At 43.5% G+C, this 121109-nt stretch overlaps 2 protein-coding genes and 1 long non-coding RNA gene across 18 annotated transcripts; 2 read left to right on the forward strand and 1 right to left on the reverse strand.

Moving 5' to 3' along the window:
* Window positions 1-13142: 13142 nt before the first annotated feature.
* On the reverse strand, window positions 13143-38064 carry GVQW3 (GVQW motif containing 3). Of its 16 annotated transcripts, XR_012122559.1 has the most exons (4): window positions 36414-38060; window positions 34582-34633; window positions 33798-33882; window positions 33210-33438 (listed from the first exon to the last, which is right to left on the reverse strand). XR_012122559.1 is itself a non-coding variant. In XM_073215996.1 (2 exons), the coding sequence occupies exons 1-2, from the start codon at window positions 37483-37485 to the stop codon at window positions 13269-13271; spliced, it is 639 nt and encodes a 212-aa protein (XP_073072097.1). In that variant the 5' UTR covers window positions 37486-38064; the 3' UTR covers window positions 13143-13268. The 16 variants fall into 16 exon arrangements, 2 of the variants coding, with proteins under 2 accessions (XP_073072097.1, XP_073072098.1); XR_012122556.1 differs by lacking the exons at window positions 33210-33438; window positions 33798-33882 and adding an exon at window positions 23909-24436; XR_012122558.1 differs by lacking the exons at window positions 33210-33438; window positions 33798-33882 and adding an exon at window positions 23909-24436 and having other exon boundaries at window positions 34582-34921.
* Window positions 38065-38208: 144 nt separating this feature from the next.
* Window positions 38209-86533, forward strand: THAP12 (THAP domain containing 12). The gene is made up of 5 exons (XM_037010705.2): window positions 38209-38583; window positions 46836-46956; window positions 58242-58349; window positions 61305-61341; window positions 62761-86533. The coding sequence occupies exons 1-5, from the start codon at window positions 38495-38497 to the stop codon at window positions 64692-64694; spliced, it is 2289 nt and encodes a 762-aa protein (XP_036866600.2). The 5' UTR covers window positions 38209-38494; the 3' UTR covers window positions 64695-86533.
* A 3925-nt stretch (window positions 86534-90458) lies between these two features.
* LOC140844368 (uncharacterized) lies at window positions 90459-114397 on the forward strand. The gene is made up of 2 exons (XR_012122564.1): window positions 90459-95558; window positions 114167-114397. It is a non-coding gene; the product is annotated as an uncharacterized lncRNA (long non-coding RNA).
* Window positions 114398-121109: the final 6712 nt, after the last annotated feature.

Consider the following 121109-nt stretch of genomic DNA (forward strand, 5'->3'; position numbering starts at 1 on the left):
CTTTGTTTCACTCACTTCCAACTCAGCCTGTCCAGAGGAGCATTCCCATAAGGGTAACCTAATATATCTTTTTTTGCAATCTGATTAGAGTGTGAAATACTTTCTTTGGAGAAAATGCACAAGAGTGAGGTTTTCTGCTTTTGTAAGGGACATAAGGTGAGAGAGAGAGGGAAAAATTGAAGCCAGAGGAAAATCTGTTCTATCCCAGGAGGTGAAGAACACATGTAGCCAGCACAACAGACACTGTCCTGGGTCAAAACCTCAGAGCCTGAGCCGTAAAGGACTCCATACTCTTGTACTCTTGTATTGATCCTAAGAAAAGAAACAAAAGCAAAAACAAGACCAAAGAAATCTCTTTCCCAGAAGCTGATTTTTGCAGTGGTAGCTGTACCAATGAAGAAGTAGAAGCAACCTAAAAATTCAACGCAACAAATATTTACTGAAGTAGTGAATGCAGGGGCACTAGAGTTATGGAAATATTGGTGAAGCTAGACTTCTAACCTTAGTCTGTTCTCCTATCCACTCAATTATCTTCATCCTTGGGAAAAGCACACTATTTCAGTCAGCATTCAACTAAGGAAGCAGAACTACTGAGTTATGGGATCAGGGATTTATTATAGGAATTAGAATTTATACACTTATGGGAGGAACTGGGCAGTGCAGCTCTGAAAGTGGAAGTTGGCACAGATCAGTGGAGTCACCAACCAGTCAATGCCATAGGGGCCATGAAGAGGGAGCTAATGGAGAAGTCTATTGGAGAAGGCTGTGGGTTCACAGCCAAATGTCTGGTGGTAGGCTTGGAGCTACTACTGGCCAACAGAGTCAGCAGTTGGGAAGAACTGGATGTGGAGAGGAGGAAAATGAAGACGAGCTGGAACCTGCTGGCACTTTCATGTCTGTGGTTACTATAACCCCCTACAACTTCAGAGAGCAATGGCTGCTGATTTACTTCTGCTTCCCAAGTCCCAAGCAACTGTCTTTTTTAACCAACTTTAACCTAGAACCATATAGTTGTAGCTTAACCACTCTGACACACATAAATTCCTCCATCACCATAAGGTCATTGCTGTCTTCTCCCAATTCCCTACAGTGGAAAATGAGTGGGCTATTAAGAGACCTGGTTCTAATCCTGGTTCTGCTGCTCCCTAGCTGTCTGTAGATACTCAGTAAGAGGTTTACTGAGAATGAATCCTTGAAATGGACAAGGAAAACTCATGAAACTGTCCAGCTAATAGTGGAGCCCAGTACTAAGACATTAAGGCAGTGAGATATGTCTCTGTCTCTATCATACTCTCAGCACCCTATAAAAACAGGCTCCAAATACCCTTACCTTATCCATAGCTTCTATATTAAACTATTCCACTTCCCAACCAGGGAATATTTTAGTCATCTTGATTCCAAACCCTGACTCTCGGGTTCGTCTTCTCTTTATCACCTTTTGTCACCGCTGGCTCTCTAGCTTGTTTGAATTTTATTTTCCCCTTTGATTAAACTATTTTTATTTTCTTGGCATATATCTTACCCTCCTACCCTAGGTTCTCAGGTGGCAACTAGAAAGTCCCTACCCTGAGGGAGTTCTCAGGCTGGTGAACAAAAGCCACGAAAAGCAGCAGTTCCAGGGCGGTGTGGTAAAAGGGCTGGTTGAAGTATGTCCAGGGCAGTGTAGGAGCGTAGAAAGAACGAAGAGCACCTCATCTTGCAGAGAGAAGGGTAGCCATCAGATGGGAGTATAGTTTATCTAAGTCTTGAGAAATTGCTTAAGAGATTACCAGAGAAAGAGAGGACATGCATCACACACACAGAGAAGACGGGAGAACGGGGTCTCGGGAGACTGGGGCCATGGGAAGAGCGTGGAAGCACAGTTGGGAAATGGAGGGAAATGAGCCAACATTTTAATACTGGAAGATTTCATATAAGATCCTGGGCTCCAGTTTCAACCGCAAAATTAGAAGATCTGGCCACACTAGGTCTTACTGTCATATGAGCTAAATGTTGTTTGTCCTTGTTAGATGTCAAACATGTTTGGAAACTTGCTAGTCTCCACTACATCCTTTGTCATCATATTTGCATTCTTGTTTTTCTTTAAAGAGAAATATTTATTAGTACCTGTATCTCTTTAAAAAGTGGGGAAATGGAGGCTAGACCACAAGAGTCAGATATACCCCCCAAATTGGAAATAGCGTATTTGAAGACATGAAGAAACAAGTACATCTGTTGGAGGACTGCAACTTTCCCTCAAACCCAGACCCCATCACTCATTTATTTTACCTGCTAGGTTTGTTACATAAAGAGTAATAACTTCATGAGGCCACCTTACTCTTCATAAAACCTTGCAATGTTCACAGACCATCAAGAAGGAATGTGCCAGGAATGCTGGTCTCAAAGTGTAGGAGACATGTATAGGTCTGGCCGCAGCTTGCTGAAGAGAAGCCAACACTGACTCTGAGAACCTCAAATGGGTGATGAATCAAATAGAAAGAAATTGAGAGGACTTAGAAAAGGGCTTATCCATGGCCCAAAGGCAGCTGGGGGCAGGAGTTCTCTGTGTCCAGTGACAGCATGGAGGAAATGCAGTGCAACCCCCATTTCCAAATCCAGAGCCAGAAGACCAACATGTTCCCACTAATACAGAATTGGCCCAGCTTCTCACTAAGGGGGTTACTGGATTCTTCAGAGACCGCCTTGGTTGTCGCATCCTGGGACTGCACTGCACCTCCAAGAATCTAAGGGCTTCAAGCTTCCCACAGCCTGGAATTCCTGGTGTGAGCTCCTCACAACTGGCTGAGAAGAGACTTCCTTTGGCTCCTTTGGGGCCTCCTGTCTTCAGTGGTGATTCTCTGCAGCCCAGTTCTGGCTGTCTTAACTCCTCTCCTGTGTTACTGATCCTGGTCCTCTGGCTCTGTCAACACCTCTGCTGTGTGCACCATGACATGTGTGAGCCTCATGCCAGGAGGGAACCCTCAGAATAAGGTGTGTTTCTTTCCAGGCAATTGAAGCAGCCTTTCCATAGTATGCCAGACACATGCTGTGGGAATTATATGGAATTTATATATAAAGTATGAAAATCATCTGTATAAGCACTTTTGCCTTGATGGTTTGTTTATGGTTCATGATTGTAGTCAAGACAGAAACAGTAGCCAAGACAGAAAGAGTTTCTGTGTTCGTTCACCATGAGGATTTGTTCGTTATCCTTCAGATTGTGAAACTGTTGAGAGTTGAACTTAATTAATGATTGTGCATAGAAACCCCAATATTGTTGTTAACAACCATTTTATCAATAAATATGAGAGATGCCTTCTCGGCACCACTCTTGCGCTGTCACGCCTTGAGTCCCCTGGCTAGTCCTTAAGATCTTCGATGAACAATCGTGTCTCTTCCCTCATCTGCAGGTCAGAGACAGGGAAGGGACCCGACACATGCTCTGCTTCAGAAAGCAGTGCTTTCACTAGGTGATCAAGGAGAAGGGATCCCCTAAGTCTTCAAACTGATCTACCCACGCCCCATCTTTTCCCACATCAACTCTGCTTCTACCATACAAATAGTGCTAAGTCTGTTATGTTTCTGATCAAAAGCCTTCATTGGCTTCTCATTTCCTACCAACTCATCTGCCCTGGCATGTTGGACCTTTCCCAAGTTGACCCCAAATGATTTTTCTAAGCTTATTTCTCACTATAAACACCACACACTCCAGCCAGAATGACACTTGTTTTTCTCAGCAGACATGGAGTTTTCTTGCTTCACCATGTCTTCCTCCCTATCCATTTCCACCTGCCCAAAGCTGAGCCATTCTACAAATCTCATCTCAAGGCCACATTCATGTCCTTAATGGCTCTAGTCATATGTCATCTTTTCTTACATGAGGTTCCTTGTTAAACCCTGGTCATAGTTACCTTCTTTTAATTACATGGTCTCACATAGAGCCTTCTTGGTAGACTGAGCTTAGATGACAGGGACCATGTATGTTCTTCTGTATAACCGTGTCCTGGACAGGGCTTGGTGAATGCAAAATGCTCAGAAATATGTATCTGAATTGATTGTGTTCCTTCCCACCATATTTTTTGTAGATTTGAAAAAGAGCCTTCCTGGTACCTCTCAGGTAATTGTAGACACTTCAATAAAGGAATGGATCTTGGCTGTCATTTTGTCCATCCCTGCATTTGATGATAGGAGTCTCTCCCTAACAAACCTACCAGGGGAGGATGCAGGTCATACTTAATGTTCTAAAGCTGTGAAGGCATGTATTAATTTGCCAGATCCTAATCCTTCAGGACAGTTGCCCATACCCAGTAGTTCTCCCCTGGTGTCTGGAGACCCGGCAAGAATAATGCTAGGTGGCCCACTGCCCAGGTGCTCTTGCCTCTAGAGGGCACTAAAGGTAATCCCACCTTCCCAACCAAGGGGTTTGGTGGGCTAAGACGAGCAACGCATCCACACCAAGAGTAGATTTCACGTTTTGGCCTTTGAGTGCTAAACATAGGATGGGAGCTTGATAGGTAGGAATCATCTACTTCCCTTATATTTCCACAGCACACGGGACTATAGCTTTGTCAGAAACAGGTCCCACCCAGCTCTACCACTTACTTGCAGAGTGATATTTGGCAGAGCTCCTTACCTCTCTGAATGTCATTTTCCTCACCTGTACAATGGGGATGGTAATATAATACCCATTTTATAGAGGTAAATATTAATTAGATGACTGTACAAAATGCTCGTCAAATTGAGTGAAGTTCGATAAACTCAGATGGTGGCTGTATTCTTAAGTACTCAATAATAGTTTGCTGATTGATAATAGAGGGTGAGTCCATATGCACTGGAGGCAGTAATAGGTCCAATGCTCACACTTTTACAAATCAAGTGTTCCCAGTACAGGCAGAAATTAGCCTTATCCTCATTTTTATGGATGATGATACTGAGGCTCAGAGGATAAGAACTTGGTTAGAATCACACAGCAAGTTAGTGATAAAGCAGGGACTTGAACCCAGATATCTGATGCCAAAGGCCCAAATCCTTCCACTGACCCTTCTTTCTCTCTTAATCTGCTCATTTTACCTCCTCTCTGAAGGCAGAGACCCTCTCACTGGCCACACTCCCACATCCCTCCCCACAGCAGTCTCTCTAATCTCAGTTCCTAGAGCACTTGCTTGAACCTCTCATTAGTTCACACTTATGAGTACATCCAGTTAGCCAGGCCAAAAACCTGAGCTCACCTTTCCCTCCCCCTTACTCCTTGTGTCTAATGGTTAATAAGTGCGCCAATTCTACCTTTTATTTAACCCTGAAATTGTTACATGCTTCCCTCTTCCCACTACCACCACTCTATTTCAGGTCTCCAACATCTCTTGGAGTAATGGTCTCTTTGCCCATGTCATCCTCCAGAAAGACATTTCTGACAGAGAAAGCTGACCATGTCATTCACACACTTTAAACTATTTCAGAACAGGTGGCCCTGCTTGCCTCTGCAGCCTCACTTTTCATGACTTCCCCTCCAAATTCATGTCTCTGGTCACTTGGAATGACCTGCCGCTCCTCAACAGACCACACTCTCTCTCCCTTCCAAGCCTTTGCACATGCTACGTCCTCTGCCAGGGTCAATGCCAACCCCACTGCTTTCTGGGATTGGGAAACCCCTCCCCATCCTTCAGGATGGAGTTCAGAAAAGCATCTCTTCTTTCTCCACCTCCTACCCACAGCTCAAGTGATCCTGAAGCACCTTGCACTTATTTTATCATTGCATTGATCTCCCTGGATTGTAACTGTCATTTACTTCTTTGTCCTTATCTCTAGATTATAAGACCATGAGTTGTGAGCAAGGCTCTCTTTATTCATTGCTCTACCCTCAGATGAGTGGAGTGTTGAATGATTATCACTGCACTGAATTCTTATGAATGAAGGGAGCTCTGCAGTTTGTAAGGAAGTTGTCCTGGGTGTTGGGTGCATCTCCAAATAGCACCACAGAATCACTCACCCTCCCTCCCTCTTCATCCCCAGAATTCCAACCACAGCAAGATAGCATGATGACTGACTTCCTTGGGAAACTTCCAGCAAGTGGAGCATTTCAATAAACAAACAATGAAAGTGCAGAACAAATGGGGAGAGGGAAATGTAGGCCCCCAAGAGGAGGACTGAAATTAGACTTGGCAAAACGCTGTGAATGATTCTAAGGCTGACAGATTTATGATTGGGAATTTTGTGTTTCCAAAGAGACCCTGCCTGACTAGTATACTAATGGACAGGGCTGTACATAAAGTCAGAGTGATTTGGAGGAGATAGGCAACTTAGATTCATTGGACTTGGAAAGAGCTCTGAATTTTTACATTCTGTCTTCAACCACAGGGGTCCTGAATGGTCTTAGTATGGGTGCCTTTACGTACATGTGTGCTCTCCCTTTCTGTTCCTCTTTACACACACATACCTGATTCAAGGATTGAGTTTATAAATAAACTTGATCATATTCTCATGCTTCCTCAAGAAATAAGATAAATGGAAAAGAGACCCATAAGCTTCTTTTTTAATTTTTCTGGATCTCAAGGATTTAGGCATTCCAGATTCTTCTATTTGAGTCAAACTAGATGTCTCCATTCCAAGTTTCAGCATCCCATTCCTTGCCATTCATGCCTTAGCTTTCATCTAAGAAATCTAGGTAACCTGTGAGTTCTACTAACATTATAAATTCTGATTTTCAATATATTAGTCCTGAATATATATGCCAGCCCCACTGCCATCCATGTTAGGGAAACCCTCCTCATCCTTCAGGATGGGGTTCAGAAAAGCATCTTCTCTTTCTCCACCCACAACTCAAGTGAAGCTATAATAGGTTTAAAAAAATTATTTTAGAGCTCTCAAGTTCTCTGAATGTGCCTAGAACTGAAAGTTTAGAACTCTGAGCTTGTAATTTTCTTTCCATAAGTCCTCCAGTGCAGTCAGAAGAAGCCAATGTATCTTAGAACTGTTGGAGTCACATAATTCCCACCATAACAGTCCATTTCAGCAGTAATTTGGTCTACCAAAGACTTGCTTTCAATAAGCATATCATCCCAGGTATTCACAGGTGATAGCTTAAGTAATTCTTTTGCTATTACATGCCATGGATCACTTGTTACTGGGAAAGGAGTTCCACCAGGGGCCCAAGTATCCAAGCAGGTCATAAAGTTATCCCAGAGTCTCATCTCTGTGGGTCAGTTACCCAGAACCACTTTCTGTATCAGTTACTCTATCAGCCAATGTCCCATCAGAAAAACATGCCATTCTAGCTCTGTGCTGTCTAATAGAGTAACCATTAACCATATGTGGCTATTTACATTTAAATTATTAAAATTAAACATAAAAATCAGTTCCTCAGTCACACTAGCCACATTTCAGGAGCTCAACAACCATATATGGCTAGAAGCTGTATTGGTCAGCAGAGTTGGACATTTCTATTATCAGAACATTCTATGGGACCACACTACTCTAGATCATTTCAAGCAGGAAGGGATTTAAAGCAAGCAATTGTTGACGGAGATGTTGGGCACATGGGAGTAGCCCAAGGAAGAAAGGACTTAGAAGGGTTAAAAGAGAAAAAGGGAGATTGGGAAGGTTCTGCCACTGTGAGTGGAGCCAGCTCACAGTAGGTACTGATCTATTAAGGGTGCTGCTGCTGAGGAGGACCCTAAGAGCCTGTGCTTGATGCTGCTGCTGCAGGGGGTATCACCAAGAAGTGGGACGGAACAAATAGCTTCTTCCCTCCACACACCTTTCAGGCCCATGCCTACCCCCTAGCTGGCAAGGGAGTCTATAGAAATGTAATTTGCAAGTCTTCACACTTCCTGTAATACTACCAAGACTAAAGAGAGTGGGAATGTATCTTACATCAGAGATAACTGCAGCACCCTGTAGCTTACATCCATTGCTTTGACTCTAGCACTGCCCCCTGCCCTTTATGTTCTAGCCACATGCAATTGCTTTCAATCCTGCTATGAAACCATGACTGCTTCTCTCCAGATCTTGCATATACCATTCCCTCTGCCTGAAACATACTTTCCTTTACTCTTCACACAGCTAGCTATTCTCATCCCTCAGATAGCAAGTCAGATGTTACCTTCTCAGAGATCTCTAATGACCTTGCCAATCTGCCTAAAATAGCAACATCCCTCACATCTCCAGCCCTAGCTATTTTCCATTAAGCCACCTATTTATCTTATAGTCCTTGTTTCAATTGAAAATTATCTTTTGTGTTTATTATCTGTATCCCCTCGCTAGTATATAAGCTCTAGGAATGCAGGGGCTTGTCTGTGTTTTTCAGTGCTGTATTCTCAGCATTTAGAGCAGTGCCTGGCATGTAAGAAGCACTCTGTAAATGTAGGTTGTCTGAATGAATAATTTCCATCCATCCTTCGGGTCTGAAATCTTTCCTGTCACTCTAGCTGGATGAGGTGTTTCCATAGAACCCATACTTCTCCTGTTATGACACTTAAAACAGTTGTAATTACTTATATCTGGTCCCTGGCTAGACTGTAAACTTAGTGAAAGCAGGTACCATGTCTGTCTGGTTCACAGTTGAGTCTCCTAGCACAGGGCCTGGGATATAGCTGGAAGGGAGAAATTACTTCATGGATTTGGTCATCATACTGTTCTGTCAAAGAGTCTGGGAGTGGTGGGTATATTGAAACTAAGCAAAGGAAAACAACAAGGCAATTATTAATTCTAGGAAAAAACTAAAATCTTAGCAAAAATGGAAATGTAATCACAAAGCCCTACACAGCCTGGCTATGAATAAAATTTACATGTTCATAATCAGGGCCAACAGGACTGTATTGATTATACTAGACTTTATAAGTTGTTGAAGTGTTGGCATTTTTCTATACTGGTTAGTAAATAGTAGCTACTCCAAGCTCCCTGAGTACCGCAAGGCCACTGTTCCAGTTGCCCTTGACCCCCATCTTAGAACTCCTTGAACCTTCCCAGGATGCAGCAACTAAAGAGACAATGCCTGGCAGAGGCAGGGGCTCCAGAACCCTACTGGAAAGGCCAGCATCTCTTTGGATCCTTTAGTGCCTGTGCCAATCAGCCATCTTCAGGCCCTCCTAGGCACTGCTTTAGCTCCCCTACAAAGCTCACCTCAGCTTGCTTGCTACACCTACCTGGACTCAGGGAGCCCTACATGAGAACCATCTGGAGATACCGAGCCACCAACCAATGGCAGCCTGCCCCATCTCCCACACATCAGCCCCTGTCCCTAAGTGTTCCACCTTTCCACCTTCTGCCAGCAGCCTCAGACCTCTCCAGGTGACACAGCAGTCCTAGAGGGGACGCTGGCAATCCAGAGGGCAGTATTTTTACTGGTACTCCTGGTCATAATATGTAAATACAACATAAATTATTTAACCAAAAATCCTGATATAATTATATTGAAGGATGGGGCTGGGAAGTGGTGTTAGTGAAATCTTCCATTGTTCAAAGTCAGCAGATAAAGTCTGAACTTAAAAATCAACAAAGAAAGGTATAAGTATATTATCTGGAATAGAGAAGTAAATACCAAAAGAAACAGCTGAGAGAGTGAAAGTGGCTTGTTGTTTCTGAAAAGTGGGGCTTGGCACGGGGAGAGATAGAGAGGAATCTACAGTGCTTTCTTATAAGCCTTACAGAACATTTGCCTTTTGGACCATGTACATATTACTCTTTTTTTTCTCAGCAGACTGTTACAGGAATCCTGGTCAATGGTGATGGCAATGAGAGAGAGATAGGTGGATGCAAAATTATGATTTGGATATGAATTGGCCTAACTTGGTAATTGCCTGATGATAGAGGGCGGGAGGGGGACAGGGACAAGAATCACACAGATTTGTGTGTATAACGGGTTAGAGAATGACTGTTTCTTGGTAAGCACTTGGATGCCAAGGGCCCCTCCAGACTCCACATACAGCAAGAATGACTACCTCTGCTTAGGACAACTGGAATGAGTTCACAGAGAAAGCTGGTCTTGAAGATAGTATAGAACTTCTCAGTTTTACAAAACATGAGCTCTGTCGTGAGAGAGTACATTAAGGAATGATATTCTCAGGGAGGGGTGATGGAGAATAAGAGGAAATACGAAGGCACAAAAGCATGGGAGCAACATTTTGTGGGGGAAGTAGTGAGTTGTTCCATGTGGCTGAATGTGGGAGACATACTGAGAAGAAAGTGGTGGGAAATAGAGCAGGAATAAGAGTTCATGGCCAGATCCCAAGAGCCTATAATGTAGTCCAAGTGGTCCTTTCCCTTGACTTGGTGGCATGATAACAGCTACAAACCTGAAAAACAATTGGAAATACACATCAGAAGCCACTGAAATGTTTCTGACCTGTGTCCCAGTGATCCCCTATTCCTGGGGATTGTTCCTAAAGAAATACTTTTTTTAAAGGATGCAGAGAGCAATATCCATTAAGATATTTATTGCACCATTATTAGAAATAGTGAAAAATAGGAAAACACCCAACATTTATGTCAGAGAATACTTAAGGAAAAGATGGTGCATTCATCCACTTGATAACACATATGCAGACTGGTATGCCTGTCAGAATTTAAGTGGGCTCACCCCGGAGGCCTGCTGGGCCCAGGGGAGTGGAGAAGGCCCAATGTGGACAACACAGAGCTGAAGAAGAGGACCCTAGGTCAGCCCCAACAGGGGCACAGGAAGGGGAGCTTCCATTTATTAGGCATTTGGTATCTTATTTAATCCTCACAGCAATCCTATGAGGGTGGTCCTAATACCATCTCTGTTTGATGGACAAAGACATGAAGGTCAAAGGGGTGAAGTGATTTGCCCAGAACCATCTTGCTGTAAAGTAGAGGAGCTGAGATTCCACCCGACATCTATGTGATAGCAGAGCAGTCAGTGCTTTTCTGTGCGCTATGATGCCAATTGTCAATGAGGACCATCTTATCTATGGAGCATCCCTTTTACATGGCCCTGGCATCCTTCAGTCGTAGAGGAACAGGGCCAAACCTGTATGAACGAACACCAGGAGCTGGCAGTAACTAGCAAGTTGGAAAAAGCAGTATGCTACAATGATGAGCAATAAAAATAGAATATGTAATTGTGTCAGTGATGAAAGCAGCCAAAAAAATTATGCTCGTGGACAGCAGGAAGAGTCAAGGAGAAATGGAAACAGATACCATGTGAATGGGGGCTCTCTTTCCTCTTTCTCTTATTTTTGGAGTTTCCATTCTTATCACTGTATTGTTTGCACAATAACAAACAATTAACAAATGAAAAATGGGAAGGCAGAGAACATGAGCCCCTGGGGTGGGCCCATGGCCGTGCCTTGAGTCCATCTGCAGCTCTGGGCCTTCCAAAGGCCATTGTGATGGCAGCACTCATAAAGAAGAAGCTGGACAAAGGAGGGAAGGAGAGAAACACAGCAGTGACCCATGCTACCGGGCTTCGGGCCTTTGCCGCAGAGTTGCAGATCTTGGTGTCATTGCTGCATCTGACTTGAAGCTCCCTCTCATCTGGGCTGGGGAGGTGTTGCTGTGACTAGTGCTTCCCAGCCTGGCTGCTTTGCATCTGCTGATTGTTGCTCTTCTCTGTACATTCACTATTGGCTCTTCTGCCTGGGGGTTTTGTTTGGTCTTGCTGGAGGAGGGAGCAGTATGGGATTCCCTTTCAGGCAGAGGCCAAGATGACCCACGCCAGCAAAGGGAACAGTCAAATAGGAACATCCATGACTGGGGTTCAGAGCTGGGGCCCAGCAATGTTTGTTTTGTTCATGCTCACTCCCCATAATCTCAATCGATTTTATTTTGACCTGCAGATAACCATTCCTTTCAGGATTCCATGCATTTACTTGCCCATGCTGTTCCCTCAGTCTGGAGTGCCCCTTTTTATGCTTCCTAAACTGTAGCACTAAACCCTGCCCATCCATTAATACCTTTTCCTTGATGAAACTTTTCCCAGTCTCCTTTTAGAGAATTAATCATTCCTTTCTCTGGCTCCCACAGCACTTGATTTGTATCTTCCTTATGGCAATTGTATTTTTCTGTAGCATATAAGTTATTTATGTTCATGTCTGTTTATACCACTAAATGGTGAGCTTCTTAAGGTGGCCCAGGAACACGTTACCAACCTCTGATTCCCTACATAGCATGGCCAACGTCTGGCATATGATAGGTGCTCAATCAGTGTGTTGAATGACATTCAGCTGTAATGGCTGAGTTCTTCCTCTTTCTGTGTAATGGACACTCTGGGAAAGCTGTTGAGATTATAGAAAGAAGACCAATCCATTTCCTTTCTATGCATTTTTAAAGGGGCAGGAAGAAGAAAGGAGTTTAAGCTATCTGTGGATTCACATTCCAGAGATTTCAGCCAAGGGTCCTTAGAGAGGATAATAATATGAATAATAACTAACATGTGCAGAGACTTTTAGTTACACTTTCACACCCATTAACTCTTCTGGGTCTCACAAGGACTCTAGAAGTAGACTGGGTGGGCAGCATTTGACTTGTCCTGATGTTATAGCCGAGAAAACCAAAGCTCAGAAAAATGAAGTGCTTTGCTCAAGATTACATCAGCTCAATGTAGAGTTGGGACTCAAACCCAGATCTGTTCACTACAAATCCCATGCTCTTGGAATTGCAGAGATGACTTGGGCACAGGGTGTCTTCCTCCTTGACAAACATTTGCAGAATGACGAAAAGAAACTCATGGTTTTACCCTGAATAAGAGGACCTGCTTCAGGCCCCAGTTGTTACCCTCATGCATGTTTATCTGCTCATCTAACGTTTAGCTCCTCAAGGATAAGGACCATGCCATTTCCTTTATTTCTTCCTCCAAAGCTTAGGTTGCGGCAAGCCCCGCAGTTCTAATAGGTGTGGATATCCATGTCCGTAAAATAAGGAGGCTGAGCTAGAAGTTTAAATTGAATCACATTCCCACCAGTGCCCAGCACAGAACCTGGCTTACAGTTTCCATCACTGTCCCCGTGGAGAACGCCCAGCTTCAACACTAGAGGCCTCCAGGACTCCAGCTGACACAATGGAGTGTGGACCCTGCACGTTGCAGCCTCTGCCTGGGCTGGCTGAGGAAACCAAGCCTCCTCCAGACAGCAGCGCTGCTGCGCTCCCACGGATCAAGTTGGGAGCCTCATTAGTCATGTCAGATGACATAGTTAACACTTGGGGCCAGCGCAGCCAGTTCATCAAGAGCTCCTATGTGCCTGGCTGCATTACTGCAGCTAAGGAACTACTGTGTGAAGAGCAGGCAGCACATCAGAGGAGCAGCGCTAGAGTTCTTCCAAGTTGGTTTTGATTAATTACACAGACACGTCTTTAATTGGTACCAGGGTATCAGCCAGGGAATTCATGGGAAAGCAGGATGTTATGCTTTCATTCCCTGAAGTTCCATAAAGCAATGAAAGATGAGGAACAGAATCACTGCTCGTTGAAAATTTATTGACCGTGCAGACCCAGAAAACACAAATAACTATCTGAATCGAAACCTAACCTCATTTTCCCAACTCATTGGAAGCCATACATGTTCCCCTCTGTGTCCCTGCCTGCCTGCTGAGATGTACAACTGAGCAAAAGGTGTGATTTCTAAGAAATGAGTGCTTTAGCATGGAGACGGCACACACAACTTTCCCAGATGGGCGCAGAGGTATCTGGGAAGGCCCCTCCCTCAGAAATATCTCTCTCTCCAGCCCATCACCATCCTATGAACTGGTATCAGAGGCTGATTCACTTTGGGTGAAGTACTTTCATTCATTCTTTCTTTTCCATCTCTTGGAGATTTAAGGCACAATTCCTGAGTGTGCACTAAATACAAAACACTGTACTGGTGTCATAGGGAATGCAAAATGGAGTCAAGTACAGACCCTTGCTTCAGGGAAATGGTTATCTAGAAGAAAAGAGAGGACAGATCCACAGATGAACTAACGAATAACAGGTGCATCACAAAGAGGATGAAGCACTGGGATTGGGCATTAGGAGGACATGGGTTCAGATCTCAGCTCTGATTCTTAGTACTGAGCCATATCAGAAATCACTTTGATTCTCTGAGTTTTAACTACAGATTAGGATGATAATATGCACATGGTGGTTGTGAGTCTTATAGGAGTTAGTGGAGTTGAAAGTACCCAGCATTGGGCCTGGCACTGATCAATAAATGGTTGCTAATTTTGAATGAGCATCACCAGGAGGTTATGATAGAATGCTATGTGAGAGTCTATATTTTCAAGGCACAACTGTTTGCCAATAGCAGACCCTAGAGCCAGGCTCCATGCTGGACACTAGGAATTTAGATAGGAAGCTCTGTTCTTGATGAAAGTGAGGTCCACTAAGGAGTAGCAAAACTGTAGTGTGGTAAGGGGTGGTATTTGTTGCTGACAGAAGTCTATTCTGAGACAATGGGGAAGAAAGGGACAGTGGTCACTTCTACCTAGGGAAATTAGATTAGATTTGCCTGAAGAGGCAATGCTTAGGCCAAATCCTAAAAGATGAGATTTTCATTTGCAAATAAAGCAAGAAAGTGTTTTCCATGCACAATGCCAGTTTCCTTCTTTTTGTTCCTAATGCAGGCAAAGGTTACCCCTTGGGATCTTGGAATCAGCTGCTCTCTTTGTATGGGAAGTTCTTCCCCTAGACTGTCCCAAAGCTGACTCCTTTTTGACACTTATAATGCGATGTTTTCTTATTTGTTCATTTGTTTATTATATGTCTCTCCCACTAGAATGACAGGCCCATAAGAACATGATATCTTGGCTGTCCTTTTCTCCACTCTTATTACAACATCTAGAACACCACCTGGCATAGTGTGGGTGTTCAATATGTTTGTTGCATGACTAAACAAACAACAGGAGGGACAGGAGGGCAAACTGAAATCAAGGAACTGTGCACAGGTGGCATTGAATTTTTTGGACACTAGGGATTTAGATAGGAAGCTCTGTCCTTGATGAAACTGAGGTCCACTAGGGAGTAGCAAAACTGTAGTGTGGTAAGGGTAGTATTTGAAATTGAAGAACTGAAGAATTTTCTAAGAAAAGAGGAGTGCCTGAAACAGGCCAAATGAATTGATGTAGGAGGTAATAGAAGTAGGAGGTACTACAAGAGGGAGGTGGCCTCTGAGCTGCACCCTGAAGGTAGAGAAGGATGACAATGTGATGGGGATGCTGGGAAAGGGATCAGGATCATTAAATCAGATAACTTTTAAATCCCTTCCAACCTTGAGATTCTAAGAATTTCTCCCAAACAGATCACCTCTTGCCACTATTCCTGCTCTCGTCATTCACCCCTCTCCTTTCCACTTCACCCTGTCTGGAGGCTGTGAGGGCATGTGACACACCATTTCCTGCCAGTGTAAATCATGGACTGATGTGTGATGCTTGTTCTCAGTTTTTACCATCCCCCAGGTGCAGATGGCCCCATAACTCAGGGTCAGGGCCCCAAGCAAAGCTAGCCTTTCCACAGGGTGGCAAATAAGGAAGAGTTGTTTACCCACCAGCGCCTTCCTGGCCCTGCTCCCAGATAATTTTATGTCCTCTGTTTCTGGATCTGCTCCTTAGTTGGATGTACCTCAGTTCATTTGCTGGAGCACTGATGTGTGACTATTTAACTGCTGCAGCTTCCTGTCCCAGGGATCCTGGGCTTTAGGGAGCATGGGAAAGAAACAAGAAAGAGGGCTTTACATGAGGCAAGCTTTGACCATAATAATAAAGACCAAGCCCTAACTTACACTTTCTTAGTACTTAACAGTTTACAAAGCCCTAGAGAACTCCTATACATCCTTCAAGACCCCACAAAATTATGATCTCTTCACCAACCTTCAGTTCTTCCAGGCAGAGCCAGTCTTTCCCTCCACACTTTATAAAACCTCCCTTACAGCCCCTGAAATAAATTTATGTGTATGTATCTTATTTCTGTCATTAAACCTTCAGCTCTTTAGGGAGAGATCTCTCCCAGTAAAACACATTTCTTTCTTTCTTAAAAAGTAATTTTCATTATACACATTTTTCTAATTACAAAAGTAATATTTATAGGAACAATGATCAAAAATTGTACATATAAGTGTAACGAAAAAATCTGAATCAACTATAATTTAATCAGCCACTGGCAACATTTTTAGTATATCCTGAGCCATTTTTTAGCATATAGAAAGTAAAAATGGGACTATATAAAGCATATGGTTTTATAGTCTGATTTTATCACCTATTCTATTGTGAACATCTTTAAACATCACTGGTGATTCTTCAAAAACATCATTTTAAATGGCTGCATTATTTCATTGAATGAGTATACCACAATTTGCCTGACAATCTCCTGATTGTGGGACATTTGGGTTACTTACTTGTTTTTACTGTTTTGCAAATAAAACAATTAGTTGTATACATAAATCTTTGTCTGCATCTTTGACTATTTCGCCAAGAAAGATTCCTAGAAATGGAATATCTAGGTCAAGTGGCTTAAACTCTAAAGGTTTTGATGCTCACTGCCAAATTGCGCTGAGAAAGTGATAGCAGTTTACAAGCCCACCAGGGCATGAGTGGGTCCATCCCACAGTGTCCTGACCTGCATTCAGTATTATCCCATTGGTATCTCTACCAAGTCCAGTGTTCTTGTCATATGCCCCTCAAGGTGAGTAATTTTTCTTAAACCCAGCAGAAATTATACAACCAAACTTACAGTTGTCTTCTTCCAATGTATCTGCCTGGGAGGGTGTATTTATTTCTACAGTGCTTCTACTGCTTTAAACATTTCTAGTTTTGAGTTGAAAATTGCCTGCAGAACACATAACCTGTTCTTCTGCATCTAAATTGCAATACAATCCTGTCTTTGAGGGATGATTTTTTTTATTTTTGACAATAGTCAAAAGCCATTTGGAATGCATGGTAAATGAGATGAGTTGCTGCAGCTGGGTATGGGGTCAGAAATGAGGTGCCATTTTACAGAAATGAGATGAGGTCCTTAATGACTCATAAACGGGAGTCCCACAGGAGTTCTGGGCAGCAGTGGCATCATGAGAACAAGAGCTGGGCCTCCTGTACGGCCATTCCCAAGTGGTTACACTCAGGTGGAGGGAAGTGTCTAGCATGTTTGATTACAGAACCACTTCATGACATCACTGACTTCATCTTTACTCCTGCCCCAGGGACAGGTGATGACTTATTTCAGAGTTGATCCCTTTCTGCCTCTCTTTTCATAAAACCCACTTAAGCCTGATGTGACTTAGACCTTAGAGGGTCATCTTAAGGGGATGAGGGGAGACAGCATGGTGTAACAGTGGAAAGCACCCTTGGACTGCAATCAGAAAGAAGTGGGTCTGTGGCCTGGCTCTGCCTTTTACCAGCTGTGTGTTAGGCTTCATTTGTAAAAGATCCCCCTTCACAGGATTGTTAGAAGAAAGGGACAACACATATAACCACACATGCAGACACAGAAGACAGACACACAGGCACACAAAACAGCTAACATATTGAGCACTTACTCTGTGCCAAGTATTGCGCTTTACATGCATGTGGCAGGCCTTGTTGGTTGGCCATCCAGGAGCCCTTTCTCCCTTGCTGTCTCTTGCCATAGCTCCCTTGTAGTTAGGGGTGATTGTGTGGCCCAATTCTGTCTACTGAGATTTAGGTAGAACTCTGCTGGGAGTTATTGGGAGAGCTTTTGCTTTCCTGATGAACAGGAATGCTGAGTCTGAACTGTCCTCCCATCCTGTCCCTTCCTGCCTTGAACTTGGAAGTGAAGATTGGGCATTTCATCCATCTTGTAATCAAGATGGAAAGGCAAAAGGAGCACATGTGGAATTCTTGGTATGTCAGAAGACAGCTAGCTGTTTGTTTTGAGTCCCTCTTCATTATCATTACTTGCAGCTAAAAACATTCTAATATACATGCACAAAGAGTGTCCATACATAACAGATGATCAGTAAAAGGTTTCTACTTACACTTAATATTCACATAAAATTCCTCCCTCTAAATTAGAGAACTAATGGTATTGATGATGTTTATCTCATATTTATGCAGCACTGGGCAGTTTTCAAAAGATTTTCACATCCTTCTGTCATTTGCAAAAGGATATATGAAAAGTATTTTAGAATTCTTAGATGTTACTTATAGGCTTATCTTCTCCCCTCCCTTCCTTCCATCCCAGTCCTGGGCCTGTTTTTCCTCAGACCCAGCCCCCAGTCAGCCCTTTCCTGCTCTGCTCTGCTCTCACACAGGGAAGCTGATCCACTCAGCCTGCAAATCCAGGCTCTAAGACATCTGAGTTCCAGATGAGTTTGGCCAAAGAGAGGTACTAGCAGAAGATTGGGGACAGGTAGATGGGGGAGGAAGAGGGTGTTTTTTCTCTTCCCCATTGGCCTCCAGTGGCACCTCTGACTATACTTTCTCTATGGCTCTTGTTCCCACTGACAGGCTTGGCCTGCTAGGGTTCAAGTTTCTCATCACCTGACTTTGGGCTACTGGGCCCTGGTGATACAGCCTCCATCTCTGACCCTATGCCTATGGTGTCTGCTCTTGCTAAGCTCTGGGATGCCTCTCTGTCCCCTATCTCATAACCTGTGTAACCAGTCTCCTCATTAAGGTCCCTCTCCTATAAATAATTGAAGTGCCTTCTGTTTCCTTAGTTAGACCTGAACTGATCCCCATCGATCCACCACACCTTTGCAGGGCATCCACTCAGGGCCAGGCTTCATGCAAGATGCACAGGACAAGGTGCTCCGAGGCAAAGGAGTGAAATGAAAAGCCTCAGAATCTACCAGTCTTTGCTAAGACATTTACCAAACCCAGCAGAACTTACAGGTAAGTCCTGTCATGGCCTGGCCTCCTTCCTTCTTCCAGGGGCAAGCTAAAAACAGGGTGTAAGACCCTTGGTCCCCTTCACTGCCTACAGCACAGTTGAAGTTGGGGATGCTTCTGGATGGTGGTGGAAATGCCTTGGCTTTCACATGCTCCTACTAGCAGTTCTCAGGTTCATGAGAACCCGACTTCCACAGCTTGCTTTCTGCTACTTCCCCTTCTTTCCCAAACAGCCTTACCAAGGAAGCAAGTGGAATCTTTTCCAGAGTATTTGCTTTAGCAAAATGCCAGGGGTGAATTGTCCATAAAGGTTAAAAATGGAGAGAAGCCAGAGGTATTGAGCTACCTTTAAGATGCCTATATGTCTTACATGGGCTTTTGTAGACAAACAGGCTGAACGCAAAACCTATTTCCCCACTTAAGGTTTTATGGCTTTGGCAATTTAGACAACCATTCTGAGCTGCAGTTTTCTTATCTATAAAATGGAGACAATAAACGTCTTCCTCATAGAATTACTGTTTCTAATCAGTCAATTTCCAGAAATATGACCAACTATGCTAATATAGATGGGTTTCCCATTCCACCCCCTGCTGCAGACACAGAGATGCTGAATGAACTATAACAGAAATGTTTTATTTTTATTGCCAAATTTGAAAAATATAAAGAGAAATATCCAGACATCAGAAATGAAAAACTCAAAGCCAGAACAGGGCACAGGTGGTGTGCCTTATCAGTACACAGGGATTTCATGCTTAGCTGTAGATCCTGAGAGCTGCAGGCTAGGGTTCTGCTGTTCACTAAGGAGTAGGGGATAGGGTTCCAGGCCCAGCTAGGTGAGGAAGCTGGAACTGTACCCCCTGCATGGAGCCCAGACATTAGAAGCTCTGCCTCCTTCCATGAAAAGGAGATGAAAAATGTACCCCAGAGTCAGAGAAGTTGCAAGGAAGCTTGGTGTCTGAAGAGGTCCTAGTAGAGAATAATGGCACTCATGAGAAACAGAACCCCCAATCTCTGTCAAATGCAGACAGGGGTTTAAATTAACTCTACTGTATGCATATGCACAAACTGAGATAAATAAGCATAAAATTGGTCCAGACCATTAAAATTCTTAGGTTAAGGCTGAGTGTAAGACCTGTTAAAATTCTTAGGTTTAGGCTGCAGCAAATTGAAAAGCTCTGTAGGAATGCTAACAATTCAGGGCTTGTGGAATCCACTGGAAAAAGCAATCCCTGATGAAAATGCTCACAAAAAGTAACAAGCCACATGAGGAAATAAATGACCAAAATGGAGAGTCAAAAAACACAATAAACTATGTAGAAGATTAAAAATAGAACCATCTGAGAGACTATGAATTAGGATGATTAAAATAGAGATAAGGGAAGGAATAGAAGCCATAATGAAAGAACAGGATAGTATGAGGGAAAAAGAACCATATAGAACTTCCAGAAATGTAAATTTTTGCTACTGAAATTAAAAACTTAAAGGATGAGTTAAATTATGTATTAGATCTAGCTGAAAAGGGGATTAGAAGAGGCAATTGAGGATATCACCTAAAATGGAGTAAAGACAGAGAAAGAGATGGAAAACGGAACAAGAGTTTAAGAGATGTGAAGGATAAAAGGAGCCAAGCATATATCTATTAGAAGTTTCAGAAAGATTTAATAGAGGGAATAGTGGGAAATCATTATTGAAAATATTATAGCTTTATTACTCAGTTCTCCAGAGAAACAGAACCAACATATGTGTGTATCTATATACAAATGTGTATATATATACATATGTATATATGTGTATACATATATATGTGGGTGGGTGTGCATATATATATATATACACACACACACATATAAAGAGATTTATTATAAGGAATTGGCTCACACAATTATGGAAGCTGACAAGTCCCAAGACTTGCATAGGCAAGCTGGAAACCTGGAGATCCAATGGTATAGTTCCAGTCCAGTTTGAAGGCCTAAGAACCAGGAGAGCCGACTGTAAGATCCAGTCTGAAAGCCAGCAGACCTGAGACCCAAGAGGAGTTGATGTTTCAGTTTGAGTCTGATGGCAAGAAAAGACAGATGTCTCAACTCAGGCAGAAAGAGTTCCTTCTTGTTGGAGGGTTAGCCTTTTGGTTCTATTCAGGTCTGATTAGATAAGGGCCATCCACATTAGGGAGGGCAATCTGCTATACTCAGTCTACCAATTCCGGTATTATTTTCATCCAGAAACACTCGCAGATACACCCAGGATAATGTTTGACCAAATATCTGGGTGTCCCATGGCTCAGTCATACCCTGATAAAACTTCAAATCTGTAAGGCAACGGGAAAAATATGAAAGTTCTCAGTGAAAAAGGACAGATTAACAAAAGTGATGTTAACTACAATGATGGCAGCTTTCTCAACAATAACAATGGAAATCAATGACAGGAAGAGTGTGAAAAGAAATCTCAAAACAAAATTTTATGCATAGTTAAATTCATAAGTGAGAGCCAGACTTTCAGACATTTTCAGACAAGCAAAGACACTAAGTTTACCTCAAACTCTTGCAGAAAGAACACTACTGGATACACTTCAGTAAGAGGAAAATTCAGCCTAGAAAGATGCCAGAAGTAGGATGCACATGAGGTATGAGAGCCAGCCCACATCAGCCCAGAGAGTTGGTTGTTAAAATGTCAGGAATTTGAGAACTGGTTGTGAAACACAGTCATTATTAAAAACTAATTCACACAAATTTACAATTAAAAGAATTATTTTTAAAATAAAGGTAAAACATCCTCACAATGCATCACTTCTTAATTATTTTACTAAAATTTTGCTATTATCTATAGTTTTGAGGTTATTCATATCTCCTGTATTTATGTTGTAGAACTATGATAGAATAGTGTGTTACTGTGCATCTCTTCCCATGACTGTATTTCAGGGATGTTACACCAGCAGCTTGAGTATTTACACCCCAGAGATCAACAAATGCCACAAATCAGGGTACCTTACCCCCACCACAGGATAGCTGATTGTTAAATGTCTAGCAGCACACCACTGGATACAAAAAATAATGGTTTCTACTCCTAGATCTATATTTAAGAACTGAAAACATATGTCTACAAAAATATTTATACATGAATGTTCATAGCAGCATTATGCATAATAACCAAAAGTTAGAAGCAACGTAAATGTCCACCATCTAATGAAAAGGTAAGTAAAATCAGATTTATCCATACCAGGGGAATATTATTCAGGCATAAAAAGGAGTAAAGTACTGATACATGCCCTAAAATGGATGAACCTTGAAAACATTATGCTAAGTGAAAGAAACCAAACACAAAAGGCTATATATTACGTGATTGTTTTCATATGAAGTTTCCATAATAGGCAAATCCATAGAGACAGAAAGTAGATTAGTGGTTGCCAGAGGTTGGAGGTAGGGGGAATAGGGGGAATAGGGAATGATTGGTGATAAGCATGGGATTTCTTTCCAGGATGAAGAACATTTTCTAAAATTATTGGTAATGGTTGCACAATTTTGTGAATATATTAAAAGCTATTAAATTGTATACTTTATTGTATGTGAATTATATTTCAATTAAAAAGGGACTAAAGAAAGGTAGGCAAAGAAATTGGTATGCAGGTTTGTAAATCTAAATAAATACTGGCTTTTGAAACATCAATGGTGGGAGGCAGGGTGAGGGTCAGTGTAAAAAGTAAGTTGGAACTAAAATACTAAAAACCATATTACTTGGAAGATAGAAGGGGTGGAAATCATAATTAAAGAATTCTAAGAATCCTGAAATCTTCACAATGAGCTAGAGATAGTTAACAATGTTAAGTCAAGTATGCACATTTATAATGTAAGAACACCCAATGAAAGAATAGAATTAGAAAATACAACTTCCAAACCACTCGTGAGACTATAAAGGGAGTAAAGAAAATAACCAAATCAAGAGACAGCTGGTTAAGAAAATAAAGCAAGGAAAACACATGGCAAACAAAACAAAACAATGGGGAAAATATCCCCAACATATCATAATATTAAGAAATATAAATATGCCTAAGAAAAGACAAAGAATCTCAGATTGGATTTTTAAGATTTCAGCTACAGGTTGATTATAGGAATACATTTCTAAATTAATGACACAGATTGTTAAAAGGATGGGGGAAAATATACTAGGCAAACATTGAGTGAAATAATGCAATAATAGTAGATTTTAAGGCAACAAGCATTATTAGGGATAGAATCATATACTTTAATGACAAAAGGGACAACTCATTAGGAACATATAAGGACCTAGAACATCCCTTGTACCAAGTGGAAACATTGCCTCCAAATATGTAAGACAATTACAAGGAGAAATGGTCAAATCCACATAGTGGGAAATTTGAACACATCTCCCTCAGTAGTTGGCAGAAAGCTAACAAAAATATTTGCAAGGCTATAGAAGATTTGACCAGCACAATGATCAAGCTTTTTTCTTTCCACCTTTCCATTATATCCCTAGGCCTGGGAAGTTCTGCTTCCTTTTGCTGAACACTGAGTCAGTTGCCAAACCTTGTGAATTCTCACAGTACAGTAGGTTGGTTCCATGCCAAAACTCTTTCATCCAATAGCTAGTTCCTTGGCTTAGGATTTAATTGCCTCTTGCCTGAACCATTGTAGTTGTCTCCTAATGATCCCCCTATATTTGTGGAGAGTTGCCCAAATGACATGTGGTTCAGTAGTTTTTCATACTATAAATTTTATCTTTGGATTAAGCCAAACCAAAGGTACTGCAATTTTTCAGTCACAGTGGAATCACTTTTACTGAACTGAGCTCCAGTATGAAAATGAAAAGATGCTCACCCTCATTAATTATTAAGGAAATGTAAATCAAAACCACAATGAAATTCACTTCCCATCACTAGGATGGATTTTTTTATTGAAGTATCATTGATACACAATCTTACATTGGTTTCAAATGTACAGCACAGTGATTCAACAGTTTACCCATATTATTAAATCTTCACCCCTTCTAGAGTGGTTACTATCTACCAATGTAGAAAGATGTTACAGAATCACTGACTATATTCTCCGTGCTGTACTACTGTCCCCATGACCAACTTCTACTGTGATTGTGAATTATTGTGCCCCTTTATCCCCCTCTCCCTCCCCCCAACCCCTTCCCCTTGTTAACCACTAGTCACTTCTCAGTGTCTATGAATCTACTGCTGTTTTGTTCCTTCTGTTTTGCTTTGTTTTTATAATAGGATGGATATTTTAAAAAGGGGAAATAATAGATATTGGCAAGAACATGGAGAAATTGGAACCCTCACTTTATACATTGCTTGTGAGGATGTAAAATGATGCAGTCACTGTGGAAAACAGTCTAGTGGGTCTTCAATACGTTAAACATAGAATTACCACATGACCAAGCAATTTCATTCCTAGGTATATCCAAGAGAATTAAAAACAGGTGTTCAAACAAAACTTGTACTTACATGTTCATATCAGCACTATTTATAATTGTCAAAAGGTGGAAACAACACAAATGAACATCAATTTACCAATGAATAGATAAACAAATGTGGCATAACAATACAATGGAATATTATTCAGCTATAAAAAGGAATGACTGGGGCTCTCTCATCCCCTCCTAGCCTGAGCCAGGAGCTCTGTCCTCTTGCTTTCTCTCTAAGAAAAAGCCTCTGCCTTGCTCTCCTAAAAAAAAAAAAAAAGATGAATCTTGAATAACATTATGCTAAGTGAAAGAAACCAGACTCAAACACCACATACTGCACAACTCCATTTATATGATATTTTCAGAATAGGCAAATTCCTAGACAGAAAGTTGATTAGTGGCTACCAGGGGCTGCAGGTAGGGAGAAAATGGTGTCTGCTTAATGGATACAAGGCTTCCTTTTGGAGTGATAAAAATACTCTGGTACTAGATAGTGGTGATGGTTGCATAGTAACACTGTTAATATACTAAATGCCACTGAAACTTACACTTTAAAATGGTTAATTGGTTAATTTTGTTATGTGAATTTTGCCACACACAAAAAATAGCAATTATCATGAGTCTGTGCAACATTTACTGAACAATTCCAGGCAAGTTTTATTCTGGATGCAGGAATACAGAAAATAATCAGATGTGGTCTTGGCTGCTGAGTTCATTGACTGGTAGGGGAGGAAAAACATTCTGCAAACAATCAAGTTGTTAAGTGTTATAGTTTCCTTGACATAAGAATGTGCATTGTACACTGGGGGTGGTTGCTTTCCCAAGGCAGGGATTGGGGTGCAGAGAACAGCAATGGTAAGGCTGAAGCTTGAGTGCTGAGTAGAAGTTTGCCAGGTGGACGGCAGAGGGGGATTATTCCAGGCAGAGGGTGTGACTTGAGAAAGCTCAAAAAGCTGGTGTCAAAAAGCCTCCAGTTTTCAGCAAACTCTAAACCAAATAGCTCATGTATAGCAATGTAGAGGATGGACTTAAGGACAGTGAGGTGACAGGTGGGTGACCATCTCTGGTTGCAGTAGGTGACACTAAGAAATGTTAGGGGAATGACATGGGCCTCACTGGATGCAAGAGTCAAAGAAAGTGTGACTCCAAGCTTGGGCCACTTGGTGGATGGTGGATACTGCAGGTCCCTATGGTGGGCCTATAGGACATTCTGTTCTCAGGGTTGATCAGACTAGAATTTAACCCCACCTGTACCCACCCCCTGTCCCAACTCTTCTTATTTTTATTTATTTATTTATTTTTTGCATTTGAAACCTATTTCTTTTTCATTGGGCTTCCTTTGTTTCCCTTTTTGAAATGTGTTACTATGGAAATGTCATGGGACAGACTATAGTGGCATTTACAAGTGAAGTTTAAAGAATTTTCAGACCATCTAGAAACACAAGTCTCCGGGTTAGGAATATAAACTTTAATGATGTGACAGCATTCATGCCTTCAGACACTGTGTCATAAATACAAACACACTCGGAAATTTGAGACAGCAGGGAAGAGGCAGTTGAGAACTTCACTAGGATTTATGTGCTCAGACTTTAAAAAGGTATTTGAGAAATATTAAAAACACAAAACACAACACACTATTTGGGAAGAACATCTGGAAAAAATGAATGACATTTACTTCTGATCACACACCTCTCTGGAAGGACTGGGGGGCCTGAACACCCCAGGCAAACTTGGAAAAACCTTTGCACTACCTTCTATGCCATCGATATGTTCCCCAAAATTGCATGTAAATCAACTGTTGGCAAATCATACTTATCAACTGTAAGGGTGATAACAATTTTAAAGGTAATCTTATGAAGGTACACTTTAGTAAAAGAAATTATTACCAGTGGAGTAATGGAAAAAACTCAGTGAACTGAGTGTAATTCAAGGTCCTTCTTATTATTCTGGCTCTGCCACCAACTAGATGTATGATTCAAGAAAAGTCACTCAATCTCCCCAGGCCAATTTCCTCATCTAATTTGGGTTGTAATTCTGAATTTTTACTCATTAGGTTCTTAAAACAAGGCCCACAGCCTAATGTCCAATTTCTTCTGAGAAGCAATGCTTCACACCAAATCCTTGTGGACGGAGCTCAGGGCCCTTTTTCATCAGAGGCGCTAGGGACGGCACAGCCAGCAGACGACCACTGTTCTGTGCGTTTTGCCTCTCTATACCCCACTTTCCCATTCCTACAATCAGCCTAAGTGTGATGATTCCAGCTTTCTGTTCCAAATTACAAAAGCTTGTTCTTGAGAGCTGTCCTCTTGGAAAGTGTGAGAGCCTAAGCTGGAGCCCATTCTCAGAGCCCTCTCCATGTCTGGCCCTTTCCCTATCCCATGATGCTGGACACAGCCTGAGAGCATATACACTCTGTGCCTCGTACAGGCCCAGGCCTGAAGAAGGAATTCACTAAGTGACTGTTCAGTGGAAGCTTTTGAATGAGGAAACTGAGGAAGAGAGGCAGGTCTGGTGAAATAACCTGAACCTTAGGCATGAACTTTTGGCTGCTTCTTTAAACATTTCTGAATTTTCCAAATTTCCTACAATGGGGCAGAAATATAAACACACTACAGGCATTAAATCCTCCTTTTCCTGGCTTTTTGTCAATGCTCCTGTCTCCCTTAAATAATGCAAATTTTGCCCAGTTCCCCAGTGTTTGGAACAAGACATAGGGCACAGGTCTTTAAGAGAAACAGCCATTAAAACAAAAATAGGAAAAAAAAGACAAGAAACAGCCAGTATATTCTATTCTGTTCTGCTTAAACAGCAATGACACTTTGCATTTATCTTTGTGGACATAACACCTGCCATCTAGCCTCAGGCAAGGACGCCTGATAACTGACGTCAGAAAAGGCCATTTATCAGTAGCGTTTAGGCACCGCCTTGATTAATCTGCCAAACAGGAAGTACAAAACGCAACTGTATTGTCTTCTTAAACAAAAACAGGTTTAGACCATATTAACTGGCAAGAGATAGACGGCAATGGGTCAGGCTTTTTGCCCATTACTACCCTTTTGTGGAGTGATTCATAAGCTGTTAGGAAGACAGAAGCAAAGGAAATTACTACCTGCTGAGTACTTACTACACACCAGGTCTTGAGCTGGGCACCTCATACACATTATTTAATGGGAGCCTCACATCACATAACACTATCTAACAGACTTTATTTTTACTCATTTATCTTATTTCTTGTTGTCTCCCCCACTTAAATGTATGCTTAGGAGGAGGAACATGTTTTGTCTTATTTGTTGCATATCCTTAGTGTCTACAACAGTGTCAGATACATATAAACACTCAGTAAATATTTGTTGAATGAACAAGTCCACAAGATAAGCGGAATGATTCTCCTTTTATATGTAAGTAAACTGCTCTAAAGGTGCAGATGAAATGCCCGGAGTCACATACTTCATTAAGGAACCAGAACTAACAACCAAGTCTCACTCTTTTATTCTTTCTATAGACCAAAAGACTTAGATTTTGAAGAACTCTTCCAGCTTGACAAATCTACAATCTATTTGCCTATAAAACATGTATTTACCTTTTATACTCATTTGAAAGTTCAAAAGTTTTACCAAGGAGACATATTTGACATTTTAACGATGAATATTTTGCTGATGCAACAAGAAAGGACACACTTTCCCAACATAACACTTTCATTTATGGATAGGCGTCACCTATATCATGTTTCACTTCAAAATCCTGTAACATGATAACTCTTCAGACAAATAAAAGGCACAATAATCCAGACACCAACAAGTAACATTCGCAAACCTTAGAGTTTTGTTAAGTTGAATTAAGATGACTAATAATATGCATGTGGTATTCTCAGAGTAGAATGCCAAACATTCCCATGTACATCTGTGTTGAGTGTCCCAGGATGGGAGGAGGTAGACTTGGCACATCAAAAGCCATTTCTATCCTAAAGAAATTATAGGGGAGGCTCAAGGATTCTTCAGAGAATCAGCTGTAATAAAATCTACCTCCAGAATATTCATTTTGTATGAGAGGATGCAAGAATGACGCTAATTTTACCCAGGAGAGTATTATATCCTCTTTAATTTGTCAGAATATGCAGGCATACCTCATTTTATTGTACTTCACTTTATTGTGTTTCACAGATACGGCAATTTTCAGATTGATAACCTTGCATGGAGCAAGTCTATAGGTGCCATTTTCCCAACAGCATTTGCTCACTTCATGACTATGTGTCACATTCTGGTAATTCTCACAGCATTTCAAACTTCATTATTATTATATTTCTTAAGGTGATCTTTGATGTTACTATTGCAATTGTTCTGGATGCCATGAACCACACCTATGATGGTGAACTTAATTGATAAATGTGTGTGTTCTGACTGCCCCACCAACAGGTCGTTCCCCTCTCCCTCTCCTCAGGCCTCCCTATTCCCTGAGACACATATTCCCAGTTAATAACCCTACAATAGCCTCTATATGTTCATGTGAAAGGAAGAATTAAATGTCTCTCACATTAAATCAAAAGCTAGAAATTATTAAACTTAGTGAAGGCATGTGGAAAAGCCAAGAAAAGCTAGGCCTCTTGTGCCAAGTATCCAAGTTGTGAATGCAAAGGAAAAGTTCTGGAAGGAAATTAAAAGTGCTACTCCAGTGAACATATGAATGGTAAGAAGTGAAGCAGTCTTATTGCTGATAGGGAGGAAGTTTTAGTGGTTTGGATAGATCAGACCAACCACAACATTCCCTTAAGCCAAAGTCTAATCCAGAGCAAGGCCCTTGACACTCTTCAATTATATGAAGGCAGACAGAGGTGAAGAAGCTGCAGGAGAAAAGTCTGAAGTTAGCAGAGGTTGGTTCATGAGGCTTAGGGGGTCGTCTCCATAACGTCAAAGTGCAACATGAAGCAGCAAGTGCTGATGCAGAAGCTGAAGCAAGTTATCGAGAATATCTAGCTAAGATAATTAATGAAGGTGGCTACCTGAAACAGCTGCAGACAAAACAGCGTTCTATTGGAAGAAGATGCCATCTAGGACTTCCCTATCTAGAGACAAGTCAACACCTGGCTTCAAAGCTTCAAGGACAGGCTGACTCTCTTGGTAAGGGTTAATGCAGCTGGTGATTTTAAGTTGAAGCCAATGCTCGTTTACCATTCCAAAAATCCCAAGGCCCTTAAGAATTATGAAAAATCTACTCTGCCTGTGCTCTAGAAATGGAACACCAAAGTCTGGGTGACAGCACATCTGTTCACAACATGGTTTACTGAATATGTAAAGCCCACTGTTTAGATCTACTGCTCAGAAAGATTCCTTTCAAAATACTTCTCATTGATAATGCACATGGTCACCCAGGAGTTCAGATGGAGATGTACAATGAGGTTAATGTTTTTTTCATACCTGCTAACACAATATCCATTCTGCAGCTCATAAGCAAGGAGTAATTTCAACTTTCGAGTCTTATTTAAGAAATACATTCCATAAGGTTACAGCTGCCATAGATAGTTATTCCTCTATTGGATCTGGGCAAAGTAAATTAAAAACCTTCTGGGAAGGATTCACCATTCTAGATGCTATTAAGAACATTCATGATTGCTGGGAAGAGGTCAAAATATCAACATGAACAGGAATCTGGAAGAAGTTGATTCCAACCCACATGCATGTCTTTGCAGAGTTCAAGACTGGTGGAGGACGTGACTGCAGATGTGGTGGAAATGGCAAGAGAACTAGAATTAGAAGTGGAGCCTGAAAATGTGACTGAATGGTTGAAGTTTCATGATAAAACTTGAATGGATAAGGAGTTGCTTTTCATGGATGAACAAAGAAAGTGGTTTCTTGAGTTGGACTCTACTTCTGATAAAGATGCTGTGAAGACTGTGGTGATCTTCTATCCAAATGACAACAAAGGATTTACATAAACAAAGGATTACATAAACTTAGTTGAAAAAGCAGCAGCAGGGTTTGAGAGGACTGACTCCAATTTTGAAAAAAGTTCTACTGTGGGTAAAATGCTATCAAGTAGCCTCACATGGTACAGAGAAATCATTCCTGAAAGGAAGAGTTAATCAATGAGGCTAACCTCACTGTCTTATTTTAAGAAATCACAGCCACCCCAGCCTTCAGGCAACACCACCCTCATCAGTCTGCAACCATCAACACTGAGGCAAGACCCTCCACTAGCAAAAAGATTAAGACTTGAAGAAAGCTCAGATGATGGTTAGCATTTTTTTAGCAATAAATTATATTTTAATTAAGAGACATATATTTTTAAAGACATATTGCTATTGTACACTTACCAGACTACAATATAGTGTGAACATTACTTTTATATGTACTGGGCAACCAAAAAATTCATTTGACTTGCTTTACTGTGATACTCGATTTGTTGGGGTGGTCTGAACTGAACTTGTACTATCCCCAAGGCATGCCTGTATTTGATCCATACATGCTCTTTTACTTGCCTACAACTACCTAACAGGATCATGCTACTCATGGTGGCTTCTTATACTGCTCTAGTTTTTTTGTAGGCATTCTGGTCATCTCCCCTTCTCTTCTAGGGCAGGCCCTTTTCCCCTTTTCCTCCTGCTACCAACACAGCGTCACTTGGCCTCCATCTTGGCCCAGCCAGTTAACTGTTCATGAACCAAAATACTGGTTTGGCTCCACTGCCAACTTTTGGTGTTATTGTATTATTCTGATAATAATTTTAAGTGATAACAAACAGGAAAACTTGAAAATCACTCATAATTCAACTGTCCAAAGTTAGCGTATCCTTTCTAGTCATTTTAAGAACATTTTTTTATTTATATGCAGTTTTGCATATCACTCTTTTCATTTAACATCATTAGTGTTTTGCCATGCTGTCTTAATTCTTCAACATTAATTATAATGATTGCATAAGTCTATTGTATAATCATACTGTAACCGATTTTCAACTGTTGGACATCTGGATTGTTAAGCATAAATTTTGCTCACATTTTAGACTATTTCTTTAGAACAGATTCCCAGAAGTGGAATTAGAGGATCAGAAGATAAAAATATTTTTAATGACAGATACTGCCAAATTGCTTTTCAGAAAGCTGTTGCCAATTTACACCTCCAAAATTGTTAGCATGTTTTTCTACCAACATAGATCTCTCTAAAGGAAAATAAAATTTAAGTGAAATACGCAGTCCTCAAATTATTAATGCACTTGGAGAGGCATCGTGACCACAGCACAGAGATCTGTAGCAAAGGTCACACCTATTTCCAGGTATGCAATTAACTATGAGTTAATGTGAGCACATGGGGCAGATTTGGAAAAGCGAAGAGTAATATAATTGGCTATCAGTCTGTCAGATTTAAGGCCTGTGTCTGTTTTGTCCATTACTATAACCCAGCACACAGGACAGTGCTTGGCACACACAGATGCTTAATTAAAATTTGTTGAATTAACACAGAATCTTCAAGTGCATTTTTTTCAACAGCTGTAGGATTTAGTCACTCCTGGATTCAAGGAAAACTGGCTGGATCAAACATCTGTGTAAAAGCCTGTTAAATCCTGATTCTATTTCAACTTTGGAAAATCAGTTTAAATGAAGATGATACATCTCTTTTTAGGGGAAATGCAAGTAAATGCACCAAAAAGGACATACACTTGGCACCAGTTACAAATATATATGTAAAGTTTTTTTCTAAACATGTAGAAAAAAATGTAATTGAGTTTTATCCTTTCATAGGTGATAACATAAATTTATGCAAATGCTGCCCATGGTCAATGCAATTTTGGAACCACTGTCAGTTCATCCTATTATTGCTGGTTGTGACTTGGCACCATTTACAGTATTTTGAGAAATTACAAGGGCATAATAAAGGTAGTAGTTTGTGTAATATCATTTTTAGTCAAAAACAGCACAAAATTCATTATGCGAGTATGGTCAAGGAAAAATAGTCTGTCATTCAGCTCTAGTTTTCTACTAGCACTATAAAGATTCCCCTCAATATTCCACAAATTTCATATAAAAATTTCAAAACTACTGCATCAATATGGCATTAACAATGTTATTGATGGAAAAGGATCAGTCACCTGTCATTTTATGTACACACTTTATATACACTTAGACCAAGGGCTGACAAACTAGGTGCATGGGCCAAATCTGGCTCACCATCTGTTTTCCTATGGTGTACAAGTTAAAAAGTCTAAGGAAGTTTTTTTACATTTTTAGATGATTGAAAAAAATCCAAATAATATCTTGTGACATGTGAAACATATGAAATTAAAATTCTAGTATCCATAAATAAATTTTTATTAGGACACAGCCATGCTTATCTGTTTCCATATCAGGTATGTCTGCTTTTGCAATAAAATGTTAAGTAGTTACAACACACACTATATGGCCCTCCATCCTAGACATTTTCCTTACGGAAAAAGTTTGCTGACCCCTTCACTAGACCCATGTGGATCTTTGGAGGTACTGAAATTTCCCACTAGAGTTTTAATTTCTGAATACTAATACTGGGTGATGCAACTGGGACATATTTGCAAGGATCTGACAAGGCAGAAACTAAAAAAGGTAAATACATGAGAGTTGCCTCAAATAGGATGTAAACGCCTGGTAAAATCTGAGAGGTCTGGCCCAACCAAGAAGCAGTTGGAGAATGCACGGTTACATACACAGTTCTGACAGCAAAGGAACCTCTTCCTAACTGAGCCACATAGGACCCTGGTAAGATCCAATTCCATGAAGCCTAGTGAGACTTGCTGGCAACGATGTCTGCAAAGAATAGGCTGGCTGAGCAGTGTATGTGATGTAGTGACAGACAGTTCCCCAATAGTACCCCACTCCTTCACTAGATGTATGCAAGTCATTTAGCGTCCAGATTTACCCCAGCACCTCCAATGGCATGTGTGTACTTGTAAGAAATGGGTCTAATAGAAAGGCTCTGGAAAGCAGGCCCCAGGTATACATTCTTCCCAAACTATAACTTTAATGGGATTCAAAGCCAGGGGCAGAATTCACAAAACTGCAGAACTATCTACATGTTTTTCAAAATCAAAGGTTCGGTGAATACTTTATTCTTTCTGTTTTTGCTCATCACCAGTGGCACAGGTGGAGTAAGGCAGGGTAGGGTGATGGCTGGAGGAAGAATTGGACAAAATCAATGGGATGATCAGCCCTGGAAGGTGTTTATTCCTCTTGGACTTGCAGCTGCACCATGTTAACATTCCCTGTGGATTTTCAACCAGAATGGGGAGGGGAAGGGAGGTCAACCTGGAAGCCAAAGAAATTCATTAACTGTGTGTTGAGCTCAAAAATTATGATCAAGGTTTGCAGAGGGCTGGCTCTCCTCCTGATGTTCCACCAAGAGTCAGGCTTCATCTCCTTCAGTTAGGTAGAGCCTCTCTGCTAGGAAAATGTAGTTGCTGGGAGACATTTTTTGACATCTTTGAAAGCTTTCATGACTCCTGAGTACCAGAGGTAACCAAACTGCCTCCTTAAGAAACTGGTAACACTGGTTGCCTTTGGGGAGTGGAACCCCTGATGGCTAAAGGCAGGAGGGAGCTTTTCTTTCTTCCCTGCATGCCCTTTATAAAAAAACAAAAACAACACATTCCCCCACATCGGCCCACCTTGCTTCTTGAGGATAGGAAGGCAATGTGGGGCCGGGGCTGGTGCACAGTTTCCTTATTCAAGATTATGTGGTGAAGTGGGCAGCTGGAAGGAGGACCAAAAAATCACAGGAGAGAGGAGTTACAAGGTGAGCAGAAAACCATGACCAAAAGGGCAATTCAAAGTGGCCAAAAGCAGCTACCACAGGGAGGTATGGTCCAGAACCAGAAAACAAAGCACCAGGCAAACAGAGGAGCAAGAGCAATGGTCAAGGACAAACTGAGGGGTGTCTGAGAAAAGCTAAGGACAAGAGCACATGGCATGAGGATGGGTGGATCTGTGAGACTATATTAGCTCACGAGACCTGGGCAGCAAGGTGCAGGCCAAGGCAAAATTCATAGCAGCAACAAAAGGTTTTGTTGGTGGGCACATAAGGGGTACTGTTGTATCAGAACTTTCCTGTCTGGGGGATATTCCTAGGAGATCATGCTCTAGCCTGAGGTTTAGTGATTCTTAACAGCCATGTATGAATGGTTTGCTATGGATGAATATTAGGGCAATAATTTTCTTCCCAAATACCTGAGGCATTTTAGGGTTTTATTATAATGTCACTGAATATTTTCTGGGAAACCCTGCAAATGGGCAATGCATTCAGGTAGTAGTTTGACCTGAATACTGTAGACATGATCTAAGGTAAGTCCTTTTCCTTATAGCTCCTTGGAACAATTTGAAACCACATCCCTGATTATCTGGTTCCAGTTGCTGGGTCCAAACCCTATCTGGGCCAACACTGCTTAATGGTACCTTACTCTGCAGCAGGTCTTGGTCCAGCATCTTCGGAAGGGTTACACCAGACCTGTTCACAGGACAGGAATAAGTCCAGAAATAAGTTCTCTCAGGACCTCCAAGTTATAATAGGTTGTAGATAATGCCCATAGTTAATGTTGTGGGATCCTGGCTGTGGCCCAAGAGCATACAATTCTGCAACAATTTCCACTGGACCTGAGAAATGATTAATACGAGGTTCAGCACAAAGTTGCAATAGCCAGCCACTGGGTGCTTTGTTCCAGAAGTCCAGTGTCCCTGGTAGCAAGTGCTTCTGGGGAACTCAAGGCTTCATCTGATGTAGGAATATGTAATGGTCCTAAAAGAGATGTGTAGAAATTGCTAAGTAGGTAGGAGTCTATAAGCTGTTGCTTGGTTTATGAGTCTTCTTGCATAATATATTTTATTTGTGGGGTAAGGTCTAAGTTTTAGAGTGCCTCAGAACTATCAGGTATTAGTAGGGAACTTGTAATTGGAAGGGGTTAGAGATAGTTAAAAATGAGAACTAAAACAAATAAGTATTGGGCCTCTACTACCAACTAATATTATTTACTAATTTACTAGTTAGGTAATAGTAGCTGTTCTATGTAAAAATCCTTAAAACAGACATTGACCAATCCTGGAAAATGCTGTTACTACCTCCTCCCAACCCCCACACTTCCACCAGGCATTCTGAGGTTCTTCCAGTCTGCATGGTATTACTTGGAATTCACTTGGGAAAAGTTCTATTCTGTAAATCCTAGCAGAGATGCAGGAAGAGTTAAAGGAGTTTCAGTTTGTGGAGACTGCTTTTTTGAGGGGTTGCTGGGAATATCAAATAATCAAGTAAATGGGTTATTATAAACCTATCCACAGCCTCAGGGGAAGCAATTTATATAAACTATTGGCATAGAGTTGGGGGCAGAGAAGAGGAAGCAAATTATTCCAAATTGCTCATCTTCTGCAACACCATTATCTTCCTCTTTAGGCTTTTCTACTTCAGCCAATAGTGCCATCATTTTCCTACTTATGCAGGTTGGAAGCCTCATGCTGTTCCACCTGCTGGGGGCTTTCTCTAATTTCTTAGTTCCTTATCTCATCTTTCCTCATGGCTCCAGTTCAGGAACCTCCTCATCCATGAAGTCCACCCAGCCCTTGGTGATCCTGTTTCATAGTTTCACACTGTCAATGTCCAGGAGTGTTCTAAAAACTGCAAGTGCTCAAAAAACACCTGACAGTGTTGGTGTTAGTTACTAAAAACAGGCTACTGTGCATGTCTAATGTAGGGAGAAGGCATGGGGAGGGCTGTGCAACACAGTGAAGACAGGTAGTGATTCTACAGCATCTTACTATGCTGATGGACAGTGACTGTAATGGGGTGTGTGTGAGGGACTTGGTGAAGCGGGGAGCCTAGTAAACATAATGTTCTTCATGTAATTGTAGATTAATGATAACCAAAACAAAAAACAAATGAACAAAAAACAGGCTACTGTGCGGGAATCAGCATGTAGGCAAGATTCCCTTAATGTACAATCTAGAGCATCACCTGGTCTTCCCCCTCACACATCACAGCTTGGGCCTGAGTCCTCTGGTTTATATTTTCTAGGACCAAATCCTCCTCTTCTGGCAAAGGGGATACCAAAATGAATGGGGGTCCAAACAAAACACAGTACTAAAATGAAACAAATCCATCTAGGATAGATAGGTCTGTGAGAAGATCAGTATAGATAACCAACCCCTTAGTTCTGAGGGACTCCCACTGGATCATTTGGGCTGGACTGGCCCTTAATATTGCTCACTATGTCAGTAGGCCACTGCCTTCTGTGCCATACCTCAGGCCCTGCCTGTGAAGCCAGCTGGAACTGTAGGCCTTCTTTTGGGGTCCTCCAGAAATGTATATCTCCCTGGGCACAGAGAGGTAGACTCCAGGAGGTCCTGCTCCCACCTTTCATTGGTACGATACCTTGAGGAAGAATGTTGAAAACAAAGGAACAGGACAGCCAAAACAAGCTAAGGTTGGGGGCAGTGATGCGATCCAAACTCGTTAAGCAAGAGAAATCAAGAACAAGCAAGTGTCAGAAGTCAACAGCCTAGAACCAGTCAAAGTTATAGAGAACAGCAGGAAGGTGGCCCAATGGTCCAGCAAAGAGTAACTAGGAGGGCCATGATATGTAGGGAGGAATGGTAGAGAAGACTGAAACAGATGAGCAGCAAATGAAGGTGCCTAACTGTGAGGCAGCTTTCTCGTTCATGTTCGGCTACCTCACATTCTTTTCACCACGGTGTGAACCAACCCTGAGCTGCCTTGGAGAGGCTTGTGGAAGATGAAGGCTGCAGAAGCTGGCTGGCAGGGTAGTGGAATTTGGGATGGGATACAGGCAGAGGCATTTCCCCACCAGTCCGACACGGGAGATGATTACATGTTTCAGTACTTGTTACCTTTTTCCTCACACATGAGCTATTTTTCTTAGTTTCCTTTGAAAGATCAGACTGAAAGTCAAGTTTTTGAGGTTTCAGCTCATTCTTCAAAATACCTGACATAACTTTTGCAGAAACTTGCCTCATATTCAAGTTTTCTTTCAGAATGAGTCTAACGGTTTCTTTATCTAAACGTAACTCTTCAGCAATCATCCTCACTGTTAACTGCCGGTTTGAACAGACCAAGTCCTTGACCTTCTGGATATTTTCATCAGTCCGATGTGTAACTGGACGACCAGTTCGGGCATCATCTCGAACATCTTCCCGCCCTTCCTTAAACCTTTTGTGCCAGTCAAAAACTCTGGCCCTTGACATGACTTCATCCCCATAAGCTTCTTTTAAAAGATGATGCGTCTCACTTGCAGATTTGTTTAACTTCACGCAAAATTTAATACTTATCCTTTGTTCTAGATAGCGGTCACTCATATTGGCACTTAACACAGGAAGGGGACGTTAGAAGGCTACGACTGTAGGGGAAGTCAGAAGGACCAATCTCTATAGAGATGCAGGGGGAATCATGTCGCTCTTCTCTGTACCCTGTTAAGTCTCACCAGGGAAGAATAACTGCCTTTCCGAGGTTTCGCCCTTCGGCTTCCAGTAGAGGCTGGAGAGGCCCGTTCTGTGAAACTAATGGGACCAAAGAGTAGTTGCAAAGCTGGGGAAAGTTAAATCTACAACCCACGTCTGCATCCAACTCGTGCACGCAGATGTGCCGGGAGTGTGCAAAGCAGTCACCAAGGTCGTCCCGATTTCGCGGCCCTTAAGAGTCTATAGCGATTTCTGCCGTAGAGGCCTAAGTGGTGGCCATTTAAGCAAGCAAGGAGAGAGGCAACAGTGATAATAACGTGCAAGCGTGTCCTAGAGCTTCAGAAATCCGCGCACGCCAAACCTACCGGAGCCGCCCAGGGCTTCCCTTCCCTAGTCCCTGGAGACACGCCCGCGCGCGCCATTCCCTCCCTGACCAGGGGAGACCGTGCGCAAGCGCACTGCAGCAGGCCGCGCCAGGCCCCGCCTCCACCTCGCCACACCCGGGCCGGCGCGCTTCTTTGCGCGTGCCCGCTTGCAGAGAAGTCGGCGGAAAGGAGAAGGCGGGGGAGGAAGACTGAGGGAAGAGAGGGCACCCCCGGGCGCCAGGGTGCATTGTGGGAAGGAGGCGGCAGCGTCCCGGGCGGGCGGGAGGTGCACCAGCGGCGGCGGCAGCGGTAAATCCTCCAGGCCGCTCACAGCACTGTGGAGCCGCGTCCCCAGCCCGGCCTCGGACCGCGGCGCCCCTCCTGCCCCTCGCGGCTTGTTGCCCGCCCGCCCCTCCCCCCGGGGCGCCGGCCCTGCCGAGCCGGCCGGCTGGCCTGGCTCCCCTCCCCGGCCCCGACGGGCGGGCGGACTGCCCTGAGGAGGCGGGGAGGGGAGGGCTGGGCCGGCCGGCGGGCGGGCGACGATGCCGAACTTCTGCGCTGCCCCTAACTGCACGCGGAAGAGCACGCAGTCGGACCTGGCCTTCTTCAGGTTCCCGCGGGACCCGGCTAGGTAAGCGGCGGGCGCGGGGCTGGCAGCTCCGGCCCGCCTCCGCGGAGCGCTCTACCATCCGCCGGCCCCAGGCCGCCTCCGGGGCTGGAGGGGCGTATGGTGGGGTGCCACAGTCGTCGACCCCAGCCTCGAACTGATGTGGGGAACGGGCCTTGAGTAGTGGGCGGGCGGGCGCCCAGGGACCTCAGAGCACGTGCGTCGGGCTCTCCGAGCGGAGAGTGCCACCCGAAATAAGACGCATCTCGGGCGGCGTGCAGGCGGGATAAGGTGGGTTCCCACCCTGGTTAGTTTGCTGTGTAACGTCGGGCAAATAGCTTTCTTCTCTGTGCTTTAGTTTCCTCAGATGTCAAAAATGGGCACCGGGGCCCTTCCTTCTCCGTGCCGCCACCCTCCCAGACGGTGTTTCTTTCTGGAGTTCAGCCACCTAATTTGATCCCAAGTAACTACTCCCTCCTTTGGACTTGTTCATGGTTCAGATTCTGGCTGTGAGACCGTTACTCATTGTCTCACTTGGTTTTTGCGCGCATAACGAAGTGGGAGGGAAAGGCACGCGAGAGGGAATGCAAATTGGTATTGAAATCTTCTTGAGGTAGCCCGCGCTCTCTGACATGTTTAGAGTGATAGCGTAGGGACTGTCTTTGAAAGGTCGAGGATTTTTCCTTGGCCTCTCTTTTCATTCATTAATTTCAAACCAATACCTACTATGAGCAGGGCGCTGATGTTAGGCGCTAGAAATTCAGAGGTGAGAGTGCTCCTATTTGCAGCAAGCTCGCCGTGCATCAGGGAGACATATGTAAGCTGGAGATTATAATACAGCATTATACTCACTAATTCCACAAACATCTATGGAAGGCCTACTATGTGCTAGGTATTGTTCTGAGCATTGGGAGTGTACGGATGAACAAATCAAAGACCGTGCTTTCATGGAGGTACATCCTAGTGGGGGAAAATAGAACCAGGAAATAAATAGTACATCAGGTAGTGGTAGATACAGTGGAGAAAAAGCTAATGTTGGGGGACAGGGGAGTAAGGAATTGCAGGGGAGGCATAATTGCTGTTTTAAATAGGGTGACAGAGCCTTAGTAAGAAGGTGAATTTGAGCAAAGACCAGAAGTAGATAAGAGGGCCAGCCATGGATATACCTAGGATTATTGGAGCATTCCAGTCTGTGGAAACAGTAAATGCAACGTCAGGGTATGCCTCTTAGAGGTACAGCCAGAAGTCCATGGACTGCTGGAGGTGGTTTAAGGAAGGAGGGAGAGGGAAAAGGTGAGACCAGGAAAGTGTGTTTGTGTGCCAAGGGCAAACTGTGTAGGACATTGTAGGCTGTGGAAAACACTGGCATTTATTATGAGTGGGATAGCAAATCATGGAAGGGCTCAGAGCAGAGAGACTTATACTTTAAACAGGATCATTGGCTGCCTGTTAAATAGATTGTGGGAAAGCCAAGGTGAAAGCAAGAAGACTAGTTAAAGACAATTGAAGTAATCCAGGGTAGTAAAGTAGGAGGTGGTTAGTTGTGGCATTGTATGCTCTGAAGGTGAAACCAACATGATTTGTTAATGGTTTAGATGTAGGTTGTAAGAGAGAAAGAGAAGTCAAGAATGACTCTTAAGATTTTGACCAGAGCATTTACTGAGCTTTGGAAGACTGAGAGGATTGGGTTTGGTGGAGGAGTATTAAAAGTTTGGTTTGGGACTTGGGAAGTTTGAGAGGCCTCTTAGACATTCAAGAATTAATCTTCATACCGTATCTAGAAATGAGTTCAGAATGGCCCATATTTAGATCAGTGACCTAAATGTTTTAAGAGTTAAAATCATAAAAACATGTACAAGTCTGGAATTCAGAGACTTCAGAACAAATCCTGGTGTTCTCAGTTGCTGGAGGGCATTTAAAGCCATGCTACTGGGTAAGGAAAGCAGAGTAGGTCTCAGGATTGAACTCTGGGGTGTTCCTGGTGTTTAAAGTTGGGGGAGATGAGGAAGAACTAATTAGTTAGGAAAAGTGAGGAATAGCTGTTGGGTTCTGTGGGTACAGAGAGGGGGAGCATCTTAATCTGGTTGGGCCTTACCCTATTAAACATTATCTTTTACCCACATTTTACCCTTCAGGCATTCTTGGTGACTATAATTGTATAATGAGGGCACCACTAGTCAATTCTGGACCACAGATCATTTGTTTCCTATGTATTGAATGCTCTATCAGAGGTGGCAGTGAGTATGGCCTACAGGGTCGTAATAGTCTCAGATTTGGAAGGAATGTTTAGATCTAGTGTACTATCTCTTGAAATGCTAGAATTGTTTCAATAATGGGGATTTTTAGTAGTGTCTTTAAAATTTTTGGGTTACTGTCCCCTTTGAGAGTCTAACATAAAGACCCTTACTTGATAAAAGATAACACAATTTTGCATACTGCTATCAAGGTATTTGTGGATTGTTTAGGGGCCTTGCGCATTTCAGACAGGTGGGCCTTGTGAAAACACCTCGAATGACAGTTCTCTGCTTTGTGAAGGGACACTTGAGGATTCTGGACAGCCTTGGCTGTTGCTTTTCTTCCTTCTAATTGAATGGAAACATGTCACCCTATATTTTTTGAGGTCCTAGTTTTGTTCACGGGGTCACATAGAGCAAATTTGTTTCCTTTTCTATGTAAGAGCCCTTTGAGTATTTCAAGACCAAATTACGAACGTTAAAAAAGAATCTTGTCGAAATGTAATTCGCATACCATAGAATTCACCCATTTAAAGTTATGTTAAATACCATTTAATATACATTATTAGTATATAAAGTATATTATTCAGTATGTATTATATTAGTGTATTACATTATTAATTTTCAGTATATTACATCATTTTTAAATTTTTTGGTATAATGCATATGTTTTTTGTTATAAATTTGCCACTTTAACCATTTTAAAATGTGTAATTCAAGGGTATTAATTACAATCACAATGTTGTTCAACCATCACTACTGTCGTTTTCTAAAGCTTTTTCATCACTGAGCAAAAACTCTAACCATTAAACAGCAACTCCCCCACCTTTAATCCACTTTCAGTCTGCATGAATACGTCTGTTCTAGGTACTTAATATAAGTGGATTCATAAAATAATTGTCCTTTTACATCTGGCTTATTTTACTTAACATAATGTCGTCAAGGTCTTAATTTTTTATCCAAATCAAATTTCCACATAATTGTAGGATTTCAAATTGTACTGTATTTGACATTTTCTTTTTCACTGTGCCCACAGTTAATTATAATGAAGTAGTTGCCAGATATGTTTATTGGATTAAAACAGTATTTTTAGGGTTATTCATTATAACGAGGTTTTTTTTCCCTCTCTAAATGGGTTGTAGGGAAGTCTGATAAAAAGAGACATTGCCTACCTATTATTTCTCAAAAGTTAACTAACATTGTTAACCAACAGTAACGATAAATATATTTAATGCTATTAAACTGTACATTTCCCACTCATATTTACAAATTTCATGCACACTTTTAGAAACAGCTATTTACAAGTGATTAAAAATCCAAGAGTGTAATTAACAAAGGGCACACTATGGAATAATAGTTCTTACTGGTTTAGAAAATGTGGCACTATTGTGCCTTTTTTTAAAATATAAAAACAACAGAATCAACCCACCTTAGGGCAGTGGAGGAAGGTTATAGATTACCTAAAATTAATGTAAAAAAACAAAACATGCCTAATTCTTGATTGCCTAGGGATAGCTTGACTAATGCCAAGGCTTGGCAGGAACCTGAGGGCAGCTCACAGTGGAGCTCATCCCCGCACTAGGTGATGATACTTGTCCTGTTAGAGTGACTTGGGCAATTGAAGCTCTCTTCTTTCTTGGAATATTAGTACTGACTCACCACCCTGAGGTGGTAAGGTACTCCAAAGTTATTTTGGCAATTTAATCAAAGTTAGTTGAGATGTGATGTACTCTACCATGTGAAATGTAAAACCGTGGTTTTCCTGATACTCATGAAAATCCCCAAGATCCTTTCAAGGAGTCCAAGTTAAAAATTATTTTTGTAATAACATGCTGACATATTTGCCTTTTTCATGCTCGTTCTATCAGGATTGTACAGTGGAGTTTTCAGGGCTACATACATATGATAATATTGCTCTGATAAGTTGTGTGTTTTAAAGTATAGTGTTTTAAATTTTTTTTAAGTATGAGTACTCAAATGCAGGTATTTGGTAGACATTTGACCTTGAAGGCTGATCTTTGCGTAGGCTTTTCTGTGCAAAGGAGGTGAAAAAAAAGCAACAAGAACAGGATGATAGGCTGAATACACAGCATGGGAAACAACCCTAGGATAGAAATGATCACAGTGCATTCATGAAACTGAAGTAAGGCACATGATGGGGCAAAAAGAGTAGGAGAGGTGCAATATGAAGATGGAAAGGAAGACAAGATCCAGGTTGTGCAGGGTCTTATAAAACATCTGAGGAGTGAGTTAGTATACCAGTTTATCCAAAAAGTAATGAGAAGCCACTGAGAGATTCTAAGCAGTGAATAACATTTCAGATTGACTTTTAAAAACATTTACTCTGCTGCATGGAGAAGAGGTTGAAGAAAGGCAAAAAACCAGTTTGAAAGTAGATGATGGATATGGGGAGTCATTCCACTCTTGGAAAAGGTTCAGATTCTAAGAGTACAGGATGCAGAACAATAATAGGGAGAGCTAAGAAAGAAGAGACATTGGTAAAAAAAAATGGAGAGATAAGTATGTTAGTATGTATATACTTAGAAGCATATGAGTATTTGTATACATGTACATACATGTATGTAAAAAGACATTGTGGTAATATATAATTTTTATGACATTTCAATGTAAAACACACACAGAGGATCACAAATTGAAAGTGTATGGCTTATTGGCTATCTAGAGTGACATGTCCATGAAACTTTTGCCCAGATTTAAAAAAAAAGAGAAAAGAATATCACTAATATCCCAAACTCCCTTTATCCTACTCTTCCAGTAGCCAGTCTGACTTCATACATGTTAAATAAGGTGGTTATTGAGGAGAAGGTGAAGAGTGAGGGGAAGCTGTTTTATTGATACATGACATACATAGAGAAAAGTACAAAAATGGTAGTCTAGAACTTGAATTTTACAGAGTGAACATGTCCAGGTAATGTTCAAGATACAGAATGTTACCAGCATCTTAGAAGCCTTCTTTGTGCCCACTCCTAGTTGTTACCCCTCTGCAAATATACCTACTATCATCACTGTTTTGGGGTCTACAAAGCCCTCCCATATTCAGAGATTGACTAGAAAGACTTATGGGACTCAGCATATAGCTGTACTCACAGCTAAGATTGATTACAGTAATGTATTAAGCACACACACCTGGATCATAAGGTGAAAAAGGCACAGGTGGAATACAGAGGCCTCCCTGTGTAGGCTTTCTTACGTTTTCTCTCTCGCATAAGGGGTTGCTCAGAGCCCACTTTTCCCCAGCACTGATAATACAATAACGTGTGCTGTGATTCTGCCCAGAGGAGCCCATTAGGGATCTAGTGCCCAAGGTTTTTATTGAGGTCTGGTCACATGGACACTCTGCCTTTCATATACTAAAATTCCAGACTCCCAGGAGGAAGGCAGGTGTTCAGTATAAATCATACTGTTTGCACAGTCTAGGCATGGTGAACCACCTAATCAGTTAAGGAGTTTATGTCAGGATAGGGAATTATTTGTCAGCCAAGTTCCCAGACGCTAGCCAACCATACCCTAAGGCTTTCTAAGGATAGCAGTCTCAGGCCTACTATTTTAACTTTCTGCATGATCACAGTAGATGAGTTTTGCCTATTGAACTTAATATAAAATGAATCACATAGTATGTACTTCTGTCTTACTTTCAACATTATGTTTGTGAGATCTAGTTAGTTCATTCATTCCCATTGTTAAATAGTATTCTGTATATAACAGTATACCAGTTCATCCTTTCTGCTATTGATGGGCAGAGTTTTTTCACCATCTCATGAACATCTGGTATTACCTCCTTTTTACATTGTCATTCTTGCAGGTACGCAGTAATATTTTCTTGTGGTTGGATATATGTATTGCAGATACCTTCTTCCATTTTGTAGGTTGCTGTTTCACTCTAAAGTGGCTTCTTTTAATGAAGAAAAGTTACTAACTTTAAAATACCTAATTAATTCATCTTTTCCTTTAGGGTTGTGCTTTCTGTTGTCTTCTTTAAGAAATCTTTGCCTATTCCAAGGTAATGAAAAGAGTCTCCTGTGTTATCTTTTTAGGAGCTTTACTGTTTTACCTTTCATAGGTAGATCTACAGTTCGCCTAAAATTTATTTTTGTGTGTATGGTATGAAAGGGGGTCAAAATTAGTTTTTTTCATATGGGTATCCACTGACTCAGCATTATTGTTAAAAAAAAAGGTCTTCGATGTTGTGCAGTGCTGCCTTTGTCTTACGTGTCCATAGCTCTCCATTTTGTTCCAGTTTTTATACTTGCACCAGTACTGCACTCTCTTAATAGGCTTATGGTAAGTCTTCATTATATGGTAGTGTAAGTCTTTCAACTTGTTTCAAGATTGTCTTGACTATTCTTGATCCTTTGAATTTCTGTGTGAAAAGTTTTAGAACGATCTTCTCTGTCATCATATCTTTCTCATCCTCTCTGTCTCTCACACATATCTATACACACAGACATACACAAAAGAACTTAGTGGGATTGGGATTGTATTGGATTTAATCAGTTTGGAGAGAATTGATATCTTTAGAACTCAGTGCACCAATCCATGGACTTGTATATCTCCCCATTTATTTAAGTTACTAAAAAATTTTTTCTATTACAGGTCCCGCACATCTTTCCCTAGATTTATTTCTAGGTAATTGATATGGAAGACAGGTATAGTTAATCAAGCTGTCTGTCCAATCTGTTCTTAATTGAATCTGAGTGCTGTCAGTATCAGAAAGCTGTTTCAACTTGGTTCAGAGATAATGTAGACATAGTATTTTGTGTGGAAGGTCTCCAGAGACTTAAGAATTAAAAACAAGCTTAACTGTAGCTTAATGGCAAATTATTTTATAGTGAGACAATTTTTATACTAAATATTTGGGTATTGAAACATGAAATGGTTATAATCATATTGCAGAAGTGTGTAAAAATATGATTAGAATAGGGACATTTTAGGCATCATTACTGTGTGCAGAATGAGTTGCTATACAATTTAGTTGTGATTTTGGTTTAGATTAGATGATCATTTCATCATAGTTTTACATATTGAGAGCAGAGGAAATTAAATGGAAGAATGTGTGTGTGTGTGTGTGTGTAGGAGTGAACTTTAATATTAAGGCATAAGAAAATATACTATGATGTAACTATAAAATGAATGTTTTCAAATTTGTGACACTTCATGGCAGAATTTTTATTTTTAGGAACTTGAGGAATGAAGGAAGTATCTAGTTGTAATCTTTTACCAGATCACTTAACACTTATGTGCCTTCATTTCTTCACCTACACAGGGAAGGTAGTAATGATCCCCTTTGGAAAGGACTTGAAACAGTGTCTGGCTCAAAAGTGCTTAGTAAGCATTATCTCCACCACCACCACCATCATCATCATCATTTGTTTTTCTGCAGATACTTAAGCATCAAGAGGGCATGGACTTTGTCTTGTTCACTACTTTCAACACCTCCTGTGTACTAGATTGTGTGGGCACAATCCCTGTTCATGGAGCTTGCAGTCTAGTCTGTAATTGTCATTGTAGATAAATCGTGTTCATTATGAGTCAAGTGAACATAGGCACCATGCTTCCATAAGAAACTACTTATTTACAGAATATCTACTTACTAATTTTCTACAATGACAGCATTGTTTCAAATGCCTGTTTAAATTGAAATCCTGAGAGGAATGTTAAACTGTTGGTCTCGTTGTTATGCACCTTTTGGCCAGTACTGCTGATGATTAAATCTACCCTGATGCTAAGATATCCTGGGAATTGAAAGATTCATGTTTAAGTTCTAATTTTGCTGCTGATTTCGTCCATGACTCTGAGCATGGTACTTCTTAACTTTGTCTGTAATTGAATATACTAAATGATTTCTAAGGTTTCTTTCAGTTTTCATTTTGTTATTAATCAACTTTTCCAAATTATGTTATGTTCTGTGGGTAGAGGAGGGTGGAAATCCATTGTCCCTAATATATATTTGCCTTAAAACTGAATGCTGACATTTAAATGTTGAGCTTACGTTCTATAATTATATTTTGGTTTTATTTATAGATGCCAGAAGTGGGTGGAGAATTGTAGGAGAGCAGACTTAGAAGATAAAACACCTGATCAACTAAATAAGCATTATCGATTATGTGCCAAACACTTTGAGACCTCAATGATCTGTAGAACTGTAAGTTATGGGAGGGCTTGGTTTTTGTGTTTCCTCTCTCTGTCAGTCACTAAGTATCTGGTTGGAAATGTAAATCTTTATCTGTTAATGTTGGAGAGTATTCTTATACCTCACCACTGTTTTTTTTTTTCCTTTTTTAAGATGAAGACAAATTTGGAGCTGAATAGTATGTTTTGTTCTTAAAAACCTGTTTCTTTACCTCTCTGTTTCTGATGCCCCATTCCTACTCAAAAGAGATAGCCATTTTTAAACTTCTTATGTAGCCTACAGAAAATTTTAGATGATTATAAAAGTATATATTTAAGGTAAAGTTAGCATTTTTATTTAGAGCAGCTTCTCTAGAGCTTTTTTATGAGTGAAGTCTTCATCAAGAAATTGAGCTCCTTGTTTTCGTGTTCTTGTATGCACTGTTAGAACCAATCCTTAATTTTTAGGTGCTAGAAGGAAAATCATACAATTAATGTGAAAAAACTTCCATCAATAATTTACAATTTCGTGTCAAGACCTAGGTCTTTCTACTCATGAGAGAAATTAAAGAAGATACCAATAAATGGAAACACATCCCATGCTCATGGATAGGAAGATTTAATATTGTTAAAATGGCCATCCTGCCTAAAGCAATCTATAGATTCAATGCAATTCCTATCAAAATACCAACAGCATTCTTCAACGAACTAGAGAAAATTATCCTAAAATTCATATGGAACCACAAAAGACCTCGAATAGCCAAAGCAATCCTGAGAAGGAAGAATAAAGCTCCCCAACTTCAAGCTCTACTACAAAGCCACAGTAATCAAGACAATTTGGTACTGGCACAAGAACAGACCCATAGACCAATGGATAAGACTAGAGAGCCCTGATATAAACCCACACATATATGGTCAATTAATATATGATAAAGGAGCCATGGACATACAATGCCGAAATGAGAGCCTCTTCAACAGCTGGTGTTGGCAAAACTGGACAGCTACATGCAAGAGAATGAAACTGGATTATTCTCTAACCCCATACACAAAAGTAAACTCGAAATGGATTAAAGACTTGAATGTAAGCCATGAAACCATAAAACTCTTAGAAGACAACATAGGCAAACATCTCCTGACTATAAGCATGAGCAACTTCTTCCTGAACCCATCTCGTCGAGAAAGGGAAACAAAAGCAAAAATGAACTCATGGGACTAGATCAAACTAAAAAGTTTTTGTACGGCAAAGGACATCATCAACAAAACAAAAAGGCATCCTACAGTATGGGAGAATATATTTGTAAATGACACATCCGACAAGGGGTTAACATCCAAAATATATAAAGAACTTACACACCTCAGCACCCAAAAAGCAAATAACCCGATTAACAAATGGGCAGAGGATATGAAGAGATAGTTCTCCAAAGAAGAAATTCAGATGGCCAGCAGACACATGAAAAGATGCTTCACATCACTAATCATCAGGGAAATGCAAATTCAAACCACAATGAGATATCATCTCACACCAGTAAGGATGGCCAGCATTGAAAAGACTAAGAACAACAAATGTTGGTGAGGATGTGGAGAAAGGGGAACCCTCCTACACTGCTGGTGGGAATGTAAGCTATTTCAACCATTGTGGAAAGCAATATGGAGGTTCCTCAAAACACTAAAAATAGAAATACCATTTGACCCCAGAATCCCACTCCTTGGAATATACCCAAAGAATTCAACTCCTCAGATTCAAAAAGACATGTGCAACCCTATGTTCATCACAGCACTTTTTACAGTCGCCAAGATATGGAAGCAACCTAAGTGTCCATCTGTAAATGAATGGATAAAGAAGATGTGGTACATATATACAATGGAATACTATTCAGCCATAAGAAAGAAACAAATCCTACCATTTGCAACAACATGGATGGAGCTGGAGGACATTGTGCTCATTGAAATAAGCCAGGCAGAGAAAGACAAATGCCAAATGATTTCCCTCATTTGTGGAGTATAACAATGAGGCAAAAGTGAAGGAACAAAATGGCAGCAGACTGAGAGACTCCAAGAATGAACTAGTGATTACCAAAGGGGAGGGATGCTGGAGGGAGGGAGAAGGGGAGGGAGGGTTATTATGTTTAGTACACATGGTGTGAGGAATCATGGGGAGAACAGTGTATCACAGACAAGCAACGTAAGTGGATCTCTGGCAACTTGCTGCACTGATGGACAGTGACTGCATTGGGGTATGGGTGGGGACTTGATAGTATGGGTAAATGTAGTAACCACATTGTTTTTTCATGTGAAACCTTCATAAGAGTATATATCAATCATACCTTAATAAAAAAATTTTAAAAAAAGACCTAGGTCTTTCACCCTTCTACTGTTAACTATGTGAATTTGGCCAAATCACTTCCCCTCTCTGGGCCCCAGTTTCTAATGAGATTAAATCAGATAATTCCTGAAGTCTGATTTTTTAACCCTCTGTGATTCTATTATTGCTGTGATTCATAAAAGGCACAAATAGGGCAAATTTGATTGAAATGAAGCAGACTTGAAACACTTTAAAAACTAGTTAGGAGGACAGTTTTGTTAGACAAATAATATATTCTTATTTAGGTATAACTAATGTATCTCATACTGGGCTAGACATAAACTTGATTTGAAGGTATACTATATATTATGCAGCAATTTATTTTGATATTTTTTTCAGATCATTTTGCAGAGGCATCAGAAAACTAAAGAATGATTGGGTTATTTTATTTCTCAAAATTAATTGAAGCAGATATTTGTGAAGTCATTGGGAAGTGAGCCAATTCCGGTTCAGCAGTTTAATCACGAATATTTGAGGGATATTTTGCCTTGCTTTGTTAAGAGGGTAATAATCAAGCGACATAAGAGATTTCATATGTTTAAAAGGCAAACTACTTTTATGTTCTTGACATTAAGTAAAAATATCCCAAATTATTTTAAATGCACAAGCCATATGCATTTTAATTTTAGTAATAAATATGGTCTCTTAATTAGATAATTCTGCAGGATTAATGTGAGACATTTAAAATATAGTTCATTCTCATACTCTTGTTTAGTCAGAGTGTAGAATAGAAAAGTGAGCTATTTTTGGTTTTTAAATTTCCCCATGATTCTTTAATCTTGAATAAATTAATGCAAATGCAAGAAAATGTTCTTTCTGTACAAATAGAAGATACTGCTATTAAAAATAGGATTATATGCTATGTCCAAATGTTTAAGACTTTGACTTTATTAGTTTGGCATGTAAGATCTTTCATTAAACATCAGTGGCTAGTTCAACCAAAGCCAAATACTATCTTTGATGATAGAATAAGATCATTTGCTTTATGTGCAAACCTTAATTTATCAGTTAAAGATTAAATCTTGATACTGAGTTAAAACTGTTATGCATGTGAATTGAATACAGCCCTTTTTGGCATGCATACTTAAACATGAGTCTGTAAAAAGTTGCATATTTTTAATTCATGTATTCTGTTTTTTTTGTCTGTAATATCTTTTTTTATAGCAAATTAATTTGGTTTGAATTAAAAAATTCATTAGAATGTTTTATCTCTCCCTTTATTAAATAATTCATGAGGTGTCAAGAATTGACTGTGTGTATGGGTATGTTTGGTTTTTTAGATGTTTGCTAAGGGGGAAAGATGAGAGGCTTTGAGTATAGTGTAGTTGTTCCCTTCAGTGATTGTGTCTCTAATTAATCTCTGATGCAAACTCCCTAGTAGACTCAGATTAATTGGCCCAGCACTAGAAGCTGAGTGTCATTAAGAAGTAGATTTTCTTCTTACAATAGAAAGAAGTAAAAAATATTGAATCTGAATAGAAATTCTTCCCAAATGTGTTTAATACATTTGGTGCTTTGAATAAAACCTAAAATAATGTGTTCCCTTTAGTTACTTATTCTTCCTTCACACTTTACTTACCTTCTTTTCCTGGACAGTGAAAAAACACAGGAGTTGTTATTTTTGTTTGGCATGTACATTGAACATGCTTTAATAGCTTTGAAATAACCACTGCTCCCAAGAAAGCTTTTTAAAATTAAGTGTGTTTTGTCTCTATCAGTGCAAATTTGGGAAAAATAAAGGCACTGTTTTCTTGGACTAGCCTGGTGGCGGTGGGGATGGGGGGGAATGTAGTAACAGTTACTGATTTGTTATTCTACCTGTTACTGAACTTCTTATCCCTTCCCGACCTCTACTGGGCTGGCTGTTGAAGACTGTCACCATCTAAATATGCATCCGCTTTTTCTAGCCAGGTTGGATTAGGTTAACAGGCAGTAGGATAGGGAATGGTTATTTTTCAATGTTAAGAACATTAGAAGAAGAAGGGTATGTAGAATACGTGGTTCAGTGTTTGCAGAAGTATGATTATGTAAATCACTAGCCCATCAAATCATTATTTTATAGTTTTTATTGCCTAAGACAATGTTAACTAAAAATGAGTGGATTATGTAAAAGGTACAGATGGTGGATAACTGAAATGGCAAGTGCTATGGTCATTATCATTAGTGTATAATAATATATGGTAATGATAACATGCAATTTATGTTATATAATAAATTATAAGTTATATAATGTATAATAATATAATAATTTTGGGAAATGTTGATCTAGTTCAATAACTGAATGTCATTCAGAAGAGGAAACTGAGGGCCAAAAAAGGAAAGTACTTGGCCAGGGTCTCACAGTGAGTCACTAGTAGAGTTTGGACTAGTTCCTGGGTCCCAGTCCATTATTTCACTGTGCCTGATGCTTGAGTAATAGTAGCAAAAGTGGAGTGAACAGCAGGTAAAAGAGGGAAGCATTATTATAGAACATAAAAGAGAATAGATTATTTGAGAAACTTTTGTGTCTGCTGCAAATTTGGTAGGCTCATGGAAGGCAGAACAGATAAGGAGCTGTGAGGCTGAATTAAAAATATATATATGCAAAATGCAAATACATTTTATTTATTTTATTTTATTTTATTTTTTATTTTTTTGAAGCCACAGAGATTTCTGAGTTTATTATCTTAGCTTTTCCCAACTACCACAGAGCATGATGGGGTAATCAGCTTCCATCTAGTTTCAAAATTCTACACTCTCTTCTTCTATCTGTTCTCTGCTTATTTAGTTTTTTTTAAATTCATTTTATTATCATTAATCTACAATTACATGAAGAACATTATGCTTACTAGACTCCCCCCTTCACCAAGTCCGTCCCCACAAACCCCATTACAGTCACTGTCCATCAGGATAGTAAGATGCTATAGACTCACTACTTGTCTTCTCTGTGTTGCATATCCCTCCCTATGCACCCCACCACCCCCACATTATACATGCTAATCGTAAGGCCCCCTTTCTTTTTCCCTGCCCTTATCCCTCCCTTCCACCCCTCTTGCCCAGACCCTTTCCCTTTGGTAACTGTTAGTCCATTCTTGGGTTCTGTGATTCTGCTGCTGTTTTGTTCCTTCAGTTTTGCTTTGTTCTTATACTCCACATATGAGTGAAATCATTTGGTACTTGTCTTCTCCACCTGGCTTATTTCACTGAGCATAATCCCCTCTAGCTCCATCCATGTTGTTGCAAATGGTAGGATCTGTTTTCTTCTTATGGCTGAATAATATTCCATTGTGTATATGTACCACATCTTCTTTATCCATTCATCTACTGATGGACACTTTAGGTTGCTTCTATTTCTTGGCTGTTGTAAATAATGCTGCAATAAACATAGGGATGCATCTGTCTTTTTCAAACTGGAGTGCTGCATTTTTAGGGTAAATTCCTAGAAGTGGAATTCCTGGGTCAAATGGTATTTCTATTTTGAGCATTTTGAGGAACCTCCATACTGCTTTCCACAATGGTTGGACTTATTAACATTCCCACCAGCAGTGTAGGAGGGTTCCCATTTCTCCGCAACCTCGCCAACATTTGTTGTCGTCTTTTGGATGATGGCGATCCTTACTGGTGTGAGGTGATATCTCATTGTGGTTTGAATTTGCATTTCTCTAATGACAAGCAATGTGGAGCATCTTTTCATGTGTCTGTTGGCCATCTGAATTTCTTCTTTGGAGAACTGTCTGTTCAGCTCCTCTGCCCATTTTTTAATTGGATTATTTGCTTTTTGTTTGTTGAGGTGCGGGAGCTCTTTATATACTTTGGATATCAACCGTTTATCAGATCTGTCATTTATGAATATACTCTCCCATACTGTAGGATACCTTTTTGTTTTATTGATGATGTCCTTTCCTGTACAGAAGCTTTTCAGCTTGATATAGTCCCACTTGTTCATTTTTGCTTTTGTTTCCCTTTCCCAGGGAGATATGTTCATGAAGAAGTCACTCATGTTTATGTCCAAGAGATTTTTGCCTAGGTTTTTTTCTAAGAGTTTTATGGTTTCATGACTTACATTCAGGTCTTTGATCCATTTCGAATTTACTTTTGTGTATAGGGTTAGACAGTGATCCAGTTTCATTCTCTTACATGTAGCTGTCCAGTTTTGCCAGCACCATCTGTTGAAGAGACCGTCATTTCCCCATTGTATGTCCATGGCTCCTTTATCATTTATTAATTGACCATATATGTTTGGGTTACTATCTGGGGTCTCTATTCTTTTCCACTGGTCTGTGGCTCTTTTCTTGTGCCAGTACCAAACTGTCTTGATTACTGTGGCTTTGTAGTAGAGCTTGAAGTTGGGGAGCGAGATCCCCTCCACTTCATTCTTCCTTCTCAGGATTGCTTTGGCTATTTGGAGTCTTTGGTGTTTCCATATGAATTCCTGAACTATTTGATCTAGTTCATTGAAGAATGCTGTTGGTAATTTGATAGGGATTGCATCGAATCTGTATATTGCTTTGGGCAGGATGGCCATTTTGACGATATTAATTCTTCCTAGCCAAGAGCATGGGATGAGTTTCCATTTATTAGTGTCCTCTTTAATTTCTCTTAGGAGTGTCTTATAGTTTTCACGGTATAGGTCTTTCACTTCCTTGGTAAGGTTTATTCCTAAGTATTTTATTCTTTTTGATGCAATTGTGAATGGAATTGTTTTCCTGATTTCTCTTTCTATTAGTTCATTGTTAGTGTATAGGAAAGCCACAGATTTCTGTGTGTTCATTTTTTATCCTGCAACTTTGCTGAATTCCGATATCAGTTCTAGTAGTTTTGGAGTGGAGTCTTTAGGGGTTTTTATGTACAATATCATGTCACCTGCAAACAGTGACAGTTTAACTTCTTTACCAATTTGGATTCCTTGTATTTCTTTGTTTTTTCTAATTGCCGTGGCTGGGACCTCCAGGACTATGTTGAATAACAGTGGGGAGATGGGCATCCCTGTCTTGTTCCCGATCTCAGAGGAAAAGCTTTCAGCTTTTCACTTTTCAGTGTGATGTTGGCTGTGGGTTTATCATATATGGCCTTTAGTATGTTGAGGTACTTGCCCTCTATACCCATTTTGTTGAGAGTTTTTATCATGAATGGGTGTTGAATTTTGTCAAATGCTTTTTCAGCATCTATGGAGATGATCATGTGGTTTTTGTCCTTCTTTTTGTTTATGTGGTGGATGATGTTGATGAATTTTCGGATGTTGTACCATCCTTGCATCCCTGGGATGAATCCCACTTGGTCATGGTGTATGATCCTTTTGATGTATTTTTGAATTCGGTTTCCTAATATTTTGTTGAGTATTTTTGCATCTACGTTCATCAGGGATATTGTTCTTTAGTTTTCTTTTTTGGTGGGGTCTTTTCCTGGTTTTGGTATTAGGGTGATGTTGGCTTCATAGAATGAGTTTGGGAGTATTCCCTCTTCTATTTCTTGGAAAACTTTAAGGAGATTAGGTATTATGTCTTCTCTGTGTGTCTGATAGAATCCCGAGGTAAATCTTTCTGGCCCAGGGGTTTTGTTCTTGGGTAGTTTTTTGATTACCGTTTCAATTTCTTTGCTCGTAATTAGTTTGTTTAACTTTTGTGTTTCTTCCTTGGGCAGTCTTGGAAGGTTGTATTTTTCTAGGAAGTTGTCCATTTCTTCTAGGTTTTCCAGCATGTTAGCATATAGGTTTTCATAGTAGTCTTTAATAATTCTTTGTATTTCTGTGGAGTCTGTCGTGATTTTTCCATTCTCATTTCTGATTCTGTTGATGTGTGTTGATTCTCTTTTTCTCTTATCAAGTTTGGCTAGAGGCTTATCTATTTTGTTTATTTTCTCAAAGAACCAGCTCTTGGTTTCATTGATTTTTTTCTATTGTTTTATTCTTCTCAATTTTGTTTATTTCTTCTCTGATCTTTATTATGTCCCTCCTTCTGCTGACTTTAGGCCTCATTTGTTCTTCTTTTTCCAGTTTTGATAATAGTGATGTTAGACTTTTCATTTGGGATTGTTCTTCCTTCTTTAAATATGCCTGGATTGCTATATACTTTCCTCTTAAGACTGCTTTCACTGTGTCCCAGAGAGGTTGGGGCTTTGTGTTGTTGTTGTCATTTATTTCCATATATTGCTGGATCTCCATTTTAATTTGGTCATTGATCCATTGACTATTTAGGAGCATGTTGTTAAGCCTCCATGTGTTTGTGAGCCTTTTTGCTTTCTTTATACAATTTATTTCTAGTTTTATTCCTTTGTGGTCTGAAAAGTTGGTTGGTAGGATTTCAATCTTTTGGAATTTACTGAGGCTTTTTGTGACGTAGTATGTGGTCTGTTCTGGAGAATGTTCCATGTGCACTTGAGAAAAATGTGCATCCTGTTGCTTTTGGGTGTAGAGTTCTATAAGGTGTCTATTAGGTCCATCTGTTCTAGTGTGTTGTTCAGTGCCTCCGTGTCCTTACTTATTTTCTGTCTGGTGGATCTGTCCTTTGGAGTGAATGGTGTGTTGAAGTCTCCTAAAATGAATGCATTGCATTCTATTTCCTCCTTTAGTTCTGTTAGTATTTGTTTCACATATGCTGGTGCTCCTGTGTTGGGTGCATATATATTTATAATGGTTATATCCTCTTGTTGGACTGAGCCCTTTATCATTATGTAATGTCCTTCTTTATCTCTTGTTACTTTCTTTGTTTTGAAGTCTATTTTGTCTGATACAAGTACTGCAATACCTGCTTTTTTCTTCCTATTGTATGTGTGAAATATCTTTTTCCATTCCTTGACTTTTAGTCTGTGCATGTCTTTGGGTTTGAGGTGAGTCTCTTGTAAGCAGCATATAGATGGGTCTCATTTTTTTATCCATTCAGTGACTCTGTGTCTTTTGATTGGTGCATTCAGTCCATTTACATTTAGGGTGATTATCGATAGGTATGTACTTATTGCCATTTCAGGCTTTAGATTCATGATTACCAAAGGTTTCAGGTTACTTTCCTTACTATCTAAGAGTCTAGCTTACTTAGTATGCTGTTACAAACACAATCTAAATGTTCTTTTCTATTTCTCCTCCTTTTTTTCCGCCTTCATTCTTTATATATTAGGTATCAAATTCTTTACTTTTTGTCTATCCCTTGATTGACTTTGGGGATAGTTAATTTAATTTTGCATTTGCTTCATATTTAGCTGTTCTACTGTCTTTAGTGTGGTTTTAGTACCTCTGGTGACAGCTATTCAACCTTAGGAACACTTCCATCTATAGCAATCCCTCCAAGATCGACTGTAGAGATGGTTTGTGGGAGGTAAATTCTCTCAGCTTTTGCTTATCTGGATATTGTTTAATCCCTCCTTCAAATTCAAATGATAGTCTTGCCGGATAAAGTAATCTTGGTTCCAGGCCCTTCTGCTTCATGGCATTAAATACATCATGCCACTCCCTTCTGGCCTGTAAGGTTTCTGCTGAGAAGTCTGATGTTAGCCTGATGGGCTTTCCTTTGTATGTGATCTCATTTCTGTCTCTGGCTGCTTCTAACAGTCTGTCCTTATCCTTGATCTTTGCCATTTTAACTACTATGTATTGGTGTTGTCTTCCTTGGGTCCCTTGTGTTGGGAGATCTGTGCACCTCCATGGCCTGAGAGTCTATCTCCTTCCCCAGATTGGGGAAGTTTTCAGCAACTACCTCCTCAGAGGCACTTTCTATCCCTTTCTCTCTCTTTTCTTTTTCTGGTACCCCTATAATGCGAATATTGTTACGTTTGGATTGGTCACACAGTTCTCTCAATATTCTTTCATTCTTAGGGATCCTTTTTTCTTTTTGTGCCTCAGCTTCTTTGTATTCCTCTTCTCTAGTTTCTATTTAATTTATTGTCTCCTCCACCATATCCAACCTGCTTTTAGTACCCTCCATCATGCTCTTCAACAATTGGATCTCCAACCTGAATTCATTCCTGAGTTCTTGGATGTCTTTCCGTACTTCCATTAGAATGTTGATGATTTTTATTTTGAACTCCCTTTCAGGAAATCACAAGGTCCATATCATTTAAATCTTTTTCTGGAGTTGTATTAATAATTTTATTCTGGACAAGGTTCCTTTGGCGTTTCATGTTTGTATATGGCGCCCTCTAGTGTCCAGAAGCTCTATTCTGGAGCTGCTCAGCCCCTGAAGCAATGTCAGGGGTCGCAGGGGAGCGGTACTGGTGCCTGGGTGGAGGAAATAGCTATTCCCCGCTTACCGGCTGCTGTGCCTGTCTCCACTGCCTGAGTCAGTGGGCCGGTCACATAGGTATAAGTTTTTGTCCCAGAGCAGTCGGATATGGATCCCTGCTTTCCACAAGCGGCCGGAATCCCAGTCTCCCCAGGAACTCTGCCTATATTAACTTTCCAACCCGGTAGTCATGCGAGTCTCATGAAAGCACCATGAAATGTTGGTTTGTGCTCCCAGCAGATCTCCGGAGCTAGGTATTCAGCAGTCCCAAGCCTTCCACTCCCTACCTGTTCCATTTCTTTTCCTCCGGCCGGTGAGCTGGGGTGGGGGAGGGGCTTAGGTCCCACGGAGTCACAGGTACGTTACCCCGTTCGCTAAGGTCTGCTCTTTTCTTCGGGTTATGCAGTCTGGCGCCGTCCTCTTTCCTGTTACTCTCTCAGGATTAGTTGCGCCAACTAAATTTTCTAATTGTATCCTGTTTTAGGAGGAAGCCTCTGTCTCTCTTCTCACGCCACCATCTTTAATCCCATTTCATTTTTTATACCTACCATCAGTTCAGTTCCTTAATTTATAATAGTGAGATTGTCAAAGGGGCAAATACCGAAAGAAATAATGAGGTGATCCAGACTAAATCATCAGTTCTGCCAGTCTCTGCACATTAGAACTAGTGTTGAAAGGGGTACTGAGGAAATCATTTACATAGAATTTTGTATATGCATAATACTTTCTTAAGGACCATCTCTGAATTAACACATTTTTCTTTTTCAGAGTCCTTATAGGACAGTTCTTCGAGATAATGCAATACCAACAATATTTGATCTTACCAGTCATTTGAACAATCCACATAGCAGACACAGAAAACGAATAAAAGAATTGGTATGTCAATGTGCTTCCTACTTTCCCCACCCTATCCGCCATAATACTATAAAATCAAATATAGATGAATTCATGTTAAAACTGAACTAAGTTACTCTCTATTTCAAGGCTATTACTCAGGTAATCTGGGTGTAAGATGATTAGGTTTTTTTTTGTATTTAAATTGGGAAATCTCCCTCAAAATTTAGCCAGTGGATACTCATTGAGTGTGCTGTTAAAATTATAAGTTACTAGCTCATTCCCTTCCAGGGAGGTAAACAAAACAAAACACTACCTTTTCTTTTGTAGTAAGGAAAGTGGAGCTGAGATATATTTCCACAAGTCAACACAAAGGGATAAAAAAAGGGAAAGTACAAAAAGTTAAGACATGAATAATTTTACCAGGAATAAAGATTCTGTCACTATTAGGTACTGACAGGGTTTAGAAAAAGCTTTTAAATCTCTATATGACATCATTTGTGCATGTTTTCATATTCCTTTGATATCCTTTAGTTCTGATTGAAACCTGCCTGTTTTTTGTACTTAGATTAACAGAATTACTCAGTTTCTTCAGTCCATGGTTTTATTTTGCCTTCTTCCACTACTACCACTCCCATTCCTCCCCTCCCTGTTAGTATCCATGCTAGTGTATTTAATATATGTCACTTCAGTCTACCTAGTAAACCTTTAAAAGTAAGCACACCTTTAAAAAGTGTGCTTTTTAAAGATAACATATAATTTTTCTCATTTTCTTCTATATTTACCTTTCATATTTAGATCTTTGATCCATTTGGAGTTTGTATGTATAGTGTCCATTAGAGATGTATTTTTTTTTTCTCTTTATAAAGAATGACTTTTCCCATCATGGCCTTTTCATCAATCCTTTCCTCCACTAATGTAAGATGCCACCTCTCTCTGGAAGCTCTGTTCTGTTCCATTGGAATATTTGTTTGTTTGTAACTGTATTTTATTATGATGGCTTTATAATATATCTTATGTTAAAATAGGGTGATTTCTTAACTTTTCTTTTTCAAAATTGTCTTAACTATCTGTGGACCTTTATTCTTCCATGTGAATTTGAGAATCCTTTTGTCAAGTTCTCCTAAAATTTCTGTTGGGATTTTCATTATAAATGCTTTGAATTGATGTCTTTATAATATTAATTAGTCCCACCATAAATAGGAAAAAAAGCAATAAAATAGCTATTAAGTAACAGCAATTATTGACCAAACTAAATATGAATCCTTTGAAGAAAAGACTATTGAAATACTTTCAGAAGTGCAGAAAACCAAAAATTTTAAAAAATTTCAGTGTTTTTGTTGTAGTTGTTTAAAAGAGAATGTGTACATTCTTCCTCAGATCACTTCCTAAGTACGGTTTTTGTTGGTGTAGGTCATATATTCGGGTTGAGATTTTTCCAGCAATTTTGAAGACCCTTTTATTAATCCTAATAGTTTAGAGTTTTCTATGTAGCTGATTGTATCAGCTCCAGATGAGGACAAATTTGTCTCTTCCAATTTTTAAATTTTTATTTTTTCTGTTGCCTGTCTTACTGTTTAGTCAAGATTCTAGTACTGTGTTAACAGTCCCAGTAATGAATGTCACAGTTGGTACACTTACCTGGTTGCACTAAGTGTGATGTTTATTTCTGCTTTTATTAGGTAGGTTTTATCTAGTTAAAGAAATTCCATATATTCCCTTCTAGTCCTCATATTTAGAATTTTTATCGTAACTTGTTGAACTTAACAAATGCTTTCATTGTACCCACTGAGTAGAAAAGTTTACAATTTTTTTTCATTCTTTACTGCTATAAGTATCATTGATAGATTTTCTGATGTTTTGCTGTATTCATTCCTGTTACAAACTCTAACTGATCGCAATATATCTCTCTCCATTTTTGTACACTATTGGAGTCAGTTGTCAATATTTTATTTAGGATTTTGCATTTATAAGCATTGGCCTGTAATTTTCTTTTTGCGTACCTCTCTTGTCCAGTTATAATATTAAAGTTTGTTTAGCCTCATAAAATGAGCTGGATAGCTTTCCTTTTTTTCTCTGTCTTAATTTTTCTAGAAAAAACTTGTGTAAGGTCAGTACTGTCTGCTCTTGAAAATTAGGTTGAACTTGGTAAAACCATGGGAGGGCTTGGGGTAGATGAGGGAATATTTTGATTGCTATTTCAATTAATTGTTTTTTTCTTTTTTCTTGTGTTTTGTTTCCAAAATATGAACTTCATCTAGGATTGTAGAATGCTTGCCTTTCTCTGCTCCTAAAATAATTTTAACAGTCTTTTCAAGAAAATAGTAGTTAGTTTTATCAATGATTATTGTACTTGAAAACAGTTTTATCAGTATCTTCTTGATTTGAGGGATTTACTTTTTGTCTCTTTTTCTAGCTTCTAGAATGTTTTGCTCATTTATATGTATTCAAAGCTGTAAACATTTCTGTAGGTATGATTTAGCTATATCGTACAACTTTAGACATGTAGTGCTAAAACTACATGTTTTGTAGCTTTTGTGTTAGGATCTGGAATCCAGCAACTCCCTCTCACATGGCTTGTGGAATGCAGCATTTCCCTCTCACATAGATTGGAGTCATGGAGGGGTGGGTATGAGAACGATTTGTGTCCCCTAGGATTTGATCCCAAGTGCTATGGTATACTTTCATGCCTTTTATTAAACACTTGTAACCTGAAATTGGTTACAAGTTCGGTTTACTTGTACTATATAAAATTTCTACGATGGTTTAGGTATAAAGTAAGTTAAATGATACATTCTTACCCTCTCATATTTTATAATAAGCTTGGAGTCATTAGGAAATTGTTGTTCTGGTTTTCCCATCATCTATTTGAAGAATGTATTCCTTATAAAGAATGTATGCTCTTAAAAGAATTAAATTTGACTCAAAATTGCTTTTTACTTTGTGAATTAGAATGATACACCTAAGTTTTCTTAATTTTTTTTTCTTGTCATTTAGAGTGAAGATGAAATCAGAACACTGAAACAGAAAAAAAGTGAGTGATAGTTAATGACCTAACTTCTGAAGGCCTTTTAAAAGAGCCTTGACCTGATAAGGACAAGTGAATATACTTTATGTCTAGAACCTACTGTGAGAATGGTTTAAGAGTCTGAGAGGCGTCCTATGGCCTGGAGCTGTCTTTTTGGAAACTGAATTCTTAGTTCATTTTGTCTTTATTGAGAGCCACTATGCCATACACTTGGCCTTCTCCCCACAAGGTGCTTGCAGTGTGGTAGGGTAGCAGGTACACAACGTCCCAGTGTGTGGAAGGAAAGGCAGCATAAGGACAGGAGCAGAATCTCTGTCTACCCAGTGTGTGGTGCATAGTAAGGTCCTGGTAAATGTATAAGGAATAAAGTAAGTGCTGTGGGGAAACTTAGCCTTATAGAGGGTAGGAGTTACAGTAACCTTTCTGCACATACTGTCCTGAGCTGTGTTAATGAAGCATTAGGACAAAGCTGATTTTGTCTTGTCAGTTATTACTATCACTCCTCCTCTCTATCCTCCTCCTGCTATTATTAACATGACTTTTTTATTGAGTGCTTATTGTGTGGAAAGGAGGAAAGGGTATTCTATGCAGAAGTAGAGTAGCTTGAAATAGGGTACAAGATTTAGGGAACTACACTCATTTTGTTGGAGCTTCTAATAGCCCATGATGGTTAAAATTGAACCTAGAGGGGACCACAGGGGCCAGGACTTGCAAGTACTGTGTGTATGACTGTGGGTGGGACACTTAAACACACGGCCTCAGTTTTCTCATTCAAATATGAAGAGATTAGGCTAAGATTTCTATATTCTAATATTGGCCCTAGATATTACATGAATACACTTTATATTATATTGGTTGTATAATTGTCTTATCTCCCTTCTAACATATAGCTTAATAATTTCATAGAAGCAGCATCAGCATGGACCTTGGAGCTAGACAAGCTTGCTTTTGAATTTTACCTCCATCCTTCTAAATACATCTGTAACCTTGGGCAATTATTTACTGTTCTCACTTGTCAGGTGGGGTTGATACAACCTATCTGTAGAGGGAGTCATTTGATACATATAAAATGCCAACAGTGTCTCAGGAAATATTAGTTCTCTTCTCCTTCCTTTTTCTGAGGGCATGGACTGTCTGTTATTACTTTGCATATGTGATATGCCTTGCTGTTAAATTTATAAGAAATAATTCCTCACTTATAACAGCATTTACATGTAGGATTAAAAGTATATCTGTTCACAGTGTTTATCTCCCTCACTGGAGTGTGAATGGCTTACTTTAATTTCTGAATCCTGGTCTGTGGTCTACTAGGTGCCCTGTGAATATTGAATGAATGAGTTATGGATTTTAAATATTTAACCAATCAAAAATGTAAATCTCTGTCGGTTCCTCATGAGCCTGTTTATAAAATTCTCTGTTTTCCAGTTAATGAAACTTCTGAACAGGAACAAAAGCACAAAGAAATAAACAATAGCAATGCTCAGAACCCCAGTGCAGAAGAAGGGAGTGAAGAACAGGATGAGGACATTTTACCTTTAACCCTTGAAGAGAAGGAAAACAAAGAATACTTAAAATCTTTATTTGAAATTTTGATTCTTATGGGAAAACAAAACATACCTCTGGATGGACATGAAGCTGATGAAATCCCAGAAGGTCTGTTTACTCCTGATAACTTTCAAGCACTGCTGGAGTGCCGGATAAATTCTGGTGAAGAGGTTCTGAGAAAGCGCTTTGAGACCACAGCAGTTAACACATTGTTCTGTTCAAAAACACAGCAGAAACAGATGCTAGAGATCTGTGAGAGCTGCATTAGGGAAGAAACCCTCAGGGAAGTGAGAGACTCTCACTTCTTTTCCATTATCACTGATGATGTAGTAGACATAGCAGGGGAGGAGCAATTGCCTGTTTTGGTGAGGTTTGTTGATGAATCTCATAACTTGAGAGAAGAATTTCTGGGCTTCCTACCTTATGAAGCTGATGCAGAAATTTTGGCTGTGAAATTTCACACTACGATAACTGAGAAGTGGGGATTAAACATGGAGTATTGTCGTGGCCAGGCTTACATTGTGTCCAGTGGATTTTCTTCCAAAATGAAAGTTGTTGCTTCTAGACTTCTAGAGAAATATCCCCAAGCTATCTACACACTCTGCTCTTCCTGTGCCTTAAATATGTGGTTGGCAAAATCAGTGCCTGTTATGGGTGTGTCTGTTGCATTAGGGACCATTGAGGAAGTTTGTTCTTTTTTCCATCAGTCACCACAACTGCTTTTGGAGCTTGATAGTGTGATTTCTGCCCTTTTTCAGAACAATGAAGAAAAAGGTAAAGACCTGAAGGAAACTTGCCATTCTCAGTGGACAGGCAGGCATGATGCTTTTGAAATTTTAGTGGACCTCCTACAAGCACTTGTTTTATGTTTAGATGGTATAAATAGTGACACAAATACTAGATGGAATAACTCAATAGCTGGCCGAGCATTTGTACTCTGTAGTGCAGTAACAGATTTTGATTTCATTGTTACCATTGTTGTTCTTAAAAATGTTCTCTCTTTTACAAGAGCATTTGGGAAAAATCTCCAGGGTCAAACCTCTGATGTCTTCTTTGCAGCCAGTAGCTTGACTGCAGTGCTTCATTCGCTAAATGAAGTGATGGAAAATATTGAAGTGTATCATGAATTTTGGTTTGAGGAAGCCACAAGTTTGGCAACCAAACTTGATGTTCAGGTGAAACTCCCTGGGAAATTCCGCAGAGCTCAGCAAGGTAACCTGGAATCTGAGCTAACCTCTGAGAGTTACTATAAAGAAGCTCTAAGTGTTCCAACAGTGGAACACATTATTCAGGAACTGAAAGATATATTCTCGGAACAGCACCTCAAAGCTCTTAAATGCTTATCTCTGGTACCCTCTGTCATGGGACAGCTCAAATTTAATACATCAGAGGAGCACCATGCTGACATGTACAGAAGTGACTTACCCAATCCTGACACACTTTCAGCTGAACTGCACTGTTGGAGAATCAAGTGGAAACACAGAGGGAAAGATATAGAGCTTCCATCCACCATTTATGAAGCCCTCCATCTGCCAGACATTAAGTTTTTTCCTAATGTTTATGCATTGCTAAAGGTCTTATGTATTCTTCCTGTGATGAAGGTTGAGAATGAACGCTATGAAAATGGGCGAAAACGTCTCAAAGCATACCTGAGGAACACTCTGACAGACCAAAGGTCAAGTAACTTGGCTTTGCTTAACATAAATTTTGATATAAAACATGATCTAGATTTAATGGTGGACACGTATATCAAACTCTATACAACTAAGTCAGAGCTTCCTACAGATAATTCAGAAACCATTGAAAATACCTAAGAGTTTTAAAATAAGCTTTCTCTTACATTTGATATTTGAAAAAATCTAATAAATTTGAAAACATCTTACTGTAAAGCTTTAAGATATATATAGGCCACTTAATCACTGAGTATCCTGTACTGTGGACTCCCCATTGAGTACATTAGCCATTGATAATCTACCTATTTAAATAGCCTGTGTTTGAACTCTCATGCTTTGGAGACTTGTTCTTCTGAAGACAGCATTGAAATTGCCACGTTGCATATCTGTGTGATCTCTGCTAATGGCACTTTGGAATTGTTAAGTTATTTTAGATGTAACATTTATTATCACTGTGTATCCAGTTAGGTATTGAGTTACCAGTTCTTTGAAGAACTAAAGTTTGAGATGTGGGAGGAAGTAACACATTTTGTAAAATGTTACAGTGAAGCTCATGGCTAACCTTTGAGTAGTAGGTGTTTTAACTGTGTCATTAAAAATCTGTAATGGACAGTCAAGGGAGTTAGCAGAGAGAGAAACATGAGCTCTCTAAATGGTTTCAGTGTAGATTTTGTCTTTATCAAATGGACTTAAAGGAACAAGTTACAGTTAAAATTTGAATGGAAGAACCATGGTGCCACATCTGGTCATTGCTGCTTACATTCCTTTGTTGAGTCTACAACCTCATAAGCTTTGTAGCAGGTGTATGTTCAGTGCTTCTGTTTCATGGTCAGGACAGGAACTGATAGCTGATCTGTTTTCTTCTGTCTCTTCCATGACTATATCTACAGCCTCGTCTTGATTTATAAACAAAACCTGGGAAATCTACAAAAATAAGTGTTTTGTGGTTTATCTAGGAATAATACAGAAAATATTGCTGTTATTTTTGGTGAAAAAAACCAATTTTGTATAGTTTATTTCCACCTAAATAAAATGTGAATTTTGTTACAGTTCAGGTACATTATTTTTGTGGTCGGGGGACAAAACAGAGTCTTATGGTAAGTCTAAGGTGATAAGTCTCTCCAAATTTCACAATTGAAAATGAGGTTTTTGTATTTTAGAGAGTTGGTATATGCTTTACTACTTGGGGTATATAAAAGGATGTTTAAATTATTAAATGTAAGGTTTATCTAAGCAATGTTTTAATATATACTCTATGGCCTCTGATACAAATTATCAGGGTTTATACAGTTGCTGACTAAAATGTAAATGAATATAGTTGCAGAGATGTCATTGAATTGTTTTACATTGGGATAAGTTAGTATTGTGTGAGTTTCTAAAAACAAAATGGGGTGCATTTGCCATGTTTGGTCTTAACAATAGCCTGCAGTACATTTCCTTCCCGTGGGCAAGCCCAGCAGGTATGTCACAGCAGGACATGTTACCCATGCAGGCTGTAGAAAAGGTAACAGTCTATCTCACAGCCAAACCTCTAAGAAATGCTTCTCCTTGGTGGAAAGAACCGATTCAGTTCATGATGCCAGGGTGACAATGAAGGAAACACAGAGCTGTCCTTGTAACATCTGCATCCAGTTCTTAGGACCCTTAACAATGTTATGACCTTGGCAGATTATTTAACTTGGGTATGTTTCCTCAACTATAAAGCCACACTTACAGTTGTGCTGTGAGGGTTAGATAATTTATCATTGGTTACCTCTTGCTGCTTAACAGCATCCTAGAACTTAGTAGCTTAGAAAAAGTGTTTCTCACAGTTGTGTGGTTTAGCTGAGTGTTGCTTTTGCTAGTCTCATCTGTGCTCTGCGTTCAGATGTCCAATTGGCTGGAGGCAGCGGGGCGTTTCCTTGTGGTCTTTTATCTTGGGCTTAGGGCATGGTGGTCTCAGAGCACCAAGAAAGCAAAGGTAGTAGCCTCAAAGCTGGGGCTCAAGAACTCACAGGACATCACTTCCACCACATTCCTTTTGTCAAAGCAAGTCACAAGATGCCCAGATTCAAGGGATGAGGAAATAGGCTCTTCAGCTTGATGGGAGGAGCTGTAAGATGTGGCCCAGTTTTCAGTCTATCATAATAATGTATCCAAACATTCATGCAACAAGCATTGGTTGTTTCTAAGGTGCCCATCATCTGTTTTTATAATCTCTGTTTTCCAAGTTAATTTGGGAATTTATTGAAAGCTTTAAAACCCTATTAAGAAAGAGAGCTGTATGGGAGGATTAAAGATGGCAGTGTGAGAGGTGAGACAGAGGCTTCCTCCTAAAACTGCATATAATATGAAAATATAATTAATACAACTAATCCTGAAAGAGCAATAGGAAAGAGGACTGCGCTAGATTGCATACACCTGGAGAGAAGAGCAGACCTCACGGAGCAGGGTAACATACCAAACCTGTGGCCCGGTGGGTCCCAAGCCCTTCTACCACCCCAGCTCACCGGGGAGAGGAAGAGAAATGGAGCGGGGAGGGAGTGGAGGCCTGGGACTGCTGTATACCTAACTCCATAGATCTGCTCTGGGAGCACAAACCTACATTTCATGGTGCTTGCATGATACTCACGTGAAGGGGATTGGAAAGCTAAGAGGCAGACTTCCAGGAGAGACTGAGATTCCAGCCACTTATGGAAAGCAAGGGTCCATATCCAGCTGCTCTGGGACAAAAGAAAGGCTGGCAGTCTGAGAGACTTCCTAACAAGGAAGCTCTTAGCAACAGGGCTGCTAAAGGAGCAAGGATTGCACAGAGCTTATGGCTCAGGAGGAAGGCCAGGTAGACAAAATTGTCCAGGTGCATTCTGCCCAGCAGGTTGGGAGCTTTCATGATTGCCAGGTGCTCCAGCTCCCTGCCTGGCTACATAGCTCCAAGGACCCTCTCTGTGAGAGGCAGCCTACTGTGCCTTTCTCCCGGCCAGCCCCATCTGGCTCACAAACTGGCAAATGCAACCATGGCGTTAGGCCAGCCAGAGGGAAGATCTGTCTACAGCAACTACAAACACAGAGCATAGAGGCTTATACCTGTGTGCTAGGCCCACTAGTTCAGGCAGTGGAGACAGGCATAGCGGCTGGGAAGCAGGAAACGGCTCTTTCCTCCCCCCAGTCACCAGTACTGCTCACCTGCAACCCCTGACATTGCTTCAGGGGCTGAGCAGCTCCAGAGAATAGAGTTTCTGGACACTAGAGGGTGCCATATACAAATATGAAATGCCAAAGGAACCTGGTTCAAAGTAAAATTATCAGTATAACTCCTGAGAAAGATTTAAATGACATCGACCTCATGACTCTTCCTGAAAGGGAGTTCAAAATAAAAATCATTAACATGCTCATGGAAGTATGGAAAGATATTCAAGAACTCGAGTTTCAGTCAGAGATCCAATCATTGAAGAGCATAATGGAGGGTATTAAAAGCAGATTAGATAAGGTGGAGGAGACAATAAATTAAATAGAAACTAGAGAAGAGGAATACAAAGAAGCTGAGGCACAAAAAGAAAAAAGGATCCCTAAGAATGAAAGAATATTGAGAGAACTGTGTGACCAATCCAAACCTAACAATATTCGCATTATAGGGGTACCAGAAAAAGAAGAGAGAGAAAGGGAAAGAAAGTGCCTCTGAGGAGGTAGTTGCTGAAACTTCCCCAATCTGGGGAAGGAGATAGTCTCTCAGGCCATGGAGGTGCACAGATCTCCCAACACAAGGGACCCAAGGAAGACAACACCAATACATAGTAGTTAAAATGGCAAAGATCAAGGATAAGGACAGACTGTTAGAAGCAGCCAGAGACAGAAATGAGATCACATACAAAGGAAAGCCCATCAGGCTAACATCAGACTTCTCAGCAGAAACCTTACAGGCCAGAAGGGAGTGGCATGATGTATTTAATGCCATGAAGCAGAAGGGCCTGGAACCAAGATTACTTTATCCGGCAAGACTATCATTTAAATTTGAAGGAGGGATTAAACAATATCCAAATAAGCAAAAGCTGAGAGAATTTACCTCCCACAAACCATCTCTACAGTCGATCTTGGAGGGACTGCTATAGATGGAAGTGTTCCTAAGGTTTAATAGCTGTCACCAGAGGGAACAAAACCACAGTAAAGAAAGTAGAACAGCTAATTACTAAGCAAATGCAAAATTAAATTAACTATCCCCAAAGTCAATCAAGGGATAGACAAAAAGTACAGAATATGATACCTAATATATAAAGAATGGAGGAGGATAAAAAGAAAAGAAAATTTAGATTGTATTTGTAATAGCATATTAAGTGAGTTAGGTTAGACTCTTAGATAGTAAGGAAGTTAACCTTGAACCTTTGGTAACCACGAATCTAAAGTCTGCAATGGCAGTAAGTATATACCTATTGATAATCACCGTACATGTAGATGGACTGAATGCACCAATCAAAAGACATAGAGTTACAGAATGGATAAAAAAACAAGACCCGCCTATATGCTGCCTACAAGAGACTCACTTTAAACCCAAAGACATACACAGACTAAAAGTGAAGGTATGGAAAAAGATACCTCATGCAACTAATAGAGAGAAAAAAGCAGGAGTTGCAGTACTTGTATCAGAAAAAAATAGACTTCAAAACAAAGAAAGTCACAAGAGACAAAGAAGGACATTACATAATGATAAAGGGGTCAATCCAGCAAGATATAACCATTATAAATATCTATGCTCCCAACACAGGAGCACCTACATATGTGAAACAAATACTAACTGAATTAAAAGGGAAAATAGAATGCAATGCATTCATTCTAGGAGACTTCAGCACTCCACTCACTCGGAAGGACAGATCAACCAGACAGAAGATAAGTAAGGAGACAGAGGCACTGAGCAACATATTAGAACAGATGGACCTAACAAACATCTACAGAACTCTATACCCAAAAGCAGCAGAATACACATTCTTCTCAAGTGTACATGGAACATTTTCAAGAATAGATCATAAACTAGGCCACAAAAAGAACCTCAGTAAATTAAAGATTGAAATTGTACCAACCAGTTTCTCAGACCACAAAGGTATGAAACTAGAAATAAATTATGCAAAGAAAATGAAAAATCCCACAAACACATGGAGGCTTCACAACATACTCCTAAGTAACCAATGGATCAATGACCAAATAAAAACTGATCAAGCAATGCATGGACACAAATGACAAAAATAATTCAACACCGCAAAATCTGTGGGACGCAGCCACGGCTGTGCTAGGAGGAAAGTATATTGCAATACAGGCCTACCTCAGGAAAGAACAATCCCATATAAGCAGTCTAAACTCACAATTAATGAAACTGGAAAAAGAAGAACAAATGAGGCCCAAAGTCAGTAGAATGGGGGACATAATAAAGATGAGAGCAGAAATAAAATCGAGAAGAATAAAACAATAGAATCAATGAAAGCAAGAGCTGGTTCTTTGAGAAAATAAACAAAATAGATAAAACCCAAGCCAGACTCATCAAGAAAAAAAGAGAGTCTACACACATAAACAGAATCAGAAATGAGAGAGGAAAAATCACTACAGACACCACAGAAATATAAAGAATTATTAGAGAATAGTATGAAAAATCATATGCTAACAAACTAGATAACCTAGAAGAAATGGACAACCTTGCACAGCTGACCAAGGAAGAAACAGAAAATCTGAACAGACCAATTACCAGCAACAAAATTGAACTAGTAATCAAAAAACTAAGAAAAAAATTTCTGGACCAGATGACTTCACCGCTGAATTTTATCAAACATTTAGTGAAAACCTAATACCCATCCTCCTTAAAGTTTTCCAAAGAGTAAAAGAAGAGGTAATACTTGCAAACTCATTCTATGGAGCCAGCATCACTCTAATACCAAAATCAAAGACACCACACAAAAAAAGAAAATTACAGACCAATATCCCTGATGAACATAGATGCAAAAATACCCAACAAAATATTAGCAAACTGAATTCAAAAATACATCAAAAACATCATACACCATGATCAAGTAGGATTTATTCTAGGGATGCAAGGATGGTACATTTGAAAATCCATCAACATCATCCACTACATCAAGAAAAAGGGACAAAAACCACATGATCATCTCCATAGATGCTGAAAAAGCATTTGACAAGATTCAACATCCATTCATGATAAAAACCCTCCGCAAAATGGGTGTAGAGGGCAAGTACCTCAACATAATAAAGGCCATATATGACAAACCCACAGCCAACATCATACTTAACAGGGAGAAGCTGAAAACTTTTTCTTTAAGATTGGGACCAAGACAAGGATTCCCATTCTCCCGACTTCTATTCAACATAGTACTGGAGGTCCTAGCCACGGTAATCAGACAACACAAAGAAATAAAAGGCATCCAGATTGGCAAGGAAGAAGTTAAACTGTCCCTGTTTGCAGGTGACATGATATTGTACATAAAAAACCCTAAAGAATCCACTCCAACACTACTAGATCTAATGTCCAAATTCAGCAAAGTTGCAGGATACAAAATTAATACACAGAAAGCTGTGGCATTCCTATACACTAACAATGAACTAGCAGAGAGAGAAATCAGGAAAACAGTTACATTCACAGTTGCATCAGAAAGAATAAAATACCTAGGAATAGACTTAACCAAGGAAGTGAGAGACCTATACTCTGAAAACTACAAGAGAAATTAAGGAAGATACCAATAAATGGAAACACATCCTGTGCTCATGGATAGCCAAAATATGGAAGCAACCTAAGTGTCCATCAGTAGATGAATGGGTAAAGAAGAGGTGGTACATATACACAATGAAATATTATTCAGCCATAAGAAGAAAACAAATCCTACATTTGCAACAACATGGATGGAGCTGGAGGACATTATGCTCAGTGAAATAAGACAGGCAGAGAAAGGCAAGTGCCAAATGATTTCCCTCATTTGTGGAGTATAACAATGAAGCAAAACTGAAGGAACAAAATAGCAGCAGACTCAGAGACTCCAAGAATGAACTAGTGGTTACCAAAGCAGAGGGGTGTGGGAGGGCAGGCGGGGAGGTAGGGAGAAGGGGATTGAGGGGTACTATGTTTAGTACACATGGTGTGGGGGATCATGGGGAGAACAGTGTAGCACAGAGAAGGCACATAGTGGATCTGTGGCATCTTGCTGCACTGATGGACAGTGACTGCATTGGGGTATGCATGTGGACTTAATAATATGGGTAAATGTAATAACCACATAGTTTTTTTCATGTGAAACCTTCATAAGAGTGTATATCAATCATACCTTAATAAAAAAAATTTTAAAAACCCTATTTAGAGGCATTTTCACAAACACTGATCTTTGAAGATAGGTTAAGTCAATGGTAGTTTCCCCACAAATGAAACACAGATTGTCATTTTTGAAAGATTAGATGTTAGAAAGTGGTAGGTTTTTTGTTTATTCCACAAATCCTGGTTAAATGCTTACGCTGTGCCAGGCTTCTCAGTTAACTCTTCGCAGTAAAAGATGCACTTTCTTACAGAGCTTACAGCCTAGATTTGGCCCACAGGGGTGCAGTTGTACTTATTAATAACTATACACATGCGCAAATACACACTATAGAGGTGAGTGAGTCAGACTTACTGAAATTAAAGGAAAAGAAAGTGATTTAGAGTATCCATAAAAGTCTTGTGCAGGCTTTTATTAGAAAGTCTTTATCATATCTAAATAGTTTATAAAATAGACTAGGAAATATATTCAAGATTCAGCATATCTAATTGGAGGAATTTTGCTTTTGATATATGCACTCATCTTTGGGAAAGTTACAGTTGAAACTTAGCATATTTGTTACCTGCACAACAAATGCTATATCGCTTTATGTAATTTTCATGTAATTGTTAACAGTAACTTATGAGGTAAACAGTTGAGTTAAAAGAGACGCCTCCTCTTGAGGCCAGTTCCTCTGTAGTAACTTCATTGATCTGGTGTTTGTTTGATATAAGGGACAGCTGAATTTTTTTTGGTATCATTAATCTACAGTTACATGAGGAACATTATGTTTACTAGACTCCCCCCATCACCAAGTTCCCCCCACATACCCCATTACAGTCACTGTCCATCAGCGTAGTAAGATGTTGTAGAATCACTACTTGTCTTCTCTGTGTTGTACAGCCCTCCCTGTGCCCCCCCCACACTATACATGCCAATCATAGTGCCCCCTTTCTTCCCCCACCCCCCCATCCGTCCCTTCCCACCCTTCCTCCCCAGTCCCTTTCCCTTTGGTAACTGTTAGTCCATTCTTGGGTTCTCTGAGTCTTCTGCTGTTTGGCTCCTTCAGTTTTTTCTTTTTCTTTGTTGTTATACTCCACAGATGAGTGAAATCATTTGATACTTGTCTTTCTCCACCTGGCTTATTTCACTGAACATAATACCCTCTAGCTCCTTCCATGCTGTTGCAAATGGTAGGATTTGTTTACTTCTTATGACTGAGTAATAGTCCATTGTGTGTATGTACCACATCTTCTTTATCCATTCATCTACTGATGGACACTTAGGTTGTTTCCATTTGTTGGCTATTGTAAACAGTGCTGCAATAAATGTAGGGGTGCATATGTTTTTCAAACTGGGCTTCTGCATTCTTAGGGTAAATTCCTAGGAGTGGAATTCCTGGGTCAAATGGTATTTCTATTTTTAGTTTTTTGAGGAACCTCCATGCTGCTTTCCACAATGGTTGAACTAATTTACATTCCCGTCAGCAGTGTAGGAGGGTTCCCCTTTCTCCACATCCTTGCCAACATTTGTTGTTTGTCTTTTGGATGGTGGCAATCCTTACTGGTATGAGGTGATATCTTGTTGTTTTAATTTGCATTTCTCTGATGACTAGTGGTGTGGAGCATGTTTTCATGTGTCTGTTGGCCATCTGAATTTCTTCTTTGGAATACTGTCTGTTCAGCTCCTCTGACCATTTTTTGATTGGATTATTTGCTTTTTGTGTGTTGAGGAGCATGAGCTCTTTATATATTTTGGATGTCAACCCTTTATCGGATCTGTCATTTATGAATATATTCTCCCATATGGTAGGATGCCTTTTTGTTCTATTGGTGTCCTTTGCTGTACAGAAACTTTTCAGTTTGATGTAGTCCCACTTGTTCATTTTTGCTTTTGTTTCCCTTACTCTGGGAGATATGTTCATGAAGAAGTCACTCATGTTTATGTCCAATAGATTTTTGCCCATGTTTTTTTTTCTAAGAGTTTTATGGTTTCATGACTTACATTCAGGTCTTTGATCCATTTTGAATTTACTTTTGTGTATGGGGTTAGACAATGATCCAGTTTCATTCTCTTACATGTAGCTGTCCAGTTTTGCCAACACCAGCTGTTGAAAAGGCTGTCATTTCCCCATTGTATGTCCATGGTTCCTTTATCATATATTAATTTACCATATATATTTGGATTAATATCTGGACTTTCTATTCTGTTCCACTGGTCTGTGGGTCTGTTCTTGTGCCAGTACCAAATTGTCTTGATTACTGTGGCTTTGTAGTAGAGCTTGAAGTTGGGTAGCGAGATCCACCCAGGTTTATTCTTCTTTCTCAGGATTGCTTTGGCTCTTCGGGGTCTTTTGTGGTTCCATATGAATTTTAGAACTATTTGTTCCAGTTCATTGAAGAATGCTGTTGGTATTTTGATAGGCATTGCATTGAATCTGTAGGTTGCTTTAGGCAGGATGGCCATTTTGACAATATTAATTCTTCCTAGCCAAGAGCATAGGATGAGGTTCCATTTGTTAGTGTCCTCTTTTGTTTCTCTTAAGAGTCTCTTGTGGTTTTTAGGGTATAAGTCTTTCACTTCCTTAGTTAGATTTATTCCTAGGTATTTTATTCTTTTTGATGCAGTTGTAAATGGAATTGTTTTCCTGATTTCTCTTTCTGCTAGTTCATCGTTAGTGTATAGGAAAGCCACAGATTTTTGTATATTAATTTTGTATCCTGCAACTTTGCTGAATTCCCATATTAGTTCTAGTAGTTTTGGAGTGGAGTCTTTAGGGTTTTTTATGTACAATATCATGTCATCCGCAAATAGTGACAGTTTGACTTCTTTACCAATCTGGATTCCTTGTATTTCTTTGTTTTGTCTGATTGCTGTGGCCAGGACCTCCAGTAATATGTTGAAGAACAGTGGGGAGAGTGTGCATCCCTGTCTTCTCCCTTCTTAGAGGAAAAGCTTTCAGCTTCTCACTGCCAAGTATGATGTTGGCTGTGGGTTTGTCGTATATGGCCTTTATTACGTTGAAGTACTTGCCCTCTATACCCATTTTGTGGAGAGTTTTTGTCATGAATGGATGTTGAATTTTGTCGAATGCCTTTTCAGCATCTATGGAGATGATCATGTGGTTTTTGTCCTTTTTCTTGATGTAGTGGATGATGTTGATGGATTTTCGAATGTTGTACCATCCTTGCATCCCTGAGATGAATCCCACTTGATCATGGTGTATGATCTTCTTGACGTATTTTTGAATTCGGTTTGCTAATATTTTGCTGAGTATTTTTGCATCTATGTTCATCAGTAATATTGATCTGTAATTTTCTTTTTTGGTGGGGTCTTTGCCTGGTTTTGGTATTAGAGTGATGCTGGCTTCATAGAATGAGTTTGGAAGTATTCCCTCTTCTATTTTGTGGAAAACTTTAAGGAGAATTGGTATCATGTCTTCACTAAATGTTTGATAAAATTCATCAGTGAATCCATCTGGTCCAGGGGTTTTGTTTTTGGAACAGCTAATTTTTAAGAGCGATTTAAAGTGAGTAATTTCATAAAACAGGGAAATTCTACTTGGAGTGTTTATTAACATTTATATGATACCTTAGAACTTAAAAAGCACTTCAGATGTGTCATTCAGGTTATCAGAAAAACTCAGGCAAGTATTATCCCCATTTTCAGTTGAGAAGTCAAGCTCTCAGAGGTAAATGAATTGCCCCTAATTACCTAGCTAATAAGTGCCAGAGCCAGGTATTTCAGTCCTTCAAATTCAAAATTGATTGTGAAAGCCACTTCATTAACATTTGTAGTAGAAGAAATATTTCCAGAATACACTCCTTTTATGTTCATGCTTTATGCGTTGCCAGCTTTCAGTACAACATCTGTAAAATGTGCTCATTATAGTCGTAGTGGGTTCTTTGCAAAAGAAAAATTGAAGCCTAAAACTTCTAAGACTTAACAAACTGGGTGTAGAAATGCTGCCACCTTTGTTTGGCTGCCAAGATACTACCACTGTAGGACTGTAGATCCAGGTCCATTTATTTCATGAGGGTGGGTTCAGCTGTCTTCTTCCTGTAATTAAATCTCCTCTGTAGCCAGTGTTTTGTGGCCAGAAAAAGCAAAAGTAATTTTTAGTACAGATTAGCATAAAAATCTCTACCAGATCAGTTTCAGGAAACAATTACTAGCTTAGGAACAACAATAAATGTGATCTATATGTTGGCTAAGGTGGCAGTTAACTTCCAGACCTTTTTAAATGCCCCTTATTTCTCACTATGAATACTACCTAAATAACACACAGTACCTGCCACTGTATTTTGTTTCATAAATTATTTGGACAGGGTGAACAAGAGGCTTCAAAACTAAGCAGAGGTAGTAAATCTTCCCTTTTTAATGAATTTGAATTTACAGTAGTTAAACATCTGAAAGTTTAAAGTCTTGATTCATTCCAAATGTTCAACAAGGATACACTGCAAAGAGGATATATAATTGGGGGATCAAAAGAACTATTGACTCAATCTGAGCCTTCTAATTTTCTCTAGATACATTAGTCACATAAAACTTTAGAAGCTGACAGTTCAAAGAGAGTAGAGATGGACCCAGATACCTAAGTTGGCATGCTTATAGAAGAACAGCTTTTCAGAGAGGGCATAGTTAAAATAAGCATGAGGTTTAAATGCTGTTGACATCTAGGATGCAGCCAGAAAGTGCTGTTGTGTTTCTATGTGCTGCTTATGGATATGAGGTGGGTTTTTAGGAGTTGCTATTAAAACTAGGCTTAGAAGAGTCAAACCTTTTGACTTCTAAATCATAATTTTGATCAACACCTTTTGTAATCCAAGATCTGGTCTGCAGCCAGCATCTAGTGTGAGCCAGCATTCATTTAATGTACACTTACTGAGTTCCCTGCTGGATGCTCATAGGGTGTTGGTTTAACATTCTTAACAGCAAGACAGGGTTGTGGCAGCTGTAAGAGTGGTCCTCATGGCAGCAGCTGCTGCTAACAGAGTGCTTATTGTATACCAGGTGCTGTGCTAAAGCACTTCAGCTTGATTATGTCATTTAAATTTCTTCACCCTATGAAGAAGATATTATTATCCCCATTTTTTCAGGTGAAGACCTGAAGATTAGAAGGTCTCAGCTAGTGAGAGGTGGAGCCAGGATTCCAACATGATGTAAAGATTTGCAAATCTGATTTGTTGTCTATTGCATTTGCTTTTCATTCTAATTTCCAATATTGTATTGAATGCCTGTGGTGCTCAATCTATTTAGCCTGAAACTAAATGTCATAGGTACAAAGATGAATGAGATGGAGCCCATACTATGAATACAAAAGTAAATAAGATTGAGCCCATTTTCTCAGCTGACTCACATGGGAGAGCCAGACATGCAAGCCAGGATCATCCGGAGCTGGGCTAAAGTTAGGGTAATGGTATTGATTGTCCCTAGCAAGGGGCTCTTATTAATAGTTATGCCAGAACAACAGATAAACTGGGACTCTCCAGAGCAAACCATGACTTAGGGTCACTGTAGCTAGGGGAAAGCTCATGATGTGAGGAGTGCAGAGGAGAGGGTCTCTAGTTGGTGATGCCCTGGCTGGCCTAGGATACAAAGGATGAAACATGTTCTTGTCTCCAGTCATCCTTACACCCTTACTGTTGGCCCTTAAGACCTCATATCAGATGTCACTCTCTGGAGAATTCCTTATCCCAGAAATGTGAGCCAAGGGGCCCTTCCATGTGCTCCCAGTTTGCCCAGCTCCTCCACTACCTGTAAGCCCTGTGAGAGTCTGTGATTCTGACATGTCTCCTGGTTTGCAGCTGAGAGTAGACTATCATGGTTGAGTTAGGAAGAAGTCAAAGGGCAGGCAACAGCATTTGCTGAAACCTATAAAAACAGTGATATCTGTTTCCCCATATATTACCTCATTTACTTAATGAGTGATAATGATATATACAACTGAGCCAAATTCACCACCAACATTATCATTAAGAAGTCCAGTTGGAATAGCTTTGAAGCCACTGAGAAATTGACATTTGCTAAGAGAAAATCCACCTTTGAAAACTGTACTGTAGGACTTCATAACCAAAATGTTTTTAAGTTAGTCTCTCACTTCCTTCTAAATGAAACTGTGACTGTTATCTTAGTATTAGAAATGTACCCATATAATGTGATTCATCCCTCTTCCCCCCAAAAGCAACAGATGATTATGATATTCAGTATGCTATTTAAGGTTTTCAAGATATTAAGATGTAATACTTCTTCATACCAGTAATATATGTATGAAACTATAAAATCTGCATGGTGGTTAGAGTTTTAAAGCTGGAAGGAGTCTTGGAAATTATGTAGACAGCCCCTCATTTGACAGAGGACTAGACAGTACCACTTGCCCAGGATCATGCTGCTCAGTAGTGAGGCAGAGACTAGAGGAAAATGGAAGTGTCCCAACAGTGTTGTGCTCTGTCAGCACACAGATGGAACTGAAGGTGGAATACCTAAAAGAATCATATCTTGACAGGTGAGCAGTGTCTGCCCTTAACTGTTATTAATGTGTAAAAGGCAATCCCATAAATTTGTCAGCTTTATAGGAGAGGGATTTATTAAATGGGCCAGGGTCTGGAGTTAGTTCTTGGCATATATCTGTCTTGCATTACTGCAAAATTTCAGTTTAAAAAAATATTTGGTATTGCGTACATCTTATTTGGCCAATTCCTGTTCTTGGTATGATTATTTTTCTCCAGAAGAGCATGTGTTTAGATTGTGGGTTTGCAAAGCCTTTTTCCTAAAAAATGAGATGTTGAAAGCTTTCCTTACAATTGTGTCTGGTGGGAGTTGGACTTCCTTTATTAGTAGCAGATCCTATATATACTGAGTACTTGACTATGTAGCAAGCATTGTATCAGGCATTTCATATGAATCATTTTATTTAGGCCCACAATGACCTGACACAGTAGGTGTTGCTATCTTCATTTTATGGATTCACTTTCTTGGAAAGTTGCTTGTCCAAGGCCATTGGAGTAGTGGAGTGGAACTCAAACCCTGACTGATTGATTCTGGTAGACGAGATTGCTCCTCAGAGTGGAAATACTCACCTTTAAAAAAATGTATAAGAAAAGAATTGGGGGAAAGTGCACCAAATACTAATGTTTGTCCCTAGGTAGTGGAGTTATGAGGAATTACAAATGTTCCTTCTTTGACATTTCTACTTGTCGAATTTTCTATAATGTATATATTTTCCATTGTGGGAAGGATTAAATAACTTTCAAATAGAAAATTTAAGATTAGTTACATGAAATGTAAATTGGAAGATTTCTTTTCTTGAAAAATGAAAGATTTATTTGTTGAAAAAAGATTTGTTACTACTTTCCTAGATCCATTTAACATATATCATGTCAGTTATTGTGCCAGGTGTTCTGGCTACAAAGATAAGATACTGACCCTGGTGACAAGTTGTTAGGCTGCTAGTTCTTCAAACCCAGCTCCAGTGTTTACCACCAGTGTGCCACTGTCTCTTGCTCCCAGTTACTTCTCACCGGCTCTGCTGTTAACCATTCTAGTTCAAGTCACTATCATCTCTCTTTATCTTTCCCTCCAAGTTTATTTTCCAACTAACAGGCAGAGTGGTAATGGACCCCCTCTTCTTAAATGCTTCTAGTGGTCTTAGACCAGGATACAAGTTCAGATCACAACTCTAAGGACCTACGTTTGATGTGGCCGTGCCAGCCTCTGGCCTCATCTCCTAGTCTGACTCTTGTCCACTCTGCCCAGCTGTTAGGGTCGTCTTGGTTACTCCCAGCACCAAGCTTGTTGGGAGAAGCTTGTCCAAGACTTTTACTCTACCTTAAAAGCCATTAACCCAGTTTAACTCCTAGCTCACTTTTTTGCATCCTCCAGATCTTCGCTGTTTTAAATATCTCCACAGTGAAGCTTTCTCTGACGACTCTTTTTAAATTGCCTACCTTTATAAGACATGATTTGTTTTCTCATACTAGCCTATGAGGTCTGGGACCTTGTATTTACTGTTGTGGTAGCCCACTGCCTAAAACAGTGTCTGCCATGTTAGGGGTGCTTCATATTTGTTGAGTGAATGGACAAATGATGTGTTCTAGGACCAGAGGGAAATTCAGAGTGACTGGATTTGAGGGGAGGGGAGAGCAACCAGAGATGAGTATGAAAATGCATTTGGGGTCTCCCAATTCATGAAAACCCTTGAAATTCCTGCTCAGGAGTTAGTCAGTCTCCAAGAGATGCTGAGCCAAGTGTGGGCTTGCCCGTGTGGGCTGTCCATGGAAGTGGAGCCCTTCGTAGGTGGGGTGCATATGGCAGTGTCCAGCATGCGTGGGCAGGTTTAGAAAATGAGAGCACTCATTTGAACTGAAAAGCAAACCTCACATCTGTTAATCATAATTAATGACATCTGGGATTTGTATAGTCTTTGTCCTGAGTATTCCAAGTTGAGACATGATCTTGGTCCGCCCAGGCCCTGCCACAATAACGACCTTGGCATGTGACTTACCCTTGCCATGTAATACCCTCCTGTTTATCACCCGTCTTACCCCTTCCTTGCCAAGTCAAGTGATTTCTGCCTTGTTTTTTCTTCTCTTCCTTCCCTTCTCAAACCACAACCCATATAATTTTCATTGCCCTCTTTAGAACATGCTTGTGTCTCACTCAACCTTTTAATAGGGAAAGAGTAGACCTGGACCAGTAGGAGAGGGGAGATGTGCCCTTTAAGTCGCCTCTGTTCTACAGTGGCATGGTCCTCAGAACTGCAGGTCTTCTAGCTTCGCAGTCTCCCTGGAGGGTAGGTGAATGCGTACAAAGGTGGCTGCTGATGCTTTATAATCATTAGTGATTGATCCCAGGGTTCATTTGTGGTTAAAAGTTCCTGCCCGTAGCATGTGATTTGTCAGTGTGCTTAAATAATAGAATTAAGGTTTTGACTTCTGCTATACTTCATATAATGAACCTTACACTTAGGAAGGAACTTAATATTGAGTGCCTTATGTATACCAGGCACTGTGTGAGATGCTTTATGTGTACCATCTCACATAAGACTCACATTTTCGTGAGGTTGATATATCCCCATGCCCACGAGAGAACTGAGTTTCGAAGAACTTATTTGCCTGTAGTCACAAGGTCCCTCTGTTTAAAGCCAGAGCCTGTTTCTCTTGCACTGCACCATGCAGCTAGCCTTGATGCCCCCAGCACTTGAAAGTGCACCCATGCTCTTCACACATGGTGTCATTTCTGTTGCTGTAACAACCTGTGACCCTTGTCGTGTCATCCTCAACTGACTTGCCAACTTGCAATACCACTTCAGTCAGGTCTCCTTCCCTCCAGCAGTAGGGCTGTCTGATCCCCAGTCTAGTGCTTGGGGTAGAGCCTTGTGCACAGGGTCCCCTGCATGCCACCTGTGCTGGGTGCAGGATTTCGGTCCAGCTCCAGAAGAGTTAGAGCACTGGGGAGCTATGTTGGAGGGGCCAGACCACAACCCCAGGGCATCAATGCAAGCAGAGATGTGGGCCCCTTCTCTTGGGGAGGCCTGGGAGCGGCTGCTGTCCCTCTCCTGCTGGTGAGAGTGGAGGCCTGGCTGGGACCTGGAAGAGGGAGAAGGGGTGGAGTTGGACATGCCAGCAGTAAGGACCGGGGAGGAGCAGAGGTTTGGTGTGAGGAGAGCCAGTCTGAGTGTGGCTGTTTGGGAGTCGTGGGACCTTCGGTGAACCACTTCACATCTCCAAGCTCAGATGTCACATGGGTAAACGTCACCACAGCTTGGAATGCCACTTGCTCCTACTGCTAACCAGCTGGTCGTGGTTAACCATCTCAGGACAAGCATGAAGTATCGTTGGGAAGAATGTGGAGTCTCTTCTCTCCCCTGCCCTAGAGAGAGAGGCAAGTTGCTGCCCCTCTCTGGGCTTCAGTCTTCCCATCTATAAGGCCAGACGCCAACATCTGCCCATGATTAAGGAGAAGGTGTTCAGTCAGCTATATATTCTATCATGTTACTGAAATGCTCTTTAGAAAAAAGCCTCTATATGAAATTGGAAGAGGATGAGCTTCATGCCAAAGGACCTGGAAAGTCTTCTTGGAGGAGTGTGATAGGAGCCAGTCTCAGATAGGTGTCAGCAGGGCAGGAGGCAGAGTTTGGGTGCGTGGCTGGGGCAGAGGACCGGGCATCCTCCCAGAACAGGGAAGGCTGCTGCTGTCTTTCCTTTCCATCTGACTCCATCGGTGTCTCCCACATTCCCAGCTCCAGCCCTCGGTTCTCAGTTCTAAGAGCCTGTTAGTTATGAGATATACTTTTAATTAAACAGCAGCTTTAGGGGAATAAAAAATGTTTCTTCTGTAAACATATTGGTTTTAAGTTGCATCTCAATTTCCAAGTCATTGCACTGTGGGGATAAAGTGTAGTTTAGAATTGAAAATACAGAGTATGTCAATTCAGAATGAGTGCTACCAAAAAAAAGTTTGTCATGTGGACCTTGAGACCAATATTCGTGCTAGCTGTTCTGCCACATACTCGCGCTGTCATTCTGGGCAAGTAGGTTGATTTCCCTAAGCATCAATTCATTCTTTAAATGGTCTATAAATTGCCTGTGGTTAGGAGGTGAGCAGTTAAGGTTGTTTCAGTCTGAATGTTGAATCATTTGGAAAGAGGTCTATGAAACATATTTTGTCTAAAATTAGGGATTGCCATAGTTTAAAAATACATATAGTGTCATTTTGGGATAGTTTAAAAGAGAGCGGTGGTTAATCAGGGGAATTTTACCCCCCCCCCCAAGTGACATTTGGCCACTTTTGGAGGCATTTTTGGTTGTCACCAATATGGGGTGGGGGATGGGGGCTACTGGCATCTAGTGTGTAGAGACTAAGCATATGTTAAGCATTGTACAAGTGCTCAGATCATCTCCCAGGACAAAGGATTTTCTGGCCCCAAATGTCCTGAGAGCAAGGTTAAGAAGCCCTGACATGGAGATTAAGACCAGTGACCATGGAGCCTGGCTATCTGGATTGAAACCCTAGCTCTGCCACCTACTAGCTGTGTATCCCTGGGTCAGTTATTTGACCTCTGTCATCTGTGGGAAGAAGAATAACAGTTACTGCCACCTAGGGTGGTTGTGAGGATTACTAGGAATTAGTGTAGGTAGAGCATTTGAATGGAAACTGACTTTCAGGAAGCGCCCCGTGTCAGATTTTAAGTAATTGGATAAGTACTAGACTTTGTGAAAATCTCTTCTTACTAGTACCAGGACCCCAGATAAGTTGCTTAACCCATTGTGCCTCGGTTTCTCCATCTGTTAAAATAATGCTGTGGTGATCAAATGCAAGCAAGGATATGATACCACAATGAAAGCAGGGGGAAATCGTGTAAATACACTTGTGTCATTATTACTGCCTCAAATTCCAGTAAGAGGATGTTCTGGCATAAAGCAATAAACTCTCCTGGGCCGGGCTGTAACTCGGCGGAAGAGACAGCCAGAGGAGGTGCTTGGAGCATCACGTTACAGGCCGGCAGTGGATTGTGCCTTAAGTACATCCTCAGCTGTGAGTCCAGGAAGTTGCCTTTATTGCACTGTTACGTGCAAACTGCGCCCCAGCTTCACATACCACTTTCCCCCGCGGAGTGCTCTGCAGGCTCTAAACTCAGGGAAAAACGACAACTTAGATGGAAAGAGTGCCCTGACAGCCTTTGGCCTGAGATCTCTTCCTGCTCTACCTCTGTCTTCTCTGGCCCCAGTTTTCTCAGCTCTAAGATGATGAAACAGGATTGCTGGCCTGGACTCCAAGGCCTGTTGCAGCCCTCGTTCCAACCACACAGGATTGAGTGAAGGTTATTATTATCTTTAACAATAATATTAGCAAATATTATCTAGCAGGATTCCATCAAGCAATTTACATAAAGTCATGCAATTCTCAGAACCACCTTGTGAAACTTGAGCTTATGTCTATGTTACTGATATCACTGAGACTCAGATTAAGACTTGCCCCAGAATGCATAGAGACAGCCACATTGCTTATGACCGACACACTGCAGTACCCCAAGCCAGAATGTGCAAGGATCCTGGCGAACAGCAGGCACTTAATATTTATTTATTGAGTTTAATAAATGAATGACCAAGGACAAATCACAAATAGCTTGTCCCTCCAGCTCTGTCCATCCTTGCCTCTCACCATCTCAGTCCCTCTCCTTGGCTGGGCTCCCAGTGCCTGCTTGGTCTTGCCAAGAGCTTGCCAAGACCTCAGTACCTTCTTGGTAGCAAATAAAACTTCTTTAAGGGAGCCTCAGTGACAGCTAGAGAGACTCAAGTTTCCCACTATCCCATCTGGTCAGCCTGCTCTGCACCAAGTCTTGAGCCAGGTTTGGGGACACAGAGCTATGTCATCCCCAGCACCTGATCAGTGTGGGGGTGTCCACATCTGTGGGAAGTGGTTGGGGGTGAGAGGGGAGACTGACCAGAGGATTATAAGCAGAATGACAAAAGCCACCCTTGAAGGGCAAAGGCTCAGGGAAACCTTCCCTCGGGGTGAGGCGGCTTTTGAAATTTGCACACCTGTATTTGGCATAGACTGGATGGTCCACACCTGCCTTCTCCCATCCATTCCAGCTCATCCTTCACTGAGCGTCCTGACACCACACATGGAAAACTAAGAAATAGAGTTCACACTGGGGAAAAAGGGAGGAAGAAACTGCTGCTAAGTACCTGTAACGTAATACCGCTTTCAAAAGCTGGTGACGTAGAACATACCCATTGTAGAGTACGGAAAATGAGGTTCAAGAAGTTAGGCAATTTGCGGAAGGTTCCTGAAAAAATTACTTATAAAGATAAACAGGTCAAATGGCTTCTTTCCATTTTGGATCCCTCATGCAGGATTACAGGCCAACCCTCATATGGACCCTGAGAGGGGCAGCACTGGGGTGTCCAGTGAGCGCAGGGTATGGGTGCAAGTGAGGACAGCCCAGTTTCTGCAGACCCCCTCTGGTATTTTTGGTCAAAACAACTCGGGGTGCCCACCTCCCCTGAAGTGCCTGTGGGAACTGTTTAAAGGGCAAGGATGTGTAATGTGGCAAGACACCTGCAGACCCACATCCAGAGGTGGGCGTTTTTCTCGGTGGGCTTCAGACAGTCAGAGCTTAAGGAACAGACTTAGAGACCTCTGCTGTTCCTGAGACTATCCAAGAATGAGCCACACAAGTCAAGTTGCACTGGGGCCCTCAGCACTGCAGAGTGAGTCTCTGCCTGCACCACATGGTGGGCAGAATTGTGGACACAGATATAACAAGCCACTATATTGCCCGCCCCTAGTCACAACCTCCCCCATTCATCCAGTCGTCCACCCACCCATCTGTCCCTCTATACCTTCCTCCTCCTCCCTCAGCCATTCCTCTACTGCACTCAGTATTCTCTTCTTTTCTTTCAACAAGTGTCTGGGGACACTTGGGAGCATCTCTAGAATTTTTCCAGGATCCAAAAAGCCTTCATCATGGTTTGGAAAGAATGAGACGCAAGCCTTGATGGATGAGCTCGAACTTTGGCAGGCAGAAATGGGTTAAAACAAAGAGTAGTCCAGCTGGAAGGAATAGTGTGAGCAACAGCAGAGAAGCAGTAAAATCCAAGAGAAGTATTGCAATAGTTTGTCATCCACTTGGGAGGAACAGTGTTTCCCAAGAATATCTGAGCACAGAGCATCTCACAAGATGAGCGACCAGAGGAAGGCACTTCAGGAGGTGCTATGGAACAGCCTGCGTGTGGTGTGCGTGCCTGGCACAGAGCAGTGAACGTGAAAGCATTTGTACTTGCTCCTGGAGGTGGCGATTCCCAGCAGGTATTCTCCAGAACCCCAGCTCCCATAGATTTTCTGTGGTAATATGGTCCCGCAACAAGCATGGGAAGCACCACATACAGACTCTTCCTCCAGATTCAAGAGCAGCATATTAAAGGCCACCATCCCCCACCCAGTTCTGCAGCGAAGACCCTTTAGCTGCTTAACCCTGCATGCACCAGACTCACTTCATCACAAATCGCTTTGTTTCAGGAAACATCCTTATTTGGGGGACTAGGGGATTGTTCTTTCGAAATGTTAACACGTGCTTATAGTATGAATACATTTCAAACAGAGCAACGGGTTATGCTTTGAAAAGTTTTCCTTCTACCCTTGCTCCCTTGGACTCTCACTTTCCTTCTCCCACAGGTAGCTTTTCTGTGTGCGCCTGGGGAATTCTAGGCTGCATGGCATGTCTGTGAGCGTTTTCTTTCCAAAATGCAGATGGAGGCAGCTGATAAGCACAGCTCTTCTGCAAACAGATTCCATCCTAGGAATATGTCACATGTGTTTAGCCGTTCCTCTAGTGATGGGCAGTGAGATCATTTCTAGCCCTTTGTTAATCTAAACCAGGGGGTTGGCAAACTATGGCCTCCTGGCTAAGTGTGTCCAACTACCTGTTTTTATAGTGATGAGCCTGCATGCTCCTCAAGCCTAAAATCATTCCTATTTGGTCTTTTATAGCTTTAAACAATGCTGAAAGGAATATCCTTGTCCATTATTGCAAACACATGCGGGTAGATCGCTCATAAATATCCTATGATCTAAGCCAATGTGAGGGTCATCGCTCAGAAAGTACATTTCAGTGTTATTTTGGTTGATTTTTCTTTTTTTGGTTAATTTTATTTATTCCAATTGGATAAAGAATATGAATCAAGATGATATTCTTATTGCTTTATAAAAATGTTAAATTAACATTTTGTCTGTCTTGTGTGTGAATTTTTCTCCCTTTGTCACTTCTCTGACTTTATGGGTCTTCTTCATGTACAAGTGTTCGCTTTTCAATGAGGTAAAGGTGGGTTCGGGTGTGGACAGCAACTGGGCATCTGGTGGTGGACAAGGAAAAGGCAAGGCCTCTGCCGTGGCACAGTGATGGCCGAGCAGGGCAGCACTTAGTGAGACGACACAGGGAAGCTCCCTGAGCTGGACCTCAGGCATGAGGAGGGACTTCCCGGGGTCCAGGCTGCAGGGGGGTACCTCTGAGAACTGACTCACACAAGGCTAGACCTCGGAGTGACAGGTTTCAGTTTAGGTTCCTGGAGTCCATGTCATCCTTGGTGGTGACAAGGCACATGGTATAGCTGTGCTCCCCTGGGTGTGGGGACAAGGCCAGGAGTCCAGGGGAGCCTCCTCAGGTCCCTGAATGGCCTACTAGGGCCTGCCCAAGGCAGGAGTTTGATCTCCTTGTACAGAGGAGGAAAGCATCTGTCAGGGCAGAAGCCAGGGCTAAGGGAGACTAACCCGAGGTCTGAGCGGTTAGGGTTAGGCCTGACCGGGGTGGTGGCGGCTTGGAGGACAATGCTGACCTCTCCTGGAGTGAAGGCCTCTCCCTGCCCCTCCACAGCCCTGGTCTTTTTCACACTCTTCCAGAGACTCAAAGGGAAAGAGAACCACATGCGCAAACACAGGGTGGCAGCCTGGGAGGGGAGGACGGGACTGGAGGGAGGTGTGACTAGAGACAGGAGCTGAAGCCCTCAGGCCTTGAATGCCAGACTAAGGCGGTTAGAGACTGATGTAGGTGCTGGGGACAAGGGAGCCTGGGATCTGCTCTCCGGCCTGGAGCCCCACCCCTAGGATGAGGGGGGAGCAGGGGTAAGAGCCAAGAGCTCACAAAGGTTCCGCTGTGCTTGGCCAGGGCCTCTGCCAGAGCCTGCCTCCTTTCTTGCTCAGAGGGAAGGATCTGATTTAGAAAGATGGTTGCCCAGGGCACAGGGCCAGGCCTGCTGGCTGCCAGCCCAGCATAGCACCCCCACTCCAAGCTTCCCCTCCTGGGGCCCCCTCATTCCTCTGTATTTCAGTGCTCCCAGCTGGGCCCATGTAAGATTCCACAGCCTTGAACTGTGGACTCACTAAGTGCCAGGGGCCAGTTCTCACTTGGGGACCAGGCAGTACCCACAGGACTGGCCCAGTGGGTACTTCATGGATAAAGTAATACATGGAGGCTGCCCTTCACTGATCAGCTACTATATGCCAAGCATGAGACATTTAGAGGGTTCATATTTAATATTCCCAACAACCTAGCATGGTAGGTATTATTATCTCCATTTTACAGATGAGAAAAGAGAGTCTTAGAAAGGCTAAGTGAACTGCCCAGGGTCACACAGTAAGTTTCTAACTTGTATCAACCCTGCCTGTAAATCTAATATCTACTGAACCCCCACACTGCTTTGTGCAGGAAATGACCCAGTGTTTTGCATGTGTTTGGCTCAGAGTAGGGGGTTCCATAAATGTTGACTTTCTCTGATAGAGCTTGTGAACCTCACAGCAACCCTTCAGAGTGAGTAATATTCTTCTCAATTTAATAATGCAAGTTCAGAGAAGCTGAGCAAATTGCTTAAAGTCACACAACTGAAGCAGAGGGTCGGGGGAGATTGAGGGAAATTCAAAAGAAGGGGATGACATGGAGTGAACTAGCCCAAGGAATGATAGGAATTTTTGAGGATCTCAGGCTGCCCACTGAAGGCTGAGAGTGTCTCTGGAAACTACAGAAGAGGAGGAGTGGGGCTGCTCAACGAGAATTCAGCTTTGGCCCTCAATGGGCTCGCACTCATTAGAACAGTACTCAAACGCTGGGCTCAGGATGTCTGCCCCACCCTGTGTGTTCCCTGTGTGACCTCCAGCAAGAAAAGGCCTTCACTGGGCCCATTTCCTCTGCCAAAGGATGGCAGCTGGAGTGGTTCTTTTCTTTTCTTTTTAAACAGTGGCACCTCTCTTTGAAATGATCTTAAACTGAACCTCAATATTCTTTCATCCATTCAACAAATATTTATTGAGACCTTCCAGGTGCCTGGAACATGTGGTTGACTGGAATGTCTTCCTGCTCTGAGGCACTCTGACACGTGGTAGAGAAATTAAGGGTCCCTAACCCTCTGCTCAGGGTAGGACTGGGCCACCTGGGGTGCCAAGGGTCCATGTCCTCATCTAGGAGCCCACCCACCACAGAGCAGTCCTGAAAGGCTCAGTGTCTGTGCTGACAGGAACCTCAGAGAGATTCACATACTCATACCCGATATAATCACATACACGCATTATCACAGATTAGATGACAAAGGCCACGAGTCCCCAGAAGCAGTCTCCATGACATCTTTAATCACACAGGCTTTGTGAAATCGGGGGATACTGAGCGTGTCTATGAGGAGAGAGAAGCAGGGAGGAGGCACGGCCAGAGCAAAGCCCTCCTGGCGGGAAAGAGGCCCTCTGGTAGAGGCCAACCCCTGCCCCACCCCACCGCCTTCCTGCCCCAGCGTGGCAGAGCCTTCTGAATGACCTCCCCTCCTCTGCCCACCCCACCGCCATCCTCTGCCCAGAGCCGAGGTGTCAGCTTGGCTTTGGTGACAGCAGCTCTGAAAGGAGGTGTTGGATGGCTGAAGCCCTCCATTGTAGAAGCTCTGGCGTCTTGCACGAGCCCAGTCTTGCCAAGTTGTCCTCCTGCCAATCTGGAGAGGCTGGCTCCTGAGGGGGAGCCTCTCCAAACAGGTAACTTGATCCTCTGCAGCTCAGCACCAGGCCACCTCTGGCTACTGGAGCTAAATAGCCCTGATGAGTTCACAGCACAAGGTAGGGCCTGTGAGCAGCTTTCAGGGTTGGGAGAGGAAGCCACCAGGAGCCTGGGTGGATGAGAAGAACATGGGGCTAGCAGGCCAGAGACCTGGTTTCTAGCCCCAGCTCTTCACTAACTTGCTGTGTGCCTTCGGGAGACTCATCCTCTTTCTCTGGGGCTCCTGAAGGAGTCTTGCAGAGAGGTGGTTCCCAAAAGATGGGCTGACTGGCCAGGGTCTCTGACAAATCTCCCTGGTCTGCAGCATCCCTTTTAGGCAAATGTCTGACTACTCTGTGCAGTGCGAACAGGGTGCGCACTGGCTCTGAGGTCCACCACCTGGCCTCCTGCCCTTCCAGTGGTGGGAGCCAGGGCTGGTTGTGTCATCCTGCTGCTCAGCCTCTCTCAGCTTTTGAAGAACATTCCAAATGTAGTGTTTGGGTGTGGCTTCCATTTCCCTCAAGATAACCAAGTGAAACAAGGTTTCCCTCAACAACTGTGATAAAACTTAAGAACAAGCTGGATAGAGAAGTCTACTTCATGTCTGAATCCCTAAGTTGAAAAAAACCAATGTGTGAGTAATATTGTGAATAAAGGTTTGATTATTTCTTTCCTGGAATTTTTTTTTTATTATCACACATGTAAAATATGCTGCTGTAAATGTACCACTGCTCTTTTTTAGAAGGATTAACCATCCTTTATTGAGATTATGCCTTTCCATTTTATAGCATTAAAATGTCTTTTTTTTATTTTTAAGATGAAATGGTGCGATAATACATGGTAGTTTTTTATTTTTGGTATCATTAGTGTACAATTACATGAGCAACATTATGGTTACTAGACTCCCCCTATTATCAAGTTCCCACCACATACCCCATTACAGTCACTGTCCATCAGTGTAGCAAGATGCTACAGAATCACTACTTGTCTTCTCTGTGTTGTACTGCCTTCCCCGTGTCCCCCCCACACTACATTATGTGTACTAATTGTAATGCCCCTTTTTCCCCCTTATCCCTCCCCACCCATCCTCTCCTGCCCCTGTCCCTTTCCCTTTGGTAACTGTTAGTCCATTCTTGGGTTCTGTGAGTCTGCTGCTGTTTTGCTCCTTCTTTTCTTTGTTCTTATACTCCACAGATGAGTGAAATCATTTGATACTTGTCTTTCTCTGCCTTGCTTATTTCACTGAGCATAATATCCTCTAGCTCCATCCATGTTGTTGCAAATGGTAGGATTTGTCTTCTTCTTATGGCTGAATACTCCATTGTGTATATGTACCATATCTTCTTTATCCATTCATCTACTGATGAACACTTAGGTAGTTTCCATTTGGTGGCTATTGTAAACAGTGCTGCGATAAACATAGGGGTGCATATGTCTTTTTCAAACTGGGCTTCAGCATTCTTAGGGTAAGTTCCTAGGAGTGGAATTTCTGGGTCAAATGGTGTTTCTATTTTTAGTTTTTTGAGGAACCTCCATACTGTTTTCCACAACGGTTGAACTAATTTACATTCCCACCAGCAGTGTAGGAGGGTTCCCCTTTCTCCACAACATTTGTTGTTTGTCTTTTGGATGGTGGTCATCCTAACTGGTGTGAGGTGATATCTCATTGTGGTTTTAATTTTCATTTCTCTGATGATTAGTGGTGCAGAGCATCTTTTCATGTGCCTGTTGGCTATTTGAATTTCTTCTTTGGAAAAGTGTTCAGCTACATGGTAGTGTTTTTAGTAAGCTTTGGACAAAGTCTAACACAAGGACAGAGCAGTCATGTGTACAATGTCTGGCTTGATGTGTTTCCACTAAGTGAACACACTGTGTAACCACCAGCCAGATCTAGAAACAGAACATAGTGATACTTCTTTTTTTAATGTTCTTTTCCGAGTAAAATTAAAAGTTGCAATTTTGTGTTGGTCTCCCCCCTTTTTATTTAAAGACTACCTGTAAAGGTTAGAACTTGGGGACCTTTGGGCTAAGATGATCTAATGTCCCATGCCGTACCAGCACTCCGGTTTTTCCGGAGCCCTCTGAGCTGGCATCTTTGGTCATGCACCAACCAGCAGGAAGCAGGCCTGGTCCAGGGGATAGGGAGAATCGGGCCAGTATCCCTCCAGATGCTGGATGCAGCTCAGCACCACTGGCTGCTAGAAGCCAGGGCCGAGGGACAGTGAAGAGGAGTGGCTTTGGGCAAGAGATGCTGGGGATGAATCACTCCTCCCATGCAGGCCTCCGCAGCCGCTTTTCATTAGCCATTACTCTTTGCTTCCAACCTACCACCCTCCTGGACACCTACAAATCCTTGGGGGCTCATTTGTGCACCATCGTCACCGTCCCATCTCCCCCCATTCAATTCACAGGCCATGCCTCCCAGACCCAGCAGATCATTTTCTCTTTTTTCCCTTTATTGATAAATGAGAAAATCCTGGCACCTTCCTAAAACATTAAGAAATTTGTTCAAAAATCACACAGCAGGCTGGGAGTCCAGGAGGCCACATCCACTCCACCAAGGCAAGGCACATTAATCAAGAACTTGCTTTATACCAGAAATATAGGTGAAGGTAGTTCTCAGGAAGAAAGAAGATCCTTTCTGTTCAGTAAGTATGTGCACTGCCTGCATGAGGTACTGACCAATCACGCATCCAGCAAATATTTATTGAACAGCCTCTCTGTGCCACTTGGCTGAAGTCACTGTCCTTGGGGAGGTCACAGCCTAGTGGGAGAGATGAGGCCAGATAAAATATTTGCAGTTGAAGCTAGGCAGTGATCACAGTAAGGAGAGTGGGATAAGGGGTGAGGGGGAAGGAAACATCGTATAAGGTTATAGGGTCCATTAGAGACTTCTGGAAAGCAAGGCATTTGAACCTGCCCTCAAGCAGATTAATTGTGTTCCACCTATTCAGCTTTGCTCCCCAGAGTCCCCCAGAATATTCGTTCCTCTTAGCATTTCAGAGTTGGTCAGTGTTAGGCTAAGTCTTCTACTGAAAATGACTGCCCTTCTGCCACTAATGGCCCTGACTTAGGGACTCATTGTCACTCAGTTTTTTAAAACTTTAGTTGTACATGCACATAGTTTAGGAAGTTTACAAGGCTTGTAATGGAAACACACACACATAATTTTCCACTCTACAGAGGTAACTGCTTTCAACTCTAAGTTATTTGCTTATATTGATACTTCTTGATTTGTTAGTTTTAGACCCCTCTTTTTCTCTCTCATTATCCTGGCTCTCTCCACAGCCACATGACCATTTTCTGTCCCTACCCCCATCTTCGCAGTATAAATTACATTGCAAGTTGGGTTGGAAGAGTATTCACTGTTTGCATTATTAGACTACATAAATGCTGTTGACAAGTGAGTTGTGTAATCTTCCTCAACTATCTTTCCTTTCCGGCATAACAATTCAATTTGTAATCTCCTCTTAATATGTTTTTGTGTGTTGGACAGTCAACCAATTTCATCTTCCTGAAGGAATCTTTTCCAGAGTCTTCTATCCTGTTCCAGTTAGAATTAGTTGCTTTCTAATGTACAACCACTGACTTGGGGAGTCCTCTGCCCCCTCCTTTATGGTATCTTCTCTTCCTTAGATGCCATGTCCTCCTCTTTCTTAGTTGATTCACTCATTTTTGCTGAAGCACATCCTCCAGCTGTTTCCAGAGAAAGTGTGCAGAGACCTTATATGACTAAGTATGTCTTTATTCTATCTTCACTGTCATAATCATTTGGCTGGGTATAGAATTCTGAGATGGAAATAGTTTCCCTCAGAATTTTGAAGGCACTTTGTTGTTGTCTCCTAGTTCCCACCTTGCTACTGAGAAATCTGATACCATTGTTTCTTAATCCTTTGTATGAAGCTTGCTTCTCTTTTTCTTCTATCTAGAAGCTTTTGCAATATTCTCTTTCTCCTCAGGGTTCTGAAAATGTGATGTCATGGTATTGTTCTGCTTTCATCCATGTGCTGAGTCCTCAATGGGTCATTTCAATCTGAAATGCATACATTTCTAGGGCATTTTCTCTACTCCTTCTTTCTAGAATTCCTGTTAGTCAGCTGTTGAGTTCCCTTGATTAGCCCTCTATCTTGTCTTTTGCCTTCTGTTTTCCATCTATTAGTCTTTTAGCTCTGTTTTCTCAAATTTATATTCCAATAATTCTTTTGAGTCTTTCATTTTATGCTATCATTTTTAATTTCCAAGAGTTCTTTTTTGTAGCATTGGCATCCCATCCTTGTTCATGGGTGTAATACATCATCTTAGGATGTTAAAGAGTTTTCTCTTAATCTTCTACTTTTTTGAGAGTTGCTATCCTACAAGTTCCTTTTCCCCCTGATGTTTGTTTTAACCTCTTTCTTTCTTATTATAGGCTTGCCTCAAATGTTTACTTGTCCTTTGCTGTCTGCTCATATTTAAGAAGGGACACTAAAACACAGACTTGATACCCTATGATTCATGATTGGGGCTTGGGGCCAAATACATGATTCTGGTTGGGCCATTCCCGGTCTTTTCTGTTGAGCTGGTCACGAGAAAAGGCAGACAGACTTTGGATAGGTGAGCGGAGAAGAAAGCTGGAGGCCTCCATACTGAATACACAAGTGTTCATTTTACTCCCATTGTCGGAGCTTCCCCAGAATAGACATCCTCTGCTACTCTTTCCTGAGAATAGACCTTTAGTATTCTACCAGGTGGGGGGGCCATCTGGGATTCTGATTGCTCCTTAAAAAGATTTTTAAACAATCTTCCTCTTTTTAAGCCTCTCCACCCAGAAAATTTCCAGAAGCACCCAATACAGCCAATTCCTGGGCCATTTAGAGGTTTCACAGTGTAAACGGGGCTGTTCTTCAACTTTCTTTATTGCCTGTTTAGGATTCAGTCAGTTACCAGTCTTTGTTGGCTGTGTCTGGTTTCCAGTATTTTAATAAATCTTTTTACTGTTGTTTTAGTGGGTTTCAGGAAAGACCACAGTGTGTGTTCAACTTGTTATCTTTATCCTATTTCAATTTTTAAATGAACAGCAACAACATATTTCAAAGCAGGAATTCTCTGCTGCCAATTTATAGCAGTAAAAAGAGTGTAACAAGAATATGAGAGAGCACCTGCCTACAGTGCCCTTCTCCACCAACTCATTACCTGTTAAGACCTTTTCCTGGCTCTAAAAGCCCCAGTAAAAAGCCACCCCTTGTGATACCTTCCTCAGTCTGCCCAGCTTCTATATTGTTTTACCCAAGTTGGGCCTACTGAGTGATAGAAATTACAGAACCTTACAGATATTCCATTTAAACCTTTCACTTTATAACTATAGAGGCTCAGAGAGGTGGATCCACAGACCAAAGTCCCACAACTAATGGGTAACAGGACTGAAATTTGAACTCGAGTCTGCTCCACCACCCAGCCCCTCTGACATTTTCACTTACTCTCAGGACCCCCAAAGGAGGACGGCACCTTCTGGTGATAAAAATGGCACATGTACTGCAAAGTCAGCCCCAGGCACAGGAAAGGAGTACCAAGTAGGGGTAACGAAGCCAAGGGGTGTGCAGTCCAGAGGAAGGAGGGTTTCATCCCAAGTGACCAAATCAAGGCGGGCTTCACAGAGAGGTAGCACCTGAGCTCATCACCCCCACTTCAGGCTGGCTTCTCCCCTTGCCTAGAGGGTTGGCAGTTACACTGAATAATAATGGTAGTAGTTTCATTTGCAAAGCACTTTTACGGCAATCGCTTTGTACTACAGAACCTTGTGGGCCGAATGCTATTTTCATTAGGCAAGAGAAAATCAAGACAAGGAGAGAGTAGTCACCAGCTCGTAGTTACCCAGCAGAAAATGTTGGCTTTAGGATTCAAATTCATCCCTTCCAAATCCAGCTTCTCTGCTTGCCCGACCTTGTCCGCGCCTGCTTTATCCCGGCCATCAGCTGAGGGGAGCTTTCCTCTTCCAGAATTCTCTCTTCACAAATGTTTCACAATGTGTGGTGTATGGCCTGCCTGCTTGTCTTAAAAAAAAGCCGATTCATGGGCCCCACCCTAGACCCACCTATTCTCTAGGAAATGTAGCCCTGGAATCCGCATTTTAACAACTGTCCCCGGGATTCTCGTGCTCATCTAACAGGGAGCTGCCGCGGGCCAACAGTAGCCGAGCGGGGACCCTGCAGTCGGCACCGCCCGCGTGGCTCTGTCTGGACACCGCCTCGGTTTTCCGCCAGTGAAGTGAGCAGAGAGTCCCGCGAAGCTCGGGGCGGGGGGCGGAGGGCGGAGGGCGGGGGGTGGGCAGAAGCGCCGCGGGCGGCCCACCCCGGAGGCCTAGGCGGGCTCCACACCTGCCTCCATCCGCCCCGCCCAGGCCAGGGAAGGAAACAGCTGGGGGCTCTCGGCTTCCAGGCTGCGGCAGCCTCCCAGTCCGCTGCGGACGCGCCCCGAGGCTGGGGGTTCGGGGCATCCGTGGGCACGTGCCGACCTTCCGCCGGGGACCGCAGGGAACCCGAGTGTGCGGCACGGCTCGCCCACTGGGCAGCGGCCGGCAGCCTGTAGATACTCCCTGGGCCTGGAGGGGCGGAAACGGACTTCCCAGGGCGCCCGGCCCTGGCTCGCCTCCCCCAGCGCGGCACCAAGCGAGGAGAAGCCGGGACGCGGGTCCACGCCTCCCGCCCCGAGGGGCGCATGCGCGGTCCGGGGCTGGTGGCTGAGCAAGAGCCAGGCGCTGCGGGTGCACGGTCATGGAGGGCGGAGTACACAGGCCCGCGGTGGGACTCTGCAGGAGAGCCCCTCGCTCGACCCAGGGGACAGGAAAGATTTCTGGAGAAATTTAAACTAAGCTCTGAAAGATGGAAGAATACAATCGAGGGAGCGTAATAGCAAAGGCCAAGAGGATGGCGTTTGGGGGAAATTACCAGTACCGTGTGTCACCTAAGTATTGAGTTAAAGATGAAGTGTCACAAGACAGGGCTGGAGAGTGGCAAGGGCCAATCCAAGCAGGGCCTTGTAAACCATGTGGGGCAAGCACCACAGAATTCTAAGCAAGACGTGTTACTTGGCCAGATTATTTCTTTTAAGAAAGACCACTCTGTGTCAGTGTGAGGTGGAAAAGGGGTTGCAGTGTCATGGGTAAGTAGTCTAAACACAGACGCCATAGTGCCTAGGCCAGGATTGCCACAGTGGGAATGAAGAAAACGGGATGGACTGGAAAATTTCTGAGTGGAAAGGTTAAGACTGTGTGATAGACTGGATGTGGGGGGTCAGGAAGCAGGAGATGGGTGGATGGCCCAGTCTTTTCCAAGTAGGAAGCAAAGGATGGGTGGTGCCTCCTCCCAAAGCGTCTGACCTGAACATCCTCCTTCTTCCCTATGCATCCAGCCTGGATCCAGGGCTCCACCTCACCACCTCCAGGAACCCTTTCCTCAGATTGTCTGCTATGGATATGAGAACATCCAAGCTTGTATTTGATTATTTGCTATCATGTATTGTTCTAGAATTAATTTATGTGTATCAGCCTTCAAGGGAGTCTGGCATAGTGGTTAAGATCACAGAATCCTAGCTCTACTGCAGACTTGCTATGTCACCTGGGAAAGCCATTCATTCGTTCTGAGCCTCACTTTCCTCCTCCATACAATGCAGGTGACAATCCCTCTCTTGAAGGATTCTGTATGCCTGGCATATGGTGAATGCTCAGTGAGTGAGCTTTTTCCCCACCAGAGTTGGTCAGCCTGGAAACCAAACAAGGATCTCTAGACTCTTCTCTGGGCTTTTGGGTGGAAGTAACAGTAGTTTAACAGCAAGATTTTAAGGCCAGGGATTGGAAGGCATGAGTTCCTGCTATGGATTTCCTATGTGAGTTTAAGCAAGTCAGGGCACTTTTGTCCACCTTGGATAACAGGGGGTGGGCAGGAGGGTCCCTACAGTCCCTACTGGCTACCTTTGTCATCTAATTTCTGGTGGCATTTCATAGCTCCAGGAAGCCCTGAGCATTGTGGAATAATAGCATGACCTTCTCCCTTCAGCTTGTGAATCTGGCTTCCCTCTAGGGCCATCCTGATGGGGAAGCAAGAGGCATTTTGGTTGACAGGAAGAGCAGAAGCAAGCTAGTAAAGGCTCCTGTGTTCAGCAAAGGTGAACTGGGTCAATGTAATGAAGTAAGGCATGGGAAAGCATCTGGTCCAATGGCACATAGTAGATGCTTAATAAATTCTACTTAATTTAACACCAGATCCTGTGCTGGGAAGGACCTGAGAAGCAATGGGTCACAGTCTTTTCCTTCAAGGAGCACAGAGCCTGGAAAGAACAGGAGATGGATACAGAAACATTTCTTGCCTATTCAGGGATAAGGGAAGGTCAGCGCAGGGACTATGGGAATGCAGAGGAAGATGGGCTTGAACCCCTGCTTCAGGGCAGGCCAAGTGCTCAGTGGTGAACTTGGGGAGAGAGGTATGTTAAGGAAGGCTTCACAGAGGAGGTGACATTTGTTCTCATCTTTGGTGGGCATACCAGATTTTTCTAAGCCAAGAAAGAAAAGAAGTGTATTTTAAGCAGAGGCAAGAGCATATGCAAAGTCATGAGGGCAGGGAAAATGGGACTGTTTAGGAGGCTGATGAATATTTTGTTGTATTGGAAATGAGGCTGCAAAAAACAGCAGGGGTTAGAATGGGAAGGGCCTTGCATACATGTAACCCGAGGGCAGTGGGGAGCCATGAAACATTTCTACGCAGGAGAATGATGTGGTGAGAATATTCCGTGTTCAGTAAGCCACCTGGAGCCTGAGACAACTGGGACAGGGGACCCAGTTGGAACCCCTTGCTATGCTTCAATCCATTGGGATTTATCTAGGTCCGAGCTGGACTGCTGGGATTGGTGGCCTCTTGCCAGGTGGACAGTAGGTGGCGCTGCAGCTCTGTGCATCCAGCCTCATGGGCGAGGCTACCTGCCCCTCACCTATGAATAAGAAGGTCCCCTTCCTGCTTGTCCCTGGTTGCTTGGGCCCAATCTCCAATGATGACTCTTGGAGAAGGGCTGGACTGGGGTGGAGATAGGCTTTGTTCCCCCTTCTCCAGAAGCAGGGAAGGTCACTTGCCTTGCTTTACAGAGCCATAGGAGTGTGAGCAGGGAATGCCTCCAGGGGTCTTCTGGCCCATTTTGTGGGAACTTAAGGGTTGTGGGGAGGCTTGCGTGAGTCACCATGTGGGTTAGCAGCTCAGGAGTGGTTTCAGTGTGCCAGGTGGGGAGATCCAGTCCCTTCCTCCTCCTAAGTCCCTCACCAGTTCACCTCCTCCTTGCCATCCCCACTACCCCTTTCCCGCTCAGTCCTCAGCCATTGGCCTAGACCCTTATCACGGTCTGCTCAGGGGCCTCTGTACTGTGCCTCCTCTCCATGCCTGCCCGTGCTCCTCCACATCCCATCCAGTCCTCACCCAGCCCTAGGAGTTTTCTCACAGACAGACTTCAAGCATGCCCTCTCCTGCTGAAGCCCTTCCCTTCCCTTCCCCGTCACTGCCTGAGGCTCCTTAGCTGCAGTCAGGCCCTGGGAGCAAGGCCCCGCTCACTCTCACAGGCTCAGCCACGCAGATCTCCTCTGGGCCCCTCAGCCCTCTGCCCATGCTGAGCTTCCCTCCCCTGTCCTACTATCAAACTCCTACTCATCCTCCTCCACTTGGTGGGGCCTCTGAGATGTGGCAGTTCAGCACCCCTCCTGGGCTCCTGTGTCTATGACTACAACTGTGTGACTGGTGCTCCTAATGAGAGGCCACTCAGGGTGTCTGGGGCAGAGGGCCCTTCGGAAGGGAGGCCCCCTCCCTGTTCTGAGCCAGGCAGGGACCTGGGGCCCCAGTATCAGAAGTGTTCCTGTGGTGGCTGTGAGGCAGACACCAGCAGCTGGAGGCTGGGGAAGAGGCTGACCTGGTGATCCAAGAAGAGGCAAGGCCCAGCAGAGTGGACGGCTCAAGGTCTGGGATTAGGCTGGGCCCAAATATCAACACTTCTCAAGGAGCCCTGTGGTCAGCAGGCTGGGTGTTGGGAATCCAGAGGTAAGGCTGCCCACAGAAGACAGGCTGGCAGGAAGTGGTAATGAGCTACAAATATTTACTACAGAGAAACCCCAGGTTGGGCATGGGCAAAAGGAGGGGGCCACAGAGTGTCTCAGGCTTCTGGGTCATAGGTCAATGAAGGGAGTATCCACACTTTCTGTGCAACCCTGGCAGGGTCTAGGCACCGGGGAGAGAAAATCCCCAAGCAAAATACCTTTAAAACCAAAATCAGTCAAAGGGAGAAATAAAGTTTAAAACCCACTTGTTGCTTAAAAACTGCAGTCCAGGGCTGTCTCTTTCCTGCTCAGCAGAAGCAAGCAAGACCTCCCCCTAACCTCTCAGTAGTACTATTACCCACCCCTGAGGAATGCCTATTGATATGCAGATGCACTAAAGCCAGGTGAGAGATTCTGGAAATATTACAATTTTACTCACAGCACCAATAAGGAAAATTCTAGGTTGGTTCCCCAAGGGGCCCCTGTGTCTTGAAGTTACACAAAAGTCAGAGATAGAAAGGCCCTCCATGCCTAAGTCAGGGCCTTTCGTTTTCTGAAGGAAAAACAGGCCCAAGAGGGACTGCACCTACCCAGTCTCATAACAAGCCAGGCCCAGAGCCCCGGTCTCCTGATTCCCAGTCTGATTTGGTGATGACTCAGGGCACATTCCATCCTGTTCTTCCAAGACTTGTGCTCAGATCCTTTGGGAGAACTCTTTGGGGGTCATTTGGTGTGACCCCTGTATCTGGGCAGCACCACATTAAATCCTCAGTCCCTAGGAGAGAGTGTTTAGAATGACTTCCTGTGGGTCAGTGTGAGAGGTGGAAAAGGGGTTGCAGTGTCATGGGTAAGGAGTCTACACACAGGCGCCATAGTGCCTGAGCCAGGATTGCCACAGAAGCACTGGAGAGCATCCTTGCGTCTACCATTGCTCTCTCCAGCTGCCGCCATCCTGCTTGGGGATGTGTTTGGGGTTGGGCAGTATGAGGAGTTGCTGGTATGGAGGGGCCATCTGCCTGGTGGCAACACCCAGCTCAGCCTGATGCCCTCATCATGCTGGCTGGTGAGGTCACCCTCTCTCTGGGAGGCTTGCTTCCAGGGACTCCCACAGCATCCTAGTCAGCTCTCCTGACTCAGCCAAGGGCTCCAGCCTCCTGTGGAAGGCAGCTCTTCTCCTGGCTCATCAGTCTCAGGGTGGGGTACCTCTTCTAGCCACTCCATTCTGGATGGTGGGGCCTCTGCTCACTGCTCCCCAGCTGTGGGCTGCAAGGAGAAGTCCCTGCTGGCTTCCTGGTGGGAGAAGTCAGATCAGCCCCCTGGGACAGTGCTACCAGCTTCCTACAGGGACATGAGTGCCAAAGTATTACTCTCCTTCCCTCCCACCCCCCAAAGTGGGGAAATCAGGTGAGTCATAACATGCCCAGAGCCTCTATTCTGGGCCTCCTGCCTCTTCCTCAAGGTCCTGCTTCATCCCTAAAACAAGCTCTCCCTTCCTAGGGTGCTCGCCCTTGGGTCAGGAGGAGAGGGAGAAGTATTTTCTGAGCTCCTGCTGGTGCCTGGTGTAAATGCTTTCTCTGGCGGTCCTCACAGCCACCCTGTGTGGTGTGGTGCCACCATTCCTGATGACCAGCCAAGACCCCAAATTGCCCAGCTGCTAAATGGGGAACCAGGATTTGAATTTAAGTCTTTCTGAATTCTTACAGATTCAGAAGCTGTCCCTTTTCATGTACACGGAAAGACCATTATTGTTTTTTCTTAAAGTGATGGTAACTGATGAGAAAAACCGTATATTTCAGCAAATAAATATTTGCTGAAGGAATAAGTGAGCAAATGAACTAATTCTCAGGGACTGGGACTCCTTTATTAGCGTTCAGCCCCAGTCTGGAGAGGAGCTGCCTCTTGGGGCCTGAGGGCAGAGCCTCCCGTGTCCCTCACAACCAGGTGGGGTGTATTTCCTGTCCTCTCCGCAGGCTCCTGGGTCTTGCTCTGCCATGTGGCTTTCCTACCTCTGCATCCCCCTTGGCTGGGAATACACCCCAGGAGGCCCTTTCCCTACAGACTTGAGCTGCTCCAGGAAGCTTCATTGCACACAAGCCCAGTCTGGGCCTCCCTCGGCTCCCCGAGCCTTGTGACTTATCACACAAATTCTATGTTGTCATTGACTAGTTATGTGGCTCTTTCCCCAGAAGACCAGGAGTTCCCTGAAGGCAGGGCTTGTCTGATTCCTCTCTGAGTCTGCAGCTCCCATGACAGGGCCAGGAAGGAAGGTTGTTGGACTAGTGAGTGAATGAACAAGTGAGTAAAAGAAACAGGCAGTGCGAATACCCCCTTTTGGCAAGCTTTAGGCCTCAGTTCTCCCACCAGCCAGATAGGTGATGTTGAGCAAAGGCCCTGTTCTATTCTAGTTTCAAATATCCCATTGGTCCACTTGGATAATGGGACCCTCCAGCTGTGTCTCAGTAACCAGGAGTGAGGGCAGGGCTGTGCACACAGGCAGAAGCTCAGCATGGAGCTGCCCCCTCAGCTGTCTGCTCAGCCCTTAGCCCCCAGAGGAAGGGTGGGGGACCCATCAAGTTGCTTTAGCCCCACGCTGCTTCACATCACCTCATCTCAGGCTCCATCTCAGCTCTGATCTCTCTGCCCCCAACAAGCTTGCTTGGCCAGCAGACCCACTGACATCAGCCAGGGCTTGCTGGGGGCAGGTCCTGCAATCCAGCCCCAGGGTCAGACTGCATCTGCAATGCTCTGCAAGTTCCAAGCCTGTGCCGCACCCTGCCCAGTCTCCCCACACTCCAGGGGACCAGCCTTTCAGTCTTCATTTGGCCACCAAGGAAGCTGGGTCCTGCAGGGGGAGGGTTCAGACTGGCCCTAAGCACCGCCTGACCAACAGACCAGCTGGAAACGTAAAATCAAGTCTTAGACTCCAGACTGGTTTATTTTAATCCCCAGTGCTGCCTGAAGGTGTGAATTTGGGCAAGTGGCTGATTTCCTTTGCTCCTTGTTTCTGGATCCATATCAGGAAGATAACTGTTGCCCTGTATTCCTGAAGGTTCCTATGCAGATAGAGGGGATAGAGGGGCTGCTCATGGAGAAGGTGCTAGGCTGGGAGTCAGGCCTGGCCTTGCCTCTCTCTGGGCCTCAGCAACCTAGCTGTCCCTTGTTCTTCCCCTGTCCCCTATCCCCCTCCACTAGCCTCACCATGGTGGCTACAGTCGTATTCTGTGTACTAGCCACTTTGCAGGCCTGGCCTGGGCTGTGGGCATCACACCTCGAGAGAGCCCGAGGTTCTCCAGGGGAAAACACCTCTATCTGTTAGTCCCTTACTCCAGCCAGCCAGCCAGTCAGCCAGCCAGGGCATCAGCAGGGTCACTGTCCCAGGCCCAAGCTACACTGTGATTGCAAAGCAGACCCCTATGTGTCCCTGCCCCTGAAGACTCAGAGTCCCTCTCCAAGCTGCCCCCACATCTCTGCCCCCAGTCTGGACATTTCTTCCCAGAACCAAATCCTTACATTTCACAGATGCCTGGACTTCACCCTGTGAATGTCCCACAGGTCCCTCATGGGAGAACACTTGAGCACTAATCACCCTTTGCCTTCCAGTTTTCCCCGGGACAGTAAGTGACCCTCAAATCCCAGCATCTTTCCGCACCCCTCTCTCCCTCTCACTCGCCTCTGACTCCCAAACCAGCAGGCAGTGAACTGAGGATGCTCCCTCCACATAAGCCTCTGCTGTCCTGTTTTCATCAGTTCCCACATCACTGCCCTCACTGAGCCCTCATCACTGAAGTCTTGCCTGGATCTTGACTGTTGCTCAACTGGCCTCTCTCCTCCTCCACATGGCAGTGGGATATCCTTCTAACATGCAGACCCGGCCATGCTTCTCTCTGCTTAAAATGACTCTTCCAGGCACCCCACTGCCATAGGCTAACGCCTTGTTCTAGGGTCGGTGTCTGGCTGCACACCCCTTTCCAGCACCCCCATGCCCCTGCCCTTTATGCCGGCCTTCTTCCAGCTCCTCAGAGCCCTTGCCTGGGCCATTGTCTCTGCCTGGAAGATGTCCTTCTGCCCGCTCCACCCCACCTCATGGCAGCCCTTGCTGGCCAGCTGCCTCCATCCCTCAGCTCTCAGTTAAACATGGCTTTCCTGACCTCCTGAATCTAGTTAAGTTAGCTTCCCCTGTAAACTCTTGGACGGCCTTGCTCCTTCCTCAAGACCATCCTAACTTCTCCATTTCCTACCTTCCTTTTCTCTGCCCATATTTATTAAGTGGCTACTATGTGCCAGGCATGCAAATGCAGCGATGAACAAGAATAAACATGGTTCTTGCCCTCATGGAGCTTGGAGTCCAATGGGGGAGACTTAAATTAAACTAAGAACACCTAGTAAATAAATCCAAATCCAGACGACCATTTATTGCTTCTCACGTGGCATCTGTGCAGGCTGGCTTCCCTGAGAAGCAGCCTCTGGGATGGAGACTGGCACGCAGGGTGTCGACTAGGAGTGCCCTTGGAACCGCCTGCTATGAAAGGGAAGGAGGAAGTAGGATTGGGCAGAGGGAGAAGGAGGGCTGTGGTGCAGTCTCATGAGGGTCTCAGCTGACCCCATGGGAGCTCTGAAGCTGGCACGAGCCTCCGAGTTGTCCCAGTCTGGGGTAAGGGGCTTGACCTTCCCTCCCTGCAGGTTGGTAGTCCTTGATGAAGGCTGCTCCTAGAAGGGACTGGAATCTTGGCTGAAGCAGTTTTCTTCACTCCGCCAAAGGGTGGACAGCAGAGGCAGCACATTGGCCCCTCTGCCAAGTGGCCTCACCTAGTGCTTAGAGGACAGTGCAGAAGCTACCTCTGGGGGACAAAAGAGGATGGGGCTCTTGTTGGTGTTTCACAGCCTCAGAACTGTCCTCACTTGGCCCTTGGTGCCCTCCCTGGCCCCCATACCCTTCAGAGGCACAGCCTGGGCACTGGCTGAGAATCAGCAGGTGATGTAAGTAATATGTTTCAGGGGAAAGACATGCAAGCCAGAGCTGGGCCCTGCCATTCCCAGGATCATGGGTTTGACAGACTAAACAACAAAACAAAACAAAATACCCAACTCCCCAGCCATGTGCAAGTATTTATCAAGTGTCTTATTTGTGCCCTATGTACACTGCAGATAGTTCTCACAACTCTGTGAGGAGGTACAACTTATTAGCCCAATTTAAAAATGAAGAAACTGAGGCTTGGAGAGCTACAGTGACTTACTTGTACAGTTAATAAATGGTGGACAGGAGGCACCAGGATTAGAGGCAGAGAATTCGAAAGTTGGAGTGGGAGCCAGGAGGGAGTCCCTGACGTGAGCCACAGCTGCCTTTCCAGACCCTGCAGCCCTACAGGAGGGTGGAGGGGAAGCCCTGGAGCTCAGGCCTGGCCAGGTCATCTCAAGCCTATACTTGGAGGTAGGACAGGTTAAAGCTGCCTGACCACGGAGCCCTAGGTGAGTCTTATCTGAACCCTTCAGTCCCACTTCTGAGCCCTGGCTGTTGAGGGAAGAGAGCAAAGGGAGAGTAGAGCTACCGTCCCCAGGATGGTCACTGGTTACAGAGTAAGGGAGGTTCCATCTTGGGTAAGTAGGCTGGGGCCTCCTTTCCCACCACCCTGCCCCATGTGGAGACTGTCCTTCTAGAGCTAGGTATAGGGAACACGAGTTCATTTTTAAGAAGCCTCTCCTAACCAGAGGTTGGGACTCGTCAGGACCCACCTGAGTGTTGTTCTCGTCAGCAGCTCTGGGCCTGCTTTACCGTGTGCGCACCCAATGTGTGCTCAGCCCTGCGTGGGAGGCCATAAATCTGGTTTCATCCAGTCTGCACAGGCGCCCCATGAGAGAGACCTTATGACCTCCATTGCTCTGATAGGGAGACCGAGGTCCAGAGAGGTGAAGGGCCTCATTCAGACCTTCTAACTCCCAGCCCAGGGTTCTCTAGGCTTTTCCTAACTACTTTCCCCAAAGATGACCCCTGTCTCTCTCAATCTCTGAATTAGGGAGTAATACCAGCAGGTAGGAGCCTTTGGTTTGGCTTTGTGCTTGTTCTGGAGGGATTTTTGGTTGGATCTGCCAACCCTCATTTTCCCCATCCATTAAATGGGTATTAATGCTAGGAGTGCTGCTAATAAACTGCTTTTCTGGATGCTGTGTAGCTTGGGGATTAACACAGGCCCAGGGCCTGGAGCATGAGAGGGGCCCCACAGAAGTTGGTTGGCATTTCATGGTAGGTAAGGGAAGGAGCTTCCCCACCCCCTTTAGGGTCCCTTTAGTGGGCCTCTTCCTGATGGGGGCCTCAGAGTGCCTGGGCCCCCATGGGTGTCTGCTGTGCACACTTGCATTCATGCATGGGTGTGCTACTTTGCTTTCAAACTAGGGCCCCCATGGTCCCTCAAGGCCATGCCTCCCTTCACATTAGGGCTCAACCCAGCTGTTCTGTTCATGGTGCCTGATTGCTTAATGAGCTTGGCATCAGGGTATGAATACTTGCACCATAAAGTATGTAAATGTAATCATAACAACACTGTGCTGGGCAACTTGCATTCTCTCAGCTCTCAGGTGCCCTGATCCTGGGACAAAACTTTCGTGGGAACCACAGCACACAGCTCCCTCCTACTTCTCTGAAACTGTAACTACACTGTGTACCTTGGCCTCAGCAATTATGATTGCACAAAGGGCTCCCTGCTGCCATCCCATCTGAGCCTCACAATAACAACAAGCGAACATTTATGGAATGCTTATGGTATGCTAGGCATAGCTCTGATCATTTTACATACATTGACTCATTTACTCAGCCTAATAACCCTGTGAGATATGCATTATTGGATTCTCTGTTTCCCAGATGAGGAAACTGAGTCTCGGAGGGATTTAATAACTTGCCTAGGTAATGCATCTACTAAAGTGAGAAGCCAGAAAATTCCACAGGAAGAGAAACTGAAGCCGAGAAAGGAGAAAAAGACTCATCCAACATCTTGTAGTAATTCGGGGTTTGCCCATGTCTCCTGGGGCTTCTTCAGCCATCTTTTAGGTCTGAAGGCCCAAGTGTCACCCTGACGTGTGACTGTGTGGTTGAGTGTGTGTGTAGCAGAGGTGTGGACTGGGGCCTCATTCTGGGAAATTCAGGGGATGCAGCCAAAGCAAAGAGCTATTTTAAGGCCTGTGTTGCCCGCCCTGCTCCCCACACAGCCCCTCTGCTGAGCCAGGCTGCAGTGGCCCAGGGTCCGGGCCAAGCGGGGAGAGTTTTGTTCCGAGAGCAGAGGGAAGTCTTGGCTCCAGGACATTCACACCCAATGAATTACTTCAACGCTAGATTAGACTTGCAGGCTTGGAGCAAAGTGATAATAGGGCTCAATTAAATTAATTTATATGGACACCATGCTCAGGGCCCCTCCCTCAGTGGTGGGGCAGACCTGACCCACGGTCTTGGCCCCCAGGCCCAACCCACCGGGAGAGCTCTGGATAGCGTCAGGGAGGTGGGTGTGGGGGCTGCTCCTTTGGTGGGAAAAGCAGTGCCAGAGGCGCTGACTAGAGGCCTGGATTGTTGTTTTGTTTTTGTTTTCAGTCTGATGTGCTTGTTGGGAGAAAATGACCCCGATTAAATGAAGAGTTCAGGAAGCTAATTCCCAGTCAGAGAACGTAAGGACTGGCAGATCTATCCAAGGCCAGATTTCCAAGCTCCTAGGAGGGACCTTGAAGAGGTCATTTGGGGAGGCCTTCAGCCCCTGGCCGTGCTGTTGTCCCTCACTATCCTAGGCAAGGGGACGTGTGGCTCTTTGCCGTGAGTGAGTGGGGGCAGGGGAGGGCTGGGCTCTGCCAGCAGCGTGCTGTGTGGACACACTGGAAACCCTCTGGCCCCCTGGACAGGCTCACAAAGCCCTCACAATCCAGCCCTTGCCTGCCTCTCGTGCTTCATCTCCTGAGCCTCTTTCTCTTGCCCCACCTGGCTCCCACCTACGTTCTGGGTGCCCTGAAGCCACCAGCAGCTCTGCCCTTGGCATTTGCTGGTTCCCTGGCCAGGATGTCCTTTCCCCCACTTTCACTAGAGAGCACCTGATCCTTTCTCTACCCTGACACTTAACACCTGAATGCAGTCATCTGTCCTGCCAGGAAATGGCCTTCTGGAGGGCAGGGGCAGGTCTGCTCACCCCCATGGCCCCAGGTCCCAGACAGAGCCTGGCACAGAGGCAGCATGGGGGGAGAATAAGTAATCTTGAAGTGTCCTCTGCAAGGGGACGTGCCCAGCCCAGGGTGACCACTCGGCTGCACAGGCTGCCCTGGATGGAGGACCAGGTGCCTTGGACAACCATGACTCAACTCAGCTACTGGCTGGAGATGAGTTTCTTCCTTTCTCTCAGTCTCCCATTCTGCAAAAAGTAGGACTTGGTGTCCTGCATCTGGTGCTTGAGGATTCCAGCAGTTTCTGGTGTAAGTCTCATCGCACTAAGTAGAGGCCAGTGCTGATGCCATGGAGCTGAGGGTGGCAGAGGTGGGCCGTCTGAGCTGAGTCCAGCAACAGGCTGCACAGGGGACCTCTTGCCTCTTCTCCCAGGTAGGGCGGGGTTCATTCCAAGGATGCTTATCAAGTGCGCAGTGTGCTCTGGTCCTGCTTCCACCTCTGCCAGGGATGCTCCCCTTTGGGGTCCTGGCTTCCATCTACAGAACTGGGAGCTTCTGCCAGGCCTGCATGGCTCTGAGCCCCAAAGAGTCCCTCAAGGTGTCTAAGGGTAAGGAGTCAACCTCCCCTTTCCCCTGACCTTACCTCCTATTTTTTAAGCCAGATTGAGGAATTTGAACTTCACCAAAGAAATGTGAGAGTCTGTACAAAGCAGGAAACAGCCTGGCCAAATGGGGGCTCAAGCATAAGCCTGTTCTGAGATGCCTCCATGTGGAGTCCCCATAGGCAGGCCCTGCTTCCTCCAGGCCAGGCCCATCTCTTCCACCTCTTCTGCCCACATAGAAGAACCACTTTGTCTCTCTCAGACTTTCCAACAAGCCATCGACTTTATAGGGCAGTGGGGCTAACCACAGAAAAACCTGCCACTCCACCCCCATCCCTTGAGGATGCGGGATCTTTTTGGGGTTGTAAATTTATGGCAGAAGCTAAGGGCCAGCGCCTGCTGCAGACAGCCTTTGAACCTCAGCCTCACACTCAGCACCCACTGGGAGACTTTCCTGCAGCCAGCAGGAGAGGCAGGCCCTTGGCTGGGAAATGAAGGGCCTCTGCGGGGAGGCAGGAGCCTGAGTAACTCCCTCTGTTCCACCCCCACCCCCCGCCAACCCCACTGCCCAGCTCACCCCTCAGGGCCCAGAGGCAGGCCTTGCTGGCCGAGCTGTAGGAAGGGCTGACTTGAGGGAGGCTTGGGCCCTCCACTCCACAGACGTCCTCTTCATCTTTCTTCAGTCAGGACATCTCACAGGATGAGAACCTAGTCCTCCCAACTCTGTGTTCTCTGGGACTCAGTTTCCTCTTGTGTAAAAACAGGGGGCTAGATAAGTTCATCTGTAAGTTCCATTGGGGGCCTCATGTTTCCCTGCATTCCACATTCCTTCCTGAGATGTCAGGATTCTGGTGTGGAGGGGTGGGCAGCAGAGAGGAGGGCTGCGGGATCTCAGATCCAGGTCTCTCACCCTGGAAGCAGAAGGCTGGGAAGACTTCCCACAGTGGGTGGAAGTATTATTGCATTCATATATTGATTAGACGAACATGGAGTGCCTACTGTGTGTCATAGAACATGCTAGATGATGGTGCGATGATGGGTGTGTGTGTATAAATTAGTGCTGAAGAGAAACAACCCTGAGAATAGAAGTTTTCAAATGGTCATGGAGTGAGGATAGCCCAGACAGAAAGAATGTGCTGGGTGTGGACAAGGACAAAATGTTTGATGTGACTGAAGCAAGAAAGAGGCGAAGGCTTTCTGGTGTACATGACTCTGGGGCCAGAGAGATGTAAGATAAAATCCCAGCTCTGCTCTTACTAGCTGTGGGATTTTAAGGGTTGTCTGATTGACTGAGCCTTAGAGTTTGTAAAGAATGAGAAATAATTTTTATTTTTCAGTGTTGTGAGAATTAAATGAAGTAGGCTGGCAAAGCACCAGCCCAGTGTCTGGCGGAGGTCTGCACAGACCACCAATAAGCAGAACTTTCTGTCAGCCAAATCTTCTTAATGTGCAAGCAGCTGCCAGGTGGGGAGTGAGCTCCCTGTCATGGGAGGTATGTGAGCTGGACTAGGGTTTATCAGTAAGACAGAGTATGGGAGGAGAGATTGAACCAGAAATCTATTGTTCCACCAAACATACATGGCCATTTATCCCAAAACACCCTGTAGAGGTTTAGAACTAGCACCCCTGTGCTGGGAGCTTGCTTTTCTCCAGGCTGACCAGGCCCAGAAACCTCAACATTTCCCACATGTTCTGGGTTCCAGAGTTCTCACCTCCCTGGTCACCCTCTCTGGCCACGGAGTTCTACTACCTACCCTGGTCGCCACTCTCCTGGCATCTGTCTAGTCCGTAGGGAGTAGATGGAGAAATCACCTCCCTGGATTTGGGCACAATCTTTACTGGTGTGACCAGAGAGGTCGGTGGTTAATTGGTGGCCTGCCTTTTATTCGACTGCAGCAAGGAGACCCACCCACTTTGGCTAGGTGCTCTCAGACATCTCAAGATTTGTGGAAGAACAGAGCATTCCGGGGAAGTGATAAATCTTGGTGGGATGAATGAATGAAGTGTCTGACTTTTAGCTCAGGCCAGCCCTGCGGAAGGAAATCCGAGAATTAGGGGGCACAGAGGATCCTCCTGGCTGAGGGCGGTGTTGGAGTTTTTCCTAGGGAGCTCAGAGTTCTTCCTGTCTCCCCATTTATCACCACCCTACCCTGCTGGTTGCCTTCTTTCTGTTCTCACAGCACCCTTCTTTCAGGGGTGGAGCGGCAGGCTAATAGACTTATAGACCCATAAGTTGTCAGCATTGAGGGACCTTCAGAGAGGGTCGTTCAACCTCCTCTTTATACAGATGGTGAAGCCAAAGCCAGAATAGAGGGAGGCTGGCAAGGCCTCCTAGAGTCAGTGTGTCTCTGGTGGCAGGTGACACAGGTAGGTGGTGAGGACCATGTTGGATATAAGTGCCGGTGGCCCCTGGCCCAGGGAGGACAGATGCCTCGCCCTATTTGGGAGGGCTTTAGGTTCACCCCATCCACCACCACCACCCAAAAACCCTGCAGAAACTCAAAACATCTCTGGGCTCAGTGACCCTGGTAAAGTCTCAGATCTCAGACCTCACTGGAGAACTCTGGCAGGGAGGGGACTGTGGGAAAGCATCCATCCTGGAGTGTAATCACCAGGCTGGAACAGAGAGACGGCCCCCAGCTCAGGGTCTGGTTCCACCTTTGACCCTGCTCTGTGTGACCCTAGGTAGTATCCATCACTTTCTGGACCTCAGTTTCTCCATCTGTGCAATGATGGTGCCCAACTGGACTCAGAGGCCTCTGAGCTCTCACCTGCTGTGTATCTGAACGCTTTAGCAGGGAGGAATCTGCACTCACTTCAGCATTTCCTGCCTTGGCACACGCCAAGCCCCCTATCTAATCCTGGGGTCCCAGGCCTGCCCTCTGGGGAGAAATTGCTGTGATTTAAGGTTCCAGATTTCCTGGACCATTAGTGTCATGATACTTTATATCTGGGCCTTGATTGCATTTTAATTAAAAACGAATCCTTTCCAATCCCTGTTTTACGTGCATCTCTGGGAGCCTGTGGAGGCTCGGCTCTGCCTGATGCTTTGTGTAACCCTGCTTTCTGCTCTTCTGTTTCCTCCCTTGAATCCCCAGCTCCCCTGGTTTTTGAAAGAGAAGGGTCTGGAATTCTTTATGGACACCTTTTTTGGATTAGGTGCTGAGGCCCCAAATTGCATACCGCAGGTGCCCAGCACCCCACATTTGAAGGTAGCTGTGCAGGACAAGAAAAAGGTACAAACCAAACCAGCTCTGACTGGCACTCAATTCCAGGGAAGTGTGAGGTGAGGCAGGGGCTGGGAGAGCGGGCTTGGTGTGCAAGGACTTTCCTTTCCTCAAGCAAGTCCTGGAGTTTGGCAGAGGATGTATGTTTGATTCTTGCCTGAAACACCATCTGAAGCCTTGAGAATGAAGGGAGAGGAGGGGAGGCCTGCTGGATGAACCCTGTCCTGCCAGAGTTTGGTGGGCAAAGAAACACATTTCCCGTGGTTCAGGTGGACACTCTGGAATGGAGGGGTGCAAATCATTTAGCAAGGGCCAGCCCAAGGGGTCTGCAGCCTGCCAGTGCCAGGTGAGCCCACCAGAAAGTGTCTGCCTAGGGTTGAAGGGAGAGTGAGAGACATCAGCTGGAAGAAGGGGCATCACTCACGTCAACAAATTATTCCTTAGTAAGGAGTAGGGTCATCAAAAAATCCACCATCCACCCCACAAAGAGGAAGCTGGGTTTTGGACCTTGTCACTGAGAGAGGGCAGCCAGGCCAGCCTCCGGCAGCCCCAGGTGAGCCCTCCTGATGTCCCTCCCACTAGATCTAGACCTGGCTTTGAAGGCAGAGGGGTGACACAGGAGTGGAGTGAGGAAATAGAGGAGACCCTCTAATCCCCTCCCCACTCCCAGCAGCTAAGTCTGGAAATGGGCTTGAGCTGAGGGAGGAGGATCTTTGAATTGGATGTGAGAGTGACTACTGAGGTCAGGTGGGGTCACCATTACCACCTGAAAGTGAGACTGTCTCTTAGCACCTCACACAGAGGGAAGGCCGGGGGCCACCACAGGTCCCTTTCAGGGCTGGAGAGGGAGAGCCAACAGGGCAGAGTAGAGAGATAGTGGTAGAAAAAAAATGGTGTTCTTCCATGCCCGCCGCAGCATCCAGCCTGCTCCACACACCAGTTACACACACACATTATTTCATTGACTCTCACAGCCATCTGTGAGGTCAATTGTATCATTGCCAAGTTACAGATGAAAAAAAATTGAGGTTCAGAGAAATCCAATGACTTGCTCCAGGGCCCTTGATTCAGGACTTGAATGGATTCCAGTGTCTGTGCAGAACTTTCTAGTCTAGCATTTCTTCTCAGCTTTCAAGCTTAACCCCAAGAGATTATGATTCAGGAGATCAGGAATGGGCCAAGGACTCTGCATTTGCACAAGCACCTGGGAGACCCTGGTAAACGTAGGTGGTCCAGAGAGCACATCCTGTAACACCCCCCTCACCTTGAGGCCTCTGTGGTAAGCATACACTTGTATAATGTTGCAACTGGGGAGGCTCTGGAGTGCGCAGGCCAGAGGACATCCCTCTTGTCCCTGTGTTCTTTGCGCCTTCCAGTCCCCATTCATGGCTCATGAATGAACATGTAGTACGTGCTGAGAATAGTCATTTTGGGGCTCTGGCGCCAGACTTCACAAGCTTGAAGCTTGGCTCTGCTACTACCTCTTAGTTGTGTGACCTTTGGGCAAATTACTTCTCTCTGTGCCTCAGTGTCCTTATCTGTAACATGGGATGATTGGGGTACCTGCCTCATAAAGTGGTTGCAAGCATTAACTCAGTTGGTATATGTAACTCAATGGCCTGTCACCTGTAGTAAATGGGAATGAGCACTGTATAAATGCCAGGTATTAGTATTATTAAACATTACTAGTCCTAGTAGCATTACCTGTGTGACTGAAGCACATTGGTCCTTCCGTGCTGGGGGAAAAGGGGGCAATGATAGGTCCAAACGGGCCAGGTGAAGGAGGGCCTTGAATATCAGGTTAGAGAGTTTGAGGAGAGCTGCTGGGTCCAGGCAGAGGACACCAGATTGGGGGCTTCTGTCGGGAGACCCCTCATAGTCCAGGGACAGGAAGACCATCAGGTGGGCTGGGGTAAGTCCCAGGGAGACGCAGCCTTGGTGACGACAGCGAGGGTCCAGCTACTGGGTCAGTGGTCGACACCATCTTGCCTGATGGGCAAAACAGGGTCAGCACAATAACACCACCGTTGGGCATATTAACTCACTTGCCCCCACAACCACCACATGGGGAGGAAATAGTTGCTCTTATTCCCGTTAAAGAGATGAGAAAATTGGGAGCTGGCTTGCTGATGTGTCATACTTAAGGTCATGAGGCTCGTGGCAGAAGCAGGATTCAAACCCAGGGCTGACTCTAAAGCCTGCGCCTTTACCCACTATCCTCAAAGAAGGGATGCAGAAGGAGGCACTCTGGCTTCCTCCCTGTTACACCGAGAACCCTTCTGGGGGTCAGCCCAGGTCTGGGGGCACAGCCAGGCCTTGGGCACCTCCACCATCGAACTGGCTGTGTGGAGAGCCATCCCTTGTGTCTCTCAGGCCACAGAGGCAGTGAGGCAGCCTGGGGATGTATCTCCGTGGTCCAGTCCCGAGGCTCTCTGAAGCTTGCCCTTTGGCTTTGGGGCACAGTGGCTCCCAGATGAGTGCAGGGTTACAGGCGTTGGGGGATCCCAGGTGGCCTCAAGGTTTGTAAGCCATGCACAGTGACTTTGTGGGGCTTCCAGTCTCACAGGACCCATTAAATACATTAGTCTGAAGCCCTTAGGGTTTCCACGTCTCTCAGGCATAGGCTGAAACGAGAGGAGAGAGGAGCCCCAGACGGCGGCACTCTGTGGGCGCTCCTGCACTGGTGTCGGGCGGGGCACAGAGGCGGCTGCCCGTGGGAGCTGGACCCAGGCAGGGCTGGCGTCTTCCAGGCCCGTTAGCTGTCCTGCTCCCGCAGCAGGTGGCACCACTCCTTTTTAAGAACTTTCTTTGGTTTGTTTTGATTTGGTAAAGTAGTCTCCTTTCATTTTGCAGATGAAACTGAGGCTCAGAGCGGTGACAGTCCTGAAGAAGGAGGTGGCCCTGGGGAAGACAAGAATGAGGAAGAAGGAATGACCAGAGCGGGCCTGCTCTTGGGTTCTCTGCCCCCAGCTAGAGGGGATTCTTGTACCTAAGAAACTGTACCCAAAACTGGTGGTCGTTTTACCCACTGTATGTGGAAGCTGCCAAGTAGGAGGAAATAGAAACTGTTTTGGCTTCGGAACAGCCCTGAGAGCAAATGGGGCAGGTGAGGGCACTGAGGGGCAGTTCTGCATGAAGCCACACAGTGAGCTGGTGGCAAGGAGGCCATGTGATGTGGAGGCCCCAAGCTCTCAGCAGGCACCCCTCACCCAGACCTTCAGAGGGTTACCTCTCAGCTGCTCTCTCTGGCCTACATGCATTTCCTCCACCTGATGGAGACTAGCTCAGGCCCCTAGCAGCTCTGTGGAAAGCATCTCAGAACCAGGGCCCTCAGATCCTCAGGAGGGAACCTAGGCTCTAGCAGTCCCGGCCAAGGGCCCTCCGCAGAGCGGCCCTCTGCCTTCCCCGGGGGAGCGCTCACTCCTTCAGGGACAGTGCCTGTGGGTGGGGCCGCTCTGCCTGGGACAGGGCCCTCAGGCGCTGGTTCAAATGTGCACCTCCCTGTTCCACCTTTCTACTGGCCCTCGCTTTGCCCACTGGGACCCCGCTCACTCATTCATTCATACAGTAAATATCTGTGTGTCCAGTGTGAGTGGAGCCTGTGAGCCCCTCTTCTGCCCAGTCGGCCACTTTGGGATCCCAGTCCCTGACTGGGTCTTCTTGAGTCTGCCTCCTGGGATTAATGGTCAGTTGTTTCTCTGCGTCCACCTTCCTACCACCTGGCTGTCACTCTGAGCAGTAATCAAGGAGCCAAGAATCCATGGACCGGGTACAGCCTGGAGCCCCAGGTGGGCTGGGAAGGGGTTACATGTGTAGGGGGCAAGCGCCTTAATCAGGGGTGGGTGCCCTCTTCTGGATCTAATGGGGGATTCATAGCAGATGGTCCAGAGGGGTCATCGTCTCTCTCCCTGCCCCTTAAGGCTCTGCACAAAGGTCACCTTTAGTTCTCTAATATCCCAGCTCAGATTCTTCCAGTTCCTTCTCTAAGAATGGCTACCCGCCTCTTAGCGTTGTCTGTGTGTGAATCTAACCTGCCCGGCAGAGCCCTGCAGGTTGATTCCATATCCAAGGGCGGGCACAGTGGAGGTTTTGGTTAACATGGCTGTGAACTGAGATGTGGGTGGCACCAGGCAGACAAGAGCACACAGTTCAGGGGTGGGTGGTGGGGCTTGAACCTTGACCACAGCACATGCCTTCTCTATGACCTTGGGCAAGTTTTTAACCTCCCTGAGCCTCAGTTTCTCCACCTATAAAATGGGAATAGTAGAAAGAGAGAGATAAATAATATAAATATGCCTCATTATTGTAGGCACTTAATAAATGGCTGGTGTTGTATTATTCCATTTTCCCCATGGAGAACCAGGGGCTTCTGCATTTTACAGAGGTATCTCTGAGTTCTGTGGGAATATGCCTACAGAAGATAATTGTATTCAACACCCTGGGCATTGGCTAGGCACCCACTGTGTGCCCAGCCCGGCACTCCAGGCCCCTAACCATGCATACCAAACCCCAAGGATTACGCAGGGTTGGGGGCGGAGGCCACTGGCCGGCTGGTGGAGAGATGGAGAGAAGCCTGTGGACACCCTGTTGTCAGAGGCCCGGCAGCTGACATAGGCAGGATCGGCGGGGTGGGGGCCAGGCTGCCTGCCAAGGTTGGGCAGGCTTGACTGCCTCCACCCACCCTCCTGGCTTGGCCCAATTAAAAGGTTCTGCCCCACTGGACTTGGAGCCCTGGGGCTGAGGAACTCTTGGGAAGGGGATGCCCCCCCTTAGGACAGGCTCTGTGCACAGAGGCTCCCTCCCCTTCCCAGCCAGTTCATTTCACTCTCTGCTCCTTTCTTGAGCTTCTTCTGTGTGCCAGCCCCTGGCTTGGTGCTTTGCACATGCCATTTCCCTACTCTGTATGGACCTCCGAGGTAGGAGACGCCATTCCTATTTTAGAGACAAGGCTCAGAGAGGGAAGGGACTTGCCCAAGCTTTCCCAGCTGGCAGGTGGTGGAGCCAGATTCGAACCTGGCTGTGTGTGGTTCCAGCCCAAGCCTGCTCCTGCCCCTGCACTATGAGTGATGGGTTATGACATAGAATATCCTTTCCTCTTTCCTTCATCCATCACTTCCTTCTTTCTACAAACATGTAGTGAGGACTTGCACTGTCTGGGGAGGGTGCTGTCTGGGTACCTAAGGTCCCTATCCTCAAGGAGCTCACCATCTGGTGGGGAAACAGTCAGGTTGCTGATGATTAATACCTGAGGGGCAGATGTGAAGAGGGCTGGGCTAGGGGACAGGACGTGCGTTTAGAGGGTTCTTCATTCAGCCAGCTTTGTTAAACTTTTAGGTAAATTTATTTCTAGCCCACCCAACTCCAAAAGGGAGGTGGCCTACAGACATAGAATACAACCACTTTTTAAAGGAGGAAGAGACAATAACAGGCAGAAAAAAAAAATACAAGAATGCAAGGGCTGAGGTCAACTCAGAAAATGCCTGCTGGGCGGTTCTCTCTATTTCCCAAGCATGAGCCTGGAGCACAGCTCTGGGCTTCCAGAGAACCACATGAGGCAAGAAACACACCCGTGGTTTTCCATCTAGTTTTCAGCATTGCATCACATTTTCCAGATGAACTCTTAGGCAGAATCCTAGTGGATATATTCAATAACATTTATTTGATTTGTAGTGAAATACATATTCAATAAAATATAGTGAGAGTAAAATATATATATTTGATAAATATATAGGAGTTGAATATATTTGACGCCTATATTCAAAGGTGCTCTGGTTGAACGGAGATCAGGGGGCTTGGGATTCCAAATGTTCCACTTTCCCCTAACCCACCTGGATGTTCCCGGGCTCCTCTGAGTATGCTAAGGTTCATGCTGAGGGTTCAGTTTAAGACCACCAAGCTACGCTCTTCTTTGTCCATCAGATAAAAAGTGAAGAAGCTAGGGAAGCCCGGCTGTGGCTGCCACTGAACCCAGCACAGATTTCTCCTGAGGCACGTCCTCTTCAGCAGGCTTGCGCTGGGCACTGGGAGCCCAGATAGGTCAGACACGTCCTTGCCTGGGAGCCTCCCCTCTGGGAGCATAGTCAGATGTGTGGCAGGGACTGAACCAGCATTCACCTTGTATCTGCCCGTATACCAGCCTCTACATACTGGTTTATATTGCAGAATGGGTAGGAGATGTTGGGTTCCATGGTGGGAGGAAGGGGACGACGTTGACTGGAGTCTGGCTGGGGTAAGAGGACCAATTCAGAAATTTCCAACACTTACTGAGCACTTACTATGTGCTGGGCAGGGTCAGATCAAGTTTTGGGGGGGCCTGAAACTGATACAATTTGGGGAGCCCTCTTTATATATAGAAGAAAAATACAAAGAAGTACAAAATCAAGTCCAAAAGTGAATTTTATTTAGAGAGAATCACAATCTATTACAAATTTTTAAAAAGGACAGATACCACAAACACCACCAGATTCAGAAAAATAATATTTTTCTTAAGTGCCAGGAATACCTAAGAATCACTCTTTTCTTATAACTGTGGACTACATATTCTTTATTTGCCTCCTCACATTACCATAACCTTCATAATGTCTGCAGAAAGAATGGAAAGGTAATTGAGTCTTTCCTCTTGTATGATTGATTGAAGGGAGTTTATTTTTACTGATAGTTGGGATACATAAAATAAGCAACTTTAGACACAAATGGGCTTGCTGTTTGTGGTTCTGCTACAGATCATGCCCTACAAATACAAAACTTCTGGTGAGTTTTATTTCACACGATTCCCATGAAGAAAACAAAAGATGAATGAATAATTTCTAATTACATTGGTTTCATTATCTGTGACATTACTGAAAAGGAGAGAGTTTCTGTTTTGATAGGCTCAAATTCCTTTTCTACAGTTTGGTCTATCTGATGTTTGATAGAATATTCCACAGGCTGACTTTCAGGCACTCCATACATTTCAAACCTGTTTCTCTTCCACTATGCACATAACTCCAGGGCCGGTCACAGTGCTGCTACTAAATGAGTCGGCACAGTGGGCAGGAGTGGTCTTCATTTTGGAAGCTGTTCCTGCACCAGATGGCTAGCAATAACTATACCATAAATGACTGCAAACCATATAAATATACACCACTAATTCCAAATTACTGTGGATGTACCCTCAACTTCCCTTTAGCTAGATCCCCAAAATGGCTCGGTCACTCAACACACTTCAACAGGAAAGGAGGAAGGAGGGGAATTCAGGGGGAAAAGAAACAGGCTGCCAACCATTTGTGGCTAAATATCTTACTTTTTGCAAATGTTTACAAAAGCATATGACCATGTGAACATATTTTGAGAATGTCTTCCAGAGAGGGGACAGATGCAAGCAAAGGGCCCTGAAATGCAGACTGCATTACTACCTTCCAGGTAAATCTGCCTCAATGCCAGGCACTGTTCTAATCATTTATGTGTACTGTCTCAGGAAATCTCGTAACACACCCTGTGAGATAGGTTTTTTAAAGATGAGGAAACTCAGGCCCAGAGAGATGGAGAGAGAAGTCAAAGGTCATGCAGTGGAGGGCAGTTTTGAATTTAGAATCATGTGACTCCAGAACCTATACTTGTAACTTTGCCCCCCAGAAGCTGACGGGACTGTTGCTAAGGGGAGGATGGATGGGTGGGTGGATGGATGCCTTCCTTATCCTCTGATGCATTGAGTACCCAGTTGTTTTCACTGACTGTTCTGTAAATTCCCCAAAGGCAAGATGAATCTGCTGCTTCCTTGGACCTTAGAGGTCCACACAAGTCAGGGTACAGAGGAGGAACTTAGAAAAGGGCCAGGTCAGGGAGAGAGAGAGATGAGGAGACTCAGATCCCTACCCTCAGGAGCTCAGCAATGGTCTGAGGAAAGAAATCTTAAACCAGGCAGAGGTGACATGTCACAGAGCCATGCCCACTGGGTTCTGTTGAGAGGCAGCATGCAGGATGAATCCAAGTGCTTATTCCCTCAGGCCACAGTGCAGCCTGCAGGGGGTCCTTGCGTGGGGCTGGGGATTGGGCAAGCTGATTTCTCCTGTCCTCAAGCCCTGCAAACCCATCCTTGCCCACTTTTCTGCTCTGGGGTATTGCCAAGCTTCCCTGTGGAGTTTTCCAAGGTTCTAGGGAATGAGATGCCCACCCAGGCGGCCCATTCCAAGGTTGAAGAGCTGGAACGGACAATGTCAGATTGCTCCAAGCTGAGCTCAGTTCCGCTTGAGGCGCTTTATGGGCCCAGCCTGGGTAAACATGGGCCCCATTAATGCACTGGGGCTCAACCTCTGCTGCTGTCAGCCTCACCTCCCGGAGCCACGGGCGCTGGAGCGTGAGGCCCAAGGGCAGCATGGAGAAGACACAGCAAGGGCTGAAATAGCTGCATGGCAAGGACGTGCAGACTCTTTCTAGTCTCAATTCACAAACTGGGACTGGGGCTTGAGAGGGAGAGAGCAGGGACCCACTGAGGCACAGCCGGAGCTCAGACCCCTGACTTCGGCCATGCAGCCCACTGTGCGCCACCTCTACCCCAGGCCCTGCACCCTCCCACAGATGCAGACAGTGCTTTCCAGAACATCAGTGGAGGCACATGGCCTAGCAATGGCTGGGTCCTTATGGCAGCAACTAGGAAGAAACAGTGAAATCAGAACCATCTTGAAAATGTCAAGACTCTCCCTCTGCTCATTTATCACTGGGTTACTCCACAAAGTTTCCCTGATGCCAACTCCACCCAGGACCCAAGTGGGGCCTGGAGACCCCAAGATGAGTCAGGCCTTTGTCCAGGATGAGGTCACAGTCTGGTGGGGGGAGACAGGTGTGGACATAGCCAATAACAATGACAAACTAGTATGCTCAGTTCTGGAACAAAGGGGAGCTCAGGGGCTGTGGAAGCCCCAGGAAGGGGCCCCTAACACAGCCTGGGGTCAGGAGGGTAGGGACCTTCCCTAGGAGAAGGGGTTGATGAGGCTCCATCTGAATTTTGAAGATGACTTAATCAGGCAGCTAAGCAATAGGAAAGGTCCCTAAGGCAGAGCGAACAGCACATGCAAAATGACAGTCCTTTAGACGGTACAGTGTGGTGGGCACCTGGCATGTAGTAAGCACTCAGTGAGGATCTTTTGAATGAATGAATGTTAAAAAGTTTGGTGTGGCTGAAGTATGGGAGACTTTGGGGTGTGGGAGCTGGAAGACGCTGGAGAGGGGCTGGAAGTTGAGGTCATGGGTGTGTCCTGGGCCAGCAGGGAGCTGTAGAAGGGGTTCAAGCTGGGGAGGTACACAGCCAGATGTGCCTTTGAGAAAGTCCACTCAGGAGGCAAGGGCTGGAGTTATGTGGGAGTAGAGTTGTCAGAGGAAACACAGGACACCACCCGACTTATATCCGAATTTCTGATGAACAATGGCAAATTGTTTGGTATCAGGATATTTGCTGACTCTGGCCACCCTCATTTGGTGGGGCTGTGTGAGGAGTGGGAAGGGTAGACCTACAAGAAAAAGGCCAGCCAGGCCAGTGGTCCGGGGCGTGCAATGATGGACTGATTAACGCTGGGGCCGTGGGAGAAGAAGGGGAGAGCTGAGAAGGTTGGGTGTTTGTTTTTTTTTAATGGAAACTTACTTTTGAAGTATAACATGCACACAGGAAAGTGCACGAATCACATATATGCAGCTCAATGAATTATCAAAGGTGAGTAGCCACTGAATAGGCCGAGAACGACACCCAGGGCCCGCCCAGCCTGGTGACTGCTCCCCTGCGGTCTGCCACTGCAGATTGACTTTGCCTGCTTTTGGACTCCTG

The sequence above is a fragment of the Manis javanica genome, chromosome 11 (genome assembly GCF_040802235.1).
Source record: "Manis javanica isolate MJ-LG chromosome 11, MJ_LKY, whole genome shotgun sequence".
NCBI lineage: Eukaryota > Metazoa > Chordata > Mammalia > Pholidota > Manidae > Manis > Manis javanica.

Bases quoted from the DNA above. Each gene is read 5' to 3' on its own strand.
- GVQW3 (XM_073215996.1), bottom strand. From the start codon at position 37,485: ATGAGTGACCGCTATCTAGAACAAAGGATAAGTATTAAATTTTGCGTG. The intron at 13,443-37,020 runs GTAACAAGTACT...GTTTCGATTCAG, and splicing joins GCTCATGTGTGAGGAAAAAG to ATAGTTATTTGTGTTTTCTG.
- THAP12 (XM_037010705.2), top strand. From the start codon at position 38,495: ATGCCGAACTTCTGCGCTGCCCCTAACTGCACGCGGAAGAGCACGCAG. The intron at 46,957-58,241 runs GTAAGTTATGGG...TTTCTTTTTCAG, and splicing joins CCTCAATGATCTGTAGAACT to AGTCCTTATAGGACAGTTCT. The intron at 58,350-61,304 runs GTATGTCAATGT...CTTGTCATTTAG, and splicing joins GAAAACGAATAAAAGAATTG to AGTGAAGATGAAATCAGAAC.